Genomic DNA, 144,179 nt, shown 5'->3' on the forward strand with positions numbered 1-144,179 from the left:
TAACCCCTCTACCACCGTGCTGCTCTGTCATCATGATACATCATTCATATTTTTTCTTCAAATAGTCTTTATTAGAATGGTTTCAAACATGACTGTAATGACAGAGTTAATGAAATCCAATTAGGCTTCATCAAAAAGCCAACGGAGTGCGTGTTTAATAATAAAGAAGAGAGCGTTTTCGTTCGATACGTGGTTGAGCGTCAGATCCATGGAGTAGCTTTGCTTATGATTGTGTTTGCGCAAGCTGTTGCTTCCATGTGGTCGCCGCGTCTATAAAAGCTTTCGCCGAAAAAAAGTCAATCTGTTGAGAGCGGTGCCAAATGAGCAAACACACATTGATGGCGTTTGTCTGCGGTTGATAAAACAAAGCGGCAGATGAGACGGCCGCCAAGATGCATTTGGCTTTTGAGGGTGATGTTGTTTTTGTCTCCCTTTTGGTTTTCAGCAAAGAAAAACGAGAGAGAAGTTCCCTTTAAAATGTCACGTTCATGGTATTCAGTGCAGGCGATTGCCACAAAACTACAGTAATTGGCACTTACAGAGCGAAGTTGGACGTCGTGTGTGTTGTATAAAGTGCCCGTGTCAAATGGCAGCAGTCAGTCGACGGAGCTAATTAGAACACGAAATGACCCTGAGGCTGCAGACGACGGGGCATTAGCAGGTAAAAGCCGCGAGAGCGTTGGGCTTTCATCTAAGAACATGAGCTCTACATGCTTCTCATCTGCAGCCATCTTCCCAACGTGAGTCCTGCAAATAGCATTTTCTTTTTCCTAATTATCTTCCCGTCTATAAAATTTCTGGTACAAATAAAGTTGGGTGTGAATTCCACCATTACTGCCTTTAATGCGCTACGACTCACACTCGCTCGGTTCAGCGAGCATCAAATGATTAAATGTTCAAGTCATACTTGCCAACCTTAAGACCTCCGATTTCGGGAGGTGGGGGGTGGGGGCGTGGTCGGGAGTGGGGGGGCGCGGCTGGGGGCGTGGTTAAGATATATATATATAAGAAATACTTGACTTTCAGTGAATTCTAGCTATATATATATATATATATATATATATATATATATATATATATATATATATATATATTATTACATATATATATATTTATATATATATATATATATTATATATATAAATAAATAAATAAAAAGAAATACTTGAATATCAGTGTTCATTTATTTACACATATACACACACATAACACTCATCTACTCATTGTTGAGTTAAGGGTTGAATTGTCCATCCTTGTTCTATTCTCTGTCACTATTTCAGAACACACACATTATACAAATATACATTATAAAATCAATAAGAAAACGGGAGCTCTAATTTGGGAGTCTGAATTAGGATCAGAAGTTCCTATATATATATATATATATATATATGAGCCTATACAGAGCATCTATGAGCAGGCAGTTAGGAAAAAAGCTAAGAAAATTATTTCCAACTCACAACACCCACTCTTTCCTTACAATGGAACCCTGCCATCAGGGAGAAGACTCTGGGTCCCACTATGCAAATCTAACCGCCTTAAATTATCATTTGTCCCAGCCTCCATTAAGCTGACCAGCAATGTGCAATAGAATTTTAATACATAGGTTAGCACTTTTTTAGCACATAGCACTTTAGCACATAGCACTTTAGAACTAAGCACTTTAGCACACAGCACTTTATCCATGAGCTCTAGTGCAATGCACATTGGTACTTTATCTTTATCTCCATACTGTAGATTTTATGCCTACATCAAAGTGCCACCTATGTCTATCAAGCTCCATGTTCTGATGTTTAAATGTTAGTTGTATGGTTGTGGTTGTGTCTGTGCTTGTGTTTTTGTTCTGTTGTTTTGGGGTATGTTAAGAAAGCAATGATGCACTGTGCCCAAGACAAATTTCCCCGCGGGTACAATAAAGTTGAACCTTGAACCTTGAACCTTGATATAAACATTGCGCACTCACGTCGCCTTTTTGTATAGATTACTGCAGCTGTGCACTGGATTCATTCACAAATACAAACTACAACTCACAAACACTTTAGAGTTAGGCTCCACCATCAGAATGTGTACTTAAACTTATAAAGATCACATGGATATTATTCAGTGAGTTGATTCACCAAAACTAACCTGTTATACAGGAGGAAAAATCACACAGGACGTTTCAATTGTTCACAGACTGGTCGCGCTCATCAGAATGACAAGACACTTCCGGTCTGCAGGTGATAGCATTCAATTGGGAAGAAACGCCCTTCTGCCCCCTACTGACCAATGTGAATACTGATAAATGTGTAATGACAGCTCCAAAAACAAATTCAAACCACAAAATAAAATAAATAAATCAACACAAAAATGTGACACATTATGGGTGGGTCACATATGCATGTACAGTAGATGGCAGAATTGTCCTGTTTAAAAGTGTCACAACATTGCTGTTTACGGCAGACAAACTGCTTTACGGTAGACGAAAACTTGACTGCTGTTGTTGTGTGTTGTTACCGCGCTGGGAGGACGTTAATGAAACTGCCTAACAATAAACCCACATAAGAAACCAAGAACTCGCCCTCGATCATTAACTGTTTATATTGTGGGAAAGCGGACGTGTGAACAGGCTGTCAACACGTCACTCAGGTCCGCATGGAGCTGGAGGGGGCGTGGCCTCCAGCTCCGCCTGAATTTCGGGAGATTTTCGGGAGAAAATTTGTCCCGGGAGGTTTTCGGGAGAGGCACTGAATTTCGGGAGTCTCCCGGAAAATCCGGGAGAGTTGGCAAGTATGGTTCAAGTAGACTAACAATAAATGGTATCAAAGATACCAACTTCACACAGGTGTGCGTGAAGTTGGCACCCACCTTGTCCAAATCACCCCAAACCAATCCTTAGTGCTGCATTTTTTTTTCTTCTATTATAGTTGTTATGTTATTAGCGTGTTATGATTCAAAACAACTCCATACAATGTTAATAAACCATGAATTACAAAACCCAAAACCAGTGAAGTTGGCATGTTGTGTAAATGGTAAATAGAAACAGAATAAAATGAATGGCAAATCCGTTTCAACCTATATTCAATTGAATAGACTGCAAAGACAAGCTACTTTAACGTTCAAACTAGAAAACGTAGTTATTTTTTGCAAATATTAGCTCATTTGGAATTTGATGCCTTTCAAAAAAGCTGGCACAAGTGCCAAAAAAGACTGAGAAAGTTGAGGAATGCTCATCAAACACTTATTTGGAACATCCCACAGGTGAACGGGCTAATTGGGAACAGGTGGGTGTCATGATTGGGTATAAAAGCAGCTTCCATAAAATGCTCAGTCATTCACAAACAAGGATGGGGCGAGGGTCACCACTTTGTGAACAAATGCGTGAGCAAATTGTTTAAGACCAACATTTCTCAACCGGCTATTGCAAGGAATTTAGGGATTTCACCAGCTACGGTCCGTAATATCATCAAAAGGTTCAAAGAATCTGGTGAAATCACTGCACGTAAGCATGCCCGTGACCTTCGATCCCTCAGGCGGTACTACATCAAAAAGCGACATCAGTGTGTAAAGGATATCACCATATGGGCTCAGGAACACTTCAGAAAACCACTGTCAGTAACTACAGTTTGTCGCTACAAATGTAAGTGCAAGTTAAAACTCTACTATGCAAAGCCAAAGCCATTTATCAACAACACCCAGAAACGCGGCCCGAGCTCATCTAACATGGACTGAAGCAAAGTGGAAAACTGTTTTGTGGTCTGACGAGTCCACATTTCAAATTGTTTTTTGAAACCGTGGATATCATGTCCTCCGGAACAAAGAGGAACATAACCATCCGGATTGTTATAGGCGCAAAGTACAAAAGCCAGCATCTGTGATGGTATGGGGGGGGGTTAGTGCCCAAGGCATGGGTAACTTACACATCTGTGAAGGCAACCATTAATGCTGAAAGGTACATACAGGTTTTGGAGCAACATATGTTGCCATCCAAGCAACGTTATCATGGACGCCCCTGCTTATTTCAGCAAGACAATGCCAAGCCACGTGTAACAACAGTGTGGCTTTATAGTAAAAGAGTGCGGGTACTAGACTGGCCTGCCTGTAGTCCAGACCTGTCTCCTATTGAAAATGTGTGGCACACTATGAAGCCTAAAATACCACAACGGAGATCCCGGACTGTTGAACAACTTAAGCTGTACATCAAGCAAGAATGGGAAAGAATTCCACCTGAAAAGCTTCAAAAATTGGTCTCCTCATTTCCCAAACGTTTACTGAGTGTTGTTAAAAATGCCCCTGTGCCAACTTCTTTTGCAATGTGTTGTAAGTTAATGATTATTTGCCAAAAAATGTAGTTTCTCAGTTCGAACATTAAATATCTTGTCTTTGCAGTCTATTCAATTGAATATAAGTTTAAGAGGATATGCACATCATTGTATTCTGTTTGTACACAATGTGCCAACTTCACTAATTTTGGGTTATGTATAAACTACAATAGTTAGACCAAATATTTTTGCAGCACAAACAAATAGGACAAGTTTGGGGAGATCTTGACATAGTGAGGGTGGAGGTCTAGATTTATAACACATTGATTACACATTATAACATAAAAAACATAAAGCATTAACTTAAAAACTATAATAGTTACAAAAAAAGTTTGCAGCACAAACAATCGGAACAGGTTTGGGGAGATTTGTGGAAATTTAAAACCATAATGGCACAAACAACCATTTTTGCAGTACAAACGATTTGGACTCATTTGGGGAGACTTGGACAAGGTAGGGGGGGCAACAGGTGAAAAGGTGCACGTACAAGGCACACGAGTGCCGCTGGTGTAGCAATTTCCTACAAGATTATGGCGTCACATTAGTGCCAAAAATCCGAGCGCATAAAAACCGTTATCGTACGCTGTTTCTCCACTTTGTGCGCGCTTGCGACACCCTTTTGCGCGCGCGTGGTGCCTTTTTGCGTGCGCGCGGTGCTTTTCTGCGCGCGCGCCGTCTCGGTCTGTTCGCTGTCATGTTTCATTTTGGCACTTTGGGGGCGGGTATGCTTAGACGGCCCCTTCTTTCTGATTGGTCAGGTGAAAAATGCTCAGAGCCAATCAGAAGTATAGCAGGGCGGGTCATCGTCAATATGTATCAAGATTTACGGAGGAAGAAATGTCACGCGCTGATGAAGGTTATGTCATACCACATAAACACAATACAGGGTAATACAAAATGTGACCCAAATAAATAATAAGACAACAAACACCATAATCACATCTTTCAGCCAGAACTGGTCCACCAGCAATAACATCCAACCATAACATTATTTTATATTTTTACTTCTTCTTCAACATTTGTTTTCTAATTTATGGAATTTCTTTTGATTCAGCCATAAAATTAATGAAATAATCTTTGAATTTTGTTTTTAAAATGTTAAAAATAGCCTTTTAATAATGTATTCTGAAACAGTTTAAAATAATCAGAGAACTGACTAACACTGACCCTACACAACTATGTTGCACAATTAAGTCATTTTTTTTTTAAGCAAAAGAGGTAATTTCAACAGGTACAGCATCCTATGTCATATCTACATGTAATAAGATTTGTAACAAGGCAAACCGTTTGTTAATTGGTCGAAAATCGAGCAAGTTATGGTAATTTAATTAGTACATGTACCATTGACATCCATGTCCGGCGGCATGGCGTAGTGGGTAGAGCAACCATGCCAGAAACCTGAGGGTTGCAGGTTCGCTCCCCGCCTCTTACCATCCAAAAATCCCTGCCGTTGTGTCCTTGGGCGGGACACTTCACCCTTTTCCCCCGGTGCCACTCACACCGGTGAATTGAATGATGAATGATAGGTGGTGGTCGGAGGGGCCGTTGGCGCAAATTGCAGCCACGCTTCCGTCAGTCTACCCCAGGGCAGCTGTGGCTATGAAAGTAGCTTACCACCACCAGGTGTGAATGATTGATGGGTGTTACATGTAAAGCGACTTTGGGTACTTAGAAAAGCGCTATATAAATCCCAGTTATTATTATTATTATTATGTAATGATTGAGGCTAGCTGTCCGAGGTAAGATGGCTACAACGTTGCTACACTGGAGAATGATTGGTCATATGAAAAATGCTCAGAGCCAATCAGAAAGGAGGGGCCGTCTAAGCATAGTGCCAAAGTGCCAAAAAGAAACAGACAGCGCGAGGAGAGATGCCAGGAGTACACAGAGAGCGCACAGACCGAGACGGCGCACGCGCAGAAAGGCACCGTGCGCGCGCAGAAAGGCACCGCGCGCGCGCACAAAAGGGTGTCGCGCACGCGCATGAAGTGGAGAATCAGCGCGCGATAACAGTTTTTATGCGCTCGGATTTTTGGCACTAATGTGACGCCATACAAGATTCCCATTCTTGTGAAGTGAAGTGAATTATATTTATATAGCGCTTTTCTCTAGTGACTCAAAGCGCTTTTACATAGTGAAACCCAATATCTAAGTTACATTTAAACCAGTGTGGGTGGCACTGGGAGCAGATGGGTAAAGTGTCTTGCCCAAGGACACAACAGCAGTGACTAGGATGGCGGAAGCGGGAATCGAACCTGGAACCCTCAGGTTGCTGGCACGGCCACTCTACCAACCGAGCTATGCCGCCCCATTCTTGTGACCAGGGTTCGATTCCTGGGCGGCACAGGCCAGCGTTAGCTGGTCAAATACTGCAGTGGACGTCAACTAAATATGGAGTTTGTTATTTCGAGAGGCTTAAATGTGTCTACTTTATTGAATCTGACCACCACAGTGCACCCCACAGAAGTCACAGTTTCTGTTATAAATTCAGCAGCATAGCTTCTAATTTACTGGCTAGTTCCCGTGACCCAAATATGACAGCGTGTTATCAGCAAGCAGTCAGTACATAGCTGATTGTGAGCCTTGGCAGACCCTAAAATACTGCGCCTGGCTCCCTGGCAGCCTGTCTTAGCACGAATTATGTAAATACAAGCAGATCCTAAAGCAACGTATCGGCGTGACTCGTAACAGTAAACGCGGCCTTATATCACACACCCGCGCCTCCCACCTGTGTGAGGGAAACATAGAGGGCGTAGGCCAATGCATTTTTCATGAGTTTCAACATTGCATGTTTATCACGTGTCTGCCATGCAGGGCAATCCGTCCGTCTGAGTCGATGCCACCCAGCCATCTTTGACCAGGCAGCCAAAAGCGACACAGAGTCCTCTCTCATGAGGGTCCTGCCAAGTGAAAAGTCTGCAAGAGCCAAGCGGCAAAAGGCATAATCTTGTTGGCTGATCTACTGTACCGTTGTCCGACCAGAAGCAAGCCATGGCAAAGTGCCAACAAGACAACGGGATTTAGAGAAAATCTACAGCTATTTTTACACCAGCAACAATATTTTAATCCATTTTATTATTAAAATAATACATAAATCTGGGTCAAATTATGTAATATTTTATTTGCATTTTATTGGACATGGGGTTTTGTGAAAATCTACAGCTATCTTAACCCCTTAAATACCACACCGGCATCCATTTTTTTTGTAAAATGTATTATGACATTGTAGTATTTTTAATATACAAATTTTATATATTTTTTAATGAATTTATTGACATAAAACAATGTATGTGGGGAAATCCTACAGGTACTGACACACTTGAAAATATTTTGATGTATTAAATATATTATTATTTGTTTAGTTTATTTCGAACACATTCAAAGTTACATTGGAATAATTTCCTGTTTACAAATTCCCAATCCAACATATACAAAAGGGAGTAGGAAGAAGCCGAGTTTATTCAAAACCACCCCTTTTCTCTATCACAAATATAACACAACATAAATATTTTCACCTCCTGTGTCTAATATACAACACTCACAAAAGGCTACGGACACCTGGCAAAGCCCCAGGAATGTCATGACTTGGTCCTGGGGTTTAGTTTTTCTAGAAGGCAACGGAAAGTTGGCTCGGGCGAGACGGGAATGTAAGTACATGATTTATTTAATATATTAAAAAAAAGTACAAACGAAAAGCGCGCACAGTGGCGGAGAACAAACTATGAAACCAAAAGACTATAGCATTAATAAACAAAAACTTACTTGGCTTGGACAAAAGTAGCAGCATGAAGGATGGACATGAAAACAAGTGTCAGGAATGTACAGAGCATAAATGTGAGATGTCGCCAGCACGACAAACTGAAAACAATGAACTTAAATACTATAGACATGATTAGTGAAAGCAGGTGCGTGACTCAAAACGTGAAACAGGTGCGTGACGTGACAGGTGAAAACTAATGGTTGCTATGGTGACAAAACAAAACAAAAGTGCACAAAAAGTCCAAAAACAAAACCGAACGTGACTAAAACAAAACATGATCACACAGACATGACAAGGACAAATTATATTGTTAATGTATCAATGATATATGTTGTAGTAACATATTACCAATATAATATTATTACTATATGTTTTACACATATATGTTTAATATTTGAATCAACATTAAATTGGATTTGTGGACATAAACAAGAAATTACAAATAGTATCAACGTTAAAATACTACATGTATTAGTGTTTATGATAATAATCATTGTTATTATTATTATTACTATTTATAGTAGTAGTAGCAGTAGTAATAGTAACAACAACAATAATTCATATGATTACAACTATCATATTTTTCGGACAATAAGGCGCACTTAAAATCCTTTCATTTTCTTAAAAATCGACAGTATGCCTTATAACCGGGTGCGGCTAATGTACGGAATAATTCTGGTTGTGCTTACCGACCTCGAAGCAATTTTATTTGGTACATGGTGTAATGATAAGTGTGACCAGTAGATGGTATTCACACATAAGAAATACTGTAGACTGCAAGATGACGCCAGTAAACAACACCTAAACTTTAAATGTTCCATTGAGAGTAAAGAACATTACACATGGCACTGAAAAATCTGTCAAAACGTTTTAATATGACTTTGAAGCCGCACCGCTTGATGGATTGTCTGCCCATTACGGCTACCGTAGTCAGAGATACAAGTATTATTATGGGTCGTTTATAAGGACCGCAAAATGGCACCCATTAGCAAACATATTATCTGCCGTTTTGTTTCACAACATTATGCAAAACCAACTTTTCTTCCCTTCTGGTACCTGCTGATGTGTATTTGAGATCTGCCATAAGTCCTGAAAATTTGCGCACGCCCGCCACTGTAGTCCATGCCGATGCCGTAGTCGATAAGCTTCTTCTTTTCACTATCTTCTTGTTATGGGACATTCATCCCCTGCTGTTGCCATTTCTAATACAAAGTAGAGTAAAGTTCTAACTTAAATCTCGCTATGGAAGCGCCAAAAACTACCAGTGTAGTGAGTTTACATAATTCACCCACGGAACTTTAGTTATTAGAGCGTTCCGGTCGGACGTTTTTTCACGGTACACATTTCCGGCGTTGTTGTTGCACTAGTGAACCACGGATGAGAAGATGCTGCTCCGTTTTTGATTTAAGTAAAGTCTGAATGTCATTAAAACAGTTAGCGCCATCTTTTGACACTTCTTCCACTCCCGTCCTTGCACGCTACACCGCTACAACAAAGATGACGGGGAGAAGACAAGGTCAAATGTGAGCCACGTAAATAAGACCGCCCACAAAACGGCGCATCCTGAAGCGACTGTCAGAAAGCGACTTGAAGAAGATCTGTAAAACATAATCTATGCAACATTTTGACCACTATTACATGTTATGTAGACCACAAGGAAGTGGTTTCAATAAATAAATAAAAAATCGTAATATGACCCCTTTAATGCGTCTTAAAATCCGGTGCGCCTTTTTTATGAAAATAGACCTGAATATACCCGCCCATCGGCAGTGCGCCTTATAATCCGGTGCGCCCTATGGTCCGGAAAATACGGTATTGTCACGACTTGGACTTTGGTGTGGTTTGTTTTCCCATGGAGCAAATGATTTGGACCGGACATGGCGTGAAGGTAAGTACATATTTAATTTTAATACTCAAAAAAGGAATAAACAAAAGGCGCGCACAAGGGCGGAAGTACAAAACTTGGCTATAAAAACAAAAACTCGCACAAAGGCAGAACTATGGACAAAAAAAACAAAAGACACTAACTGTGGCATTAATCAACAAAAACTTTCTTGCGATGACGTGAAAAGGGCAGCATGGACTATGAACATGAAACAGAGTGTCAGGGGTGTGTCAAGAGATATGTCGCCAGGCTGACTGCCTGGCAACTACAGGCTTAAATAGTGATGACATGATTAGTGAAAACAGGTGCGTGACTCAAAATGTGAAAACGTGAGACAGGTGCGTGACATGACGATGTGAACCAGGTGAAACTAATGGTTACTATGGTGACAAAGGGAGTGAAGACAAGAACTAAAAAGTGTCCAAAAACCAAGTAAAACATAACTAAACAAAACATGATCACAGACATGACAGGTATTTGTTATTATATATATTTATTTTTTTTCTTAATATTGTTATTATTATGATACATTTAAAAAATAAATCATACATTCCATCCATCCATCCATTTTCTACCGCTTGTCCCTTTCGGGGTGGCGGGGGGTGCTGGAGCCTATCTCAGTTGCATTTGGGCGGAAGGCTGTGTACACTCATGACAAGTCGCCACCTCAAAATCATACATTCAATTAGTAATAATAAGAACTATTATCATAATATTTAAACAATAGCACATATTTTATTGAATTAGTTGGGCTTCACATTTAAAAGAGATTAGATGAAAACAAGGGACTTTGTAAAAAAGTATATTTTTTAAATACATTTAAATAAAAAAATTGTATCACATTTTTTAACATTTGGTTTTATTTGCAGCGCTTATATAACTAATGGTAAAAAAAAAATAGTCCCAAATAATCGTAGAAATTAATTTTTGCAGCCACATTACTGTTACTATGGCATTTTTTAAAGTTTGAATTTCCGACAGTGCAGAAGAAACATTAGGCTAGAAGCACAGAGGACCGTATTTGGGATAATGCCAACCAATAAGGAGCGTAAACACACACACACACACACACACAAACACACACACACACACACACACACGCACACGAGGCGCAGATATACTCACAGCTGCTGCATCTAATAAAGGAAAATGTTGTGGAACACGTCATCTGTTTGGCTCTTGTTGCTGTCCTCTTCCTTCAGCATGAGTGGAAATGCAATAAAAAGAAGAACAAAGCACAGTAAGGGAGCGTGTGACAAACACATGTTCATATAAAGTCATTAATCAGCCATATATGAATGCACATGATTAATTTCCAGTACCATGCCCTCCATTGGACAATTCAAACACTTCTAATCTTCCTTCCCTCTCCTCTCTGCTTAAAAGTGTGGCTGCGTGTGATGAACGATGTGTAGGGCAGATCAATTCTATTTAGATAAGCTCGTCTCCAGAGAAGACAGGTCAGGAATGGGGGATGGATTTTTTCTTCTTGTTCTATCTCTTTTTTTTTTATATAGTGATTCAATGTTTTGGGGATTTGGGTTGCTATCCAACTGGATTTTTAACAGCAATATGGCAGACGTTAAGCTCACTGGGTTAGCCTGCAGACGGCGTTTCTGCAAAACCTGATGATGGACTAACTAAGCACTCGAATGTGATTGTCACCTGCTGATAAAAACAGAGGAAATCTCAATTGATTCCTATCTAAATCGCAATTCTTATTCATCCCGATTCTAAATCGATTAATCATTTTCTAAATATCGATTTTTTTTTTTTTTTTAAGAAGTAATGTTTTAGGCCAGAGGTCCCCAAACTGTCCAAAATCCGGCTCGCGGGAAGTCCCAAGTTAAAAAAGAAATATATAATATATTTAAATCCGTCCTTTCTAATGCATTTTCTACTGCTTGTTACTCTCGGTGTCTCCTAGCCGCTCAGGCAAATCATATTGTCATACGTATAACAAAGTGCGCACTATTTCAGTCAATTAGTACACAAGGAATATATATATATATATATATATATATATATATATATATATATATATATATATATATATATATATACACGTTAGGTCAGGAAAAAACACAGAGGCTATATCATCCCTACAAGCCTGTTCTGCATGTGGATTTTATCCCCCGAAACACCAAAACAGGCTTGTAAGGATGATATAGCCTTTGTTTTTTCCTGACCTAAGGTATATTCCACTCTACCCCGGTATTGAGCACTGTATAATGGATAAACCACAGAAACCTCGACTATATAGACTTAGACTTAGACTTCCTTTTTATTGTCATTCAAATTTGAACTTTACACTACAGTACAGATAAGAACGAAATTTCCTTGCATTAGCTCATGGTAGTGCAGAATAAAAAAGGGCCGAGAATGGGTTTATTCAATTACGTGCCCTCCGTGAGCCATAGATTAATCTACATTGGATAAAGTATACTTGTAATGAGAAAAACTTAGGAATGGAATTTTGTTCATTACATTTTCTTCATTGCTCTTCGGCACATGTTTTAAAGTGGTTGGTGCCCCAGAGTACACTATCCTTTCATCTTCTGTAATTTCTTGGGCTGTGTACCACACCCATTTATACCACCCATTACCTCTGGCTATTTACCATTTACTCTCTTCCTTAAGATTTGTAGATAATCTGTAGATTACTGTACAGATAAATATATTGCACTTTTGCATATACATCCAGATTTATAAATACATTATATATATATATATATATATATATATATATATATATATATATATATATATATATATATATATATATATACATACATATAGACACAGCCCGGCCCCCGGCCAAATTGTTTTTAACCCAATTTTGGGTACCCCTGTTTTAGGCCATTCCCACGCAACAAAAGGGAGCTTTTCTAACCTGTAACCTGTTTTTTTTTTTTTTAGTTTCATTGTAATTATTATATCAAATAACAATCGTGTTGAATTTAGAATCGATTCTGAATCGAATCACCGCTCCAGGAATTGGATCGAATCTTTAGGTGCCCAAAGATTCACACCACGAACCATTTCCTACTGAATACCTGTAAAACGAGCACAAAAAAAAAAGCTAACATTAGTATGCTAATAGTTAGCATGCGTAAAATAACAAAATATTTGACTCTAAAGGCAAATATATCTGAAAAATTACTCAAAAATGTTAGCAAAGTAATATGCTAACAGTTAGCCTGCATGAAGTAGTAACATATTTGACTCCAAGGTGTTTCACCTGTAAAACTATATCAAAAGTTAGCATGTTAACATTAGCATGCTAGCAAGACAGAGTCAAGTAACAAAACATGTTGGTTGGTTGGTTGAAATTGATTTCGAACATGTATACAGTATCAACATGATAGATCACAAATTTTACATATTTTCTTTACAACATGTCCAAAAAGGAGTAGGAAGAAGCAAGGCTTAATTAATCCTCCCCATTTTCTCTTCATAGCAATCACTAACACATACTTCCTGTTCTAAATGTGTACTCAATTTAATGTGTTCTAAATACATCAGTTCTTCTCATAAGTAGTTAAATCAGTTATGACTCACTTGATGAGATGGATAATATTTCATGTTCAATAAATCCATGACATTTAATTCTTCTTCTCTGTACTCTGTGAACACTTGTAGTTGGAACAGCCTCTTAAACTGGATCATATCAGTAAATGTTTTGATTTCTTTACTTAACCCATTCCATCATTTAATTCCACATACTGATATGTTAAAGGTCTTAAATGTTGTGCGTGCATACAAATGTTTTAAGTTAGATTTTCCTTTAAGGTTATATTTGTCCTCTCTAGTTGAGAAGAACTGTTGTACATTCTTGGGTAGCAAGTTATAGTTTGCTTTGTACATCATTTTAGCTGTTTGCAAATGCACCAAATCGTTTAATTTCAACATTCTGGATTTCATAAAGTGTTTTATGTTCTTTATATCCAACATTATGTATTATTCTGACTGATCTTATTTGTAACACCTATAGAGAATGAAGTGTAATTTTGTAGTTATTTCCCCATATTTCTACACAATAACTCCGGAAAGGCTAACCTCCTCCAACCTCCGAGGACAAAGCTATGAACAATGGGAGACCAGGTTTTCTGCTCCGCCGCTCCCAGTCTGTGGAACGCTCTCCCTGACCACCTGAGGGCACCACGGACTGTGGATGCTTTTAAAAAAGGCTTAAAAGCCCTTTTTAAAAAAGCCTTTTTTTTAGATGTGCATACTAGCTGTAGCTATTTGGCTGTTCTAGTTTTTATTTGTATTTCTTTCTTTATTATCATTTTTATTTATTTATTTTTTTAAATACACTGTAGCACTTTGAGATTGTTTACTCAATATAAAGTGCTTTTTACAAATAAAATCTATTATTATTATTATTATTATTATTAACTCAGATATGGTAACACTAGCGAGCAGTAGAGATTATATGTATTTATTTTTATTTTGTATTTATTTATTTATTTACAGACAGACATAGTTTTGTATTTCATTATTGTTTGTTTTGTTAATATCAGAGTCCGTTCTGCAAAAAGGTCATCACTAGAAGCACGCAGCTTATGGACAGTTAAAATAGACATCATCATATAATATACAAAATACAGTACAATACGATACATTTCAAAATCTACCCACCAAATACCCATTTATAATTTAATTTATGAATGAAAAAGGAATCTTTAAATCCACCAAATCAGTCTCAATATCCTCAATATGGAGGGATTTTTGGTCTAGCACATATTTGTCTTTGTTTATTATTGAAATATTTATTGCCACCTTATGTTGTATATTTGTATATGAGATTTCCAGTTCATTTTATCATCTATTATTATACTTCCAAAATATCTACTGCATCTCTTTGTATTTGTGTTTGATTTTTTCTTCTGCTGTTACCGAATAGCATTATTTTAGTTTTGCTGATATTCAAAGATAGTCTTTTTTTGTCAAACCATCTTTTGAATTTGTTAATTTCTTCTGTTATTATTTGTATTAGCTTCTGTGTGTTTTTTTCTGAACAAAAAGCAGCCGTGTCGTCTCCAAATAATACTATTTTTAAGTCCTTTGTAACTTTACAAATGTCGTTCATATAAAGACTGAACAATTTTGGTCCCAGTGTTGATCCCTGGGGTACACCGCAAGATATCTCTACCTCTGTTGACATATTTTCACCTAGCTTCACGTATTGCTTCCTGTTCCTTCTTATCCAGTTTAAGACTAGGCCTTTCAATTTTGTTATTTAAGATATTATGATTATTTGAGTCAAATGCCTTGGTCATTTCCTCTGTTATTTCCATTAATGGCATTGATGTTGAAATGTTAGCTCTGTATCCGTATTGGTTGTGAGTGTTCCCACTTTTATTTATCAATTTGTCCACTCTGTTTTTGAATATTTTTTTAATGATTTTAGAAAACGGTGGCAGTAAGTAAACAGGTCTATAGTTTGTGAATTGGTGTTTGTCTCCAGTCTTATACATTGGTACTACTCTTGCTATTTTCCTTTTGTTTTGGAATTTTCCAGTTTGAAATGACAGATTGGTAATATACGTTGAAGGCTCTGAAATGTCTTCAATAACTTCTTTTTATCGATTTCATATCAATTCTGTGACAATCAGTTGAAGTCTTGGATCTGCATTTCTTTACAATTTTGATTATTTCCTTTTTTGTCACATTAACGAGGAAAATAGAGTTGGGATTTCTATCTAGAGTCATTCCAGTCTTTAACTGGAATCCTTTGCTCTAGGTTAGTTCCAATATTTACAAAGTAATTATTAAAGTGTTTCACTATTTTGTACACACACACACACACACACACACACACACACACACACACACACACACACACACACACACACACACACACGCACACACACACAGGCATATAATACATGTTTTTACATTATAATGTAAAAACATAAGTGATTACCTGAAATACCTGTAAAGTGAGCAAAAAAGCTAGCATGCTAATGTTAGCATGCTTCAAGTAACTACATATTTGACTCTGAGATATTTACCTAAAACATTTGCCAAAAAGCTAGCATGCTAATGTTAGCATGCTTCTAGTAACTACATATTTGACTCTGAGATATTTACCTAAAAAATTTGCCAAAAAGCTAGCATGCTAACATTTGCATGCTAGCAATTAATATTAGCATCGAGCAATTTGACTTTTGAATGGTTTGAATTGGTCGAAGGATTTGAAGGTCGGAAAACTTGTTTTCCTATTTTTAACATACGTTTTACGGAAAAGTGGTAAATATAGGCAAACCGTAAAATTATTTGGACATAAAATATAGATAGCTTGAATGTCCTGAATAAGCGCAATGTTTTGATTGTGGAAAGGTTGAAATGGGCTTAAAAATGCCGAAGTAGTCAAAATAGTGCTCTGAGAAAGTGGGAGTTCCGGGAAAAGCGACAGTTTGTGGAATTTTGAAAAGAGCCATGACTATAAAAGATATGGTGAGCATGTCATTATTCATATGTATGTGACTACATTTCCCATGATGCAACTGGCCCGGTAACTGGAATCATTTGCTCTAGGTTGGTTCCAGTATTTACAAAGTAATTATTAAAGTGTTCCACTATTTCGTACACACACTCACATGCACACAGACGTATGACACATGTTTTTACATTACAATGTAATAACGTAAGAGATATTACCTGAAATACCTGTTAAGTGAGCAAAAAAGCTAGCATGCTAATGTTAGCATGCTTCCAGTAACAACATATTTGACTCTAAGATATTTCTTTAAAAAATTAGCCAAAAAGCAAGCATGCTAACATTTGCATGCTAGCAATTAATATTAGTATGGAGCAATTTGACTTTTGAATGGTTTGAATTGGTCAAAAGATGTGAAAGTAGTGAAACTTTTTTCCTATTTTTAACAGAGAATATAAAAGTGGGAAAAATAGGAAAACCGGGAATTATTTGCACATAAAATATAGATAGCTTGAATGTCCTGAATAAGTGCAATGTTTTGATTGTGGAATGATTGAAATGGGTTTAAAAATGAGCACGTTATTGTTCACATAAATCACTGACTACTTTTCCCATGATGCATTGCGTCATTGGCGGCTGCCCATGAAAACTGAAACATACTTCAAAAAAACGTCACGTCAAAGCTTTTAACAAAATACGTGCACTTACAAGGACATGTTCGCCTGTATATAAGTTTATGAGTATGTCTTGCATGTATACTTTGATTTAATGTCGTAGTTTCCGGCAACAAAGCTAATTCGGTTACAATTGGTCAGTTATGTGACGGCGTTAATTCCGACGTAATAAATAGGAAGGCTTGTGAACAATAATTTTAACAAATTTCACAACAGCACATATCAGTCCCATATGGTCTAGCGGTTAGGATTCCTGGTTTTCACCCAGGCGGCCCGGGTTCGACTCCCGGTATGGGAACTACTTCTTTTCCATATAAAAGCAGAATTTAACACATCCAACATTCGTTACCACGCTTAGATTACCCTGATGCGGGAGTACAATTTGTCGCATTTCATCATGCTCGGAAATCCTAAAATGCACATTTAATACGTTTAACTTCAACATATATTACGTGATGTCCTTGAACGCAACGGCCAACCAACCATAATACTATTAATGTTATTTATAGTATAACTGCTATTTAAAAAAAAATAGTTTTAAATTAATATTCACTTATGAACACTCAAATAATTTATTTTTTAACTCAGAAATTAATATGACCCATAAGAGGGCAATAATATGTGTTGCACGTTAGGAACACTGACTTGAACGCATTAAATGTGGCTGTTTTTACCTTGTTTTGGCCAACAGCGCCCCTCGGAGGCTGATGTGAGTTACAACACGCCTTCACGTCAATAAATTACGGTATCTATTATTATTAATACATCTTTATCTTCCATTCCTACACACAGCAAAAAAGATAAACACTTAACGAAAACTGTTCTAAGAGTTTTTCCTATTAAGGTTAACATGTTTTAGCTAGGGTAATGTTCAAATGATCACAGTAATCTCCTCGGCAAAAGGTCACTGTGTATTGTTTATGAAACAGGTTTTTTTGTAAATAAATTCAACCTGAAATTAACAGACCAACACAGAGGCACGGATTAAATGTGCATTACTCTTCTTTGGGTGTCGACATAGAAACAAGAAAGGGGGGAAAAGAAAAAAAGATAAAGGTCTGTCAAAGTGAGCACAAATCAAGGTGATACAAATGTAGGAGGAAACAGAAAAAGTGAGAGCTCAGCAAACAAAAACAAGGTCTGGTTCCAGTAAGATTACATTACCCCCATAGGAAATAACAGTGAAGGAATTGTGGCCATCATTAAACTGTTTATTACCTGTACAAGTATTGTTTTAAGTAACAATCTTAAAAATACATAGAAGTGTAGGAATGTTTAAACAAAACAGGAACAAGAATTAGGTCAAAACGATATTAAAAAAAACAGTTAGCTTTGCTGTACTTCATTTCCCAGTTAATATTCCAGTTCATGAAAAATAACAAACTTCAAGTTGTGTGACAAATTGTTACTGTCAAAATACAATATATCAAACAAATATATTTCATAACATTATATATGCTAATTTCAACAGTTTCTATAAAACGTATCAAATGAGGGAAATACCAAGCTGTATTTCATATTTGTTTATGTTATCCTGTTTTTTTTTTTACTATAAATGAGAATATTACGCAAAAAGGATGATATATTTTATTCACCCATTTTATTTCTAACTGTATACACCTCAGTCATATATTTTGGAACTTGACACATGCTAACTGTTAGCATGCTAGCTGTTTTAGCTCATTTTGCATATGTACATTAAAGAGTCATATGTTTTAGTGCTTTACATAAGCCAACTGTTAGCATGCGAACATTAACATGCTAGCTGTTTTCATTTCATTTTGCCAATATACAGTTAAGCGTCATTTTTTAAGTGCTTTACATGTGCTAACTGTTAGCATGCTAACATTAACATGTGCTATTGTCCACTGACACAATAGATCATTTTATTTCAGGTAAGCTATAAATTGGGGGGGGGAATTGTAAGTAGAAATTAATCTAAAATAGATGACAGCACAAGAGTGCATGACTCTAGCCTTCACTGGGTTTATACAGAAACACACACATCACAAACCCATCCACTAAGAAAAACAACAACAAAAAAAACGTTCAGAGCTTTTTACACTGATCATTTGGAAAGTCCTTCAAAGTGTAAAATGGGCTGGGTTGAAACTTAAGTACCTTACAAAGTCCAAGTATGAAACATTGGGGATGATGTCGTTATCACCACTCCACTCAGACTTGTCCATATGGTAAGGATCTTCACATTCAGTTACGGCTGTTTTGTCTTCATAACGATGAAAATACTTCATATCTAGTGACTCAAAGTATCTATCTGTCGTATCAAAGCCGGCGCCATGTTATTTACCAATGAATACTTTGGAAAAATCACGTGCACATTGAATAGCTCTGTTGTGAACAATGAGTCTCAGCAAACAAAGCCTACCAACATGGTCGCCGGCAATGCATTGTGGGATATTTCGGCAAAAAGCCCAAAGTCTTCTAAACACCTCAGGGTTTTACACATTTTGGTACTAGACACATGCTACCTTTTCTTTTTGTTAATTTTACCGATATAAACTTAAGAGTCATATATTTAGGTACTTGACACCATAGACATCTTATAAGTAGACAAAGTATCGAGCGCTACTGCCTACTGGCGCTGACGAGACGTGGGGCAGCCATCTTGGAGTGGTGATCCGCTCCACTCAGTGCAATTAATTTGGCAGGAGCAATGAACTGTCAGCGCATTTAATTCATCTTACCTCACTGAATACCACTGATTTTCACGCGTTTTTTTTGTCATACGTGTAGCTATGATAAAGGACACATGTTTTGGCGTGTTTTATTATTCATAGTTTTCTTAACAGTAATAGAATATTCTTATATGCTATAAGTGACCGGACGTCCGAGATCAAAACTGGGAATATAATCCCAGAGAAGGGGGGAAAAAAAAAAACGGTCTGATATTTTTAAATTGAAGAAACAATATGATTAGGTTATATATACACACATGCGCATATCCTACATAAACAATGTATGAATACATTAGATAGCCATATATCTTAGGGACCTATAGACTGTATCTGTTGCTGCAGCAGCAGAGAGTTTATTCTGTCTTGACACTTTGTATTGATATTTTGTATTACATTCTTCCCTTAAATGATAATGTTTACAGTGATTGTTTTATATGTATTTTTTTTATGTATGTCGCTTTGGATAAAAGTCCCACACATTTCACGAAGGTTGGCTACACAAAATTGGGTTGGAAAAGCTAGACTAAATTTAGACTTGTATAATACTGTATAGCCACTGTCCATCTAATTTTTTAGTTAGCTAACTTATATTACCCCCCCCAAACCACTTACAAAATCTGGACTGTGGTCCTAACTTTTACCCCTGTTGGCTTTTACAATCTTTATCTTTATTATTTATTTCAACTTTATGTTATTCAAGTATGACATTTTCAAATTTAATTAATTTCATTGACAAGCAATTCTATTATGGTCATACTCTTGTTTGCTGGCGGCTACGATTTCAGTACTATTGAAGGTCTTTGCTCCTTCTGAACTCTGTGGTAATATTCTTTTCACAAAATACAACCAATAGTACGTTAATGTTAAATCTTACTTGTGAAAAGTAATCCCCCGATTCCTATTTTCAACAGTCCACTCATTTGAACAGGAAAATGCTGAACACCAGCTTTGTTTTCTACCAGTCAACTGTCAGTTTAGGCTGCTCGCCGGCTCCTCGTCACCACTTCAAGATGGCGGACGAATTTTTCGCATCACAGCAGCCAATGCTGCATCTAGGGCTGCAACAACTAATCGATTAAATCGATTATACAAATAGTTGGCGATTAATTTAGTCATCGATTCGTTGGATCTATGCTATGCACATGCGCAGAGGCTACTTTTTATTTTTTTATTTTTATAAACATTTATTTATAAACTGCAACATTTACAAACAGCTGAGAAACAATAATCTAAATAAGTATGGTGCCAGTATGCTGTTTTTTTTCCAATTAAATACCGGAAAGGATAGAAATGTAGTTTGTCTCTTTTATCCAATTATTAATCGAAGTATTAATCGACAGATTAATCGATTATCAAATTAGTTGTTAGTTAGTTGCAGCCCTAGCTGCATCTACTTATAAGATGTCTATGGAAATAACTCCATCTCCAAATTTGTCAAGATTGGTTAGTTTGTGACTGTGTTTGTATTGACTCAGACGACGTCCACTAGTGGGTTAACGGTATGCGTGTGTATAATTTGGCTCCAAATTCCATGATTTCCCTCAGAATGGGAATCCTGCGTCATAAGTGCCCGCAGACTTATGTCGCGTGGGGGTGAGAGGGCCCGGTCAACAGTATTTAATTTGTACATAATTAAGGTCTGAGCAGCAAAGGCTGCGAGAGCCATGTTGTAATGTCTCCGTTTTCATTTTTCTCCCACTTTAATCGCATTTTGAGGCCCTTGACATGTACGACAACATGCCATTTTTTTAGGGGTGCGTCTGTTTTGGCGAAAAAAACTTTCGAAATTGGCTCTCTAGCACACCCTCGAAATGTTGAAAAAAATAGCCTTTCCCACCAATTTCACGTATCGTCACAAACATCGCTAGAGACGTCTATCGTGACAGGGCGCACATTAAAGTGTCAAGAACCTATATTTGAAAACAAACAGGAAGTCGGCCGTCTTAATTTACGCTTGGCATCTTTGGGCCCAAAAACTTTAAAAAAAACTCCTCCAAGGGACTTTGGTCAAATGAGTTGCGATTAAAATGTCAGATATGATAAATTGCCATGGAATTTTGCCTATGCCTTTGGGTGTGGGCGTGGCTTGGTGCCCAAATTATATTTGATGACTCGCAACAAGACTTTAATTTCTTATAACATAGCTCCAAAAACTCCGATCTTGATCAGAATTGTTCTAAATGATTATGACACTGAAGTACTGGATCGGCGAGGGCCCTCTCAACGCTGCTCGCAGCTTTTATTAGTATTTGAATCCCTGCTCCAACCAATCTTGTATTATAAATAAGTCGGGCGCTCATTGGCATGTTTTTGAATGAAGTAAAGAGGATTAAGGTGAAGCGTACGTCGAGTGCACCGCTACCTTGACGTCGGTGCTATTGCCTTGTCCCTCCTCACTGGACATCAGCGCGACTGATACTTCCTGATTCTCTGCGTTGACTACCTCCTGTCCGCTCTCCGTGGGCTTCGTCTCAGGGTTGACAGCCTCCTCCACGAACGTGCGACAGTTGAGGATGAGCGGCGGCAGGGGGATGCTGCGCGCCAGCTCCTCTATTTGCCGCGCCAGCTCCTTGGTCTTGAACTGCGTCACCTTGGCCAGCTCCAGCGTCTTGGCTGATGTGATGATCGGGATGTGCTTGGCGACCTCGAAGGCCTTCTGGAGCTTCTCGGCGCCGTCGGTGCGGAAGAACTCGTTGATGGCCCGCTCGGTGTCCTTCAGGTGGCTGCTGACCATGCAGAGCCGGGCCACGTTGAGGATCATAGTGACGGAGAAGGCCACCAGGCAGACGGTGACGTAGTACAAACCCAAGCCGCTGTCCGTGTGGGCCACGCGCACCGTGATGGTATAGTTGGCGTCCCCGACCCCCGAGTCATTGGAGGGGACGCACGTATAGCGGCCGCGGTCCCCGAAGGAGATGACTGAGATGTTGAGTTGTCCTGTCTCGTCAATGTTCCACTTTCCAGCTAGAAAGAGAATTATAATATTAGTTAATCCCACTTTTTGACAACATTTTGCAAAATTTGCTAACATACAGCGCTAAACCTTCTGGGTAATGTAGTAAATAAACGTATTTATAAATATATATTATATATATAAATAAATATATATATAAATAAAGATATTTATACATATATGTATTAATTCATATACATATATGTATATATATATATATACACACACATATATATATATATATATATATATATATATATATATATATATATATATATATACATACCGTATTTTCCGCACCATAAGGCGCCCTGGGTTATAAGCCGCGCCTTCAATGAACGGCATATTTCAAAACTTTGTCCACCTATAAGCCGCCCCGTGTTGTAAGCCGCATCTAACTGCGCTAAAGGAATGTCAAAAAAACAGTCAGATAGGTCAGTCAAACTTTAATAATATATTAAAAACCAGCGTTCTAACAACTCTGTTCACTCCCAAAATGTACGCAAATGTGCAATCACAAACATAGTAAAATTCAAAATAGTGCAGAGCAATAGCAACATAATGTTGCTCGAACGTTAATGTCACAACACACAAAATAAACATAACGCTCACTTTCTGAAGTTATTCTTCATTCATAAATCCCTCGAATTCTTCTCCTTCGGTGTCCGAATTGAAAAGTTCTGGCGAATATGGGATCCAAAATGGCCGGCTCCGTCTCGTCGAAGTAATCGGAGTCAGTGTCGCTGTTGTCCAGCAGTTCTGTGAATCCTGCCTTCCGGAAAGCTCGGACCACAGTTGTGACCGAAATATCTGCCCAGGCATTTACGATCCACTGGCAGATGTTGGCGTATGTCGTCCGGCGCTGTCTCCCTGTCTTAGTGAAGGTGTGTTCGCCTTCTGTCATCCACTGTTCCCACGCAGTTAGCAGTCTAGCTTCGAATGCCCTGTTGACACCAATATCTAGCGGCTGGAGGTCTTTTGTCAATCCACCCGGAATGACGGCGAGTATTGAATTAAGCGCGTAAGCGTGTCTCTTAATGTGATGTTATGAGCTAGCAAATATAACAACTACACTACCCAGCATGCAACGATAGTGACGAGCATGCGCGGTAGCCCTGAGAAGCGTTGTATGCTGGCAGTTAGAATGTGGTTATGAGCACGCTGTGAGTAAACGTTGAGAACTCAGTTAACACGCCTCGTCTGCATTATTTATAATTAGACAGACAACACACTTAATAGGAGCCATTTTGGGGTCTTTACATAAACACACAAATGGAAATGAAACGTCACATATCCCAGCATGCACCGCGCGCTTCTTCTTCTTCTACGGGGAAAAAAGATGGCGGCTGTTTACCGTAGTTGCGAGACCGAAACTTTATGAAAATTAATATTGACATTAACCCATATATAAGGGGCACCGGATTATAAGGCGCACTGTCAGCTTTTGAGAAAATTTGTGGTTTTTAGGTGCGCCTTATAGTGCGGAAAATACGGTATACACACATATACATATATATATATACATACATACATATATATATATATATATATATATATATATATATATATATACATACATATATATACATACATATACACACACATACATATACATATATATATATATATATATATATATATATATATATATATATATATATTACACACACACACACACACACACACATTATCGGCCGATAAATGCTTTAAAATGTAATATCGGAAATTATCGGTTTCAAAATGATCGGTATCGGTTTCAAAAAGTTAAATTTATGACTTTTTAAAACGCCGCTGTGTAACGTAGGGAGAAGTACAGAGCGCCAATCAACCTTGAAGGCACTGCCTTTGCGTGCTGGCCCAGTCACACAATATCTGCGGCTATTGACACACTCACAAGTGAATGCCACGCATACTTGATCAACAGCCATACAGGTCACACTGAGGGTGGCCGTATAAACAACTTTAACACTGTTACAAATATGCGCCACACTGTGAACCCACACCAAACAAGAATGACAAACACATTTTGGGAGAACATCCGCACCGTAACACAACATAAACACAACAGAACAAATACCCAGAACCCCTTGCAGCACTAACTCTTCCGGGACGCTACAATATACACCCCCCGCTCCCCATCTACCACTACCCCGCGCCCCCCCAACCCAACTCAACCTCATGCTCTCTCAGGGAGAGCATGTCCTAAATTCTAAGCTGCTGTTTTGAGGCATGTTAAAAAAAATAATGCACTTTGTGACTTCAATAATAAATATGGCAGTGCCATGTTGGCATTTTTTACCATAGCTTGAGTTGATTTATTTTGGAAAACCTTGTTACATTGTTTAATGCATCCAGCAGGGCATCACAACAAAATTAGGCATAATAATGTGTCAATTCCACGACTGTATGTATCGGTACCGGTTGATATCGGAATCGGTAATTAAGAGTTGGACAATATCGGAATATCGGATATCGGCAAAAAAGCCGTTATTGGACATCTCTATAATTCACACATACGCAAAGCGGAGAGTTTTGGATCTCTACACTTTGGCCAGCGTTTGTAAAAGTCTTGCTTTTTTAAAGACTCCGCGTGTGGCCAAGAGGCCTAAACGCAGAGATAAGTATGCGTTTATTAAGTATCTGTGTTCGTGTGCACATGGCCTTCTTGTCTTCTTGTCTTTACCATGAGTTGATTAACGTGGACCTCGACTTAAACAAGTTGAACAACTTAACTTGTGATTTAGGGCTATATAAATAAACATTGATTGATTGATTGATTGATTATTCGGGTGTTACCATTTAAATTAAATTTAAAAATTAAAGTACCAATGATTGTCACACACAGACTAGGTGTGGCAAAATTATTCTCTGCATTTGACCCATCACCCTTGATCACTCCCTGGGAGGTGAGGGGAGCAGTGAGCAGCAGCGGTGGCCGCGCTCGGGAATCATTTTTGGTGATTTAACCCCCAATTCCAACCCTTGATGCTGAGTGCCAAGCAGGGAGGTAATGGGTGGTATGTGGTATGACTCGGCCGGGGTTTGAACTCACAACCTACCGATCTCAGGGCGGACAATCTAACCACTAGGCCACCGATTGTACGGAATATGTTCTGTACTGTGCAATCTACTAATACAAGTTTCAATCAATCAAGTCCCAATGTGTTCTGGAACAAAATGGTCGCCTATACCTGGGTTCCCAACCAGCAAGCGTCCGCTGGGGCTGAACCATCTGACGTCATCGCGGGCCCCCGTCACGTTACACTCAATCAGGACGCTGGATCCTTCCTTCACCACCATGCTGGGGGCCGCGGCCACTGCCTCCGAGCGGTTCTCCGCGCCATCCACCATCCAGATGCCGAGTAGCACGAACGCTAAAAGCGCGGTTTTGTTCTTCATGATGGCGTCCTAGCGTGAGTGCACGTGTACTAATGACATACCTGCAGAAGAAGAAATAGTAGTTTTACAAGTTGGGCAACATTTTTACACTCTTTTTTTTATCCGTGTTTGTTTGCTTATAACCTACGGTGATTTAAATTGCTAGGTTAACATAATTAAAAGTAAAATAGGTCTACTTATGATTCAATAATACATGATTAATGTACGCATTCCCCACAATGAATATAGCAACGCACACCTAAAACATATGCTTACAAATCACAAATTCTCACTATTACTCTGGCGGACTTTTTTACACTTCAAATATTTAATAAATACTGTAAAAATTGTGAAGAAAAATATGTCGTTACCGTCAGGATAGCGATGGGAATCAAGGCAAGGACCTTCGCTAACTGCTTGTACTTCCGCAATCAGGAAATGAAGCAAGTGGGCGGGGCTTGCCATCAGGTAAAGACACTTTTTAATAAAGATGAATTATGAGTTATTATGTGTTTCGTGATTTTGAAAATAAAACAATATAGTTAGGTGTTAAAGCAAAGTAGACACACATTTATTTATTTTTCTAAAATCTTACTTTAGAATTTTAAGTCACGGAAAGGTACCGGAAGTCGTTTTTTTTTCTGGAAACCAGACAAGAACCTGAGCTCACTGCTATTGGCTGAGAAACAAGGGTGTGGAAAAGTGCCTTGGCTTTTTGTGTGAATTATAAATGTATGTTTGTTGTTCAATACAAAAAAATAAAAAATACCTTAGCTCATTGCTTCTACTTCCGCAATCAGGTAGGAAATGAAGCAAGTGGGCGGGGCTTTCATCAGGTAAAGACACTTTTAAGTAAAGCTGAATTACGAGTTAAACTCATTAGGAGTTTCGTGATTTTGAAAATAAAACAATATAGTTAGGTGTTAAAGCAAAGTAGACACACACATTTTTTTTCTCCTAAAATATTACTTTACAATTTTAAGTCACAGAAAGGTACCGGAAACCAGACAAGAACCTTGGCTCACTGCTATTGGCTGAGAAACAAGGGTGTGGAAAAGTGCCTTGGCTTTTTGTGTGAATTATAAATGTATGTTTGTTGTTCAATAAAAAAAAAATAAAATAAAATAAAATAAAAAATACCTTAGCTCACTGCTTCTACTTCCGCAATCAGGTAGGAAATGAAGCAATTGGGCGGGGCTTGCCATCAGGTAAAGACACTTTTTAGTAAAGCTGAATTATGAGTTAAACTTATTAGGAGTTTCGTGATTTTGAAAATAAAACAATATAGTTAGGTGTTAAAGCAAAGTAGACACACGCATTTTTTTCCTCCTAAAATCTTACTTTACAATTTTAAGTCACAGAAAGGTACCGGAAACCAGACAAGAACCTTGGCTCACTGCTATTGGCTGAGAAACAAGGGTGTGGAAAAGTGCCTTGGCTTTTTGTGTGAATTATAAATGTATGTTTGTTGTTCAATAAAAAAAATTAAAAAAAATAAAAATAAAAAATACCTTAGCTCACTGCTTCTACTTCCGCAATCAGGTAGGAAATGAAGCAAGTGGGCGGGGCTTGCCATCAGGTAAAAAGACACTTTTTAGTAAAGCTGAATTATGAGTTAAACTTATTAGGAGTTTCTTGATTTTGAAAACAAAACAATATAGTTAGGTGTTAAAGCAAAGTAGACACACGCATTTTTTTTCTCTCCTAAAATCTTACTTTACAATTTTAAGTCACAGAAAGGTACCGGAAACCAGACAAGAACCTTGGCTCACTGCTATTGGCTGAGAAACAAGGGTGTGGAAAAGTGCCTTGGCTTTTTGTGTGAATTATAAATGTATGTTTGTTGTTCAATAAAAAAAATAAAAATAAAATAAAATAAAAAATACCTTAGCTCACTGCTTCTACTTCCGCAATCAGGTAGGAAATGAAGCAAGTGGGCGGGGCTTGCATCAGGTAAAGACACTTTTAAGTAAAGCTGAATTATGAGTTAAACTTATTAGGAGTTTCGTAATTTTGAAAATAAAACAATATAGTTAGGTGTTAAAGCAAAGTAGACACACGCATTTTTTTTTCTAAAATCTTACTTTACAATTTTAAGTCACAGAAAGGTACCGGAAACCAGACAAGAACCTTGGCTCACTGCTATTGGCTGAGAAACAAGGGTGTGGAAAAGTGCCTTGGCTTTTTGTGTGAATTATAAATGTATGTTTGTTGTTCAATAAAAAAAATAGAAATAAAATAAAATAAAAAATACCTTAGCTCACTGCTTCTACTTCCGCAATCAGGTAGGAAATGAAGCAAGTGGGCGGGGCTTGCCATCAGGTAAATACACTTTTTAGTAAAGCTGAATTATGAGTTAAACTTATTAGGAGTTTCGTAATTTTGAAAATAAAACAATATAGTTAGGTGTTAAAGCAAAGTAGACACACGCATTTTTTTTCTCCTAAAATATTACTTTACAATTTTAAGTCACAGAAAGGTACCGGAAACCAGACAAGAACCTTGGCTCACTGCTATTGGCTGAGAAACAAGGGTGTGGAAAAGTGCCTTGGCTTTTTGTGTGAATTATAAATGTATGTTTGTTGTTCAATAAAAAAAATAAAAAAAAAATAAAATAAAAAATACCTTAGCTCACTGCTTCTACTTCCGCAATCAGGTAGGAAATGAAGCAAGTGGGCGGGGCTTGCCATCAGGTAAAGACACTTTTTAGTAAAGCTGAATTATGAGTTAAACTTATTAGGAGTTTCGTAATTTTGAAAATAAAACAATATAGTTAGGTGTTAAAGCAAAGTAGACACACGCATTTTTTTTTTCTAAAATCTTACTTTACAATTTTAAGTCATAGAAAGGTACCGGAAACCAGACAAGAACCTTGGCTCACTGCTATTGGCTGAGAAACAAGGGTGTGGAAAAGTGCCTTGGCTTTTTGTGTGAATTATAAATGTATGTTTGTTGTTCAATACAAAAAAATAAAAAATACCTTAGCTCATTGCTTCTACTTCCGCAATCAGGTAGGAAATGAAGCAAGTGGGCGGGGCTTGCCATCAGGTAAATACACTTTTTAGTAAAGCTGAATTATGAGTTAAACTCATTAGGAGTTTCGTGATTTTGAAAATAAAACAATATAGTTAGGTGTTAAAGCAAAGTAGACACACGCATTTTTTTTTCTAAAATCTTACTTTACAATTTTAAGTCATAGAAAGGTACCGGAAACCAGACAAGAACCTTGGCTCACTGCTATTGGCTGAGAAACAAGGGTGTGGAAAAGTGCCTTGGCTTTTTGTGTGAATTATAAATGTATGTTTGTTGTTCAATAAAAAAAATAAAAATTAAATAAAATAAAAAATACCTTAGCTCACTGCTTCTACTTCCGCAATCAGGTAGGAAATGAAGCAAGTGGGCGGGGCTTGTCATCAGTTAAAGACACTTTTTAGTTAAGCGGAATCATGAGTTATTAGGATTTTCGTGATTTTGCAAATAAAACAATATAGTTAGGTGTTAAAGCAAAGTAAACACAAAAAAATATTCTAAAACCTTACTTTACAACAAAAGGTACCGGAAGTTTTTTTTTTCTGGAAATCAGACAATAACCTTAGCTCACTGCTATTGGCTGAGAAACAAGGGTGTGGACATGTCCCCAATCCCCATTCTCTATAGAAGAGATCAAATTTGGTATTTTTTATAAAGGACTGTGACATAGAAATGTTGGTCAACATTATTATGCTCCAGGCAACATTTTTTATTTTTTTTTACATAAATGTCGTTTTATGAAAGTAAGGCTGACATTTTCCAATTGGCTTAATGGGTTACAATTATCAATCAAATATTGGACAATTATTAAAAGTACAAAAGCCCTTAAATTGATATCCTTGTTAAAAACATTTAAAGTGATTTAGCTAGCCCTGTTTGTCTTTTTTATTTATTTTTTTCATATTTTTTTAAGTATTATTACGCTATCTGTATTAGTTTTTTTTGTTTTTTTCCTTGATTTTGAAAGTGCCTTGGCTTTTTGTGTGAATTATAAATGTATGTTTGTTGTTCAATAAAAAATACCATAGCTGAATGCTTCTACTTCCGCAATCTGGTAGGAAATGAAGCAAGCGGGCGGGGCTTGCCATCAGGTAAAGACACTTTTTAGTAAAGCTGAATTATTACTCATTGTGAGTTTCGTGATTTTGCAAATAAAACAATATTATTAAGTGTTAAAGCAAAAAAGGCACACAAAAAATAATCTAAAATCTTACTTTACAATTTTAAGCCACGAAAGGTACCGGAAGTCGTTTTTTTTCTGACCGGACGTAGATTTTATTTGACGGAAGTGTCTTTCACTTGGTGGCTTTTATTGCGAAGGGTCTGAACCGGATAAGCGTTAATCAATATCCACAAACTGTAGCGAGTCTAAACGAAATGTGACGTGGCTAAGCCATTTTTGGAAGACAAAGGACAGGACAACAAATCCGAAGAACAATTTTTAATTAATGTAAGATAAAAAGAAGAGACGTGTCGTCCAAATTTGACCATGTTGTAGACACGTATGAACGGCGAAGGTAACTTAGCGTCAACTGCTAGCATTAACACTTTTGACAGTTGGTACATCAGAAGAAGTGAGTTGTTGGTATGTTATTGTGCTCATATTTTGTCTCTCAATCGTTATTGCTTGAATATAATGCCTACTATTTTTGCCTTGATACGACCATGACACGTTAAACCATCACTGCAGATTTAGTAAACAACCTGGCCACAATAATGTCTACATTAATGTCAAAAGTAAACAAATAAAGGACAGGGAGATACGGCAGCAACGTTGTGAAAGTTATGCTAACTAGCTAGTGCAGATTAGGATTGCACTGTAGAAACTGGACCAGTTTGTTCGTGGGGGAAAAAAAGCGTACACAGTTAATTGTAAAACTTTTTAAGATATACCGTTTTTAGCTAGCTGGCAGTCGCCGTGGCAACAATATTTAAAAGAATGGTTTTGCCTTTCGCAACCAATCCTTCAGGGACTTTGTACCTCCACGTCTTGTTTACGATTAGCATTGAGAAAAACTAACTTGCTAACATTCTGTTACTTTAATTACAGTTAAAGTTATTAACCCCCATCCTAAAACTAGCATAATACTTTAGTAATTGAAATAAAACAATTAAATAGTTCAAATATTTAAATAGTTGCCCTGTTGCGCACAAATTGCTGGTTCTCAGGGCGGTCTAGTGGCAGGTGGCATGCATTTACTAAACTGCAGAGAGTATCAGGCGACCATTAGCTGGAATAAATTTACCACCTAATCATAATGTTAAAGATTTGCAGTGTCTTACTTAGGTTTTCATCTAAAATGACTGTAACTCGAGTTATTTAGACTAAGACTTTTATTGTCATTAAAAATTTTAACTTTACAGTACAGATAAGAACAACACATTTTGTTGCATTAGCTCATTAGATTATAACACCAGTTATATATGCTATCCCTCACCATTTATTAAATAAATCAAAAGAATGATTCCAAAACAACCCAGAAAGTCAAAACTACAATTCAATTTAATGATGATTTTGTATTTGTTTAGGGTAATGCGCTAAGTCGATCGACCATGTCGGACAGCGCAGCTAACGCAGCCGAGGTACCAGATACCGACACACCTGATGGCACCCCGCCGACCACACCCCTTGTAGCGACGGATGTGGCCCCCACGAGGAAAGCCAGAAGGAGGGCAGAAGCGGAGGAGACGCCGAAAGTAGAAGAGCAGCCTCCAAAGGTAATGATAATGAAAGTTTTTTTTTAAAGAATCTGAATAATTAAAATTTCCTTTAGGTGCCCAGTGAGTCTACCGTGTCCCAGGGAGGGTGGGGTTACTGGGGAAACTGGGGGAAATCCATCCTGTCCACTGCAACAGCCACTGTGGCCACCGTGGGTAAGTACGGCTCTCAACAGAACCCCGAAGCTGGCTCACCTTTTATTGCATTTGATGCCGCAATTTCTTGTTCAGGTCAGGGGTTGACCCAGGTCATCGAGAAGGCCGAGACGTCGCTCGGCATTCCGAGTCCGACCGAGATGTCCGCTCACGCTGAGGGGGAGGAGAGAGAAGAAGGTTCAATATTCCCGGCGCCTCAGTTACTCCTTTCATCTAACGCAATGGCGTTTTGTTGATATTCAAGGAGGAGAAACTCCGACTGAGACGGAGCGAGTGGCGGGAGATGGAGCATCGGCGGTAGAGAGTGCTATGGGGATGTTGACGTCGCTCAGCAGTGTCGTTCAGAGCACAGTGAGTCTGAAATAAAGCACAATTTAATGGCGTATTGATACTAATTATCGAAAAAAGGCGTAACCCCTTAGTTACTTAAGTAGTAGTAAACCATGTAACTTCTCTAACCAATTGTTGCCAAAAAGTAGTAATAATACAATTTTTGCTTTCTTCACAAAATAAAAATGTACTTATTTTTCTAAAAGAATGACTATTGATCATAAAATGACAATCCTTATCTACAATTCGGCCTTGGTCATAAAGTAAACGCCCCAGTGAGACCATTGCAGCGAAAGACACTCTGAAATCCCTTCCTCCTGTTTCAAAGACACCTGTGATGTTGACTCTGTTACGTAATGCCGAATGGAGCGACTTGCAGGCTTATGGACAAAACACACAACCATGGACTACTTACAACACAGAGAAGCACACATATACACACCACCCCAAATATCACGCTTTCGCTTTCACTTATTTTGGGAGTTGCTTATTTTCTTCTCCAACCATGTTTCCCTTTTTGTTCCTACCTCCTTATGGGGCGCCCCCAGGTGGCGATCCATTGTCTTCCAGTTCTGTATAGCCCTGTAACTGTATATTATGTCTGTTATAGGACAGGTTGTACTAAAAACTAATTGTGTTGTAATTTTAAGTGCAATGACAATACATTATATTCTATTCTATTATAAAACTTCAACTTATATGTGTATATATATATATATAATAAAATAAGTGATCCTATTATGAAAAAAAAAACTATTAACATAAAATGTCAACTTTGTAATTGGCAATTTACCCATTTAGTTTGTAGTCGTAGTTAAACAGTTGTAATAAAACAAGGAGAGGAAAACATTTCACTGGAAATTACTACAAATTTTGATGTATGAAAAAAGTAAATTTGTACATGAAAAAATATGCATACAAATACTATATCCAGATCCTATATTTATATAGGATATTGGTCTTATCATTTGTTAGGGGAAAAAAACACGTATCGGGTTGCACGTAAAATCTCTGATACAAGCAGTCCTACAGCATGTTTACTTATGCAAAGCTAGACAGCCAGTTAACACCTAAATGTCCTCCAATAAGCACACAAGGTTGGTCCTGTATTTTAGTCAAGTCATTTACCAAAGATAAACACGGTAGGCTATTGGCTACTATGCTAGCGGCTACACAACAGCTAAGCCCACAGTAGCACACAGGCTAGACATACTATATAATAGTTGTCCTTAATTGAACAATATTGCAGTCTTGTCAATATAAACAAGTATCAAATAATTAAGAGTTGCTTATGACTTACACATACAAAGTTTCCAAGGCAGGAGCATATTAAAAAGTATCTAGGAACAAATGTGTCCGCATTATTAAACTTACTCTGTCATGGGCTTGACTAAATGAATTATTGTGACCACTAGGTGTAGAGAAAAAAAACACTCAACAAAAAGACAGCATAAGTCAATTCCAGGCGATTATTAACCAGGTTAGTGGTTTTTGAGGCGCTACCTGTTAAGAATTATCTATGTTCATGTGAAATGTATGTGCCACAGATACTTTGCAGTACTGTGTGGAACATTGTATGTCTTAACAAAAATTGCTTCTTTTATTTTAATTAGCGTGTTTTTTGACTGTCTAGAGGTTTAGCTCGGAGCTTCAGTTACTGTACTTCTGCTTGAGGCGTATTAAATGGTTCAGGTGTCTACGGATAGTTGTAGCTCACCTGCGCCGGCTTTGCTCACAGGGCAAGACGGTCCTCAGCGGCGGTCTGGACGCTCTGGAGTTCATCGGGAAAAAGACGATGGACGTAATCGCAGAGGGCGATCCCGGCTTCAAGAAAACCAAAAGGCTCATGATCAGGAACTCTACTCTCTCGCAGGTAAACAAAGGAAGTGGGTGACGGGTTAGCGAGCCGGGCTGATGTCTCTCTCCTTGGTCGTCCAGGTGCTGAGGGAGGCGAAGGAGCGAGAGCTTCAGACGTCCAAAGAGGAGTCATCGAATGTCGAGAAGAAAGTGGTGGCTCATTACGGGATGCTGTTTGACGAATATCAGGGTCTGTCGCACCTCGAGGCTCTGGAGATGTTATCTAGGGAGAGCGAGTCAAAGGTTGGACTCCAGAAAAAAGAACGGCAAGAAAGGGAAAGGCGGTCTTTTATTTGTGTTTGGTTTCCTGCAGGTGAAGTCGGTGCTGACGACACTATCTGGAGACGAGTTGAGTCAGCTCAGAGAGGAACTGGAGCTCATCAAGGATTCCTTCTCTCTGATGGAGTTTGATGAGGAGGAAGGGGACGAGAAGAAAGGTACTTTACCACTCACTGCTGGGAAAGTGGATGGAGTGATGTTCCCCACTCTGGCAAATGTAGTATGTCTTTCTTTAACTGCACTTATCAGCAAGCCTATTTTGCTATTACTAGCTTGTTGAAGAGGTTTAGCTCTTAGCGTCGGGTTCTTCTACTTTTGGATCTTGAAACACTTTAGTCAATTATCAGATCAAACTGCGTTAGTTTGCAATATACATTGGAAAACAGAACGAAATATGAAGAGTGACACTTTTTGAATAAAAAAAATCACAAACACAATGGATGGAGTGAGGTTCCCTGGGCAGGGAATGTTAGCTTGTTAACAACTTTACATCTACGTAACTTTTTTTACCGTGCTCATAACACCAACTAATATGTTTATTACTAGCATGTTTATTTTATGTAAAAATGGCTAGGTTCGAGCCTCAGGTTATTCCTTAGTACAGAAAGTAAACAGAAAGAGAGCCAGGTTTTGAACTAAAAATGATTTAAGAAATATTTCAATCATCTTTTATCCTACAATACATACTATTAATAAGCAGATGGAGTGAGGTTCCCCAGGCTGACAAAGGTAGTATGTCAGCAACTATGCGGCCCCTTAACTTTGTTACCGGGCTCATATTTTTTAACAAGAACTTGTAGGCCATTTTTGCAATTAGTATATTGTTTTTTTCAATGTAAATAAGCTTAGCTCAGAGCCTTGTGCTTATAAATAATGACAATTTCTCAATTATGTGGAATTTGAATATTCCATTGCCACTTTTACACGTGTGTTATGTTGCTTTTTCTTGAATCAAACAAGGCATATTTGATTTTCTTCTAAGCGGATCGAGGGAGGTCCTCAAATCAGTAAAGTTAGCATGTCAACCACCTTGTACCCTCCTAACTTTTACCATAAGAAATTGTCGGCTTATTTTATTCGGACATGTTTTTCCATTTTAGATGTAGAGGTTTAGCTTAACGCCTCAAGGTATTCCTGAGTACAGAAAGTAAACGGGAAGAGAGGCAGGTTTTGAACTAAAAAATAGTTAAGTTAATTAGAAATATTGTAAATATTTGTATTGTAAATATTTATTTTGGACAATTTAAAAAATAAAAATAAACCCAAAGCCAAACAACAATGGTTGATAAAATAAAATAATAAATTAAATAACAACATAGTGATTTTTCGAAAGGGAGTAGGGAGAAGCAGAGCTTGTTTAATTCCACCCATTTCCTGTCTAGAAATAAATTCTGACACAATGGTTCACTTCCTTTTTGTTCTTAAACACAACAACAACAAATGAACAAATAAATATCAACAGTTCACATAGATAAGTTGGTAATTTACTGAGTGGTTTACATAATTGACTGAATTTGTGATAGGTTCTGTATCATTCATCAATTAGGCTCAATATTTTTATCAGTAATCCTCTTCCCTGTAATTTTAAAAACACTTCAAGTTTGAACAATTTCCCAAAGTGGATCACATCAGTACATTGTTTGACTTCAATCCATTCCATATGTTGCAATCATCTTTTGCTTTACAACACTGTTAGGTAAGCAGACGGAGTGAGGTTACCCAGGCTGGCAAAGGTAGCATGTCAGCAACTATGCGGCCCCTTAACCCTGTTACTGGCTTATTTTGCTATTGTGTTATTTATTTTCAATGAAGAGGAAGTTAGCTCAGAGCCACAGAGGTGTGTACTTTCACATGTTGCCAAATATGTGGAATTTAAATGATCTATTGAACGTTTTACACTTATGGTGCTCCTTCTTGAATCAACAGAGGCATATTTGATTTTCTTTTGGCTACTTGGTGGATGGAGGGAGGTTCCCCGAGTTGGCAAAGTTAGCGTTTCCGCAAACTTGCACCACTTTTACTTTACCATGCTCATGTTCACATTGTCCTAAGAAATTGTTGACTTATTTTATTCTGTTTTTTTTTACCATTTAAGATTAGCTCAGAACCTCAGCTTTTTCTGCTTTTCTATTATAATTTTTTTTTATTTTTTACTCCAGACCAAGATGGCTCAGAGTTTGAGACGGAGCTCACAGAAGCCTTGGAGGGTCTCAGTGTTTCTGCTACAGCCGGTAAACTCAGCAAGGTACAGCTAATTACGCCCCGACTGTTTCCACTATTCTCTTACAAAGTGATTCTCAAACTGTGGTACGTGTACCACTATCCATTTAGAATCACACAATTAAATATTCAAACACAGTGTTACTGTTCAAACTGTGTGTAATGTTACAGTGGCCAAACATATCAAATATATTTGCTAAAAATAAAATATCTGGCTTGTTTTTTAATATTACTCAGGCCTACTGCGCTGCTGTTTTTTAACGTTGGTGATTATGGTGGTACTTGGAGAGCCAAGTTATTTCTGAGGTGGAACTTGGTTAAAAAAAGTTTGAGAAGTGACCCCTAACCTCCCCTGTAGGCCTGTAAGGACGCTTGCGGTGTGATCGTTGACCTAAACAAACCAGCGGAGGGCGACGGCAAGGAGGATGCGAGGGCGACGCTCACTGTGGAGGTACGGTACTTGCCGTTATGTCACCCGTCATCAAGGGTTTGGGTAGTTTTGAGAGTGGTTAACTTCTTTTTACTCTTTTAACGCAATCCTTTTTTTAATGACGGCGACCGTTTTAACGAGTTCAGTTTCAAACAGGAGGTGAACGCCGCGGCCATCAGGAGCCTGGCCGAGCTGACAGCGCGATCCATCGAGCTTTTCCACAAGTTGGCCGAGAGCATCCTCCTCTGCAACGGCGCCGTAAAGGCGGACGCCTTGTCGCTGTAAGACCATATTAAGGTGGACGACTTTGCGTCTTTTCCCAGCATTCATTTTCCCAAAACTCCCTCAGGTTGACGGTCGTCCTGTGTAAAGAAGTATCGCTGCTCTCCAAGAAGTTCACCGCCTGTTTGACAGCAGCCGGGGTTAGTTATTAGGATGTTAGGCGTTGCAAAAAGCCTTCAACATATAATCAAATATTGTTTCTTCCCAGTCAAACGAGAAAGGAGAGGTCCTCAACCCGCTTATTACTGGGGTCTTCTTGGAGGTTTGTGCCTTAAGCTGTTTGAGGAGTAAAATATGTATGATTGTAAGTCCTACATCATTGTCTTCACAGGCGTCCAACAGTGCCTCCTACATCCAGGACGCCTTCCAGCTCCTGATGCCCATACTGGAGCTCTCTCACATCCAGAGGAGAGCCGACACGTCGGAGCAGTGAGAAGCCACTTCCTCTCCATTGTGCTCTTCCATCAAACAGTATTAACTATTTTTATAAGTATTTAACTGCAGAATAATTCATACCACTACTGCTTATTTGTGAACAATTATTCAGTAGAAAGGCACAATAAGCCTTGTGAGCATTTATAACAGGGATGTCCAAACTTTTTCCACTGAGGCCTGCACACTAAAAAAATTATCAAAGCATCAAAGCCATTTGGATACTTTTCATTTTCAAAACCAATACAGAATAGATTTTTTTTTTTTTAAACCTCTAGGACTCCCCTTAAGTTTGGTTGTAGGGACCTGCAAGGGTCTCAGTCATAAAAAATGTAAAGAATAAGTCGTATATTAGTGAATTATATTTATATAGCACTTTTTCTCGAGTGACGCAAAGCACTTTACTTTGAGAAACCCATTATCTACATTTAAGCTATATTAATTGACCTATTTAAGGCTCCAGTTACTTCACATCAAATATTACACTTAGGAATTTTTGGGGGCGGGTGAAATATTGCATATTTTGGCCATGGGTGGCTCTGAGAGAAAGGTAGGTGAAGCGTCTTGCCCAAGGACACAACGGCAATGACTAGGATGGTGGAAGCTGGATTCGAAAACAAGGAACCCTCAAATTTCTGGCAGGCCGCTCTACCATCAGAGCGACACTTCCCAATATATATATTGTTTTATTCAACGCAAAAATCTCTACATCAACTTCAGGTTTATCTGTCGATGAAAGTTTAATTTTCTTTTTTCTTTTTTTACGTTTTATATACTTTTTGTCAAAACCCTGATTTCAATGGCAACAACACCAAACATGCACTATTTCCCCCTCCCAAAAATTCAGAGTGGAAAATAATTGGAGCTTTAAATAGGCCAATAATTCATAACTGATTAATTTTTTTATGAAATTACTGGGGCCCAAAAGGACACAAAAGTATAAAAAATAAGTCACTTTTTTTTTCTTTTTTTTTTTTTACTTTGAAGGCTTAAGTCTCTAGATCAACTTCAGATGTATCCGTGGATTGTTTTTTTTGTTTGTTTTATGCCCTTTTTGTAAAAAAACAAAAATAACTTGTTTTTTTATATGGCAAACACAAAATATGCAATTTCCCCCCAAAAATATTTCAAAGTGTATTTATTAATGTGAGGTAATTGATAATAATTCATAACATTCATTGTTGTTATTATGTGTATTATTATTATTATTAACAGTGACAGCTTTAAAGGAAAAGAAAACAGTCTTTATGGCAGCTTTGTGTTACTGGAGTCAACATTCAACTTTGTTTCTTTTTAATAGTATGTGCAGCTGGGATAGGCTCCAGCACGACCCTATAAGGGACAAGCGGTAGGAAATGGATGGGTGGATGTGTAAAAAAAAATAGCTGCGGGCCACACTTTGGACACCCCTGATCTATAACCTCAGGTGGTCTTATAAGAAGAAGGAACTAGAGTACAATACTGCCAGCTTTGATCTCTTATTGATTGATTGATTAATTGAAACGTTTATTAGTAGATTGCACAGTGAAGTACATATTCCGTACAATTGACCACTAAATGGTAACACCCGAATACGTTTTTCAACTTGTTTAAGTCGGGGTCCACTTAAATTGATTAATGTACCTTTTCTAAATAAATTTTTTTAAAGAAACACCTGTTTTGGTTTTTTTATTTTAAAAAAACGCAGCGAGACGTTATTTCCTTGAACATGTGTTTCCTTTCCCTGCTCTCTGGTGTCAACGCTGCGGTTACACGACAGGACACCAGGGGGCAGTGTCTGCGTTAACGGCTGCCACACATGCACAAAGAAGGAAGCAAAGACATAGCAACCGAAACCACGAAGAAGTCCGGCGCGGCAGTGGCCACTCGCTCGGCTGGTTACGTCGAGGAAATTCTCTGGTAAAGCAATTTAATTAGTTTTGTTTTCAACAGACACATTAACTCCCCTTGGTTGTGGCAGCTTGTTTACGCGCTGGCGCTTACACGTAAGCGCCGTTTAATGGCAGTATAAGGTCCGCACCACCGCTAGCGCCATGATGCAGGTAGCTAAAAGCGGTTAGCCGTTGACGCTTAAAACACTCGGCGAGGTGTCAGCGACGTTATCTAACAAAAAAAGTTAAAACATATTTTAAGTCGTTCCAGTACTGGAATACTTAATTTGTTTGTGTAGTTATTAGTGGTTTCGATCATGGCCACACACGTTAGCTTGTTTTAAATTGTAAACAACACAGACCTTACCCATCGTGCAACGTAAAGTAATGACTAATTCTAGATCAAATTCTGTAGGGCAGCACGGTGGTACAGTGGTTAGTGCGTGTGCCTCGCAATACGAAGGTCCTGAGTTCTGTGTGGAGTTTGCATGTTCTCTCAATGACTGCGTGGGTACTCCGGCTTCCTCCCGCTTCCAAATGGAGATAGGTTGATTGGCAACACTAAATTGTCCCTAGTGTGTGAATGTTGTCTGTCTATCTGTGTTGGCCCTGTGATGAGGTGGCGACTTGTCCAGGGTGTACGCCGCCTTCCGTCCGAATGCAGCTAAGATAGGCTCCAGCACCCCCGTCACCCCGAAAGGGACAAGCGGTAAAAAAATGGATGGATCAAAATCTACTTTTCTGTGAATTGAGATGTTTTGTTTAAAGATCTATGTTATTCAAAGCTCACCCTCAAAGTGTGACCATGATGTTTACACAATTGCTTTATATCATTGCATGTGTTTTCCCCTCTCAGGTAGTATTCGTATTTCCACATCCCACCACCCTACCTCCGTTCTTAACGCCCTACCCCGGAGCGCCGCAGAGTTGTCGGGGTTCTCAAACTCTCGCCACCTGCCAACATGCCAGCCGCAATTACTGACGCCAGTCAGATAATCTGCGAGGTGTGGGCCAGCAACGTGGAAGAGGAAATGAGGAAAATCCGTCAGATAATTCAAAGCTACAACTACATCGCCATGGTACGACCGACAGGAGACTATGGACGCTGGATAGATGGATGCAGATATGGTAAACGCGGGAAAATGCTCTGTCTTTCCAGGACACAGAATTCCCCGGAGTGGTCGTGCGTCCTATCGGCGAGTTCCGCAGCACGGTGGACTACCAGTACCAGCTGCTGCGGTGTAACGTGGACCTCTTAAAGATCATCCAGCTGGGGCTCACGTTCATGAACGAGGACGGCGACTACCCGCCTGGCACGACGACGTGGCAGTTCAACTTTAAGTTTAACCTCACGTAAGTACGACGCTTGCTGTTTGTCATTCTGTGGGTAAACAAGGACATTTGTTAACCACTGTGCAATCTAAAGATTGACTATACACTTTTAGGATCCAAAAGGTAATAAAAGTGTCATAAGTCAGCAATACATTAATTAGTTTTTACTTTCAATGCCTGAAATCTTTTAACAATTTATGATTTATTTATTAGTTTTTATGTTTTTGTTGTATGGCCTTTTGTCAAAAATATTTCAGAAAATAAGTTGCAGAGTTTTGGTGAATTATACAGCCTTAGGTCAATAATTCATGACATTTTTGATACAGTGCACAAGACATTTTTGAGATTACATTTACCGTGCCCATTGAGCTAGAATGAGAGAAAGCAGGCAGGACTCGGTTGAGTTTATTGTGTGTACATACGGTAAGTATTTTTTATAAGTGTGTATATATATTATATATGTAAACATATAAAATGGCCATGATCATTTTCATTGCATTCAGTTTAATGGAAGTTTTACGCTTATCAAAGCTTAGTGTGTACATAAGTTTTTGATGTGTGTATATATATTATATATGTAAACATATGAACTGCCCATGATCATTTTCTTTGTATTCAGTTTAATGGCATTTTTATGCTTATCAAAGCTCGGGCAATTTTGCCCATTGTTTTTGGCCCTAATCTGGTAAAGGAGTGCAAAAACGGCAAAACAATATTTTCTTGTTTTTTTAATCGATAAGACAAAATTCAATCGGTTTTCATGGAAAAGCATAGTACCGTATTTTCCGCACTATAAGGCGCACCGGATTATTAGCCGCACCTTCTATGAATTATATATTTCATAATTTTGTCCACCAATAAGCCGCCCCGGACTATAAGCCGCGCCTACGCTGCGCTAAAGTGAATGTCAAAAAAACGCTGCGCTAAAGTGAATGTCAAAAAAACAGTCAGATAGTTCAGTCAAACTTTAATAATATATTGAAAACCAGCGTTCTAACAACTCTGTCCCAAAATGTACGCAAATGTGCAATCACAAACATAGTAAAATTCAAAATGGTGTAGAGCAATAGTAACATAATGTTGCTCGAACGTTAATGTCACAACACACAAAATAAACATAGCGCTCACCTTCTGAAGTTATTCTTCATTCGTAAATCCTTCGAATTCTTCGTCTTCGGTGTCCGAATTGAAAAGTTGCGCAAGCGTGGTATCCAAAATGGCCGGTTCCGTCTCGTAGAAGTCATCGGGAGTCAGTGTCGCTGTTGTTCTGTGAATCCTGCCTTCCGGAAAGCTCGGACCACAGTTGTGACCGAAATATCTGCCCAGGCATTTACGATCCACTGGCAAATGTTGGCGTATGTCGTCCGAGGCTGTCTGCCCGTCTTAGTGAAGGTGTGTTCGCCTTCGGAGCTGTGTGAAAAAAGCCACCCGGCCTCTTCGCGTAAACTTCCCTTAACCACTCGCTCATCTTTTCTTCATCCATCCATCCCTTCGAGTTAGCTTTTATGATGACGCCGGCTGGAAAGGTCTCTTTTGGCAAGGTCTTCCTTTTGAATATCACCATGGGAGGAAGTTTCTGGCCATTAGCATGGCAAGCTAGAACCACAGTGAAGGACGACTTCTCATTCCCTGTGGTGCGAATATTCACCGTACGTGCTCCCGTTCCACAGTGCGGTTCAGTTGCTGTGAAATACGGTAGTAATCCGTGTGCGGATGGAGAGATTGCGTCTTTTTATGAACCGGATCGCTTAGTAGGAGCCATTTTGTGGTCTTTACAGATGTAAACAGGAAATGAAACGTACAGTGATATCCGCGCGTTTTTTCTTCTTCTTCCGGGGGCGGGTAGAAGAAGAAGCGCTTCCTGTTCTATGGGGGCGGGTGCTTTCCTTGGCGGTTGCTTGCGTAGAAGAAGAAGCGCTTCCTGTTCTACCGGGAAAAAAGATGGCGGCTGTTTACCGAAGTTGCGAGATCGAAACTTTATGAAAATTAATCGTAATAAAGCGCACCGGGTTATAAGGCGCACTGTCAGCTTTTGAGAAAAATTGTGGTTTTTAGGTGCGCCTTATAGTGCGGAAAATACGGTAATATTCAAGGATTACAGTCTATTAAAAGTCAATGGGGCCGAAAGAGTTTTTAAGAGTAAGTGTGTGTCCTATTCTAACAATGTTGCAATAAAAAACACAATGTAATTGAATTTAAAAAAAAACTTGTGAAAATCTTCCTGGTAAAACTAACCCTCAGAATGAACAATTTTATCACATAGGGAACACGTGAAATACCTGTTTTGGGCCCTTGGGCTGCACAAGGGTTAACTGACATTTTCATATTTCTACCGCAATACATTCAGACATCCAGTGAGAGTAGATGGGCCTGAATTAAAATGACAGAATAAAAACATGTCTTGTTATGAACACTTCCAGAGAAGACATGTACTCACAAGACTCCATAGACCTGCTGCAGAACTCGGGCCTTCAGTTCAAGAAACACGAAGAGGAAGGCATCGAGACGCTGTACTTCGCCGAGCTACTCATGACGTCGGGCCTGGTGCTGTGCGAGAACGTCAAGTGGCTTTCCTTCCACAGGTCATCTTAGTGCCGTCACTCAGAATAATGGCGAAAGCGCTTTACTCACAACCTGTGACTGTGTGTCCTGCAGCGGGTACGACTTTGGCTACCTGGTCAAGTTGCTGACGGACGCCCGGCTCCCAGAGGAAGAACACGACTTCTTTCAGATCCTCAACCTCTTCTTCCCCGCCATCTATGATGTCAAGTATTTAATGAAGAGCTGCAAGAACCTCAAGGTAAGAACACAACTGTTATTTCCATCATATACAGTACACTCATCAAATGAATACGTTTTTATAGCAATATTACATAACATTATTTATTTATAATCATGTTATGCCACATATTGTATTTATGGCATACATTACAGGTGAAACTCAAAATGTGAATATTGTGCAAAAGTTCAGATATGTTAGGAATTTAAATGTGAAACTAATATGTGATATGGCAAAGTAAGATTAGGTCAATCCTTTATTTCTTATAAATGTATAAAATTTATATAATATAAATTTGCTTAAAGTTTTAGAAAGTCCCACATTTTCTGAGGTTTTCACTAGCTGTAAGCCAAAATCAAAAGTATATCAAAATGAAGCTTACAATGTCTGTAGTTACGTTATGAGCATTTTTCATATTCGTTTCACCTTGTAAATCTAATTGCTGTAATAAACAAACCTTTACACTATACTACATTTTTTTGCGTTTTACCTGTATGTGGATTAATGGATGTATACTTCATTTATCCCGCAATGGAGAAATTATGTGGTTACAATGCAGATACAAAACGTTTACAAAAAATAAGGTAAACCCATGAAAACGAGGGATTTATCAGAGGACATAAAAATACATCAAAAGAGCACAGAGCTGATGCAACTATCTGCCACTTATGTATGTATGTCCATCCATCCATTTATGTATTAGGGTTGGGAGAGTTTATGAAAAAGAACCGTTCAGTTTACCTGACACAGTTGGAAGTGTGTGTGTGGATTGTCGGGAATTAACAATATGACAATTTCGTATAACCGTTATTGTCATCAAAATGATAACGGTTATCATTATTATCACAGTATTGTTGAATGTGCGCATAAAGTACTTTTACACACTGAAATTGTTTAACCAGGTTTTATTAATAAAAATAATGTAATAAAATAGATTGACACAAAATATAATTTCATTGGCAGAATAAATATTGTTCAGGCTTCTTTTAAAAGCCATTATTTGATTGTTTAAATATATGTATCTTCTTTCTTTTGATTTGTAAAGATTTTAGTGTGTTACTTTAATGATAAATAAACAAGTTTTGGGCGCATCACTTCTGGTTTATGTGACGTCCGCATTCCCTCGACTATAGATTAATCACAGTGTTGGCATTTAAGATGGCTAATGAGCTGGTTTGCTTCTCTAGTAAATTAGCAGTATCACCGCTGCTATAAAAGTTGTAAATGACATTATTGAAGCATTGGATTGCAAAAAATATTGTGCAGCTCTATTTATTGACCTGTCAAAAGCATTTGATACGGTCCACCATATCATTCTGACAGATAGAATGTACAGGATTGGTCTCAGCATGCTGTAAAGTGGATTTATAATTACCTGTACAATAGAACACATTGCGTCCAATTTGCTGGATCCTCTTCGTCTTTCCTCCCTGTAATAAATGGTGTAGCGCAGGGTTCCATATTGGGTCAGTTGTTTTCCATTTATGTAAATAAACTCTGTGATAATGTTTCGGATGCTGCTTGTAATTTTTATGCAGATGACTTGGCCATATGTTGTTCATCCCCCGCTGTTGTGTTAACCTTTCAGCTCCTGCAGTCAGCTTTTGATATTGTGCAATCCCAGCTGACTCAGCTGAGACTAGTGCTAAATGCACAAACATTTTAAGGTGGTGTTATTTTCAAATGGTAAACAAATATCATTAAGCACCCCAAAAATAATAACTCCTCATGAGGTTGAATTTGAAATGGTCACAACATTTAAGTACTTGGGAATTGTCATTGATGAGAACTTGTCTTTTAAATCTCTCATTGAAAAAGAGAGGTTAGGAATCGCTTGATTCTGACCACTTGTATGTCTTTAGGAGACTTGCTTTTTATGAATGCACCTGACTCTTATTTGAACAAACTGGATACTATATATAACTGTGCTTTACGTTTTATTACTGGTTGTGGCAATCATGTCCATTATTGCACTTTATACGCAAAGGCAAATTGTCCATCTTTCTCAGTACACAGATTTTCTCGATTGTTGTTTATATTTATAAATCACTTCTTGGTCTGGTTACCTCTTGTTGGTGTGCTTTAATGTATGTCTACAGCTTAAGGTCGCAGGACATACTTCGAATGTTTTTTCCTAGAGCTAACACAAATCTTGGAAAAAAAAAAAGCTTTTAGATATGCTGCTTCGTGGTCATGGAATAACTTACGGAAGGCTCTGAGGTTACCCGAGCTGATCACTTTTGGGGAATTTCAGGCCATTTTAAGGGATCGAGAAATTTTCTATTGGGCATTGTACTTGTTTTTACTGAAACATTATATACATTGTTTTTATGTCAATATATGTAAGTACATTTTTTTATTGTGTGTGTGACTGCTGCTGCTTCTGTTGTTTTTATATGTATTTTTGTAACTTTTTTTTGCTGCCCTCTTGGCCAGGTCACTCTTGGAAAAGAGATTTTAATCTTAATGAGTTTTTTACCTGGTTAAATAAAGGATATATAACCGTCGGGAGTTGTACCGCGGTTTATCATTATACTGTTTATGGTTACATCTGTAGTTATTGGATCATCACAATCCCCTCCACCACCACTTTTCCAACATAAGGTGACAGGACTAATGTTGACAATAGTAATCATAATTTACTCTACATGTAGAGTTTGGTGTTTGTTTGTTATGCCAATGGTCCTTTCATGGTGTACACAAATGTTGGAATTTGAATTAGGGCCCTAAAGAGGTAGCTGTGCCTGTGAATGTCTAATATGACAGACACACTACTACTACAGGGAATAATAGACAATTCAATGAAGTGATAAACATATAATCCCACAATATCCTGTGTGTGGATAAAGAGATACAGCCAACAAATCAATTAACTAGTGCCTGTTATTGCTAGTACTGTAACATTTGTTGCATGACAACAGATTGCCAATATACTTGTGGTGGTGGGGGCATGGCCAGGGCTTGTAATCCAGCCATCCATTTTCTACCGCTTGTTCCTTTCGGGGGCACGGGGGGGTGCTGTAACCTATCCTAGCTTCATTCGGGCCAAAGGCAGGGTACACCCTGGACAAGTCACCACTATTCGCAGAATGCTTGTACCGGTAATACAAAATAAAAACTTAATTTAAAGGGGAACCACACTTTTTTTGGAATGTTGCCTGTCAATCACAAATCCTTATGTAAGACAATAACACATGTTTTTCTCATTTTTATGCATTCTAACTCTTAAATAAATGCGAGCAAAAGTCCGCTTACAATGGAGCATATTAGAGTGTCTCCATTCCTGCCTTTAAAGCACTCTAAAAACCTCTACATTTTCATTTTATATGCACGCAAATATATATATATAATGTAGTAACAGGCATTCATATTAACTAAGTTAACCAAGTGATACTTTTTAAATTATTCACACTGTAAACCTGTGATTAATCATAGGTTATTTGCTTCCATAAATAACATTTGCTGAAGAAAATACCATAGGGTACAAATGCAATTTAGTAGTCAGAATGCTGTACAGAAACACTTTTTAAATGTTTTACTGAACTGCAAGTCATTGATTTGCTCTAAACTTGGTGAAAATAAGTACAGTAAGAATTAAGTGCAGATTTGGAAAGTCTTTGCAGTTTGCAATAATCTTGCAAACAAGGTACAGTTGCTAATTGATAATATAGTAAACACACCCATAAACAACTTAACAGTGCACCGTTTACTCTTCTTTAGTTTAAACAAACAAGGCTGTTTACCTTTTTCAGATGACAATGCTGATCTCTTTTTTTTTGGTACAGTTCAACCCCAGCCCTTGATTACTTACAGATGTCCAACGTTCTCTAGGAAGCAAAATAAATTCACAGTTAGTCTGTAGTTGCAAGTTGATGCTCTTGTTTGTGTAGTACAGTTGGTTTATCCTTGCTGTAATTGTGCCTCTTTAAAAGTACAACAGATCAGCTGCAGTGATATGAATGACATCCTTTTGGAGGACTTGGACTTCACAGGTGTTAATGTCCTACATGTCTTAATGTGTGTTTAGCAAAGGCACATATTTAACTTAACTGTGCTACTTTTGTTGAGAACATTGACTCAGTAAACTTTGCCAGCGTTGCGTTCGATGCTTCTTGTTGATGTAGCTAACATGTAGCTATCGGCGCGAGCAAAGCACCAGCTGACCGGCAGCAGCAGTCACTGCTCGCTGACAACTGTGACTGCTGCTTGCTTTCACCTCAGTCTGCAAGACACAAAAAGTCTCCTATATCCCCAGGAAAAGTCACTAGATTTTTCGCTGGCAGTCGTTTACAAGAGGATTGGCAATACTGTCCAGCACGTGTTTTGTTTTATGATGGTATTTAAAACCTGATGTGCGCCGATGACAAAATTGTTTGTCGCTGCAATACCAACTAGTTAGCTTAGTTTTATCCAAAGTTCTGTTTTGATGCAAAATAAGCCGCCTCTCTCTTAACATTCATATTTGATAACACAATAATTTAATATTAATCACATGTGTTAACGTAGGCAGCACGGTAGAACAGGGGTTAGTGCATGTGTACAATACGAAGGTCCTGAGTTCAATCCCGGGCTCAGGATCTTTCTGTGTGGAGTTTGCATGTTCTCCCCGTGACTGCGTGGGCTTCCTCCCACCTCCAAAGACATGCACCTGGGGATAGGTTGATTGGCAACACTAAATTGGCCCTAGTGTGTGAATATTGTCTGTCTATCTGTGTTGGCCCTGCGATGAGGTGGCGACTTGTCCAGGGTGTACCCCGCCTACCGCCCGAATGCAGCTTAGAAAGGCTCCAGCACCCCCCGTGACTCTGAAAGGGACAAGCGGTAGAAAATGGATGGATGTACATGCGTTAACGTTGACAGCACTAATATGTAATATTTACGTACTTTGCTCATTTTGGGTATACGGCGAGCATTAGTTTCACAGACGGATCACAATGTCCACTTTTCCCTTCAACAGCATCACTGACTACTGCTCACTGCAAACTTTGAGAGCCAACAAACATACTAAAACATTAAGTACTGTACAATGTCTGCTGTCATTAGGATGTTGATTGTTACAATATTCCCAATTAGATGAAGAATGACTCATAATCCTCGCGAAGAGTTAATAAAGAATGGGTGCAAACCAGCATCTTTCGTGTGTCTTTCTCGCCGTCTCCGGGTCTAAGTTGGCTGGGAAAGTGTACCAACTTCTTAGTTTATGTCCACATCATTTTACTATCAAGGTGGAGCATTATTTATGATCTTGAATTTACATTCACAAGCTCAGAGGGAATAAGCGGTAGAAAATGGATGGATGGATTGATGGAAGCTCAGAGGCGAGAAAGCAACTCAGCAGCTGAGAATGTCAAAACAGCAGCATAAGGAAGTTGAATTCCTCTGATCAATGCACAGCTAAATGTAGGTCCTTAATGTTGGCGCTTAAATTAATATTGCTAATACTTGGTTAATATTTAGGTCATGACATGTTAATGGAGTATTGTTGCCGCTTTTTGGATGTGTATTTATTGGGTTTTATGGTTGTAATAAATGCAACAGACGCAATGATGTCATGGCTCCATTGTAAGCTGACTTTTATTTTTACGAGTTAGAATGAATAAAAAAACATGTTCTTGTCTCTAAAATCTCCAATGTGATAAAACCATGAGATCCCTTTAACACTTAATTTAGGCATAAACATAATATATAAAACGTTTTTGCTTAAAAAAATCTCCAATGTGATAAAACCATGACATTTGAAGCACGATGTAGAATACCAGGGTTTCCCCGAGATTGGGTGGGGGCGTGGTCACCATTATCCATCCATCCATTTCCTACCGCTTATTCCCTTCGGGGTCGCTGGAGCCTATCTCAGCTACAATCGGGCGGAAGGCGGTGTACACCCTGGACAAGTCGCTACCTCATCGCAGGGCCAACACAGATAGACAACATTCACACACTAGGGCCAATTTAGTGTTGCCAATCAACTTATCCCCAGGTGCATGTCTTTGGAGGTCACCATTATGTCGTTGCATAATTTGCTAAAATATTTTCTTTAAAAAAGGCTCAGAAAATGTATACATACATTCAAAAACAAATCTATTATTTAGTAAGAAAATATATTTTTATATATCGTTTTGCTCTATTTAATTGTTGCTGCTTAATGGCTACCCCTGTGGTAAATTTTAAATGTGCTTTATAAATAAAGTTGATTTGATTTGATAATGTACAATGTACTTTGTTGAAAATTTTTTAAGTTTGTGTGATTTTTTTTGTTTATTAAAAACGACTAGCAACAAATCTAGCATCTTTTTCTGGTGTTATCATAGACTGTACTCATGTTTAGAGACAGTACTACTGTCTCTCGATGTCAGCAATGAAAGAGGCAAGCTGCAGCGAGCATGACGTCACATTTGCTTCGCGCTGCTGCTCCAGTTGGATTTTCTCTCCTTGAAAGCCGTCACTGTCCTCTTAATATTTGCACACTTTGTAGTTTGCTGTCCGCAGGTATACCTGGTTATATTAAAAGTTACGTCCACATCGCTGACTCGGCCCCAGACAAGGTTTCAGCAGCAAAGTTTTCAGTGGTCAAAGTATTTTTTGGGTGCATCATTAGTCAATAGTGCAAACAGAATAGGTTATATAAATCCATTCATACTGTAATGGTGGTAATAATGTGTGGTTTTGATTGGATTTTTCTCATGATCCCAAACACACCGTCTGTGCCTGAAAGTGGATTGGTGGAGAATGAGGAAGTGTTAGTGTGTGTCCGGGTAAGCACGGAGAAGAAAGTGTGTGTGAATGGGAGGTAAAACTTGCTGGAATTAGGCGGATTGTTATAATAAATATAGCAAAAAAAAAAAAAGGTTTAAAAATAGTCAAGACTTTATGTGACTTCTTTTGGAGACGACAGTACATTGCATATCTTTAACTTGGTTTCATGTAAAAAAAATACTTTACTTTCACGCTGCAGCGGCTATGGCGGTGCGCCACATTCAGTTACATTAAGGGGAAATCTATAAGTAGTATGACTCAATTAATATACAATCATGTCTTAATTATTTGACTCCACAGTACAAACATGTGTTTTTTGATAATTTTACTAAATGTATCATATGGGGATGTAACGGTATTGAAGGTACTGTGGTAATGCGGTTTCAAAATCATCACAATGCTGTGACATTTGAAACCAAAACTTAGCGAGTGTAGATTTTTTTCTGGTGCTTTTGTATTGGCGGGTTTAAAAATAAAAATCTCCCATAATCCTTTGCGCAACGTGGGGACGTGAAACCCAGTAAAGAGGAGAAAATGAGGAAGAGAGAAGTGTGATCGGGAGAGATGAGGAATTGTTTTTTATGGACATATCCTGAACATTTCTTCAAAGTCCACACATAACTTTTTGAGTTATGTTGCTAAAAAACGGACACACCCTGGCAAAAACATAACCTCTTTGGCGGAGGTTTACGTACTAAAGCGCTACCTTCGTCTTGAGCGTTTCCAGGGCGACACACCGCCGAGGGAAAGCGTCCGGTTGGAGCGCGGACTCTGCACACCGCGGGGAATTTGAAAAGCCATTTGATAAACCATCTCCCAGAAAAAATATTTGAAGCCAGTGAAGTTGACAATCAATTTTTGAGGTATTTACATTATTAAAAGTTCAATTGTCAGATATTTGGAGGAAACAGTGGATGTGTCCGTACCCCGCCTTCCGCCCGAATGCAGCTGGGATAGGCTCCAGCACCCCCGCGACTCCCAGAAGGGACGAAGTGGATGTTTCCACACAATTTTTTGCAGTTAAAAAAACATGTTTGTAATAATAAATATGATTAGAATATTAGAGCTTTGTATTTGTGTTCATCCTAAACATTCCTTCCACTTATTTTTTACACACTATGGCATTTTTTAGGGGGGTAGCAATTTAACAATATCTCACCATGGCCTTAATATCGTGATATCGTACTGTAAGATTTTGATAGTTACATCCTTTTTATACAAATTTTGCAGTATTTAACACTTTTTTTTTTAACCATTTCACACGTGATACTTTAGGGGAAAAAAGACATAATGGGTATTATGAAACAAATACAATTATTTCCCTCCAATTATAAAATAAATGTATTATAATAAATGTGAATTATTGCTGACATGATGAGCAGCTTTTACTTTGGAAAACATGAATCCGCTTTACTGTACCTCCTCAGAAACGGTACATTTTCACCCGCCATTTGAAGTGTGACGTTTATTAGAGCAGAGTTTACCGTTTGCGGAAATATGAAAAAGGTGATTTTTTTTTTTTAATTAAAAGGTCTAAACAAAAAGTGTGTTTGCACTCAGGGTGGATTACAGGAAGTAGCGGACCAGTTGGAACTGAAAAGGATCGGAAGGCAGCATCAGGCGGGTTCCGATTCGCTGCTCACGGGGATGGCGTTCTTCAGGATGAAGGAGGTGACGCAACTCGCTGCACTATGCCCTTCCACCAGCAGGAGGCCTCTAAAACCGAAATCCTTTTCTTCCCCTGTACAGCTTTTCTTTGAGGACAACATCGACGACGCAAAGTATTGTGGGAGATTGTACGGCCTGGGCTCCGGCTCCAGCCAACCTCAGAACGGCATCTCCAGCTCGGGTCAGGAAGAGACCAACAACAAGCACTGACAGCCGCACTTGTTTTTAGAATCATCTTCGTCACGCCACCAACCCGTCTATTCAGGTCTTCACTCTTCCCGGGATCACATTTCTTTTAGAAGGCTTTTACCGAGTAAATAACCCTTTTAAAATGTTTTTGTTGTAGCAGCGTGGGACCAGCGCCTGGTTTTTCCTCACCAGCCGCACTCTTTCACTTCTTTTTCATAAGTGAGAAATAAGGGCCTGTAAATTTAAAAAAAGTATAATTTTTGATGAAAAATAAAAATGTTTAGCGTTTCTCCACAGCCCTTCTGCGTGAAAAAAGGTAACAGCGAGCATGCGTCCTTGCGGACAAACTATCGTTGTCCTTGAAAAAACTTGTTCCACCGTCAGCTTCACAATATTTCCGTTTTGTTTTTACGTTCTTTATTGTTTCAAAACTGTTGTATATTAAATTGTTTTGTATTTTCAATGTACACTTGCATCTTTTTCATACAGAAGCAAAGTCGGACACTTTTTCTTCCACTGCACAGGTAATTAAAATGAAAAGTTTTGTTTTTTTCCCCATAAACAAAAAACTTAGCTGAGGAATCGCTCAGAAGCCTTTCGCAGTGCCGGGCTGGTTGCGTATTTTCGCAGCAGGTTTTTAGCGTCTTGCTGCAGAGACTCGGGGACACAAGGAGACATCTGGCTGAGGTGGAGAAGCACCAGGCAGCACTCGGTGACATCTGGACGAGGAAATGACTAGAAAACGGAGACAACATTACAACCTGATTGGTTAATACAGACTAGGTCAGTTACCTTGATGGTATCAGGAATGGCGGCGAGCTGCGTTTGATGCGTGGCCATCTTTACTGTCAAGGAGAGAAAAGTGTCCTCTTGAGGCCTATAGGAGACAAAAGGACATAAGACAATGTTTAACTAAATAATACAGGGGTGTCCAAAATGTGGCATTCAGCTACTTTTTTTTTTTTATTGGAAGCGGCACATTCGAAAAATACTATTTAAAAAAAGAAAAGAGCAAACAGGTCAAATGTAAGGAGAAAAAGTTGCCATTCAGTCATTTCTTTCTCTAAAGCTGTAATTCATCCAAACATTTTTAATCAAAATGTTATGAAGTAACCTATTCAAAGTTCCAATTACCGTATTTTTCGGAGTATAAGTCGCACCTGCCGAAAATGCATAATAAAGAAGGAAAAAAATCATATAAATCGCACTGGAGCCTGGCCAAACTATGAAAAAAACTGCGACTTATAGTCTGAAAAATACGGTACTTCACATTAAAAATGAAATATTTTTGGGGAAAGTATTGCATATTTTGTGTGTTTGCCACATAGTTCTTTGGAAAAAATAGGGCATTAAAAAAACCTTATAGTGTATAATCGATTTGAAGTTGATCTAGAACAGGGGTGTCTAACTCATCGCGGCATGGCGTAGTGGGTAGAGCAACCGTGCCAGAAACCTGAGGGTTGCAGGTTCGCTCCCCGCCTCTTACCATCCAAAAATCGCTGCCATTGTGTCCTTGGGCGGGACACTTCACCCTTTGCCCCCGGTGCCACTCACACCGGTGAATTGTATGATGAATGATAGGTGGTGGTCGGAGGGGCCGTTGGCGCAAATTGCAGCCACGCTTCCGTCAGTCTACCCCAGGGCAGCTGTGGCTATGAAAGTAGCTTACCACCACCAGGTGTGAATGATTGATGGGTTCTACATGTAAAGCGACTTTGGGTACTTAGAAAAGCGCTATATAAATCCCAGTTATTATTATTATTATTTTAGCTCAGGAGGAAAATCTGTGCACACGCGGGCCGGACTATTACAAATCATGGCATTAAAACAAAAAAATAAAGACAACTTCAGATTGTTTTTTTTGTCTTACTTTGGGCAAAAATAGAACTTACAATAAAAATATATATTTTTTAAAGTACTGGCAGCGGTAAAGTTTAGATCCATGAAGGAAAGAAGAAAGTGAAGGTTTATAACTGAATAAATTTACATATGCATAAAAATGTGTTTTTGTGTTATTTTTTTTATGAATTAAGTAACGTTTGACAACCTTTTTCCAAAACAATATAGAATGTGAGATATAACAGGATAATGCATACGTTTATCATTTGTTTTCAAAACGGTTACAAAAAAGTGGGACCCTATTTTTATGACTTGGAGTCCCTGGGACTATTGGTGCGTGCAAAACAGCAGCAGGCGGCTGTGGCCTGCGGGCCGGTTCGAAGACTAATCAATTATCCCGGGGGCCATAGATAATTCATTCCTGGTCCGGATCTGGCCCACGGGCCTTGACTTTGACACCTAGGCTCTAGAGACTTCAGCATTAAGAAAAAAAAATGTACCACTTATTGTTAACACTTGAGACCAGGACCCCTTTTTTTTCTTTTACTACTAAGACTAACCGTTTATTCTAGCACTTTAACTAACTTTGTATGTTTAAATCTAAAAAAAAATATCATGTTTTTCATTGCTAGGCATTAAATTGTAAGTAGGCTAAATGTTTATTGTAGCATTTTTGCTAATGTAGGTTTAAACCTAAAAAAAAAAAAAAAAAGATTTTATTACGCACTAAAATTACAAGTATGCTTACTGTTCAGTTTAACATTTTAGCAAAATTTGTAGATTTGAACTTAAAAGAAAATATATAAAACTTGTTTTGACACTTGTGACCCGGGGCCTTTTTGGATCCCCAATATTTTTAGTTGAGTTTCTTTCTCTAAAACTAATTAATTGAAATTAAGGTTTTTGTTGATGTAATTATTGACCCATTTAAAGCACAAATTACTTCACATCAAATGTTCTACTCTGAAAATGTTTTTGGGAAAATACTGGGTTTTGACAAAAAGGGCATAAAACCAAAAAACCTATGGAATAAAAAGAAAAAAATATAATTGACAGATATTTAATTGATCTAGAGACTTGAAGGTATGACTTATTTTAAATTTGTTTTTATGAATAGGGCTTATTTTGATCCTTAACAATATAAGTGGGATTTTTTTTTAGACTATCATAGCTCAAAAATAATAATGAATTATAATTAACAATGTGAATTACTGACCTATTTAAGGCTCCAAATACATTAAATATTCCACTTACAAAATTTTTGGGAGAAAAATATTGCTTATATTATGTTTTTGCCATAAATAAATAAAATTAACGTAATATCGACAGCTAAACCTGAAATTGAGCAAGAGATTTAAGAGTTGAATACATTTAAAAAATAAAATAACATGACTTATTTAAAAACATTTTATGACTGAGACCCTTTTGGGAGCCTTAAAGGTCAAACTAAATCTATAAAGTAAATTTCAGATATCAAAATGGCGCCCGCATGCTTTGATTTTTCAGTGGAAAAAGTTAGGCCACCCATGCCATTATAAGATCTTACTGTTGATGGCGCTCTGGTTCATCCCCGCTGCTGCGACTGTGCTGCATCACCATGGCGCTCAGACGCCGCTGGATCTCACCGACCGACCTCTGCTCAGCCTGATAGGCGGCGAAGGTGTCGGACAGAAGCGACGCCGCGTCGAAGCCCAGCCAACTGTCGCCGTTGGCGAGTCCTTCGCTGTCTGGGCGCTGCCACCAGCACTGGTACAGACGGTGGTACCCCACCCACGCCTGCAGGCTGTCGGCGGCCTCCCGGGCGTCCTCGGACTTTAGAGGGTTTGTCTTCAAGGCGCCGACGTCTCCGCCGGGGATGAGAATCCTGCAGATTTCGGCGAACACGCAGAAGTCGGTGGCCTCTCTGAAGCACGACGCCGCCTGCCAGAGCTCCGTCATCAGCTGGTCGCCGTCACCCAGCAACCAGCTGATGACGCCACACGCCACCTGGAGGGACGACGACAGCAGCACCTGAAAGGGGACAACATTACTTCTTCCTCCCAATGAAGTCTGCATCATTACCATTATTATTAAGTTTGCACCTGCGTGAGAGGAAGGCTGGCGGTGACCCTTGGACTTTCCACGCTCTTCAGTTCCTGCAGGAGTTCCGCAAGGCACCCGCCCCCCTCTGACTCCACCTTAAATACGCCAAAATGCTCCGACCAAATGTCTTGTGCCCGCTCAAGGATGCGGATGTTGCCAGACGGCGACGCCGCCGCCCATTCGTGACCCGAAACGGTTGACGCGGGGACGACGCCCGACTGTGTCAGAGCGGCGGACATCAGCTCGGTGATGCTGAGGTGAAGTCTGTGAACCTGCGGAATGAAATGATTTGTGACAATACACTTTTTTATAAATAAAGTTGATTTGATTTGATTTGCTCACTTACATGGTACTTCTGCTAAAAACATTACCTTCACTTGTGGCCAAAATATTAGGCACACCTGATGCCGAATAATAATCTCCTCAATACTAATAATTTTTTTTTTTTTTATTTTATTTTTTTTTTTTGTGTCCTGTCCAGCTTCTCAGGCAAATCATATAGTTGATGTAGATGCCCATGTCGGCTGTTCAGATTTACTTTACAAAAGAGAAGTGTAGGATACTTCTCTTGTTGCCTTATTTGTATTTGACTTTATTAAATGTATTTATATTATCATTTAGTGCAGCCGGGCCGGAGCAGGAGAGGATAGAAAGAGAAAAAAAAAGAAGACAGAGGGGGAAATTGTGGGGACAAGAGGGGGATTAGACAGAGAGACAAAAACAACAACAACAACAACAATAGAGCAACATCAGCAAATATGACATGTACAAATATGATGGTAAAAGTAATAGCAAATAAGCAGTTAGCGAAAAATAAAAAATAATACAGAAATGACAATGAGCATTATTACACTACAAATGGATCAATACAAATACCAATAGAAATAGCGCTATTGATAATGAACAATACCAATAATTTACCTTTATTATCAACAATACAGTTGTTTAAATGCAACAATACATATACGTAATGATAACTTGAGATACGAAAGAATGCAGAAAAATGGAGGGGGAGAAAGAGAAGCAACCTACATTAACCTTGTAGATTGTTATAGTCACAATAGGTTAAGCTTTGTCAGTGTGCCATGTGTTACACCCAGTTTACCCTAGGGCAACAACGTTAATATATGTTTGATGAAACGTGATTATGTGCATGAGTGTAAGTATGCATATGTACTTGTATATGTACAGAATGTGTATATGTGTTTGTACAATGAATGTATATGTACAGAATGTGTATATGTGTTTGTACAGTGAATGTATATGTACAGTATGTGTATGTGTATGTTTGTATATTGAATGTGCGTGTGGATGTACGAACATTAGGTAGGTAAATATGTACTGTATTTGTGTATGTATGTGGGAGCATATGTACGTATGTGAATTTGCATGTACAATACATTCGACTCCCAGAGTGCGTGGGAGCCAGAGCACGGCCCCATCACCCCCGAGAGCCCAACCCACAAACAGGAGGCGTGGTGCCCAGGGAACCAGGGACCACCGCCCCCACGCAGCCAAGCCGGGCCAGCGACAGGAACCCCAGAGCCCGACCCACCGTACCGCCCACAAGGGCCAGCAGCAGGCCGCAGACAGACGCACCCGGCAGAGGACAGGGCACGGGAAAAGCAGGGGACAGCCAGACCCCAAGCCAGCGAGAGACCACACCCCACACGGGCAGAAAGGCGAGACGCCCCGCCCGAGGGACCCAGAGACTCCCCGCAACCGGACGGGAAGACCGCCCCCGCCCTACCGGCAACCGGGCCCCCACGAGCCCACCCCCCCTACCCCCGGAGAGCGCGGCGAGGCCAGCCCCCGGCCACCCCACCCAAACCGGCCGCCGCAGGACCACCTCAATACTAATGTTGTGTCGTTCGCGAACGATTCGTTCGAACGAACGAACGAATCTTTTGAGTGAACGTACTGAACCGAATCACTTCATGAACTGATTCGTTCCTTTCTCAGTTCAGTTGAGCTCCACTGCGACCATGCCGGTATGAGTGGAACTGGCGCATTCTGTGACTCACTGAACCCTCGACGTCGGCAAACGACGCAGCCAGCTACTCGTCATGGGGGCGGGGGGAGGGACTGAGCGAACGATTCGTTCACCGCGGATTAACGACATGAATCACTCAGTGAACGACAACGCGCTCGCTCTCTGCTCTGCTTGCCCCAATGGCGCGAGTGATTCTCCTCCCGTCGCGGGGATATGTTTCCTGCCATTGGCATCCGTTCTCCATTCATTCTCCAAGCTAACGGCTAATGTTGACTCAAGCCACATGAAAACAAACACACACATTATCTCAACACATAAAGTTATGAGAGTAGAGGAGACAGAAAGAAAGTCAGTGCAGGGCAAGGCTGAGCAGCAGCGACGCGAGGGGGCGGGGCGGGGGGTAAAGTGTAGGGCAGGCTGTTTGAGAAGATTTAAAATAAAAATAATAATTAAAGCTGCAAGCAGCGTTGGTCGGGCCCGCGTATTTGGCAGGTGCTAGTCCTAAGTGTCCCAATACTTTTGTCTACTTTTAGTCCGAATTGTCCCAATACTTTTGTCTAGTGTAGCTACCTTGTCAGCATTGTGTGGGCATGTTGGTGCTTCCTGCTTTTAAGCAGCCATCTTACAAAAACAGCAGTGCAGCAGCATCAGCGCAGCGGGTCTTTGAAGAGTCATAAAATCAAAACCGGAGCAGTTATAAAAAAAAGCGCTTCTGTTGTAATCACAAGGGTTCAATCTCTCTCGTGTGTTAGTTTGAAGGCGAAACGACAAACGCGCTCAGAGGAGTTCGTTTTTGAAGGAAGGTGACCGGTTTTTACAAAAAATGTGTTTTGAAGGGGGAATAGCAAACTTCCTGTTGATTTTTGCTGGGGGTTGTCAATTTATGAAATGTAGGTCTAAGTGAGACCTACATAGAGGTTTTTGTTTCATGTCTCTCCGACCTTCCCAGTGTGAGTTACAGGCAGTTTTGTAATTTTTTTTCTTCCGAGGAGCAGTTTTTTCTCAGTTGTATTCAAAAATTGCTGTAGAGCGCAATTTTTGAATTTGGGGTTAGGTTTTTTCATTAGATCACAGTTTTTGCCAGTCCTGATGTGTGTGTTCAGTTCGGTGAGTTTTGAAGCATGTTAAGGGGGTCAAATTGCAGCTCAAAGAGGCAAAAGTGACTGTTTTTAGTACTTTTTTGTCTTGAAGGGGGAATAGCCAACTTCCTGTTTATTTTTGCCCGAGGAAATTAATTAATAAAAAGTAGGTCTAAGTGAGACCTACATAGAGGTTTTTGTTCCATGTCTTTACGACATTTGTACTGGGAGTTAGAGGTAGTTTTTGTTTTAGGGGGCGCTAGAGAGCAATTTTGAGTTTAGGGGTTTGATTTCTTTACCAAAGAGTTTTGTTCGCGTTTATTGATGTGTGCGTCAAATTTGGTGAGTTTTGAAGCATGTTAAGGGGGTCAAAGTAGTGCGCAAAGCTGCGGAATAATAATAATAATAATAATAATAAAGAAAGAATAAAACCTTAGAAATTCAATAGGTCCTTATGTCCCATTGCATAAGGACTCCCTGTGGGAGTCCTTTTGCAATGGGCCATTGCGGGCCCTAACTAATGTATGTACATATACATGGGCTATTATTTATCTTGATTTTTATATTATTTAAGCTATTTATTTTCTTTTTTATTGCATATTTAAGTTGATATTTCCATTTTTATATTTTTAAATGTAAGCTACAGAAATGTTAGTTTTAATGTTGGCTTTTCTGGCACTTGGTTTAATATTTGTTTTGATTTATTTAGGGTAGCCTATTTATTTTCTTTTTGTTTGCACATTTAAGTTAATATTTTCTTTGTTATATTTTTTAAACGTAGGCTACAGAACATTTAGTTTTTATGTTGGCATTTCTGGCTCTTAATTTATTTGTTTTATTTTGAAGGTATTTCTTTTCTTTTTGTTTGCATATTTAAGTTAACATTTTCTTTGCTACAGAACATTTAGTTTTTATGTTGGCATTTGTTAAGGGTTTCTTAATTAGGGCCCGCATGGCCCATTGCATAAGGACTCCCAAAGGGAGTCCTTATGCAATGGGACATAAGGACCTATTGAATTTCTAAGTTTTTTATTATTATTCTTCCGCAACTTTGCGCTGTAATTTGACCCCCTTAACATACTTCAAAACTCACCAAATTTTACACACACATCAGTAATATACGGCAAAACTTTTTATCAAAAAACCAAACCTCAAAACTCAAAATTGCGCTCTAGCGCCCCCTACAAAAAAAAAGCTAGACTGCCTGTAACTCCCACTAGGAAGGTCAGAGAGACATGAAACAAAAACCTTTATGTAGGTGTGACTTAGACCTAGATTTCATAATAGTATATTCTTGGGCAAAAATCAACAGGAAGTTGGCAATTCCCCCTTCAAGACAAAAAAGTACGAAAAACAGTAACTTTTGCCTCTTTGAGCTGTATTTTTACCCCCTTAACATGCTTCAAAACTCACCAAACTGAACACACACATCAGGACTGGCAAACATTGCGATCTAAAAAAAAAACCTAACCCCAAATCTCAAAATTGCGCTCAACTGCAATTTTTTAATAAAACACAAAACAAACTGCTCCTCGGAAGAAAAAAATTACAAAACTGCCTGTAACTCTCCCTGGGAAGGTCGGAGAGACATGAAACAAAAACCTCTATGTAGGTCTCACTTAGACCTACATTTCATAAATTGACAACTCCCAGCAAAAATCAACAGGAAGTTTGCTATTCCCCCTTCAAAACAAATTTTTTGTAAAAACCGGTCACCTTCCTTCAAAAACTATCTCCTCTGAGCGCGTTTGTCGTTTCGGCTTCAAACTAACACAGGAGAGAGATTAAACCCTTGTGTATAAAATAACAGAACAGCGTTTTAATACCTGCACCGGTTTTTATTTTATGACCCTTCAAAGACCCGCTGCGCTGATGCTGCTGCGCTGCTGTTTTTTTAAGATGGCTGCTTAAAAGCAGGAAGCACCAACGTGCCCACACAATGCAGACAAGGTAGGTACACTAGACAAAAGTCTTGGGACACTTCAGACTAAAAGTAGACAAAAGTATTGGGACACTTAGGACTAGCACCTGCCAAATACGCGGGCCCGACCAACGCTGCTTTCAGCTTTAATTTAATATTTGTTTTTGCACTAAACAAACGAGGCCTATTTATTTAACTGCTGATTGCAAGCATTTTAGTAGGCTATAACTATTTTTTTTTATTTCCCACTTTTATTTATTTCTTATTTTCATTTCAGTGCAATAAAACTTATTTAACAACAGGACTCGCGAACCTACTGACACAGAGAACTGACTGTGTCGCGGAGGAGGACGTCACATTGAGGCTCTCGTTCAGTCACTGTGCGTGTCGTTCATTGGGTGCTGAGGGCTTGTGTCGTTCGCGTACTGACACACACCGAGATCTGCCGCTGGGGAAGCTGTTACTGACTGACTCGTGATTCGCCGACCTGCCCACAGAACTGCTGCTGCAGAAGTGATTTGGTGAAATTTTTTTTTGAACAAATCAATTTAAGGAACTGATTCTAGTGATTCAGTACAGTCAAAAGAACTGCCGATCCCATCACTACTCAATACCCCCTAAAAAACGGATGAACTATAAAGACAATATAACATACAGCCATAAACGTGGATGCATATGCAAAAGTGCAATATATTTACCGTATTTTCCGGACCATAGGGCGCACTGCCGATGAATGGTCTATTTTTGGTCTTTTTTCCATATATAAGGCGGATAATAGGGCGCATTAAAGGACTCATATTATTATTAGAGATGTCCGATGTTATCGGCCGATAAATGCTTTAAAATGTAATATCGGAAATTATTGGTGTCGGTTTCAAAAAGTACAATTAATGACTTTTGCAGTACATATCCAGTAAAACACGGACGTAGGGCATACTTGCCAACCCTCCCGATTTTCCCGGGAGACTCCCGAATTTCAGTGCCCCTCCCGAAAATCTCCCGTGGCAACCATTCTCCGGACAACAATATTGGGGGCGTGCCTTAAAGGCACTGCCTTTAGCGTCCTATACAACCTGTCGTCACGTCCGCTTTTCCTCCATACAAACAGCGTGTATATGCGGCTTTTACACACAAATAAGTGAATGCCATGCATACTTGATCAACAGCCATACAGGTCACACTGAGGGTGGCCGTATAAACAACTTTAACACTGTTACAAATATGCACCACACTGTGAACCCACACCAAACAAGAATGACAAACACATTTCGGGAGCACATCCGCACCGTAACACAACATAAACGCAACAGAACAAATACCCAGAACCCCTTGCAGCACTAACTCTTCCGGGACGCTACAATATACACCCCCCGCTACCACCAAACCCTGCCCCTCCCCTCCCCCATCTCCCGAATTCGGAGGTCTTAAGGTTGGCAAGTATGCTCTAGTATACTCTGGACTGAAGCTGTGTGCCTTCATTAGGGCCCGCAATGGCCCATTGCAAAAGGACTCCCGAAGGGAGTCCTTATGCAATGGGACATAAGGACCTATTGTTATTCGTTCGTTTTATTCTTTATTATTCTTCCGCCGCCTCTTCGAGCACTAATTTGACCCACTTAACATGCTTCAAAACTCACTATATTTGACCCACACATCAGGACCTGCGAAAATTGTCTTTTAATAAAAAAACCAAACTGCAAAAATCAAAATTGCGCTCTAACGCCCCCTAGGAAAAAAATAAACTAGACTGCCTGTAACTCCCACTAGGAAGGTCGGAAATACATGAAACAAAATCCTCTATGTAGGTCTGACTTAGACCTAGTTCTCATAATTGTATGTCTTCGGGCTAAAATCAACAGGAAGTTGGCAATTCCCCCTTCAAGACAAAAAAGTACTAAAAACAGTCACTTTTGCCTCTTTGAGCTGTAATTTGACCCCCTTAACATGCTTCAAAACTCACCGAACTTAACACACACATCAGGACTGGCTAAAACTGTGATCTAATGAAAAAACCTAACCCCAAATCTAAAACTTGTGCTCTACAGCACTTTTTTAATAAAACGCACAAAAAACTGCTCCTCGGATGAAAAAAATTACAAAACTGCCTGTAATTCCCACTGGGAAGGTCGGAGAGACATGAAACAAAAACCTCTATGTAGGTCTCACTTAGACCTACATTTCATAAATTGACAACCCCTAGCAAAAATCAACAGGAAGTTTTCTATTCCCTCTTCAAAACAACATTTTTGTTAAAACCGGTCACCTTCCTTCAAAATCTATCTCCTCTGAGCGCGTTTGTCGTTTCGCCTTCAAACTAACACAGGTGAGAGATAAAACCCTTGTGATTAAAAGTATAGATGGGATTTTTAATACCTGCTCCGGTTTTGATTTTATGACCCTTCAAAGACCCGCTGCACTGATGCTGCTGCGCTGCTGTTTTTTTAAGATGGCTGCTCAAAAGCAGGAAGCACCAACATGCCCACACAATGCAGACAAGGTAGGTACACTAGACAAAAGTCTTGGGACACTTCAGACTAAAAGTAGACAAAAGTATTGGGACACTTAGGACTAGCACCTGCCAAATATGCGGGCCCGACCAATGCTGCTTGCAGCTTTAATTGTTTTTGCAGTTGTTTTGAGGCATGTTTAAACACATAAAAAATAATGCACTTTGTGAACGTCAAAGTATAGTATTTCCCATAGTTGTAGTGGGTATTAGGATTATCTCAGGGAGAGCATGTCCCAAATTCCAAGCTGCTGTTTTGAGGCATGTTAAAAAAAAAAAAACGCACTTTGTGACTTCAATAATAAATATGGCAGTGCCATGTTGGCACTTTTTTCCATAACTGGAATTGCAGTTGTTCTCTTATTTTGGAAAACATTGTTTTTGATTGATTGATTGAAACTTGTATTAGTAGATTGCAGAGTACAGTACATATTCCGTACAATTGACCACTAAATGGTAACACCCGAATACATTTTTCAACTTGCTTAAGTCGGGGTCCACGTTAATCAATTCATGGTAAAGTTGCATTGTTTAATACATCCAGCGGGGCATCACAACAAAATTAGGCATAATAATGTGTTAATTCCACGACTGTATATATCGGTATCGGTTGATATCGGAATCAGTAAAAAAGCTATTATCGGACATATCTAATTATTATTGTTTTTTTCTAAATGTAAAACACTTCCTTGTGGTCTACATAACATGTAATTGTGGTTCTTTGGTCAAAATGTTGCATAGATTATGTTTTACAGATCATCTTCAAGCCATTTTCTGACAGTCGCTTCAGGATGCGCCGTTTTGTGAGCGGTCTTATTTACGTGGCTCACCTTCGACAGCGTCTTCTCCCCGTCATCTTTGTTGTAGCGGTGTAGCGTGCAAGGACGGGAGTGGAAGAAGTGTCAAAATATGGAGCTAACCGTTTTAATGACATCCAGACTTTACTTCAATCAATAACGGAGCAGCATCTCTTCATCCGGAAACAACTACACAGGAAATGTGTCCCGTGAAAAACCGTCCGTTAGGAACTCTAATAACTTAAGTTCCTTAGGTGAATAATGTAAACTCACTACACCGGTATGTTTTTGCGCTTTCATGGCGAGTTTCCTGACAGATATAAGTAAGAACTTTACACTACTATATATTAGAAATGGCAACAGCGGAGGATGAATGTCCCATAATAAAGAAGATAGAGAAAAAGGAGAAGCTTATCGACTACGGGGTCAGCACAGACTACACTGGCAGATGCGCGCACATTTTCAGGATTTATGCAGATAATTTTTTCCCCTCTGGATTTTTAAAGTATTTCTGAGATCCCAAATACAGATCAGCAGGTACCAAAAGGTAAGAAAAGCTGGTTTTGCATAATATTGCGAAACAAAACGCCAGATAATATGTCTGCTAATAGGTGTCATTTTGAGGTCCTTATACACACACCATAATAATACTCGCATGTCTGACTACAGTAGACATAACGCGCCGACAATCCATCAAGCAGTGCGGCTTCATAGCTTACCAAAGTCGTACTAAAACATTTTGACTGATTTTTTAGCAGTGTGTAATGTTCTTTATTCTCAATGGAACATTTAAAGTTGTGGCGTTGTTTACTGACATCATCTTGCAGTCTACATGTATCTCTTATGTGTGACTGCCATCTACTGGATTTTCTTATTAGACGCTAAATTGCAAGCCCTGCATGCTGTTTCCATGTCAGCATGCTAACTGTTTATGTTAGCATTTTACCTCATTTTGTATGATCAAACCGAAAAAATAATCATGTTTTTTGTTATTAAGGGCTAATTTGCATGTATGTTAACAGTGTGTGCTAGCATTTTAGCTAATGTTGTTGGTTTAAACCTGAAAAAAACTATTATTAGGCGGGAATGTATACATTTATGCTGACATTTTAGCTATTTTTTCAGGTTTAAACCTAAAAAAAAATCATGTTTTTTATTATTAGGCGCGATTTTTTTGCAAGTATTCCCACGTTACAATAGCATGTTTACACTTTAACATTTTAGCTAATTTTGTAGGTTTGAACCTAAAAAAAAAATAGATTTTCTTATTAAATGCTAAAATGCAAGTACGCTAACTGTTCCCATTCAGCATGCTAACAGTTTTAACCCTTTTGTATGTTTCAACCTAAAAAAAAACCATGTATTTTTTGTTATTGGGCACTACCTTGCAAGAATGCTAACATTTTATGTTATTATATTTCATAACATGTTATATATTGTATATATTATATAAAAATATAATATATCAGTATATATTATATACTGTATATATAGTATGTAAATATTACATATGTTATATTTTATATTGCTACTATGGTACATTTTTTGTCTATTTAATACCTGCATTATCCTTTCCAGCCTTACCCTTTCCAGCCTTTGTAACTGAGCTACTGTGTGGAATAGGGATGTCCGATAATGGCTTTTTGCCGATATCTGATATTCCGGTATTGTCCAACTATTTAATTACCGATACCGATATCAACCGATACTGATATATACAGTCATGGAATTAACACATTATTATGCCTAATTTGGACAACCAGGTATGGTGAAGATAAGGTTATTTTTTTAAATATTAATAAAATTAAATAAGATAAATAAATTAAAAACATTTTCTTGAATAAAAAAGAAAGTAAAACAATATAAAAACAATTACATAGAAACTAGTAATTAATGAAAATGAGTCAAATTAACTGTTAAAGGTTAGTACTATTAGTGGACTAGCAGCATGCACAATCATGTGTGCTTACGGACTGTATCCTTGCAGACTGTATTGATATATATTGATATATAATGTAGGAACCAGAATATTAATAACAGAAAGAAACAACCCTTTTGTGCAAATGAGTGTAAATGGGGGAAGGAGGTTTTTTGGCTTGGTGCACTAATTGTAAGTGTATCTTGTGTTTTTTATGTTGATTTATTTAAAAAAAAAAAAAAAACGATACCGATAATTTCCGATATTACATTTTAAAGCATTTATCGGCCGATAATATCGGCAGGCCGATAATATCGGACATCTCTAGTTTGGAACAATTTCCCTTGTGGATCAATAAAGTTTGTGTATGTCTAATCATATACTTGCATTTTAACAAATTTTGTATGTTTAAACCTAAAAAAAAGTCATGGTTTTGTTATTAACCGCCAACTTGTGTGTATGCTAATGGTTTATGCTAGCATTTTGGCTAATGTAGGTTTAAACCTAAACAAACAGATATTAGGCGCTAAATTCCATGCTAACTATTCCCGTTTAGCATGCTAACAATTTGTACTAACCTTTTAGATAATCGTGTACATTTAAACTTAAAAATCATGGATTTCATTAATAGGTATGCAAACCTCCAACACGCTGTTAATCGAGGGTCTCAAACTGAAGACCCCCGAGCCGTCCGCCTTACATGGCTTTTAAAAAAAAAAAATGTTTTACCTAAAGTAGCATTTCAGCTTATTAGCATTTCAGTTTAAGCAAAGTTATACATGCAGTTATTATAAGGAATAATGTAATAAAGTGTTCAGGCACTAACCAGCAGGCTCTCCTGCGAGGCGAGGATCTCCTGAGCGGCGATCCAGTCCCTCGCAGAGGCCAAGTCCTTGGCGCAGCGCAGAGCCAACGACTGGGCAAGGGCACTCTCCCCCGAGACGCGGGCCAGAGCGGCCGCCGTCCTCAGCGAGGAGACGTCGTTCTTGCGGGCGATGACCTTGGCGGCGTCAAAACTGGCGCCGGCAGCAACATAACTACGGGATGGCGTGGTAGTCGTGAGCGTTTTAAACACAGAGGGAAAGACAGCAACATAGAGAGCAGAGTCACCATTTGGCAGCGGAAGAGAAATGTCCATCCTTTTCCAACATGGCGGCCCAGCAGGTGTAAAGATCCTTCAGGACCGGATCTTCTGCCGGCAGCCTGGCCTTGACCAGAGCGATGGCCTCCCTGGAAAACATCGTACTTTTTGAAATAATACATCTTTATGTTTGTGTTAAATGACTAAAAACACAGTAGAATACATAAAAACTAATATAATGCTAATAAAATGCTTTTTATCTTAAATGTTTTCTTATTTTAATTGACAAAAACTGTTAAAAAAAAAGGATGATCTTAATTAAAAATAATAATAATTTTTAATTTTTTTACATATAAAATGTCTAAATAATGACCATAAAAATTTATATTTGAAAATAAGATAAAGAAAAGTTTTTGGATTAATAAATAAAATATACAATTACACAAATATGGTATTATTTCTTCAATTGACAAAAACCGTTTAAAAAAAAAAAAAAGATGATCTTAATTCAAAATAATACTTTTATTATATATATATATATATTTTTTTTTTTTACATATAAAATGTCTAAATAATGACCATAAAAATAAATATTTGAAAATTAAATAGTGAAAAGTTTTTGGATGAATAAATACAAAATACAATTACACAAATGAGGTATTATTATTTCTTCAATTGACAAAAACTTTTTTTTTTTAAATAAAAAGCTGATCTTAATTCAAAATAATACTTCCCCCCTTTTTTTAACATATAAAATGTCTAAATAATTATATATATATACAGTATATATATATACAGTATATATATATATATATATACACACAGTATATATATATATATATATATATATATATATATATATATATATATATATATATATAGTACATATATATATATATATACACAAATACATATTACACATCTATAAGACATAATCATTATAAAAATATATTCTGGCAATCTGTGACACATTTTTAGGATTAAATAAACTGTAAAACATTTTTATTTATTTATTCTTAAGTATAATTTATATCAAAATAATACATACTTTTGAGTAGAATAATGATACATGATTACATACAATGCTTTAACAATTGATTGTAAATATATTGAGTAAATAAAACTTGATATATATGAATAAATAAAGCTTGTAAAAAAAAAAAAAAAGTAAAAAGATTGTAATCATCTCAAAAATATATAAATATTAAAAACACATCATTATGTTCATTTTGAGTTAATTATTTAGCATTTTACAATTTTATACAATTAATGCTTCTTCCTACTCCTATTTGGACATTTAATGAGAAAATGGACATTTGTGAAAATGTGTAACTGTATGCATGTTTGAAATAAAGCAAAAGCAGTTATGTTTAGTCTGCAGTATTTTGATGTTCAATGCTGAATTATCCAGCGTTATTGATACTTGATAGACTTCTGGTATTGATCACAATTGAGCAGGTATTACCCTTTCCATCCTTTGTAACTGAGCTACTGTGTGGAACAATTTCTCTTGTGGATCAATAAAGTTTGTCTAAGTCTAAGTTTAATTCGTCGTCATGTTTGTCACCTGTAGAGCTTGTGAGAGCGCAGCAGCTCGACCGCCTCATACAGCTTGTTGATTGACAGCAGGTGGGAGGCGGCCTTCAGATGCTGCTCCTGCAAACACAGCTGCTTGACGTAGCGCTCCACCGTGCTGCGCCACACCTTGAAGCCCGCTGCAAACCAGAAGCGTTTACAATCCCTGCTTGACTCACATCATCTCCAGAGAACAATCTGCTCACCCATCGGCGCCATGGAGACGAGGTGGTCGTTGAGTTCTCCTTTTTCTGCCGCCAGCTGCAGCGCCCCCTCCAGGTCTCCGCTCCAAAGACGCAGGTAGACCACCGACTCAAAGTGGTCGGCCTCCACGTGACTTTCCTCTGCAAGGACAAGGTGTTTTTTTTTAGTCACTTCTTCTGTGCGTCTGAGCTAAAAGGGAGTAGAAACCAAGCGCACCTTCGGCATCGAACATGCGGTGCAGAGCCGCTCTGTCGGAGAAGAGGCCCAGGTGGACGTGCTCGCCCTGGCCCGGGACACAGCCTGCAGGGGGTGCTGGAGAGCAAACATGGATCAAGTATACTATTTTTGCACCAGACATGATGAGTCGTTTGTGAACGAAGTGGCTCTTTGAAGTGAACCACGGAAGTGAGCACTTGTTTTTTTTTTGCCAGACATATTTGCTCAAATGTGTATTTCCACTGAGCAGAAGAAAGGAGGCAGGGTTTACACACAGTATTGAGCACACAGACAGGACAATAATGTAATGCTAGCGTCCTTTCTTTCTGCTGCTCGATTGCCGTTCTCTGCAGCATATTTCACTACATCCAGCTTGTAATCTGCAGTATATGATTTCCTTTTCGGTGCCATTTTTGTTCAGTCCTTCTCAGTTTTTATAAGTTACCGCCAATGTTGATGTGATCCATTAGCTACGGCAGTAGCATATAGCATATAGCATCCTATGACCCACAATGCACTTCTGCCATTACCCTCCCCCGCCGAATTCTTATTGGTTGACGTGTGAGTGACGATCGCTGACGTGTGAGTGACGATCGCTGCCATTTGCTTCGTCGCTCACGCGAATGAGATAAATAATATAATTTGATATGTTACGGTAATGTGTTGGTAATTTCACACATAAGTCGCTCGAGTATACGTCGCACCCACGGCCAAACTATGAAAAAAACTGCGACTTATAGTCCGAAAAATACGGTATATATATATATATATATATATATATATACATACAGTATATATATATATATATATATGTATGTACAAATGTATTTAAAAAAAAAAAAATCTAATGTACGCTCGCGCACACACGCACACACACACACACACACACACACACACACACACACACACACACACACACACACACACACACACACACACACACACACACACACACACACACACACACACACACACACAGGTTATCATTTGGAATGGGGACCAAGTTTTTGATCATCACTTGTGGGGACCACCCTTTCTACAGGTTGTGGAGGCATAAAAAAAATGTGGTAAAATGGCCACTGCCCAGTTAGCTCATACACGTCTTTAAATCTCTGGATTGATGAAGTAATGTGCTGATCATTCTTACTGGGGACCCTGGGGAAAAAGAGTTAATATGGGTCATGGGGATCACAAAAACGTTTTAAAAATCACTTAGGCATCTTCAGAATAGATCTGACTATCATTTAAAAAGGTTTCCCTTTAGGGGACCTGTTTTTTGTCCCCATACCGTTAGAGGTCCCCTAAAGGTGACTGTGTAAACAGAGCGATGTCCCCATTAAGTAAGCATTGCCAGAACACACACTCACGCACACACACACACAAGATAATGTATTGTTGATCAAGAATCAGATTATTATATCTGAATGATGTGGCAGGATATTATATGCTTTGCTTCTTTTTACTTTTAGATACACAACACGTTTCTTTTTGAATTTTCTATAAATATTACTATTTGTTTTTGACGATATTTTATTGGATATGCCATTTTGTTTTTTCTTTGAATTGTGTTGATGAAGAGTAATTTTAGTATAATAATTTGCCGATGACAATGAAGATGCAAATGCTCACCGCTGCCGTGCGTGATGGCCGCCAGTGTGAGGCAGTCCTGCAGGAGCTCCTCTTTGGGCCTGTGGTCCATGGCGGTGCTGACGGGCAGCATGGAGCGAGCCTTCTTCCTCTTCTGCACGTTTGAGTCTGGAAATGTTATAATATTCATGTCATCTATCCGCACCCCGCACGTGAAGATACGATCTAAAAGTACCTGCTTTCTTCATCACAGTCGAGGGTTTCCTCTGCACCGCTAAGGAGGCTAATTTGACAGAAGACTGTTAGCATAAAAGCTACAAACAATTAAAGAAGCAGCTTTTTTACCTGCTGGAGGCACAGGACTATTAGCAGGGACGACCTCCATCTGTTCATCGCCATCAGAAGGCTCCTGTCCTGTGGCGACGACCTCAGCAACCGACTCGCCGTTAAGATCTGGCGTCTCCTTCTTGGTCTTCTTCTTCTGCTTGTTCTTCCCCTTCAAGTCCAGCATCTTCTTCCCTGTGACGAGCGGCACCATGAAGCACAAGCAGAACGCGCGCTTTCGATTTTGTGCATCGTCACCTTTGGGCGGGTTTGTGAACTCCTGCTTGGAGACCCTCCACTCTTGCACCGTGAAGTCCTTCCCTCCTGTCCAGACGACATCCGGGTCGACGGGGGACCACTCCACGCACAGCAGGAACCCCACATGTCCGCGGTAGTTGGAGACCGCCGCTTCCTGCTGCACGTCCCACACCTGAACGCCACAAACAAACAAAAACAATCCAATTCCTGTGTCTTAATTCTTTTAGCCACAATGACTGACCTGGGCGGTGCCGTCGTAGGACACAGTGGCCAGTTTGCCACTGTTGTGAGGACTCCACGACATCCCGGTGATTTTGGAAGTGTGACCACACAGCCTGCGATAAGGCTCTGTCAACACCAGGGGGCTGTCCGGAGGATTCTCTGTGTTAAAACAAACCACTAGTTTAAAAACATCATAGTACGCGACAACCACAATGTATCCCGGGTTGTCGAGTGAAAAGTTACTTAATCAACAAGAAGCAATATATTAGCCTAAGTGGGAGATCACACATTCGAGTGCTTAAATATTTATTGTGGTGTATCTGAAGGGGTCAATTTTACGACCAAAATTATTCAATGTATATTGTATATCAAAAGCCATGAAAGTCCAAAACCTAATACTATTTGCGGATGACACAACTACTGCACTCTGTTTAAGGAAAAACTCACAGGAAAGTAAAGAAAACTATTACCGGTACTGTGGAAATTAACAAGCTAAGAAGATTGCCTGATAAAAACTGATTATGTTTAAATTCATGTAAGACCAAAATAAATTTAATTAGAAATTAAAAACATTTAATGTTCAAACACAAATACAAAAAAATGGTAAATCACTGACATGGTACAAAACTCATTTTTAGGTGTTATGACAGATGATAAAATGAGCTGGAAACAACATATTAAAAGTACATATAAAATAAATGTGGCAAAACATAACAATATTAAATAAGGCATAATACATTTTGAATCAAACATCCCTTTATACTCTGTACAGTTCTTAAGTGCCTCCATATAGGAGTTATGAGAGATATAGGGAAACAATTACAAACGTCCACTTCATTCACTCGGAGTACTGCAGAAAAGATCAGTTAGGACGATCCATAAAGCTGGTTATACTACGGAATTGACCAATTCCTTGTTCACTAGACATAAAATACTAAAGTTTAATATTCTAATAGTCTGTTTACTCATTGTATCCATCCATCCATTTTCTACCGCTTGTCCCTTTCGGGGTCGCGCTGGAGCCTATCTCAGCTGCATTCGGGCGGAAGGCGGGGTACACCCTGGACAAGTCGCCACATCATCACAGTCACATGTCCAACTATTACCAGTAATATTATGGCTTTTTCCCCCCAAAAAGAACTTGTATTAAACTACAATAATTAAGGTAAAATATTACAAATGTATGCGTAAAAAAAATATATTACAAAAAATAAAATTTCATGAAAAAAGTTGTATAGTACTTTTGCAAGAAATATTGTCATTTGCCGAAAAAAGGCAGAACTTTATTTTTGTTGCTTTACAACTTTTTCTGAATACAAAACAAGAACTGCAATCTTATCATTTCACAACATTGCAAGTTATTTTGTAATATCACAACTTATTTCTCCTAACTTAATTCTAGTAAGAACTTCTTGCATGAAAAAATTGATAAGACCTTTAAAAGTATTTTTGTAATACTACAATGTAAATATCGCAACATAATTTCATTGGTGTAATACTACAACATAACTTTAATATTGTAATACTACAAAGTAATTCTCATCATTAAATCTTATTATTGCAATACAGCGTTGGACGGGGGACCCACGTTGCCTCTTTGGGCTGTGCCCGGCCGGTCCCACATGGGGAGAGGCCACTAGGCCTCTGGGTCTGGCTCCAGAAGAGGCCCCTGATGACCCGTATCTGGGCCAGGGAAATCTGAGTCCTCGTTTTTTCTTCATCATAAAGGTCTTCGAGCTGCTCTTTGTCTGATCCCTCACCTAGGACCTGTTTGTCTTGAGAGACCTTACCAGGGGGCATAGAAGACCCGGGACAACATAGCACCTAGGATCATTGGGACGCGCAAACTCCTTTACCACGATAAAGGTGGCAGCTCAAAAAGAAGCATGTTATTTCTTATATGATAAAATATTGATTCAAGCCTCATAACATTGCAAATGTTTTGCTCACAATAAAAAAATTTCTGTGGATTTTTTTTTTTTTTTTTAAATCACTAGAATTAGGCATACCAAAGAGTCAACATTACAAGAAAAAACTTCCAATGCTATGTTGACAACAAAGTTGCACTTTAAACTAAACAAAGTGCAACTTTATCGTCACTATTTTTGTCATTTATTTTCTTGAAACATACCTTTTTTTCTCCTGATTTTTTTTGTGATTTAAAAAAAATTGAGCAGAAGCTGTGTGAGAAAAAAGTAATGAACATTTGCAGAGCATTGCAGCAATATTGTGACATCACGGGTTATTTTGTAGTGTTTCCGAAACTATTATTTTATCAAGACTTTAATTAATAAATTAAACATGAAACTCGTAATGTTACAAGTATTTTCTAAATATGCACAAAATGATTTTATTCCCATAGTTGTCTTTTTTTTTTAGGCTTAGCATTATGATCATACATTTTTCTTCAAAGATTTTAAATTTAACAAAATAAAATATGCTGGTAATTACAACTTTAGTCTTTTTTCCCTGTAACTTTTATATGTTTATGTTCTTCGTATTGTAGCGGTGACATCTTGAATTTTTGCAAACATAATTTACCTATCACAGAGCGTAGGTCGTGCACGTAGACGATGGCGTTGCTGGAGCCCGAGGCCAGCAGGGCGTGCAGCTCTTCAGTGTGGTTGTGTTCTGGATGCCATCGCAGCGTGTTGATGATCTTGTGATGCTGCTGGATGCTACACAAGAGCTTCAGAGTTGGAGCCTGATAGACGTCGATGCATCTGATGGGTGGCGTAAAAAAGCGAGACTGGATGAGGATGGTAAAACAAACATAAGTAGTCTTTCCCGTTACCCGTCCTCGTTGCCGATAGCGACCACTTTGCCATCCGGCTTCCAGCTGAGGTCGGTGTGCGGAGACAATTTGTGCTGTCAGAGGAAACACAAGCCAACATTTAGAACACATTTCAGTCCAAGTAGTAAGTTTGACAACTCTGGATTTTGGCCCCTCCCACATCAATGTTGTTGGTCTCCCGGATGAGTTTGTTGATGTCGCTGGCGTCGCCACTCAGCTTGTACGGGTCGTGCTGCAGAATGACGCCCTCACCGGCACAGCTGTACAAGCTGTAGGACGCTTTAGCCTCTGATGACCCTAATAAATCATATCAAACGATACCTTTGATTAGGAAAGTGACACTTTTTATTCCTCTCGTGCAACAAAATATCAACATCCTGATATATTGCATTGTTGTACGTCACAGTATAGAAACAGCTGTATCAGATTTTGATACCATACTTTCACTTTCCTTTAGACTTTTTAATCTGGTGTGGATTGGGTGTGGCTCAATACTGAGAGAAACATCCCATCATTAGCGTTCATTGTACAGTATCAATACAACCAAATCAGATAAAGTGAATAGGGGTGGCAAAATTGTGGTGATGTATCAGAGTTATCTATACAAAATTGATACATCAGATATCGATACAGTCCTATGTCTAAGTATGTGTTATTACGCACTTTATCACGATAATTTGAATTGTAATAGAATGTCTGTTAAGGTTGGTACAAAATATTGATATCATGATATGTATCACATCATTAGCGTTCACTGTACAGTATTAATAGAACTGCAGCAGATTAAATGAACGGGGTTGGGGAAAAATGGTAAACATATTGATATTGTGATATCATTACAAGTCGATTTAAATGTATATATTTGATATGAGTGTAGCGTAAATGTGGATGGGGAAAAATATTTATATTTTGATATCATGTTGCAGTTATCTATGAGGAATTAATACACAAAATATCGATATAATCTTTTGTGCAAGTATGTGTGTATGTATTGTGATATATCCCATCATTACTGTCAATGGTACAGTATCAATACAACTACATCAGATATCAATATCAGTCTTTTTTTAAACGTTGATGTGAAAATACATACATTATATAATATAAGAGTGTGGTGTAACGCCAAAAGTGGGTAGGAAAAAAAAAAGTGTGATATTATATCATTGGAATTGTGATGTCAATTAAGGATGAAATATTGATATTGCAATATCATATTACCGGTATCAAGGGTATCGATACAACAGCACCAGATGTCAATACAGTCCTAAATCTGTGTAGTTGTGCTCGTCCTCACGAGAATTAGATTTTTTTAATGTGATGTCAAACAAGGGTGGGACAAAATATTCATAAATAAATTAATTATAATAAAATATAAATATCGATACTGTGATACATCTGCATCAGATATCGATATTGTCCTTTGTCCAAGTATGTGCAGTTATGCAGTAAATGACAAGTTTGACTATTGATATTGTCATAACATATCAGTTATCTATACAGAATTGATACATCAGATATTAATGCAGTCCTTTGTACAAGTATGTGCTGTTTCAATTGTGATTGCAATGTCAATTAAGGGTGGGGCCAAATATCGATATTGTGCTATCATATAAAAGTTCACTCTCAGGGTACTGTATCGATACAAATGCATCAGATATTGATTCAGTTCTTCATCTGAGTATGAAGCAGTCATGCAATCATGAGAACCGAGTGTTGTACAACAGATCAATATAACAGATCAATATTACGATATATTGTATCCCATTGTTACATCTCAAGATATAAAAAATCGATACATTTGCATCAGATATTGAAATAGTCCTTTGTGCAGTTGTTTACTTTAAGACGACCTTGACTTTTTCAATGAGATGTGAATCTGGGGTGATATATTCCTCCAAAAGGTACAATATCAATATCAATACAACAGTTTCAGATATGGATGTTGGCTTTAGTGAAAGTAAGTGTAGTTGTGCACTTCAAGATAAGTTTGAATGTAGAATACGAAGTCAATTACAAGTAGGACAAAATATCGATATCAGGTTACAGCATGTTATCTCTCAGGCTTAAGTCTCAATGAGTGGAGCATTGCAACATTGCATAATCGCTGTATCTTGATATCAGTGCACGCTAAACCTGGAATTAGGTTAAAAAATCCCTAATAATAAGGTTAGTAAAATCATACAGCAGTACAGCTTTACATGATAATTATAATATTCTATGTAATTACATACGATCAGATGAATACCTTAGTGTTATTATGGTTATGAAGGCAAACATCTCTGAAAGATGGCTGTTTGGCAATGCCCACCCAGCAGGCAGGTGTTAAAAGGTAAATAAAAAAGGCAGAAAGTAACACTTCTAATGAGACAAATGAACTGTCTTGACATTAAAGGCTTGTTTCGCTTCCACTAAAAGCCACCAAGCAGATGGTCGGCATGGCAACACTCAGCGCTTGGACTAATTACAATGCCGTCTGCCCAAAACGACTTTAAATGAACTCTGCTCGTTTAATTACAAGACTGGCAGCCAGAGTGATGTGTGAGCTTTTTGCTGTTTTTTGTGCTGTTCAAAAAGGCGCTTTACCAAATGACATCGGCGGCAGCGGCGGTCCCCATGCCAGAGAATACACCGTCTTTTTGTGGTAGGAGCTGGAGATGTGAGGAGGCCTGCCAGGACACAGACAGTAAATAATGTGCAGTAAATAATACTAAGCAACAACAAAAACTGCTCTAACTTGTTAGAGAAGACCTCGTAGATTCCCACTTTCCCGTCGTCTGTGCCAAACGACAAGGTTCCCTCTCTTTTCGGGTGCCAAGCCAGCTGCAATTTATAAAGAAAACCTCTTTTATGGGCTTTGACACATACTCAAAGTCAAAAAAGGGCACATTGTGCGGCGACTGCACGAGTGACGTAAAAGGGATGATACACATTTGTAGACACACACTCTTTAAAAACCTTTTATAAACATTTGCAGAACCAGTGAGCTGGGAATAATGCTTATATATATATATATATATATATATATATATACACACACACACATATACACACACATACATATTATAAACGCAACAAACAAAAATACTCTCCATATACCATACAAAATTTAAACAAAAAGCAACTTCATTATGAAGAGTAAAATGGGACAAATGTTAAATAAATATGTATTTAAATAATTACTTAAATGTGTCAGTTAAATAATATGAAATAATAAAATCAATAATAAATTGTGAACTAATAAATCATAAATTACATTATGAAATTAAGGAATCAATAGCAATTACATGATTAAATAATGAAATGTATTTACATAAAATACATTTATGACGGATTAAATAACACATTTATGTATTCCAATTAAAATTAAATATGACACATAAGTAATTATTGGTATATTTAATTATTTTATTTTGTCCCATTTGGCTCCCCATACTCCAATATGTTATTTTCATCTGCATAAAAACAATAGCAATATCAAAAATATTATTTTAAATAAACATGGAGTGTGTCTAAAAAAGAAGCAGGAGGAAGCAAAAATCTAAAATGGTCCTGCTCTATCACTCAGATAATCTGATTCTAAATCATCAGTACAATGTATAATCACCAATCATATCTTTAATTCTTAATTTATTATGAATGAGTGTATCATCAACCATACATTTCACTCAATAATATCGAAATAGGTAATTGACAGGGATATATAAATATATATATATATATATATATATATATATATATATATATCATAGAGAAGGGAATGGGCTTCACGGTGGCAGAGGGGTTAGTGCATCTGCCTCACAATACGAAGGTCCTGAGTAGTCTTGGGTTCAATCCCGGGCTCGGGATCTTTCTGTGTGGAGTTTGCATGTTCTCCCCGTGACTGCGTGGGTTCCCTCCGGGTACTCCGGCTTCCTCCCACTTCCAAAGACATGCACCTGGGGATAGGTTGATTGGCAACACTAAATTGGCCCTAGTGTGTGGATGTGAGTGTGAATGTTGTCTGTCTATCTGTGTTGGCCCTGCGATGAGGTGGCGACTTGTCCAGGGTGTACCCCGCCTTCCGCCCGATTGTAGCTGAGATAGGCTCCAGCGCCCCCCGCGACCCCAAAGGGAATAAGCGGTAGAAAATGGATGGATGGATGGATGGATAGAGAAGGGAATCTCACAACAACTCACGATTCGATTCTCGTTCATGGGGGGACAATTCGATTCAACGCGTTTCTCAATTCAAACAGATTCTCGCAATATAATACAGTGTTCCCTTGTTTAACGCTGGGGTTACGCTCCAAAAAATACCCGCTTTAAGTAAAATCTCTGTAGTAGAAGTTGATTTTTGTTTTTTCATATGTGTTTTCGTTCATTATATATTTTTTTCGTTTACACTATATGTTTTTCCATTTACAGGATGTTTTTTTTTTCTTCCATTTACAGTGCATATTTTTTCGTTCACAGGTTGGTTTTTTAATTTATTATAGGTCTTTTTCGTTTACAATACTGTACAGTATATGTATGCTCGCATCAAACAATTTTGTCAAGTAGGCAAGCTGAAAGCATTGTGTACTGTACAGGACACATGGCATGAAGAAGATTGATTGATTGACAATAGTCTACAGTCCCTTAGAGAACACAATGCGCATTCATACGCTGTAAAAAAAAGAAAGAAAAAAGCATGCAACACTGTAAAAAATTACACACACAAAAAAAATCTGTGTAACAGCGAGGCCGTGTAAAGTGAACCGTGTTGTAGCGAGGGAACACTGTATTTGGTCTAAAAATTATAATAAACCTTTTTAAAACAGGTTACAAAAGCTCCTTTTGGCTGTTCACGTATGAATGATGTGCGCAGCAAGTACGCGCAAAGATGGCAAAAAAACTTTTGTTTAAAAATAGATTCTTAAAAAATTTTATTTGATCGAACCTTTAACATTTTTTGAGCGGCCCTTATATTTAAAAATAATCATTGTTAGTTTTTGTTTAAAGTTTAGTTTTCATTTCTAAAAGCAGAAGTAAAAAATAAATGAGGAAAATAAGAATTTAAAAAATATATATTTACATTAATACAACAGACATACAAGACATAATAATACATATTTATGCTATATTTTACATTTAATTATATTTAAAATTACAACAATTAATTGTAGAGCTTTAAAAATATTTCATTAAACAGTATTTTTAATATTTTACCATTTTAAGCCACTCTAATTGTATTTCTCCAGCTGACATTTGAACTAAGGAAGACTTTAATAAAAATAAATAAATAACATAAAACTGAATTTAAAAAAAAAAAAAATCTGATCAAATTAAATCTTGCCATTATAACATTGGATTCGGTATTATACATCATGTAATATTGTTCAAATATGTAACTTTGTAATTGATTATAATGTAAATGTATTATTACTTATTATGAATATATTAACATCCGCTTGGTGTAAAAGACGTCTTCTTACCGCCGTAACCTTGGATTTGATGCCCTGCCAGAAGCAGCGCATGTCGTAAGGGTTCTGTGCGGACATTGTGTTCCACACCCGGATCATGTTGTCGCCCACACCCAGGGCGAGGCAGCCGGTGCCGACGGGCGAGAAGTTGAGGCTGTACGCAAAGCCGCCCAGCGTGGGCAGCGTCCAGCAGCAGTCGAGGGAGGCCATGTCCCAGCATTTCACCTTGGAGGAGAACAAGGTGCTGGTCAATGAACGAATACGCCGTATGTGCAATGCACAACCTGAGACAACATCCACCTCTCTGTCCAAGGACGTGCTGAGGAGCAGCTCACGACCGTCCTGCAAGATGAAGGACGCCGTGTTGAAGACGATCCTGCTGTGGTTTTGTCCCTCGGAGGACGAGCCAAACAACGTCCACTTCTGCTTCCCAGTCCTGGTTAAGTCCCACATCACTAGCTCACCACTGCACGCAAACAGAAGTTAATAACCTTGAGAGATTTCCAGCAGGTTTGACAATGGAGACACCTGAAGCAGCTGGACACCAGCTGAGTGGGCCGTCCTTTAGGCCAGTGGACGTTGAGCCAGAGTCTCTCTTTCAGGGTCGGGTCGACAGCAGAACCTCTTCTCTTCAGATAAGGCAGCTTCATGGTCGACACGCCTGCAGAGGAAAATGTTTATGTTTATCTTCTAACCCCCAATTTTTTACATTTATTGTTTTACTTTTATTCTATTCTGTCCCATATTTTGACTTTAATTTGAATGTATTCTTATTTTATCAATTTTATCACTTGCAAACATTGTCTACCACATTCTTGTTGTTGATAGAGTTCATCTTCTTACTACTACCACCGAGTGGAGAGGAGTTGCAGTAACTTATGTTTCTTACTACGGCTGTCAAACAATTAAAATGTTCAATCATGATCAATTGCAGTTTGTTCATAGTTAACTCAAAATTAATTGCGATTAATCACCGATAGATGTATTATTTTATCATTAATAATGTACCTTAGACAGATAATTTTCAAGTTATTATCCGCCATGACTGGACAATTAGTTTGCTTTAATTAAATATATTTTCAACATTATGCTTTTTTAAACAGCTCAACACAAAATGGATACAAACATGCTTTTAATGACAATAAAAAAAGCTGAGCAGAGCTGCATTGGTGTCTTGCCAGGTTTTGTATTTTGTATGAATAGAGAATTTGCTTTCCTGCTATAGGAGCACTTGCATTGAGGAGGAGCTACACCAAGTCTTTTCAACTGGCGGCCCGCAGGCCACATCTCGCCCCCCAGAGCTTTTCATTTGGCCCAATGTTCCCTCTAAGGTGCGCACCTGTGCAATTGCGCACTGCTCAAGCGTCCTCTGCACACGGCTCACGCACAAAATCAAATAAAAAAATAAGCGCATAACAATTTTCGACACGACACGGACACGACAGAGAAAACAGTTTTCGTCATCATTGTTCAAATATTGTAACGTCTGTCGAGACGCTTTGAGGACATGAATTCCATCGATCACTTTACTGAGCAAAACTCTTTGTCGGCCATAAACACATCACCAAAACATTAGTAAAAAAAATTCTATAGCAAAACGGGTCATTTTCTGCAGTACAAACCAGACAAAAAGCAACTTTGTTATATCAACAGCAGCCGCTCGCTCTTTCTCACTTGCGCCCACACATGCACATATGGCACTTAGCCAGATGCGTTTACAGCCACACAAAAAGTCGGACAACTCCAACACCACACATAAAGTGTAATTCCAGGTCGTAACACTACGATTTACCAATCAAATGTGTGCTTATTCTAGTGTCATTTATTAGGAATCTTAATTTATAAATATGAAACATGAAATGCTGTTAGTATATTAAATAAATACTAATAAAGATATATTTTTTACAAACAGGAAGTTGCAGGAATGTACACATGATCCCCTGCTTACATCTCATTGTGCAACATGTGAATGTTTTAATGGGAACTAAATGCAATGTCTGAAAGGGGTACAAATTATTTCCAAAGCAGGACCTCCACCTAGACAAACAATACAAGTACACAGTTCATGAAAAACAATATTTTTTGTTATTGTCATTGTAAGTGGGCCTAAACACTTATATTAGAAAATAACCTCATGGAAATGTCTGCTGTCATTTGATTATAATAATAAGAGAATGTTGTGTCTGTGTTGGCCCTGCGATGAGGTGGGGACTTGTCCAGGGTGTACCCCGCCTTCCGCCCGAATGCAGCTGAGATAGGCTCCAGCACCCACCGCAACCCCGAAAGGGACAAGCGGTAGAAAATGGAATGATGGATGGAGATTTAAATTGTTATTTAGTCAGGTTTGGGACAGGTGTGCTGCTGGTGTAGCCACAGTGTGCACGTCTGATGTTGCTCAGATGGGCTCCACTGAATTCTTAGGGAGTTTTTGCGTTTGCTCACGCACATGAAAAATTAGAGGGAACATTGATTTGGCCCCCTGAACATTACCCAAATAGGCTTTATGAAACCATTAAAACTAGGGTTGATGATGTATGCAGTACTCCCGCCACCATGCAAGGGGCAACAGCGAGGCATATTTGTCACAATGAAGCAGCAGTGGGTGAGTAGAAGACCACTCATTCAACCCTGAGCAAGTGCTGGAGTCATTGTTTTCTGGCGGACTTTTTAAGCAGCGGACACATTGGTCCAGACAAGCATCAATAATGGTAGAAATCCCAGCGTGTAAGCTTCATCACAAAACTTGGTCAAACATTTGTAAGTAGATGTTGTGCATAAAGATATTTAGTTGGTTTTGTATTGAAATTGCAGACTCTGTGATGTCTTTTGTATTCGTGGCCGTGTTGTTTTTTGTCTTAGAGTAGCTATGCCAATCAAACCTTGTTTAATACATGTAGCGCTAAATTTGACCAGTAGAGGGCGACAACGCTACATCTTAGGTTTAACTGTGATAAGTCACAGTGAACATCCACATTTTGATGTCTGGTCCCTGAACCCTTGAACTCTTGAAACTGCAGCCCTTTTCATTATGTACTTGAATAGCCCTGAGTACACCATGTTTAGATACCAGTTTCACGCCTTATCAACACACAATGTGGATTGTTATGATCATATCTGATAGGTCAGTTACAGCTCATTTTATTACCTATTCTGTGTTATACTGTATGTGTTTCAAGTTGCACGATTGCACCAAGAAAAATTCCTAGTTTGTGAACCCGTTCTCAAACAATGGCAATAAAAGCTATTCTGATTCTGATTCTGATGGTGTGATTGTCAAAGATGTTTGGTAATGTCATCTGTGATATTTCTATCTGAATAAATGCTTCCGATATGCTGTACATTACATGTTGTACAAGATAATAGTATTCATATCATTGCATGACAATGATTTGACCTTCTCTATTTATTAATAAATTATTATATTCAGCCTGCTAAACATTCTGTAATTGTACACGGTCAATCAAAACATGCCAGATAAGAATATACACTATTTCAATCTGCCAGAAAACATAATTTTTTTTTGGTAGAAATATCCCAGATTACATTACAAAACATCTTTGACAAGCATGATTATAATGTAAGACGATTTTTCATTTTAGTCAGACCAGATTTGACACGCAGTGCTAATATTGTGAAGTCGGAAGTAAGTGATTGAAATGAGAAAAGTTGTCTTGACATGTTTTGACGATGTGAAAGTCTGATAAAAAATGACTCCTGATATCCTGTCTACTGTCTTTTTTTCCTGATGAGTTTTTGTTCCATTTTACTAGAGCAGTTAGTGTAACAATCTACATTTTATGTTATTCAAGCTATTAACCGTAATCCAAACACGGACGTAAACTCCTACTCTCTGCAAGTGGCAATGCGCACCAGCATGTCTTTGCTCCAATGATGTCTTCTTACAGAGATCCAAGATAAAATTGTCATGGTAAAAATGATTTGCCATGGATTTGGACCTTGAATTTTCATATTGTACCCTTTTCTTTGTGCATTTCTGATCTCTATTTTTTGAGCTTGTGGCTCAACAGTAACAGCACGCTATTACATTTCCACATGCTACGTTATGGGTCCAGGGTTAAAAAAGGAGTCAGGACGCATGCGCCAAAAAAAAAAAATAGAGCTTTTTAAAGAACTTATAGTTAACGCTTTATTATTGCGTTAACTTTGACCGAGTATTTCTTGCCATTACTATTTTTTCTCTTTTTTTCCATTTTGAAATACATGTTTTTATTAGTTTAAATTAGTATTTTGTTTTATTCATTTTTCAAATATAGTTTTAATACTCTGCCTTCATCTAATGAATGCTTTTTGCTAAACCAGTTAGTTCTTCCATCTTCAAGTTGTAGTACTTCATTAGAATTATTTTGGACAATTTTTTTTTTTTTAGGAATATTTGTATTTAAAATGTTATCTTCTTTTATTGTGTGCTTATTACCTAAGTAATTGTGTCATAATACCATTTTTAAATGTAATTATTTACTGATTACTTTATCATATTAGAGTCGTACCTCACAACGTGTTTCAAATATTGCAGCTTCACCGCTTTATCACATTTTACTAAAGCATAATCTACAACATTTTTGCTAAATTAGACATTTTCAAGCATACAAATTAATGAATAAACTAAAAATATTATTACCACAGTAGCATTGGCCTCTAGATGACATCAAACCAATCAGAGCGCTCTGTTCAGTATTGTGGCCACTGAATGGCTCAGCCTGGGTTAGCATTACTCTATTGGGCTAAAAGAGGGTAAAGGTGACTAAAATATATCATGTAATGCCTAGAGGGCTCACATTATGGTATGTTAAAAAAAATGTTCAATGCAAATATTTGAATAATATTGTAATAATAAAAATATTCTGGTTAGGAAAATATTTGATTCATATTTCATGATTCCTACTTGGCGGAAATCAATTTATCGCAGTCATGTCTGAAACCAAATAACAGCGCAAGGGATTACAGTAATTGATATAAAAATATTAATTAATTATTAGTTACTAATTTAATCCATTGATTATAAAGTGATTTTTCCCAAGAAATAAAAGCGTTATAAATAAAGTGAAGTGAAGCAAATTAAATTTATATAGCGCTTTTCTCTAGTGACTTAAAGCGCTTTTACATAGTGAAACCCAATATCTAAGTTACATTTGAACCAGTGTGGGTGGCACTGGGAGCAGGTGGGTAAAGTGTCTTGCCCAAGGACACAACGGCAGTGACTAGGATGGCGGAAGTGGGGATCGAACCTGGAATCCTCAAGTTGCTGGCACGGCCACTCTACCAACCGAGCTATACCGCCCCCAGCGGTAAAGTTTTTACATTACAGCCAAACTGCTTCAAAGCACCTTACCTTTCCCCGTTGCCGTGCTCCAAATCTTCACTGTCTGGTCTTTGCTTCCGGAAGCGAGGTAGCAGGCCTTCTCCTCACCTGCACTAATCCCGTTAGATGCTGGAAGATATGCGAGATATGTTCACACCACGTGTCATTGACATAAAATGAATATGGTTTGCCTCGGAGTTCATTTCTACCATCGAAAGCCTCCGCTCGGCAGAAGAGGGCGTCCTCGCCGGCGACGGGGCACCACGCCAGTGAGTGGATGTCGTCCTCGTGCCCGCGGAGACGGTGCGTCACCTCGCCTTTCTTACTTACGTCAATCAGCACAATCATGCCGTCTTTGTACCTTCGTGACGACAAAACAGTGTGACCGCGTGCGTGTATACATTTGAAAGTACAGCGTTTAGTTAGCTAGCTATAATTATGATATACATTGATAGACTAGGCATATTTTGTTTAAACTTCAGTAAAATAAAATAGAACTTAAAGGCCTACTGAAACCCACTACTGCCGACCACGCAGTCTGATAGTATATATATCAATGATGAAATATTAACATTGCAACACATGCCAATACGGCCGGGTTAGTTTACTAAAGTGCAATTTTAAATTTTGCGCAACATATCCTGCTGAAAACGTCTCGGTATGATGACGTCAGCGTGTGACGTCGCGGATTGTAGAGGACATTTTGGGACAGCATGGTGGCCAGCTATTAAGTCGTCTGTTTTCATCGCAAAATTCCACAGTATTCTGGACATGTGTATTGGCGAATCTTTTGCAATTTGTTCAATGAACAATGGAGACAGCAAAGAAGAAAGCTGTAGGAGGGAAGCGGTGTATTGCAGCCGACTTCAGCAACACAAACACAGCTGGTGTTTCATTGTTTACATTCCCGAAAGATGACAGTCAAGCTTTACCATTGGCCTGTGGAGAACTGGGACAACAGAGACTCTTACCAGGAGGACTTCGAGTTGGATGCGCAGACACGGTACCGTGAGTACGCATGCAGCTGTGGCTTCCAAACATTTGATCGTACGTGCGTGCCGCTATGTGCACGTCACGTACGTAACTTTGGGGAAATATATGTGCTGTATGAACTTTGGGGAGGTGAACGGTACTTTGGGCTGTGGGATTGAGTGTGTTGTGCAGGTGTTTGAGTTGTATTGGCGGGTTATATGGACGGGAGGGGGGAGGTGTTTGTTATGCAGGATTATTTTGTGGCATATTAAATATAAGCCTGGTTGTGTTGTGGCTAATAGAGTATATATATGTCTTGTGTTTATTTACTATTTTAGTCATTCCCAGCTGAATGTCAGGTCCCACCCGCCTCTCACAGCATCTTCCCTATCTGAATCGCTCCCACTGCCCTCTCGTCCTTCACTCTCACTTTCCTCATCCACAAATCTTTCATCCTCGCTCAAATTAATGGGGAAATCATCGCTTTCTCGGTCCGAATCGCTCTCCCTGCTGGTGGCCATGATTGTAAACAATGTGCGGATGTGAGGAGCTCCACAACCTGTGACGTCACGCGCATATCGTCTGCTACTTCCGGTACAGGCAAGGCTTTTTTATCAGCGACCAAAAGTTGCGAACTTTATCGTCGAAGTTCTCTACTAAATCCTTTCAGCAAAAATATGGCAATATCGCGAAATGATCAAGTATGACACATAGAATGGACCTGCTATCCCCGTTTAAATATGAAAATCACATTTCAGTAGGCCTTTAAACATACAGACATCCCTCGGTTATCAACGATAATTTGTTCCAGAAATAACCGGGATAAGTGAATTTCCACGAAGTAGGAATTATTTATTACAAATTAATTATTGTCATAGCTAGAGCATAAAAAACTGTTTACAACTTTCTAAATATACTTTTCAACATTATGAGAGACTTCTAAGCATGAAAAAACATCCTTTAGTCACATTTACACTCTTCTAGGCCAATATAGTAATACTGTCTGAACCGTAGCCAATCAGTGGCCGTGATACTAAAGAGCACACACTAACTGGTTAGGTCTGCACTGGTGACCAATACTACTGTAGTATTGATATTTTTAGTGTATTTAGTCAATTTATGCGCGGAAATTGTGTATTAAAATCCTAAAAATTTAAGAATATGTTTAAACAAAGAAATCCCCCAAAAATCTACAATGTGGTTAAGACTGTAAATTAAAATAAATTAATACATGGACTGGGTAAAGGTTAAAAAAAAACAATAGTAATAAATAATGATATCAAATAACCTTGAACCTAAATACAATAATACAAGTAAATTCAATAATAAAATAAAATAAAATAAAACAAATGCAAAAAGAGTAAATACAAAATACAAAATGGACAGAAATACTATTTGAAATGTAAAATATATTAAGTATGAGTTTAGGCTTAGTAAAAATGAAAGGTACAGTGTAAAATCCAATATGTAGGGATGTAAAAAAATAAAAAAAAGTAGCATAGCAATAAAAATACTCACCTAAGGAGATAACACTGCACATTTTGTTTTGTTTGCTTAAATTGTCACTTTAGCCAAAAAGTTCTCAAGTTTGTAATTAACTCAAGAGCAATTTGTAAAAGGGATTCTCTTGTTGTTTTTGCTTTTTAAATAATCTACTGTTTATGCTATCTTACCCGACAGCCACCGTGTTCCACGTGTGAGGGGAGCAGGTGAGGCAGATGATGTTTCTGGGCTCCGGGAAGAAACTTGCGGTGTCTCCTGTGTTGTACCAGTGACACACCACGATCCCCTTCTCATCCCCTGACACCACCAAGTTCTTGTCCAGGGGGGACCAGTGCAAGGCCGTGACAGGATTCTGAGGAGGAAACAAGCTTTAAAAAAAAAAACAGGACTCGACAAAGACGCAGAATTTTACAACCTACCTGATGAGCTGCATCCTCCCTTATCAGACTTTGGGTGTTTGTGTCCCAGAAGAGGACCATGCCATCGCAGGAGGACGTGGCACAGATGTGAGTTTGCGTCGCATCCTGGCAGAAGGAAACGCCCGACACCAAGCCTTTATGCCCCGCGAGGACACCTGAAACATTAAATGTTTTAACAAAAAACAACTTCGATGCCACCTTCAGTAGAAGCATTTAAGTCCCATCTTAAAACTAATTTGTATACACTAGCTTTTGAATGGACCCCCCTTTTAGACGAGTTGATCTGCCGTCTCTTTTCTGCTCTGTCCCTGGTTATTAGGGGACCACAGATGATTCACTAGCTGTTCAAAGTCAGGACCCGGGGTGGACCACTCATCTGTGCATCAGTTGGGTACGTGTCCACTCAAGATGATCTCCTGCTGGCCCCACTATGGTCTGGACTCTCACACTATTAACTAAGATCCACTCGACGTCCATTGCCCCGGTCGCCCGGGGGGGGGGGGGGGGTTGTCCCCTCCAAGGTTTCTCATTGTATCCCATTGGGTTGACTTGTTTCTTGCCCTGATGTGGGATCTGAGCCGAGGATGTCGTTGTGGCTTGTGCAGCCCTTTGAGACACTTGTGATTTAGGGCTACATAAAAAAACTTTGATTGATTGATTGCCTCACAATACGAAGGTCCTGGGTTCGATCCTGCGCTCGGGATCTTTCTGTGTGGAGTTTGCATGTTCTCTCCGTGACTGCGTGGGTTCCCTCCGGGTACTCCGGTTTCCTCTCACCGCCAAAGACATGCACCTGGGGATAGGTTGATTGGCAACACTAAATTGGCCCTCGTGTGTGAATGTGAGTGTGAATTATGTCTGTCTATCTGTGTTGGCCCTGTGATGAGGTGGCGACTTGTCCAGGGTGTACCCCGTCTTCCGCCTGAATGCAGCTGAGATAGGCTCCAGCACACCCGCGACCCCGAACTGGACAAGCGGTAGAAAATGGATGGATGGATGATTGATTGATTGACCTGAATGTTGAATTCAGCTAAAATCATGTAATAGCATCTCAACAACAAAGCTTATATAAGCTTGGACACCCCTTTTTTTTTAACATTTATTTATTTGATATGGACATAACATTTACATTGTGAGCCACGAACTAAAGAATGTGGACAAGTTAATTGACTCCATCTGGCTCTCAGATAAATCTTAGCCGACATTGCTTAACACGATAAGTAATGAATAATTCCGCTGGTAATCACAGTGTTAAAAATAACGTTCAGAATATAAAACATTCTCATGCATTTTAATCCATCAATCCGTTTTCTTCCGCACCTGTTCATTAATGGTAAGAAGTATTTTATTTATTATTGGTTAACTTCAGAATAACAATGTTATTAAAAAGAATAAGATACTTATTATACTCTAAAAATGTTGGTCTTACTTAAAAATGCACGCATTTAGTTGTATTTAGTGTTAAAAAAAATACTATATGGCTCTCACGGAAACACATTTTAAAATATTTGGCTTTCATGGCTCTCTCAGCCAAAAAGGTTCCTGACCCCTGGGTTAGAGTGTACGCCCTGAGATAGGTAGGTTGTGAGTTCAAACCCCGGCCGAGTCATACCAAAGACTATAAAAATGGAACCCATTACCTCCCTGCTTGGCACTCAGCATCAAGGGTTGGAATTGGGGGTTAAATCACCAAAAATTATTCCCGGGCGCGGTCACCGCTGCTGCCCACTGCTCCCCTCACCTCCCAGGGGTGAACAAGGGGATGGGTTAAATGCAGAGGACTAATTCCACCACACCTAGTGTGTGTGTGACAATCATTGGTACTTTTACTTTAAATCCACCGAAACTAGTCGTCATGCAAGCAAGCTAATCATCACACCTGAGGAAGCCCGAATTAAACAGGCGAAATGCATTTGTGGATTTATTTCACTACTTCAGTCAGCAGACAAAAAAAATAATAACATTTAAGACTCCTTAATTGGATAATGTAAGTGGTGCTTGCTTACCCACAGTCCTGCAGGTGGATGCAGACACGTCAATCAAATTGAGTACGTTTTTGGCTCCGTATCCCAGCAAACCGCTGCTGTTGACGTCACAGCACCGCGAACAGTACCAGTTAGGAGAGGCGGGAAGCAGCCTTTCGTGCATATTTAGACTTTACCGGTTGAATATTTTTTGGATAAAGTATCTGGGGAGTACACATGAAACACCTCTCACATGTTTCCCGAGTAGCGTCACAGCAACGGCCGTACGACGGAACGGTGTCGTAAATGCCTTTCGTACGGAAGCCGACTGAGCCCATACTAGAATTGCTAGTGAAATGCTGAGATCATCATCATCATCATCATCATCATCATTTCTTTTTATTCCTTTCATGAAAATGCATACCGGTCAGAGGTGGGTAGTAACGCGCTACATTTACTCCGTTACATCTACTTGAGTAACTTTTGGGATACATTGTACTTCTAAGAGTAGTTTTAATGCAACTTACTTTTACTTTTACTTGAGTATATTTATAGAGAAGAAACGCTACTTTTACTCCGCTACTTTTATCTACATTCAGCTCGCTACTCGCTACTAATTTTTATCGATCTGTTTAATGCACGCTTTGTTTGTTTTGGTCTGTCAGACAGACCTTCAAAGTGCCTGCGTTACTGGTGACATTTCACTCCGTTCCACCAATAAAATGCAGTCCCTAGTGACGTTTGACTCCGTTCCACCAATCAGATGCAGTCACTGGTGACGTTGGACCAATCAAACAGAGCCAGGCGGTCACATGACCTGACTTAAACAAGTTGAAAAACTTATTGGGGTGTTACCATTTAGTGGTCAATTGTACAGAATATGTACTGTACTGTGCAATCTACTAATACAAGTTTCAATCAATCAATCAAAAGTGTGAAGGAAAAAAGACACTATTTTATTTCAAACGTACATCCCGTCACAAGCCTAAAGACTGACTGCACAGTTCCTGTCTTCACAATAAAAGTGCCGCTCCATCGCGCCTGCGCTTTCAAAACAAGAGTCTCCGAAAGCTAGCGCAAACAAGCTAGCAAGCTACGGAGTTTGCCGCCAATGTATTTCTTGTAAAGTGTATAAAAACGAATATGGAAGCTGGACAGATAAGATGCCAAAAACCAACCACTTTCATGTGGTATTAGACAGAAAGGAGGAACTTTTTTTCTCCTCCATTTGAAAACGTGGACGTTTGTCATCACTACTGTCTGATTACAGTCAATGCAAGTCATCAGAATCAGGTAATACACCAACTTATATTCTTGTCTTCATGAAAGAAAGGAATCTATATGTGTTAAACATGCATGTATATTCATTAAAACACCTTTAACATGTAAACAAACACGGCAAAATAAATAAATATAAATTATATACTGTATATATATATGTGTGTGTGTGTATATATATATATATATATATATATATATATATATATATATATATATATATATAAATGTGTGTATATATATATATATATATATGTGTGTGTGTATATATATATATATATGTGTGTATGTATATATATATATATATATATATATATATATATATATATGTATATGATATGTGTCTGTATGTTACTCATCAGTTACTCAGTACTTGAGTAGTTTTTTTACAACATACTTGTTACTTTTACTCAAGTAAATATTTGGGTGACTACTCCTTACTTTTACTTGAGTAATAAATCTCTAAAGTAACAGTACTCTTACTTGAGTACAATTTCTGGCTACTCTACCCACCTCTGATACCGGTATATACAAGCCATATACAGTTGACACTTTCATTGTTTTTTTTTGTTTCTTATACATTTCCATGATCAGAAAGGAGCAGATGGAAGAATACTATTCTTGTATTTATCTGCCCCCTTTTTAACACAAATTATTTAGATTACTTTATCACTGTTCCCTCCACCAACACCCGAACTCCAACATACTTTTAATTTTCGTTTAAGCATTTTCAAAATGACACGTTCCAATCAACATCAAAAATCAGTTTGATATAATTCCAGTTGGCTCTTTTTATGTATTAAATGTGATGTGAATCAATTTAACGATTTCTTATTACAAATGCACTCTTTTTAAAAGTTGCAACTGCTCGAATGCTTATTTAGTGAAACGAAAAGAAATGTAAAACTGCATTAATATACAGTACATAAATTAAAGCTGTATTAATAATCGATTTTTAATCGAATCTATCTCCTGAATCGTAATCGAATTGTGAGGTGCCTAAAGATTGCACCTCTATTCATAACAATATGTAGTATGTACTATAATTACCGTATTTTGGTCTTTTTTGTTCTGATTTCCTCAGCGCATTTATTTTCGTTTTCATAGTAGCTCACTTCTGACTTTTGGCAACAAACCATGTTCTAACCATGGCAGACTTGGTAAGAAACATTGAAGAATACTATTTTTGGACGAATAAGGATTCACAACATTATCTTTTTGAAGCTGAATATACAGAGGATGAACTACTGCTTTTAGAAAGAACGGTGAAACTTTGGAGCAGACAGAAGCTGAAAGAGTGAGGTCGGTGTGACATTGACACTGTACATGTGGAACTTGGAGCTAAGCTATTTAGACATAAATGGCATGCTTACCCAAAACAAACCGGAAAAAATGTCCCCGGTCAGCTTGACCAGACGAACAACTGTCCGTCGAGTGAGTCCCTGTAATATTGATTATGATACACACAGCACATCATGCTGTTGAGCTAGCTGTGTACAAACAAAACATGATAATCTCCAAAGGGACAACCGGTAGAAATTGATTGATTGATTGAGACTTTTTTTAGTAGATCCGAAGCAGAACCTCCAGGTTCTGTAACAGCTTCTTCCCTCAGGCCGTAAGACTCTTGAACGCATCATAATTAAATTATCCCCTCAACTCCCCCCAAAATGGATTAACTCGCTGGAATAAAAAAGACAATACAGCATATACATAAACATGGATGCATATGAAAAAGTGCAATATATTTATCTGTACAGTAACCTATTTATTTATTTATACATGCACTTTATTGCTTTTTTATCCTGCACTACCATGAGCTAATGAAACGAAATTCCGTTCTTATCTGTACTGTAAAGTTCAAATTTGAATGACAATAAAAAGGAAGTCTAAGTCTCTAAATCTAGATTGCACAGTACAGTACATATTCCGTACAATTAACCACTAAATGGTAACACCCGTATAAGTTTTTCAACTTGTTTAAGTCGGGGTCCACGTTAATAAATGAATGGTAAATCATGGAAAGTGGATGGATGGACGTTTGTCAACATTATTAATGCTCCAGGCAAAAAAAAAATCGACATAAATGTTGATTTAAGAAAGTAAGGCGTACATTTTCTAATTGGCTTAATGGGTCAAATCAATCAAATCTTGGAGGATGATTAAGAGTACAAAAGCCCTTAAATTGATATCCTTGTTAAAAACATTTAAAGTGATTTAGGTAGCCCTTTTTGTCTTTTTTAATTTTTCAATTTTTTTCATATTTTTTAGTATTACTACTCTATCTGTATTTGCTTTTGTTTTCTTTCCTTGATGTTGAAAGTGCCTTGACTTTTGCGTGAATTATAAATGTATGTTTGTTGTTCAATAAAAAAAATAATTAAAAAATTGCTAGTACATACTTGTCTATTTCAAGTGTAATTTTAAGTGTTTATCGTAACATGTGTCCGCTGTATACTGATTATATAATTTAAATTAATACATTTTACGCTTTCAATAAAGTTAATACAAATAGAGTGTAAACATAACACTGCCGTAAAGTGATTCGTTGTCGGGACTCGGAACAAGCCAACATGGCCGGCGCCGTGACGACCGTCGGTGAGGCACATGCCCACAAATTGCCTCTTTTCTTTACGTTTACATACATAATTGACGCCACTTTGTCTATTTACAGGATTTTCATCCATACGGCGTATACTTGGTATTTTACATCCGAGGTAAGAAGCGCTATTTGTAACGTTAGCATTAGAGCTAGTCAGAAGGACATTGGCGCTAGACAGGTTGCTATTTCCGGTGTGTATGCAAATTAAGTTCCTGGAATGAATATAAAGTTAAAGTACAATTATTGTCACACATACACTAGGTGTGATGAAATTAACCTCTGCATTTGACCCATTCCCTTGTTAACCCCCCTGCGAGGTGAGGGGAGCAGTGAGCAGCAGAGGTGGCCGCGCCTGGGAATCATTTTGGTTACTTAACCCCCAATTCCAACTCCTTGATGCTGAAGTAGTTATTGCAAGTGTTACAGTGTGTTAGATATGCTTTTTATTGTTTGTCCAGGTTGGCAGCAGGAGCAGGCGGTGCCCAACAGATGCCGTGCCTCCACACCAGCGCTTCACTCGACGTCAAGAACTGGGAAAGGAAGAACAAGATCATTTATCCACCTCAGCTTCCAGATGAGCCCCGCAGACCCGCAGTATGTCCCCAGTACAGAATGCGATTACATGTTTAAATAGCGATAGTAGTTCTATTTCATTCTTCCTAAAAACAGGAGATCTATCATTCAAAAAGACAGATCAAGTACAGCAAAGACAAGATGTGGTACCTGGCCAAAATGGTGAGTTTAAAGAACATCATGCATTCAAATTGCGCAAGTAAATCGGAATAAAAAGATGGTAACTACTAGTGTTGTCCCGATACCAATATTTTGATACTGGTAATAAAATTATTTTGATACTTTTCTAAATAAAGGGCACCACAAAAATTGCATTATTGTGTTTATTTTAAACACAAAATCTTAGAGTACATCAAACATATGTTTCTTATTGAAAGTTTGTCCTTAAATAAAATAGTGAACATACCAGACAACTTGTCTTTTAGTAGTAAGTAAACAAACAAAGGCTCCTAATTAGTCTGCTGACATATGCAGTTAGGGCTGGGCGATATATCGAGTATACTCGATAGATCGCGGGTTTGTCTCTGTGCGATATAGAAAATGACTACCGTATTTTTCGGACTATAAGTCGCAGTTTTTTTCATAGTTTGGCCGGGGATGCGTCTTATACTCAGGAGCGACTTATGTGTGAAATTATTAACACATTACCGTAAAATATCAAATGTTATTAAGCTCATTCACGTAAGAGACTAGACGTATATAAGATTTCATCGGATTTAGCGATTAGGAGAGACAGATTGTTTGGTAAACGTATAGCATGTTCTATATGTTATAGTTATTTGAATGACTCTTACCATAATATGTTACGTTAACATACCAGGCACGTTCTCAGTTGGTTATTTGCGTCATATAACGTACACTTATTCAGCCTGTTGTTCACTATTCTTTATTTATTCTAAATTGCCTTTCAAATGTCTATTCTTGGTGTTGGGTTTTATCAAATACATTTCCCCAAAAAATGTGACTTATACTCCAGTGCGACTTATATATGTTTTTTTCCTTCTTTATTATGCATTTTCGGCAGGTGCGACTTATACTCGGGTGCGACTTATACTCCGAAAAATGCGGTATATTGTGATATCGGAGTATACGTTCTCACGCAGTTGCTTTTAGCTGCGGGCATTACACTTCAGGCGTTTCTCACTCTTTGTTGTCTCTCCTTCTCACATAGACAAGCGCACCTTCTTACATACGTCACATACGTATACGCCCCTGCGGAGCAGAGAGGTAGCGGCATGGGTAACGTTAGCTGTGTTGCGAGTGGTAATACGAGAGAAAGAAGGTGCGAATCTGGTAACAAATGAAGGAAGAATTACCGTATTTTTCGGACTATAAGTCGCAGTTTTTTTCATAGTTTATGAAAGTTGCATAATGTTTTTTTTCTTCTTTATTATGCATTTTCGGCAGGTGCGACTTATACTCCGGTGCGACTTATACTCCGAAAAATACGGTAATTTCCCAAGAAAAACAGCAGGGGGTCCATCGTCTGGCGGTGGTTTGGCTTCAAGCGGGAATATGTCGAACAGACAACCGTAATTTGTCAAGTGTGGGGCAAAAGCGTTGCTACAAAAAGTAGCATTACTGCTAATATGTAGCATCATTTGAAAAGTCACCTGCTAGAGAATGAAGAGTGCTTGAAACTCCGCATGTCAACATCTCCGTTCGGTGCCACACCAACAAAATGCCGAGGCAACCATTTCCACATCAACACTGTATGAAAAAAAAATAGTCAACAACAGAAGGAGATAACGTCCGCAGTAACCTACCACATAGCGAAGGACATACACTATTGGATTTCCTATTATGCAGCTCATATTTATTTGACAGTTTTAGAAATATCTTGTGTGACATCATGCACAAAAGTGCACTTTATATGTTTTAAACTATCGTAGTGTCGTTCTGTACAAAAAGTGCACTTTAATTTAGTGTTGTTTTGATATGTCATCTTAGTGACATCATGCACAAAAGTGCACTAATAGCTTGTTTTAAAATGTCTCTGACAATCTTGCACTTTCTGTTTGGAAATGACATGAATGTTTGTGCCACTCCTTAATAACTGTTTAATAAATACAGTTTTGGTCAATTGACTTAGTTGTGATTTCCCTCTCTGCATGAAAGTTTAAAATGAGCATATATTAATGCAGTATGAACAAGAATGTTTTAATGTAGAAACATAGAATCATCATACTGCTGTGATTATATGCATCAAGTGTTTATTCAAGGCTAAGGCAAAATATCGAGATATATATCGTGTATCGTGACAGTAAAAAAGGCCATATCACCCAGCCCTATTTGCAGTAACATATTGTGTCATTTTCCATTCTATTATTTTGTCAAAATTATTAAGGATAAGTGGTAGAAAATTAATTATTCATCTACTTGTTCATTTACTGTTAATATCTCCTTACTTTCTATTTTAACATGTTCTATCTATACTTCTGTTAAAATGTAATGATCACTTATTCTTCTGTTGTTTGGGTGCTTTACATTAGTTTTGGATGATACCACAAATGTGTGTATCAATCCGATACCAAGTCGTTACAGGATCATACATTGGTCATATTCAAAGTCCTCATGTGTCCAGGGACATATTTCCTGAGGTTATAAACATAATATACATTTTTAAAAAACGAAAGAAGTAGTAGTATCGACTAGATACGCTCTTGTACTTGGTATCATTACAGTGGATGTCAGGTGTCAGGCGTTTGTTTACATTTTGACGCCGGTGAGTTACGGTGTGTAGTGAAGCATGTTTAGCTATTCCTCGTCCTGCAGGGATGATACTTGTAAGAAACTTACTTTATTTGTCGCCATGGAGATAAGGATTAGTGATTTAGAAGCAGCTAAAACACCGCCGACAGCGGCTGGACTTTAGCCGCTAGCCATGTCCTAAAGCACTTCTTCCTGAGGGTGTTTCAGTGTTATAGTTTCACCTTTATCTTTAGTTTTTAAGCCAAAATGCGTCCATTCTCCCTTTTCTGTCTACACACTGTGTCTGTTTGTATGTACTCCGTGATTGTGCGCTGCCGAACATGCTCGTCTGCTCGTAAACTAGCAATGACACGACGTGACCACGACGGGGCGGGGTGGTGGATCGGTACTTTTCAGAGGCAGTATAGTACCGAATATGATTCATTAGTATCACGGTACTATACTAATACCGGTATACCATACAACCCTAGTAACTACTATAAAATGTTGCTTTTCGCAGATTCGAGGCATGAGTGTCGATGAGGCTATTGCACAGTTGGGCTTCAATGACAAGAAAGGGGCCAAGATCATGAAAGAGGTCCAAAGTTGCACCATTTTGGTTCACCTATTTATTTTAATTCAATGAAAAATGTAAGAATTGTCTTCACTTCTAATCTCCCATTCTAGGTGCTCCTGGAAGCTCAGGAGATGGCGGTAAAGAACCACAACGTGGAGTACAAATCCAACTTGTATGTAGGTGAGTGTCTGCAGGAGGATGTAAATTAAATGACACATACTGTTTATACATACGAAGTATTGGGACACTTAGCTATTACACTTACAGAAAAAAAGTAATCAACCATTGCGTTACTTTTACAGCAGTAAACTCTATAAAGAAAATTATAATATACTGCTATAGGAATATTATATTTTGACAATAAATTGGGGCAGCACGGTGGAAGAGGGGTTAGTGCATCTGCCTCACAATACGAAGGTCCTGAGTAGTCTTGGGTTCAATCCCGGGCTCGGGATCTTTCTGTGTGGAGTTTGCATGTCCTCCCCGTGACTGCGTGGGTTCCCTCCGGGTACTCCGGCTTCCTCCCACCTCCAAAGACATGCACCTGGGGATAGGTTGATTGGCAACACTAGTGTGTGAATGTGAGTGTGAATGTTGTCTGTCTATCTGTGTTGGCCCTGCGATGAGGTGGCGACTTGTCCAGGGTGTACGCCGCCTTCCGCGCAATTGTAGCTGAGATAGGCTCCAGCGACCCCAAAGGGAATAAGCGGTAGAAAATGGATGGATGGATGGACAATAAATTGTCTGCCAGTCTAGAATATACCATACCTCTTGCCCTAAGTCAGCTGGGATAGGCTCCATCTTACCTGTGAACCGAATGAAGATATTGTAGAAAATGGATTGAAAATCCATCCATCCATCCCTCCAGTTTCTACCGCTTATTCCCTTTTTAATAATTTTTTAAAATGACAAAGTTGTCTAAATCAAAATCCACACTCTAAAAGTAATGTATTAAAATCGTAGTCTTGAGTTGTGGCATTTCTGTTTTAATTGAAAGGAAAATTAATTTTAAACTATAATACTGCAATAATATACTAGGGTTAAAAATGTAAATTCCCCTTTATATGTTTTTTGTTGTAATGCCATTTCTGTCCACTAGAGGACAATCCAACACTACTAACATGCTTTTTTTTTGTTTTGCGAGGGGTTGCTCCCTTTTACATTAAAATTAGACATTAAAATAGTGTTTATTATAATCCCACAAGGCAACACTGAGAGTATGTAACATTAGGTGAGTTAAATGTTCCCTCGCCTCGTCTGCAGCCGAGTCATTCTCCGGTAAAGGGATGTACCTGAAGCGCATCCGCTACCACGGCAGAGGGATGTTCGGCATCATGGACAAAGTGAACTGTCACTACTTCGTCAAACTAGTGGAGGGATCGCCGCCCAAAACGGAGGAAAGGACCAGCTTGGATCAGGCCAAGGAGTACGTGCAGAGCCTCAAAAGAAGAACCGTCATACACAGTCTGTAGACTGGTTGTCCACTGTAATAAATGAAGTTTATGTGTGTCAGTGATATTTGTAAATAAATGAGTAAGGAGACCCTCTTAAGAGTTCCTCTGAGTGTTGTATTGTGGTGACTGTTGGGGGAAAAAACTGCAGTGTATCGATCTTCTATAAAAGATGCTCCATTATAATACAAGACAAATAATTTTATTTGAAAAACCGAAATATGACGATAAAGTTGTCAATGTATTTTATGAGAAGAATTAAGTTGCAATGTTATAGAAAAAAATGATAGTAGTAATTTTCTTTGTGTATTGTCATTTAATTTAGTATGACTTCTTATTTCAATCAATCAATGTTTATTTATATAGCCCTAAATCACAAGTGTCTCAAAGGGCTGCACAAGCCACAACGACATCCTCGGTACAGAGCCCACATAAGGGCAAGGAAAAACTCACCCCAGTGGGACGTCGATGTGAATGACTATGAGAAACCTTGGAGAGGACCGCATATGTGTGTAACTCCCCCCAGGGGAGACCGAATGCAATGGATGTCGAGTGGGTCTGACATAATATTGTGAGAGTCCAGTCCATAGTGGATCCAACATAATAGTGGATTTTCAGGATTATGATTGTGTAACATTACGATTTGGTTCTTGTACCGTGTTGTGACTACTTTTATGTTTTCGTAATGTTACAACTTACATTCTTAGAAACCTTCTGAATATACTAGAGATGCGCGGTTTGCGGGCACAACCGCGGATTATCCGCGGATCGGGCGGATGAAATAAAAAAAAATTAGATTGTATCCGCGGGTCAAGTCGGGTCGGGTGATTGAAATTAAAAAAAATTAGATTTTAAATAGATTCAGGCGGGTGGCAGTTAAACCAATTCGGAAATATATATACATAGTTAAATGTTGTTACCCACATATGAAAAACGAGCAGGCACCTGCAGCATATGCCACAACAGAAGAAAAAAAAAAAAGAGATGGACACTTTTACGGAGCGGAGAAGGGACGCCTCGCCGGGGTCCGGGACCGAGGCCCCTTCCCCCGAGAGGGCCCCACCGGGAGCCGTAGCTGAGGCGATCCGCGAGAAGGGCCCGACGCACGTCCAGGGTCACCACCGCGTCCACCGCACCGACACCCTGCCTCGTCCGCCTTCGCCGCGGCCGGCGTCACGCGCAGCAGGTAAGCAGCTTACCTGCCCGCCACCCCTGTTGCCGGGGGCGCGTAACAGGGGTCACTCCACGCGCAGTGCGCTTACGAAAGGGGTGGGGCTCACCCTGGTTGATATAGACAGCAGCTAGGACGGTGGCCATGGAAGTTGGAACCCGCTAAGGAGTGTGTAACAACCCACCTGCCGAATCAACTAGCCCTGAAAATGGATGGCGCTGGAGCGTCGGGCCCATATACCCAGCCGTCGCCGGCAGCGAGACGCGCTTGGAGGTGCGCACTGGTGTGCGTCTGGGTCGTGACAGCGTGGCACGCGAATGTCTGTGCTGCATTGGATCAGTCTCCTTTCTTTAACAGGCAAAAGCTTTATAACCTCACTAATGCCTTGCATCGTCTATATTAGATATATAACAACGGGCGGGTGCGGGCGGATGCGGTTCTGATCAAATGTTAGATCGGGTGGATTGCGGATGGTTGACGACTTTCTGATGCGGTTGCGGATGAAATAATTGCCTATCCGCGCATCTCTAGAATATACATTCCCATAGCGACTTCTTGCTATTTTGAACATTGTTTTTCTTCATTCTTTAACCATTTGTTTGATGTAACTCTACATCGTTCTGGTAACATGACAACTTTTTTATTGTAACAACTTACTTTATCTGTAACTTAACTTAATTCTAGTCTATTCCTGGGTTCCTATACCATTTATTTTTTTCCTTGTAACATTACGACTGTAATAACACGACTTTGTTCTTGTAACATTTTTCTCTTCAGTATTCTCGCTACTTAACAATTTTTCTGACTATACAACTTTTTTCTTATACCAATGTGACCTAATTCTTTTTCTGTCACATCTGTTTTTCTTTTAACATTACCAACATCTTGTAACTACATTTTTCTCACAACATTACGTCCTCTTAGTATGATTTTATTGTAATACTACGACAACCTCTCATTACATTGCTTTTTATTTTAGAACGTCACTTTCTTTGTAACGCCACAATTTTCTTCTCAACTTGAAGAACTTATTCTTGAAAACTGTAAAAACATATTTTTGCAACATAACTTAATTTCCCATATCATTACTTATCTCTTGTAACTTCACGCATTTTTCATAAATATCACGATTTTCTTCTCAACTTTAGCAACGTATTCTTGCAAGATGACTTAAATCTCGTAACATAATTTCTCTTGTAAGACACTTCATAACATTACTTTTCATTTGTAACTTTATGCTTTTCTCGTAACGTCCCAATTTTATTCTCAGCTTTAGGAACGTATTCTTGCAACATGACGTGTGTCTTGTAACATCATGATAACTTCTCATAACATCATTTTTATTCGATAACGTCATGCTTTTCTCGTAACGTCGCAATTTTCTTCTCACCTTTAGGAACGTATTCTTGCAACATGACTTAAGTCTTGTAACATGACATGTGTCTTGTAACAACTTCTCATAACATTAATTTTCTTTTGTAACTTCACACTTTTTTTGTCACGTCGTAATTTTCTTCTCAACTTAAGGAACCTATTCTGCAACATGACTTAATTCTCGTATCATGACGCACGTCTTGCAACATAACGACAACTTCTCATAACGTTACATTTCTTTTGTAACTTGTACAATTTTCTCCATAATGTCGCAATTTTCCTCTCAACTTTAGAAACGGTTTCTTGCCATGTGACGTAATTCTTGTAACAAGACTTGTCTTGTAACATTACGACAACTTCTCATAACATTATTTTTGTAGCTTCACGATTTTCTCGTAAAGTCGCAATTTTCATCTCAACTTTAGGAACTTTTTCTTGCAACATGACTTAATTCTCGTAACATGACGCATGTCTTGTAACATTACGACAACTTCTTATAACAATCCTTTTGTAACGTCATGCTTTTCTCGTAACGTCGCAATTTTCTTCTTACCTTTAAGAATGTATTCTTGCAACATGACTTAAGTCTCGTAACATGACATGTGTCTTGTAACAACGTCTCATAACATTAATTTTCTTTTGTAACTTCACACTTTTTTTGTCACGTCGCAATTTTCTTCTCAACTTAAGAAACCTATTCTGCAACATGGTTTAATTCTCGTAACATGACGCATGTCTTGTAACATTACGATAACTTCTCATAACATTATTTTTGTAGCTTCACGATTTTCTCGTAAAGTCACAATTTTCTTCTCAACGTTAGGAACTTTTTCTTGCAACATGACTTAATTCTCGTAACATGACGCATGTCTTGTAACATTACGACAACTTCTTATAACATTACTTTTGTAATGTCATGCTTTTCTCGTAACGTCGCAATTTTCTTTTACCTTTAGGAATGTATTCTTGTAACATGACGTGTCTTGTAACAACTTATAACATACATTTTCTTTTGTAACTTCACACTTTTTTTGTCATGTCGCAATTTTCTTCTCAACTTAAGGAACCTATTCTGCAACATGGTTTAATTCTCGTAACATGACGCATGTCTTGTAACATTACGACAACTTCTCATAACATTACATTTCTTTTGTAACGTCACTATTTTGCCCATAATGTCGCAATTTTCCTTTCAACTTTAGAAACGGTTTCTTGCCATGTGACTTAATTCTTGTAACAAGACTTGTCTTGTAACATTACGACAACTTCTCATAACATTATTTTTGTAACTTCACGATTTTCTCGTAAAGTCGCAATTTTCATCTCAACTTTAGGAACTTTTTCTTGCAACATGACTTAATTCTCGTAACATGACGCATGTCTTGTAACATTACGACAACTTCTTATAACATTACTTTTGTAACGTCATGGTTTTCTCGTAACGTCGCAATTTTCTTCTTACCTTTAAGAATGTATTCTTGCAACATGACTTAAGTCTCGTAACATGACATGTGTCTTGTAACAACTTCTCATAACATTAATTTTCTTTTGTAACTTCACACTTTTTTTGTCACGTCGCAATTTTCTTCTCAACTTAAGAAACCTATTCTGCAACATGGTTTAATTCTCGTAACATGACGCATGTCTTGTAACATTACGATAACTTCTCATAACATTATTTTTGTAGCTTCACGATTTTCTCGTAAAGTCACAATTTTCTTCTCAACGTTAGGAACTTTTTCTTGCAACATGACTTAATTCTCGTAACATGACGCATGTCTTGTAACATTACGACAACTTCTTATAACATTACTTTTGTAACGTCATGCTTTTCTCGTAACGTCGCAATTTTCTTTTACCTTTAGGAATGTATTCTTGTAACATGACGTGTCTTGTAACAACTTATAACATACATTTTCTTTTGTAACTTCACACTTTTTTTGTCATGTCGCAATTTTCTTCTCAACTTAAGGAACCTATTCTGCAACATGGTTTAATTCTCGTAACATGACGCATGTCTTGTAACATTACGACAACTTCTCATAACATTACATTTCTTTTGTAACGTCACTATTTTGCTCATAATGTCGCAATTTTCTTCTCAACTTTAGAAACTGTTTCTTGCCATTTAATTTAATTTTTGTAACAAGGCATGTCTTGTAACATTACGATAACTTCTCATAACATTATTTTTGTAACTTCGCGCTTTTCTCGTAAAGTCGCAATTTTCCTCTCAACTTTAGAAACTTTTTCTTGCAACATGACTTAATTCTCGTAACATGACGCATGTCTTGTAACATTGCGACAACTTCTCATAACATTGATTTTCATTTCCAACTTCACGCTTTTCTCGTAATGTCGCCATTTTCTTCTCAACTTTCGGAACTTATTCTTGCAACATGACTAAATTCTCGTAACATGACAACTTCTCATGACATTACTTTTCTTTTGTAAACACGCTTTTCTCGTAACGTCAAGGTAAGGCAAGTATATTTACAAAGCACAATTCGTACACAAGGCAATTCAAAGTGCTTTACAGGAAATTAAAAGGCAAAATTTAAAATAAAATAATGATAATTCAAATTAAAAAACAAAATAAAATCATCATAAAAACTATCATAATTAAAATTAAAATAAAATAGTGTAGATAAAATACTTTCAGTTGTAATATGCACAATTAAATAAAAGTGTTTTCAGCTCGCATTTGAACATTGGCAACGTATTGTCGCAATTTTAATATGATTTAATTCTTGTAATATGACGTTTCTATTGTAACATAACCACGATCTCTTAACATGAGTCTACAGTTTTTTCTTATAACATTCAGTATTTTCTCATAAAATGCTTTTTTTCTTGCTCCATCAAAATTGTTATTATTGTAACATTACCTATTTGTAAGTTTAAGTATTTTCATGATTGTATAACTGTGTTACATCACAATTTCATATTTTTTCCCCCCTCAAAATTACACCAGCAAAAGCTTATTGGAACAAAACAATGCTTTTTTTTCCTCAGCTGTATTAAAGGGGAACATTATCACCAGACCTATGTAAGCGTCAATATATACCTTGATGTTGCAGAAAAAAGACCATATATTTTTTTAACCGATTTCCGAACTCTAAATGGGTGAATTTTGGCGAATTAAACACCTTTCTAATATTCGCTCTCGGAGCGATGACGTCACGTTGTGACGTCACATCGGGAAGCAATCCGCCATTTTCTCAAACACCGAGTCAAATCAGCTCTGTTATTTTCCGTTTTTTCGACTGTTTTCCGTACCTTGGAGACATCATGCCTCGTCGGTGTGTTGTCGGAGGGTGTAACAACACGAACAGGGACGGGTTCAAGTTGCACCAGTGGCCCAAAGATGCCAAAGTGGCAAGAAATTGGACGTTTGTTCCGCCCACTTTACCGACGAAAGCTATGCTACGACAGAGATGGCAAGAATGTGTGGATATCTTGCGACACTCAAAGCAGATGCATTTCCAACGATAAAGTCAAAGAAATCTGCCGCCAGACCCCCATTGAATCTGCCGGAGTGTGTGAGCAATTCAGGGACAAAGGACCTCGGTAGCACGGCAAGCAATGGCGGCAGTTTGTTCCCGCAGACGAGCGAGCTAAACCCCCTGGATGTCTTGGCTCACACCGTCCCTTATGCCACCGAAGATGATCAAGAGAAGAATATCGACCCTAGCTTCTCTGGCCTGCTGACATCAACTCCAAAACTGGACAGATCAGCTTTCAGGAAAAGAGCGCGGATGAGGGTATGTCTACAGAATATATTAATTGATGAAAATTGGGCTGTCTGCACTCTCAAAGTGCATGTTGTTGCCAAATTTATTTCATATGCTGTAAACCTAGTTCATTGTTGTTAGTTTCCTTTAATGCCAAACAAACACATACCAATCGTTGGTTAGAAGGCAATCGCCAAATTCTTCCTCGCTTTCTCCCGTGTCGCTGGCTGTCGTGTCGTTTTCGTCGGTTTCGCTTGCATACGGTTCAAACCAATATGGCTCAATAGCTTCAGTTTCTTCTTCAATTTCGTTTTCGCTACCTGCCTCCACACTACAACCATCCGTTTCAATACATGCGTAATCTGTTGAATCACTTAAGCCGCTGAAATCCGAGTCTGAATCCGAGCTAATGTCGCTATATCTTGCTGTTCTTTCCGCCATGTTTGTTTGTATTGGCATCACTATGTGACGTCACAGGAAAATGGACGGGTGTTTATAACGATGGTTAAAATCAGGAACTTTGAAGCTTTTTTTAGGGATATTGAGTGATGGGTAAAATTTTGAAAAAAACTTTGAGAAATATAATAAGCCACTGGGAACTGATTTTTAATGGTTTTAACCATTCTGAAATTGTGATAATGTTCCCCTTTAAGACTGGGAGTTTTTTTTATTTTCCCCTATTTCATCACCCATTGGTCTTACTGACAGTTTCCAGCAAACAGTATATTTCATGTATCATTTTGTAGATCATAATGAGCATCGTCATCATCATACAAGTACGACCACTTCACATGCAAAGCTATTCGCTGGCATCCAATTTCAGCGAGCAAGCGCTCTTGGTGTCAGGTTGGAAGGTCGGGTCGGTCAGGGCAAAAGGTTTCATCTCTTCCCCCAATCTAGAAATTCATGACATGGCTGTCTCTCTCCCATGTGCGCGCCCTTCATCTGTCTTGCTGAGTGCAAGCACATAAAAACTTGGTGCTTAACACTCAGTGTCCACCTCCCGAGGTCATGCTTCATGTTTGAGACTCAGCTCACAAAATTAAGATATTTGCAAAGGAAAATTTGGGAAGTAATAATGTTTATTTGATTCATTTACCGTATTTTTCGGAGTATAAGTCGCACCGGAGTATAAGTCGCACCTGCCGAAAATGCATAATAAAGAAGGAAAAAAACATTAATAAATCGCACTGGAGCCCAGCCAAACTATGAAAAAAAACTGCGACTTATAGTCCGAAAAATACGGTACTTTTCAAATTAGCCCTACATTTTACATGTTTACTGTATACCAGTGGTTCTCAACCTTTTTTCAGTGATGTACCCCCTGTGAACATTTTTTTAATTCAAGTACCCCCTAATCAGAGCAAAGCATTTTTGGTTGAAAAAAGGAGATAAAGAAGTAAAATACATCACTATGTCATCAGTTTCTGATTTATTAAATTGTATAGCAGTGCAAAATATTGATCATTTGTTGTGGTCTTTCTTGAACTACCGTATTTATCGGACTATAAGTCGCAGTTTTTTTCCTAGTTTGGCCGGGCTCCAGTGCGACTTATATATGTTTTTTTCCTTTTTTATTATGCATTTTCGGCAGGTGTGACTTTTACTCTGGTGCGACTTATACTCCGAAAAATACGGTATTTGGAAAAAAAGATATAAAAATAACTAAAAACTTGTTGAAAAATAAACATTTTACATTTTACATGTTTACTGTATAGCAGTGGTTCTCAACCTTTTTTCAGTGATGTACCCCCTGTGAACATTTTTTTAATTCAAGTACCCCCTAATCAGAGCAAAGCATTTTTGGTTGAAAAAAGGAGATAAAGAAGTAAAATACATCACTATGTCATCAGTTTCTGATTTATTAAATTGTATAGCAGTGCAAAATATTGCTCATTTGTTGTGGTCTTTCTTGAACTACCGTATTTATCGGACTATAAGTCGCAGTTTTTTTCCTAGTTCCTCCAGTGCGACTTATGTTTTTTTCCTTTTTTATTATGCATTTTCGGCAGGTGTGACTTTTACTCTGGTGCGACTTATACTCCGAAAAATACGGTATTTGGAAAAAAAGATATAAAAATAACTAAAAACTTGTTGAAAAATAGACAAGTGATTCAATTATAAATAAAGATTTCTACACATAGAAGTAATCATCAACTTAAAGTGCTCTCTTTGGGGATTGTAATAAAGATCTATCTAGATTCATGAACTTAATTCTAAACATTTCTTCACAAAAAAATACATCTTTAACATCAATATTTATGGAACATGTCCACAAAAATCTAGCTGTCAACACTGAATATTGCATTGTTGCATTTCTTTGTGTTCCTTGTAACATTCTGACTTACCGTATTTTCCGCACCATAAGGCGCCCTGGGTTATAAGCCGCGCCTTCAATGAACGGCATATTTCAAAACTTTGTCCACCTATAAGCCGCCCCGTGTTGTAAGCCGCATCTAACTGCGCTAAAGGAATGTCAAAAAAACAGTCAAATAGGTCAGTCAAGCTTTAATAATATATTAAAACCAGCGTGATGTGGGCGCGCATGGAATCGTATATCAACATGGACGGAGCTGCTGAAAAAAGCCACCCGGCCTCTTCGCGTAAACTTAAACTTACCTTAACCACTCGCTCATCTTTTCTTCATCCATCCCTTCGAGTTAGCTTTTATGATGACGCCGGCTGGAAAGGTCTCTTTTGGCAAGGTCTTCCTTTTGAATATCACCATGGGTGGAAGTTTCTGGCCATTAGCATGGCAAGCTAGAACCACAGTGAAGGATGACTTCTCATTCCCTGTGGTGCGAATATTCACCGTACGTGCTCCCGTTGTATCCACAGTGCGGTTCACAGGAATATCAGTTGCTGTGAAATAGTAATCCGTGTGCGGATGGAGAGATTGCGTCTTTTCATGAACCGGATCCCTGTCGCTTAGTAGGAGCCATTTTGTGGTCTTTACAGATGTAAACACACAAAGGAAATGAAACGTACGGTAATATCCGCGCGCTTTTTCTTCTTCTACGCGGGCGGGTGGTTGCTTACAGTAGAAGAAGAAGCGCTTCCTGTTCTATGGGGGCGGGTGCTTACCTTGGCGGTTGCTTGCGTAGAAGAAGAAGCGCTTCCTGTTCTACCGGGAAAAAAGATGGCGGCTGTTTACCGTAGTTACGAGACCGAAACTTTATGAAAATGAATCTTATTATTAATCCATATATAAAGCGCACCGGGTTATAAGGCGCACTGTCAGCTTTTGAGAAAATTTGTGGTTTTTAGGTGCGCCTTATAGTGCGGAAAATACGGTAATTGTTGTAATGCAACACTTTTTGTATGTTTTCGTTTTCCTTGTAACACTCCCACTTAATTGTTGTATTGCAACACTTTTTGTATTTTTGCGTTTTCCTTGTAACATTCCGACTTAATTGTTGTAATGCAACACTTTTTTTCTCACTGGCACTCATCGAGGGCGGACGCTCCCCTTTCCTCTCCCTTATCTCTCCTGCTTGCTTCTTTGTCTTGTCTTGTCTTAACTTTCTTGTTGCCTCTTTTTGCACTGCTCTCCATATCTAAACATTGGAACTAATTAACTGGCCTCAACGAAATAGACATGATCTTGGGTTTGGGGGAACCTGCTTGTCGTGACCGAGCGGTTGTTGCTGGACACACGACGGACTCTTGGGAGAAGAAGGAGTGCCGCGTGCCTGGCGACCCTTTCAGTCGAGGACTTGAAGATATCCACCTATTCGGAATTATGACGACAGGACGTCTGCTGATTGGAGTAAGCGTTGCTCTGGTTTGTCGACAAATTGGAAGTTGCTGGCAGTCTTCAAAGGACCCCAAAGCTGCCACAAGTGATTGGAGGATGCGGGAAGAACTGTGGACACTCTTGTGATTTGGATAACATCGGACTGTCTGCCCCACAGGATGAATTTGAGGACCAGTCATAGACAATTTAAAGTGAAAAGCAAATTTTATTTTCACTCGCATACAAAACATTCTAACTTGGATTGTTTCCCTGGCTTCGAGACTCTCCTGAAGGACAGTGCAGCGAAGACACAACAAAGTCCCTTCTTGTCTTTCATGGACAAACACCTGTTGTTGTTGACTTTGGACTGACTAGAGGCTTCACAACACCAAGGCCGCGGAAAAGAGACACGCGGCAGGCTTACACACACACATGCATCCACAAAAAATATACGCCACACACACACCCAATGTTCCCTCTAATTTTTCATGTGTGTGAGCAAACGCACAAACTCCCTGAGCATTCAGTGGAGCACATGTGAGCAACATCAGATGTGCACACTGTGGCCACACCAGCGTCACACTTGTCCCAAACCTGACATCATAACAATTTTTAAATGTTTTATTAAAGTAATTTTCTGATATAAGTGATTTTGCCCTCTTACAATGACAATAACAAAAAAACATGTTTTTCATGACCTATGTGCTAGTATTGTATGTCTGGCTGCGGGTCCTGCCTTTAAAAGAAATGTTACCCCTTTCAGAGATTACATTTAGTTCTTGTAACTTTCTGTCTGTAAAATACATCTTTTTATTAGCATTTATGAAATGTAGTGACAATATTTCATGAATAATATCCTTAGATTAACATTCTTAATAAATGGCAGTAAAATAAGCACACATCTGATTGTGGGGTCAGAGCATACTTGCCAACCTTGAGACCTCCGATTTCGGGAGGTGGGGGGTGGGGGCGTGGTCGGGCGTGGTTAAGAGGGGAGGAGTATATTGACAGCTAGAATTCACCAAGTCAAGTATTTCATATATATATATATATATATATATATAATCTACATCCTGAAAATATGCAAACAAAACTGTGTTTAGATAATTGATACTTCAAACTTGCATAAATTAATATTAAGGAATATAACATAACTTGGCTTCTGAGAGCTTCAAAATGTAATAAATAAAATGCTAAAGTTGTTGATAAACAAGCAATTATTTTAATAATTAAATATGGTCATTTTAAATGAATTATTATGATAATTTAAAATTAATTATTTCAAATATGTTTATTTTAATGTATAATTCTATGGCTGGATGTAATAAGGAGTCAGAAAAAATACAAATAAAATACAATTAATTTTGATGTTTTTAGCAAAATATAGTAAACATTTATTTCGTTTTTTTAATTTTTTTATTAATAAATATATTTATTTTTAGGTAACATAAACATAATACAATTTCTATCTAGTCTGGATGATTTAGATCTTGTCACCCTGTTGTCCTCCCGTCTGAAAAAAGGCTGTCCTCACTCAGGTCCGCATGGAGCTGGAGAGGGCGTGGCCTCCAGCTCCGGCTGAAAATCGGGAGACTTTCGGGAGAATATTTGTCCTGGGAGGTTTTCCGGAGAGGCGCTGAATTTCGGGAGTCTCCCGGAAAATTTGGGAGGGTTGGCAAGTATGAGTCAGTGTTACAACCTGGCATTTACACATTGTGTGGCGGTGGGGTTGTCCGACTTTTTGTGTGGCCATAAACGCAGCACTGGCTAAGTGCCATGAGGGCGCGAGCGGCTTCTGTTGAACCGACGGATGATAACGTTAGTTTAAGCCTGGTTTGTATGGCAGAAAATGACCAGTTTTTATAGATAAAAGTGTTTTTTACTCATGTTTTTGGTGTGGTCACAAACAGTTTTGCTCAATAAAGTGATTGATGGAATTCCTGTCCGTAAAGTGTCTCGACAGACGACAATTGAACTGTGTTGACGAGGATTGTTTCATTCATTGGGGCCGCTCTTGTTGTCACCTGTCACTCACAGAGTTGCATTGCAAAATCATACAGATTAAATTGTAATGTGTTTATTTTGTTTAAAGTTCAGATGGGATTTTTCATTTCCTGCGCGGCATCAATTTGCTGTGCGCAGAGGACGCGTGAGCGGTGCGCAATTGCGCAGGCGCGCACCTTAGAGGGAACGTTGCCCACCCCCCATCCAACGCCCTTGACGCGAATCCCTTAGGGGTGATGGACTGATGGGCAGCTCCAGAAGAGCTGAAGCCTTCCACCGTAGCCCCCACTCGCTACCCTCTGTTGCAAGTCTCCAGATGTATGTTGTAATATGTATATGTGCTTTGCTATGGATGTTTTTTTGCCACTCCAAACTAGACCCCCTTAGGAGCCCAGTCTAGATTGTATTTTTTTACTCATCCTCCCCCAGCGTTGACCTTTTTCCCCATCTTTTACGGGCTGCCTTGTGGCGACCCATCAGCGTTCCTGTTCTGTAACCCTGTACATTAAACAAATGCCGCAGACGGCAAAAAGTTTTAATCAGCCCCTTAGGTCATTCAGCAGCTATAGAATTATAAAAGGATATTGCTGAATAAAGAATATGTCTTAAAGGCCTACTGAAACCCACTACTACCGACCACGCAGTCTGATAGTTTATGTATCAATGATGAAATCTTAACATTGCAACACATGCCAATACGGCCGGGTTAGCTTACTAAAGTGCAATTTTAAAATTTTGCGCGAAATATCCTGCTGAAAACATCTCGGTATGATGACGCCTGCGCGTGACGTCACGGATTGTGGAGGACATTTTGGGACAGCATGGTGGCCAGCTATTAAGTCGTCTGTTTTCATCGCAAAATTCCACAGTATTCTGGACATCTGTGTTGGTGAATCTTTTGCAATTTGTTCAATGAACAATGGAGACAGCAAAGAAGAAAGCTGTAGGTGGGAAGCGGTGTATTGCGGCCGACTTCAGCAACACAAACACGGCCGGTGTTTCATTGTTTACATTCCCGAAAGATGACAGTCAAGCTTTACCATTGGCCTGTGGAGAACTGGGACAACAGAGACTCTTACCAGGAGGATTTTGAGTTGGATGCGCAGACGCGGTACCGTGAGTACGCATGCAGATGCGGCTTCTAAACATTTGATCGCTTGCCCGTACGTGCGTGCCGCTATGTGCAAGTCACGTACGTAACTTTGGGGACTTTGGGGAAATATATGTGCTGTATGAACTTTGGGGAGGTGAACGGTACTTTGGGCTGTGGGATTGAGTGTGTTGTGCAGGTGTTTGAGTTGTATTGGCGGGTTATATGGACGGGAGGGGGGAGGTGTTTGTTATGCGGGATTAATTTGTGGCATATTAAATATAAGCCTGGTTGTGTTGTGGCTAATAGAGTATATATATGTCTTGTGTTTATTTACTGTTTTAGTCATTCCCAGCTGAATATCAGGTCCCACCCGCCTCTCACAGCATCTTCCCTATCTGAATCGCTCCCACTGCCCTCTAGTCCTTCACTCTCACTTTCCTCATCCACAAATCTTTCATCCTCGCTCCAATTAATGGGGAAATCGTCGCTTTCTCGGTCCGAATCGCTCTCGCTGCTGGTGGCCATGATTGTAAAGAATGTGCAGATGTGAGGAGCTCCACAACCTGTGACGTCACGCTACTCGTCTGCTACTTCCGGTACAGGCAAGGCTTTTTTTTATCAGCGACCAAAAGTTGCGAACTTTATCGTCGATGTTCTCTACTAAATCCTTTCAGCAAAAATATGGCAATATCGCGAAATGATCAAGTATGACACATAGAATGGGCCTGCTATCCCCGTTTAAATAAGAAAATCGCATTTCAGTAGGCCTTTAACATTTTGTCTTATTTCTGACAGTCCAAATATGTTGACACACACATGAAGGATGGAGGATTGTCTGTCTTTGCAGCACGACCACTTCCTTTCTCACGGCCATGTGTGTAACTGTCAGTTTTCACACACTTTTCAGACGCACTAAATAAAGACACAAAACGGTGCTCGCATAGCAGTTGCAGCCTTGCGTGCTGAATAGCTATATTTGCATCAACTCCTCCCAGCATTGGGGGGAGAATCTCTCGAGTTGAGTAGATCAGGTGTGCACGTGCTATCAAGTATGCACGTGTTTTACTACACGCTAACCTTTAGTAGATCAGGCCCTCGGTCCCCAAAATGTACAGGCTTAACAAACTTTTTAGTCTCATCTGATTTTCCTTTGACAGAAGTTTGCCGCCGGTAGTGAAACATTTATGGCGGTGCGCGGTGGTTCTCATGAGAAGCCACACACATGAATTATTCAACCGCAGACAAGCTTCTTCTGGCCCCACGAAGCGGCCTGGGTAGGACGCTATGGCGGCGCTTGGCTTGTAGTTTGTTGTCAGTCATGTGCCGTCTCTCATCTGACAGCAGGACTAGAAAACATGTGGCGAAAGTCAGGAATTAACTCGAGGAAAGATCCAAATAGTCTGGGCTTTATTATTCATGAGCGGCGAAAATACTCTGTATGCACCGCACACACCTGAAGGGACGTCAGCGAGGATGCTTCTTTCCGTTAAAAAGTGCCGCCGGTTGTTTTAATTTGCTTGCAATCTTTCCAATGGGTGTTGGTTCGCGAGTATCGTACACCAACAAAATGCTGTTTCGAGCTCCCAAATGAGATCTCGGCCTGCGAGCGACCATGTAAACAATCGGTGGTCATGTAGGTGCCCTTGAAAAACAAACGTTAAGCAGCTTGTTTCGCTCTCTGGGCAGCTTTCAATAAAATCCTGTTTGCCTTCCACTCTCCCCGGGGACGTTTAACCCCTTTTGCATTTGTTTTTAGACCGTAGCAGAAACAAAAGTATTATTTTTACTTTCCAGAATGAACAAACTGGAAGAGTTTGGCAAAGAGTGGTCAGCGTGCACTTTTATTAATGGTGTCAGAAGTGGGATCGCCCTTGGGAAAGGTGACACCTGTGTAAGACCTTAGAGATGCGTGTCAGAGTTTATAGGTGCCGAACCCCAAGATGCAGAGAAGGCGCAAGGCATTGTGCGAGAAAACATGAATTAATTAAACACTATGGCAAAAAAACAAACAAAAGGGTAACAACAAAAGGCGCGCACAAGGCGGAGAACAAACTTGGCTATGAACTAAAATAGCACAGAGGCTAACTGTGGACAAGAAACAAAAACACTTACTGTGACACGAAGGAACTAGGACATGAGCAGAGTGAAACAAAAGTAGACAGAGCTACAACGACAGGTAGTAGTGACAACAAGTATTCGCGACAATGACAATGACATTAATCCAGCAGTGACTGGAGGGTAGGGCAGGTATAAATAGCAGCTGGCTGATTGACACCAGGTGTGGCCAGGTGCCAATCAGCCACAGCTGAGGGGACACAGCACTCAGGGAGACAAACAGGAAACAGAACCAAAACAAGAGCGCTGACAGGAAATACTACACACAGAGGAAAAACTAAAACACAACCAAACTGTCAGGGGAAAGCCTGACAGTACCACTTGTCCGAGTTCTGGGACAGGAGTGGACCCATGTACGACAGACCTTTTTAACGAGTGGTCATTATCAGAGTTCGAATCCAGGTTGAGGGTACTGTTTGCCGGGGTTGTGTGTCAGAAACAAGATGACACTGGGACAGGTGACCTTATTGATGCGTCAATCAGTTTGATGCCATCTGGTTACCATGCTAAACAGGATTTAGTATACAGCTTTTTCAACCTAATATATCTATAATTTAGGTCAGGTACTGATTTCTGTGAAGTGCGATGACTTTTGGGAGAAATAGGAGTAGGGAACTGATTGCATAATGAGGTAAAGGCAAGGTTATCTCAAATAAATGCTGATAATGTTTTAAAAAATATGATATAAGCACGTTTAGTAGCGTTTGTAGTTGTTTGTGGTGACTTTTGTTTAGCTTTTCTGTGTTTAAATCCTATTTCTTTTTGGCACTTTTTTACAGTTTGGGCTCAGACTCCAGTTTCCACCCATTTGTTTTGTTTCAAGACGCACTGCTTTAAGTTTTCCTTCTTGACGCTTTGATGTTTTCCTTCGTCTACCAGAATGCTTGCCTTATACAACCTACCTGTGTTGCTTGTACTTTGTCCAGATTTAAGACGCATCTGTATCTTTTGCAACATAGCGGGATTATTTACCTTCTTGAAAAAGTTTGATAATCCTGTGCTTTGTTTCAATTGACATCTCTCATGTTGGTGATATGATTTATGCCAATCCACCTGGTGCAACAGCTCTTCAAGGTGTGAACACGCCATTTTAACTGCAGACGAATTAACAGAAATACTGTATTTTTTCGGACTATAAGGCGCACTTAAAATCCTTTCATTTTTCTCAAAACTCGACAGAGCGCCTTATAACCCGGTGCGCCTAATGTATGGAATAATTTTGGTTGTGCTTACCGACCTGGAAGCTATTTTATTTGGTACATGGTGAAATGATAAGTGTGACCAGTAGATGGCAGTAAGCAGAAGAGATACGTGTAGATTGCAATATGACTCAAGTAAACAATACCAACATTTAAAATATAGAACATTACACACGGCGCTCAAAAATCTATCAAAATGTTTTAGTACGACTTTAGTAAGCTATGAAGCTGCACCGCTTGATGGATTATACTGTGCTTTAACATACGAGTATTATTATGGTGTGTGTATAAGGTAAGACATATTATCTGCCGTTTTGTTTCGCAATATTATGCAAAAGCAACGTTTCTTACCTTCTGGTACCTGCTGATCTGTATTTGGGATCTGCATGAATCCTGAAAATTTGCATGCGTCCGCCTTTGTAGTCCGTGCCGACATCGTAGTCGGTAAGATTCTTCTTTTTCTCTATCTTCTTGTTATGTGACATTCATCCTCTGCTGTTGCCATTTCTAATATAAAGTAGTGTAAAGTTCTTACTTATATCTGTCAGGAAACTCGCCATGAAAGCGCTAAAACATACCGGTGTAGTGAATTTACATTATTCACCCAAGGATCTTTAGTTATTAGAGAGTTCAGGTCCGACGGTTTTCACAGGACACATTTTCGGCGTTGTTGTTGAACTAGTGAGCCACAGATGAGGAGATGCTGCTCCGTTATTGATTTAAGTAAAGTCTGAATGAATAGCTCCATATTTTGACACTTCTTCCACTCCCGTCTTTGCACGCTACACCGCTACAACAAAGATGATGGAGAAAAGACGCTGCCGAAGGTGAGCCACGTAAATAAGACCGCCCACAAAACGGCACATCCTGAAGAGACTGTCAGAAAGCGACTTGAAGATGATCTGTAAAACATTATCTATGCAACATTTTGACCTAAGAACCACCATTACATGTAATGTAGACCACAAGGAAGTGTTTTACATGTAGTAAAAATGCGCCCTATAATCCGGTGTACCTTTTGTATGAAAATAGACCTGACAAGACCCGCTCTGTCTGATATAAAAAAAACTGACTATCATAACTTTCTTTTTTTGATTTGTTTTAGTGTTTCTTAAAGACAGAAAGTTGCTATTTGAAATGAGTATCGTTTTGTGTAATGTCTGTTATGTTTTTTTCTGAATGAACATCCTCCAAGTACATGAAATATCACCCACGCAGTCACCTTTACACCGGAAAAGGTGAGATCAGGAGCTGCCTGAAGCTCGGCCAATCAGTGGCCACAATACTGAAGAGTGTGCTCAAATTGGTTTGGTCTCATCCAGTGGCCAATACTATTGTAGTGTTGCTATGTTCAGTTCATTTCGACATTTTATGCATTTTAATTTAGGCTTCAAATACATAACATTTGTGACATAGTTAAGCCGCAAACTTCGAAGCGCAATGTGGTATAACTGAAAACCAGAAAGCCAGTGTTGTTTACCTTTGAAATTTGCATGTGGCGAGTCGTCCACACAAGACGGAGTTTGGAAACTCTCCACCCTGGCCCGCGTTTTTAAAAGTGTGGGTTTTTGGATACAAGTTTGTGTTTGCGTGTGTACAAGAGGCCAAAATGCATAGAAAATATGAATTTTTGAAGTGTCCACGTTTGTGCGGCCAACATTGATTCGACATCAGCTCCGAATTAAACTTGCACCAACATGTGAGTTCAAAACCCCGGCCGAGTCATACCAAAGACTATAAAAATGGGACCCATTACCTCCCTGCTTGGCACTCAGCATCAAGGGTTGGAATTGGGGGTTAAATCACCAAAAATTATTCCCGGGCGCGGCACCGCTGCTCCCCACTGCTCCCATCACCTCCCAGGGGGTGAACAAGGGGATGGATCAAATGCAGAGGACATATTTCACCACACCTAGTGTGTGTGTGACAATCATTGAGACTTTAACTTTAACCAGAGTTGGCTGTAGTTGAAAAGGGGCAAGAGTTATGTAATACATGGTGTCAGAAGTGGGATGACCCTTGAGACACCTCGGTCTCCTTGGACGTATCCTCACTCGTCCATGCGGACTGGACACTGGCCGAGAGTTGGTGGATGGCCGAGAGGGTGGAATCGACTCGCTTGGTTGCTTTGTTGGGTCTGCTCCTCTCTCTGGCCATGCTCCCCTCACCCCAGCAGATGATGGCGTGGAACACCGCAGAGGCCACCACAGTGTATATGTTTTTTGTTTGTTTGTTTTTTTAACTTTTGTGGCTGTGTGTAGAAGTGGCTGGTTGCATAAGCTCTGCTCTTTTAATGTCTTTAATGTCCTTTGTGTTCTTTGATGTTTCCCCCTTACACACATGTTTATGTGTGCTATGGCTATGAGGTTTTTTCCCCCTTGGCCTCGGTCTGGACCCCCTCTCCAGGTGCCCCAGGGTTAGACTGAATTTGACCTGTTTACCTGTCTCTCACCTTTTTTGTAAGGGGCGCCGGAAGTTGGCAGACCGTTCAGTCTCCCTGTAATGTTTGTCTGCTCTTGAATGGGATTGTGTTAATAATTTCCCCTCGGGGATTATTAAAGTATTTCTAATTCTGATTCTGAGATGTAAAACCAAACCAAATTGTCACTGAATTTACAGCCTTGCACATGTCCTGTCTTTCCAGTGACGGTCCAGTCAAAGGAACCCATGTTCTACTTCTTGGTTATCACCAGAGGTGGGTAGAGTAGCCAGAAATTGTACTCAAGTAAGAGTACTGTTACTTTAGAGATTTATTACTCAAGTAAAAGTAAGGAGTAGTCACCCAAATATTTACTTGAGTAAAAGTAAAAAGTATGTTGTGAAAAAACTACTCAAGTACTGAGTAACTGATGAGTAACATACACACACACACACACACACACACACATATATATATATATATATATATATATATATATATATATATATATATATATATATATATATATATATATATATACATTGATATATACAGTATATAATTTATATGTATTTATTTAGCTGTTTTTGTTTACATGTTAAAGATGTTTTAATGAATATACATGCATGTTTAACATATAGATTCCTTTCTTTTATGAAGACAAGAATATAAGTTGGTGTATTACCTGATTCTGATGACTTGCATTGATTGTAATCAGACAGTAGTGATGATAACGTCCATGTTTTCAAATGGAGGAGAAGAAAAGTTCCTCCTTTCTGTCTAATACCACATGAAAGTGGTGGGTTTTTGCCATCTTATTTGTCCAGCTTCCATATTCGTTTTTATACACTTTACAAGAAATATATTGGCGTCAAACTCCTTAGCTTGCTAGCTTGTTTGCGCTGGCTTTCGGAGACTCTTGTTTTGAAAGCGCAGGCGCGATGGAGCGTCACTTTTATTGTGAAGACAGGAACTGTGCAGTCAGTCTTTAGGCTTTTGACGGGATGTACGGTTGAAATAAAAAGTATCTTTTTTCCTTCACACTTTTGATTGATTGATTGGAACTTTTATTAGTAGATTGCACAGTACAGTACATATTCCGTACAATTGACCACTAAATGGTATCGCCCCAATAAGTTTTTCCACTTGTTTAAGTCAGGTCATGTGACCACCTGGCTCTGTTTGATTGGTCCAACGCCACCAGTGACTACATCTGATTGGTGGAACGAAGTGAAACGTCACCAGTGACTGCATCTGATTGGTGGAACGAAGTGAAACGTCACCAGTGACTGCATCTGATTGGTGGAACGAAGTGAAACGTCACCAGTAAGGCAGGCACTTTGAAGGTCTGTCTGACAGACCAAAACAAACAAAGCGTGCATTAACAGATCGATAAAAATTAGTAGCGAGTAGCGAGCTGAATGTAGATAAAAGTAGCGGAGTAAAAGTAGCGGAGCAAAAGTAGCGTTCCTTCTCTATAAATATACTTAAGTAAAAGTAAAAGTATGTTGCATTAAAACTACTCTTAGAAGTACAATTTATCCCAAAAGTTACTCAAGTAGATGTAACGGAGTAAATGTAGCGCGTTACTACCCACCTCTGGTTATCACAAAATAATGTTTATAAACCAATAGAAACAATCATCTCTTAGAAGAAGCCCTACGGTTCATTTAATGAAATATTGACTCGCAGATTTCATTTTAAGACCCCCGGAAAAGCTTTTAAAGCACTTTCTCGGCGCCAATTATTTTTTCCCCTGATGGCATTATTTCATTGAATAAATAATGAAGAAGAGCAAAGTGACTTCACGTGAACTTTCTGCGACTCGGCAAGCTCGAATCAAGCGGACGTCGGAGCAGATGTTCTCAAAGTCACCCACGTCTTCATTAATCACGATACCCGGAGAAAACACCCGTCTACTACGCTAAAACTCAGCGCCCAGACGCTTCATCAAGGTCCCGCTTGATAAAACAGCAGCAGAGTGGCTGATCTCCCTCCAATTTATTAATGATTAGCATCACCTGCTGTCGGAGCGAGCGCCGGCACACTCGAGCTGCTTTGTGAAAAATTGGTCTGTGCCTTTTGCTTGATTAATTTGATTGCTGCACTTTTCACTGTCCCCACCCTCATGATTGCTCGTGTGCTACAGGTGCAAGCCTTCATTCATTAGCTACTTAATTGCTTTGGCAGTTTGCTTTGGATGAACACGTTTGTTTGCCTTGCTATGAAAAGATAAGGAAATGTCATATTTTTTTCCCCCCAGAATTTTTTTCTGAAAATTGGTAAGAACAAATGTGTTATTTTAAAATGTTAAAAACATTTTTTTTTTTTAATAATGACAAATTGTTAAATGGTAGGGGTGGGAATATCTTACAACAACTCACGGTTCCTCCACATCGAGAGGAGCCAGATGAGGTGGTTCAGGCATCTGGTCAGGATGCCACCCGAACGCCTCCCTAGGGAGGTGTTTAGGGCACGTCCGACCGGTAGGAGGCCACGGGGAAGACCCAGGACACTTTGGGAAGACTATGTCTCCCGGCTGGCCTGGGAACGCCTCGGGATCCCCCGGGAAAAGCTGAAAGAAGCGGTTGGGGAGAGGGAAGTCTGTGCTTCTCTGCTTAGGCTGCTGCCCCCGCGACCAGACCTCGGATAAGCGGTAGAATGGATGGAACTCACGGTTCAATTGGATTCCGATTCTTGAGCTGACTATTCAATTCAGAATCGATTCTCGATTCATCACGATTTTCAATTCAAACCAATTCTTGCGATTCATTAGTTCAGGGGTGTCCAACAGGCCGAACAGGTTTTATCCGGCCCGCGTGATGAGTTTGCCAAGTATGAAAATTTGCTGCTTTTTTTTTTTTGAAAGGAAAGAAACTGCTGTTCCAAATATGTCCGCTGGATGTCACAATAGTAATTCTGTTAGGCAAGCAAACAGTTTATACCGGGGCCAAGCAAGAGGTGCACAGTAAAGGGGGACTGTGGCTCCTCCTCCTCGACCCACAATACATTTAAAACCTGCCGTTTTATGTCTTCTGTGTGACGACCGGGTCGCATAGTGATGCGGGGGTCGTTCTCCCAAGATGCAGACGGACTCCGGACACAGTGTGAAGGTAGGAAATTATTTATTTTGACAATAAATCAGGTAGGAACAAACAAAAGTGTGCTCATAGCACGGAAGGCAAAAGCTATCCACACACTTGGGTAAAACGGGATCCATCCTGTTTGGGTCCCACATCAACCTTAAAGGGGAACATTATCACAATTTCAGAAGGGTTAAAACCATTAAAAATCAGTTCCCAGTGGCTTATTTTATTTTTCGAAGTTTTTTTCAAAGTTTTACCCATCACGCAATATCCCTAAAAAAAGCTTCAAAGTGCCTGATTTTAACCATCGTTATATACACCCGTCCATTTTCCTGTGACGTCACACAGTGATGCCAATACAAACAAACATGGCGCATAGAACAGCAAGATATAGCGACATTAGCTCGGATTCGGACTCGGATTTTAGCGGCTTAAGCGATTCAACAGATTACGCATGTATTGAAACGGATGGTTGTAGTGTGGAGGCAGGTAGCGAAAACGAAATTGAAGAAGAAACTGAAGCTATTGAGCCATATCGGTTTGAACCGTATGCAAGCGAAACCGACGAAAACGACACGACAGCCAGCGACACGGGAGAAAGCGAGGACGAATTCGGCGATCGCCTTCTAACCAACGATTGGTATGTGTTTGTTTGGCATTAAAGGAAACTAACAACTATGAACTAGGTTTACAGCATATGAAATACATTTGGCAACAACATGCACTTTGAGAGTGCAGACAGCCCAGTTTTCATCAATTAATATATTCTGTAGACATACCCTCATCCGCTCTCTTTTCCTGAAAGCTGATCTGTCCAGTCCAGTTGGAAATGCATCTGCTTTGAGTGTCGCAGGATATCCACACATTCTTGCCATCTCTGTCGTAGCATAGCTTCGTCGGTAAAGTGTGCGGAACAAACATCCAATTTCTTGCCACTTTCGCATCTTTGGGCCACTGGTGCAACTTGAATCCGTCCCTGTTCGTGTTGTTACACCCTCCGACGACACACCGACGAGGCATGATGTCTCCAAGGTACGGAAAACAGTCGAAAAAACGGAAAATAACAGAGCTGATTTGACTCGGTGTTTGTAATGTGTTTGAGAAAATGGCGGATTGCTTCCCGATGTGACGTCACGTTGTGACGTCATCGCTCCGAGAGCGAATAATAGAAAGGCGTTTGATTCGCCAAAATTCACCCATTTAGAGTTCGGAAATCGGTTAAAAAAATATATGGTCTTTTTTCTGCAACATCAAGGTATATATTGACGCTTACATAGGTCTGGTGATAATGTTCCCCTTTAAGAAAGTCAAACACTTCACTATAAAAGTGGGTGACATTGTTATCACCAGGAAAGATGAGGTCACCTACCTAGGTTCCATTCTAGAGGCTAATCTTTCATGTGATAAAATGGCAACCAAGGTCATCAAAAAGGTCAACCAACGAACGAGATTTCTCTATAGAATCTCCTCTCTGGTCAACAAAAGCACCATGAGGATTCTAGCGGGAACTCTCGTTCAACCCTTTTTCGATTACGCATGCACCTCCTGGTACCCTAGCACCTCCAAAACCCTCAGATCTAAACTCCAAACATCCCAGAACAAGCTAGTCAGATTACTTCTAGACCTCCACCCCAGATCCCACCTCACTCCTACCCACTTCTCCAAAGTGGGCTGGCTCAGGGTGGAGGACAGAGTAAAACAACTTGCACTGAGCCTAGTCTATAAAATCCGCTACACCTCCCTGATACCGAAGTACATGTCGAACTACTTCCTTAACGTAAATGACCGCCATAACCACAACACCAGGGGGAGCTCCACTAACCACGTTAAACCCAGATTCCGATCTAACAAAGGTCTTAACTCCATCCATCCATCCATCCATCCATTTTCTACCGCTTGTCCCTTTTGGGGTCGCGGGGGGTCGCTGGAGCCTATCTCAGCTGCATTCGGGCGGAAGGCGGGGTACACCCTGGACAAGTCGCCACCTCATCGCAGGGCCAACACAGATAGACAGACAACATTCACACTCACATTCACACACTTTAACTCATTCTCTTTCAATGCCACATCAATGTGGAATGCGCTCCCAACAGGTATAAAAGAAAGGGCATCTCTATCCTCCTTCAAAACCGCAATAAAAGTACACCTCCAGGCAACTTCAACCCTAAATTAACACCCTCTCCGGATTGTTAATAATCAAATGTAAACAATCAAATGTAGATACTTTTCTTATTCCTTCTGATCTCTCTCTCACTCTCTCTGCCCACTACTTGCTGTACATATCCTACCAAGTCAGACCTACACTGTTTCAATATCCATTTATCTGTTCTCTATTGTTGATGACTGATGATAACAACCAAACCTAACCACCACCCCCTCTACACCCCGAATTGTAAATAATGTAAATAATTCAATGTATACACCCTGATGATTATCTTGTGTATTATGATGATAGTATATATGATAGTATATATCTGTATCATGAATCAATTTACCGACTCAGTGGCCTAGTGGTTAGAGTGTCCGCCCTGAGATCGGTAGGTTGTGGGTTCAAACCCCGGCCGAGTCATACCAAAGACTATAAAAATGGGACCCATTTCCTCCCTGCTTGTCACTTAGCATTAAGGGTTGGAATTGGGGGTTAAATCACCAAAAATGATTCCCGGGCGCGGCCACCGCTGCTGCCCACTGCTCCCCTCACCTCCCAGGGGGTGATCAAGGGTGATGGGTCAAATGCAGAGAATAATTTCGCCACACCTAGTGTGCGTGTGACAATCATTGGTACTTTAACTTTAACTTTAACTTTAAGTGGACCCCGACTTAAACAAGTTGAAAAACTTATTCGGGTGTTACCATTTAGTGGTCAATTGTACGGAATATGTACTTCACTGTGCAACCTACTAATAAAAGTCTCAATCAATCAATCAATCAAGGGGGCTAGCGTGGGAGCTAGCAAACAAAAGGGAGCTTAGCGTGGAAAGCTAGCATAACAAAAGTACCTAGCGTGGAAGCTAGTAGGTAAACAGCAGGAATCAAAACCGTCGTCAACTGTTGCGTGAAGCAAATTAGGAAGCCAGACTGACTGACCGGAAAAGGCAGTACTAAATAGCTCTCTGATCAGTGCTCGAGAACAGGTGAGCGTCCCGAACACTAATCAGAGACAGGTGAAAACAATAAGCACCCATGGTAACTGAAAACAAACGCAGGGGTGCACAAAACAGGAACTGAGGGAGTCCAAAAACCAAACAGAACATGATCCGGGCAGCGGATCATAACATTCTGCTTCGAACACATCGTCATTTGGCACCCTTGTTTCCCCAAACAGTCTCAATCAAACACGAGAAATGTGAACTTAACCCTTTTGAATAGTTTTTACCTACGTTTCTTACGGTTTGTTGAGTTAGCTCTGGTTTGGGACGTGGACATGACAAAGAAGGTATTTGATACCTAGAACAGTTTATGTTGTGTTTTTGTTCAATCCCAGAAAGACTGTGACTTAAAGACACTGAGATGAAGTCTAAGCTCATTGTGTTTTTGAAGCTGCACCAATTTTCTCAGAAATTTCAACAAATTTGAAGTGTTTTGTCCAGAGGATTATTTGTGATTTTGTACGTTTTCAGAATGTGCTTGTTCTATTTTCGGCCAAATTAAAACAAAGAAAACAACCTGGAGTTGTCTTTATTTTTAAGTTATCACGCCATGATTTTACCATTCCGGCCCACTTGGGAATACATTTTCCTCCGTGCGGCCCTTGAGCTAAAAATGAGTTTGACACACCTGCATTACTTAGTACAAAAATTATATAATACAGGTTACAACAGCTCCTCTCGGCTACTGACGAAAAATAGATAAGCGAGTAAGCAAAAAGATGGCCTAGATAAAAAATTTTTTTGTTGAATCAATGTTTGAAAATGATGTATCCTATCTGTGTTGTTTCTCTCCGCGACCCCGAGAGGGACAAACGGTAGAAAATGCATGGATTTAGAATCAGAATACAGAAGAATTGCAATTCGGACGCAAATAAATTTGAACACTCCTATTGAAGGGGTTAAAGCGGCGCCCTGGAGCTTTTTCGAAAATGTATGGAAATGGTCCAAAAAATGAAGTGAAAAATATGTTTTTTGTTGTAATATGGTTTCTGTAGGAGGAAAAACACGACAGAAACCTTCCTAATTTGTAGAAAGCCCACTGTTTAATATATTTGTGTTTATGCTTCACTGATGAGAGTATTTGGTGAGCGCCGTTTTGTCCTACTAATTTCAGCGGCCCTTCAACTCACCGTTGTGTGGACTGTGACTCAACAGTTTTGTTTACATGTATAACGTTCTCCGACGCTGCCACAGAAAGACGTCTTTTATGCCACTCCTTCTTTGTCTCATTTTGTCCACCAAACGTTTTATACTGTGCGTGAATGCAGAAAGGTGAGCTTTGTTGATGTTGTTGACTTGTTGGAGTGCTAATCAGGCATATTTGGTCACTGCATGACTGCAAGCTAATCGATGCTAACATGCTATTTAGGCTAGCTGTATGTACATATTAGACTTAGACTTAGACTTAGACTTAGACAAACTTTAATGATCCACAAGGGAAATTGTTCAACACAGTAGCTCAGTTACAATGATGGAAAGTGTAAGGATGGAAAGGACAATGCAGGTATAAATGACTAAAATAGCGATAAAAAAATCTAACATATATACGAACATATACATAATATGTGTACAGAATAATATATATACAGCTATATTATATTATGTCTATAATAATAATAATTATCTGGATGTAATATTGGCTGAATTTCTGATAGTTGTTAGTGCGCCATGTTGTTCCAGACCACAGCAAACGTTACCCAGCTTGCAAAGATTGTAATAAATCCACTAGATGAAGACAGCCTGTTGTTTCCTTCAACTTGGACACACACATTTATACCTTTGGCCATTCTAAGACAGTCATTTCCAGGAGTTATCTCACCCTCTGAGAAGTTTTACTAATGGTTTCCAATGTTGTAAAAATGTGTAGAATAAATATTATATTTCAACATTTCTGTCAACGAAGATTTGCGTCAGCCTGCGACACATACTAATTTTGATATTAGGTCAATATAGCTAATTAGCTACTTACATCATGTATTGCCATCATTATAACACTTAAGTCTTTACATTTTTTGCGGCTCCAGACGGATTAGTTTTTTGTATTTGTGGTCCAATATGGCTCTTTCAACATTTTTGGGTTGCCAACCCCTGGTTTAAAACATAAGAAATTATACATAAACCATTAAATTAATTAATTTAACGCCTATTAATGCAAAGTGGTATCATATTTTTTAAGGCAGTGTTTTTCAATCACTGTGCCGCGGCACACAAGTGTGCCGTGAGATACAGTCTGGTGTGCCGTGGGAGATCATCCAGTTTCACTTATTTGGGTTAAAAATATTTTTTGCAAACCAGTAATTATAGTCTGCACATTATGTGTTGTTGTTGAGTGTCGGTGCTGTCTAGAACTCGGCAGAGTGTGTAATACTCTTCCATATCAGTAGGTGGCAGCCGGTAGCTAATTGTGTTGTAGACGTCGGGAACAGCGGGAGGCAGCGTGCAGGTAAAAAGGTGTCTAATGCTTAAACCAAAAATAAACAAAAGGTGAGTGCCCCTAAGAAAAGGCATTGAAACTTAGGGAAGGCTATGCAGAAGAAAACTAAAACTGAACTGGCTACAAAGTAAACAAAAACAGAATGCTGGACGACAGCAAAGACTTACTGTGGAGCAAAGACGGCGTCCACAAAGTACATCCGAACATGACATGACAATCAACAATGTCCCCACAAAGAAGGATAAAAACAACTGAAATATTCTTGATTGCTAAAACAAAGCAGGTGTGGGGAATAGCGGTCAATGAAGACATGAAACTGCTACAGGAAAATACCAAAAAAAGAGGAAAAGCCACCAAATTAGGAGCGCAAGACAAGAACTAAAACACTACACGCAGGAAAACAGCAAAAAACTCAAAGTAAGTCAGGGCGTGATGTGACAGGTGGTGACAGTACACCTACTTTGAGACAAGATCAACATTGATGCACGCTTGGTTATGGTTTAAAGCCATACCCAACAATTGACTTTAAACTTTTTACTGTCAACTGTGTTTCGTTTTTTAATGATTTCTGCTGGTGGTGTGCCTCCGAATTTTTGCAAAAAATGTGCCTTGGCTCAAAAAAGGTTGAAAAACACTGATTTAAGGCATATTTTTGTTGTTTTTATTGCCTTTGTTGGCTTGTTAGTTATTTAAATGGCAAGCAGTAGTATGGGGGAAACCTAACAACATTTTATTTTTTTACAAAATGTTGTAGATACATGGAGAATGCAGCCTATGGAGGAAAATGTTGCATATTTTTCCTCTTTAAAATACCATAGCATAAATTGTATGTTCCACACACAAATGTATAAAAACGTTTTTATTAAAAAAAATAAAAAATCTAGTGCAATAGTTCCTTGAATTACTTTTTTGGGGGGATTTTAAAAAAGGACAAACCATTTACCAGGTCAGTTCAGGGTAAACTTTATTGTCCCATTAAGGAAATTTGTCTTGGGCATGGTGATTCGTGTTACATTATTGCTTCATAAGGCATAAACGATAATCCCATAACAACACAGACATTAAAACAAACATTACCAAAGCAGGGCTAAAAAGAAGAAATGGAATGCATTAGAATGGCAACACAGGGACATATAGAGATAATTGACAATTCAAAGTGCCAGAAAATTGCCAAGTGCCAAAGTGCTTTTTTGAGCACCCCTATTTAATGTGTTAAAAAAATAATTATCTTGCCAGTAGGAACATTGCGCAAACTGTTGCCTTGGCAACCTGCAAATACATTTGTATTTATTTTTTATTTATTTATTTATTTATGAGTACTTTCACGTTATTTAAGTTTCATTTCGATGCATTACACATAGTGTCTTTGTTCCGCATTTTCATTCCCTACCTTTAACATTCCAGACACAACACAGAACTTTTCACCTTTCAGGGATATTTGGCTTTGACCTCTGTCACTGCATTTTTGTGGCCCTATTTGCAATAAAACTTTATATAAATGAGGTAATGAATCAAATATGAGTATGACTATGTCCCAAAGACATGCATTCTTCAATTCTGTGACTTAAAACTGGATGGATTAGAACAAGGGTTCTTAACCTTTTTGATCTCTGGGCCCAACTTTTCCATTACAGAGGGGCACGGGGGCCCGCTCATATATTAACACAGTGAATTACATCTAACCTACTTACAGATTAACAATATTAACCTTGTCAAATGAAATGAAAGCGTGTGTTAATCACAATAATTATTATCAAGGCTTAGGTCAGGCTGATTATAAATATATGGACTAATCCAGACCTGGGCAAAATACCAAAAATTAATTTTTTTTAGACCTTTAACATCAAAACTGTGCTATTTTTAAATTAACCGTAAGTCTTGAACTATAGAAAGTATTCCAATTGTCAAAATCTGCGCTTTTGGGTGTTATACGAGTTATTACGGTAATCTACGTCACAGCAGCTCAGACGAGGAACACACCGGAGTGGGCGGGGTTTGTTTTCAGAGCAGCCAGCCCGAAACGCATGTGTTTGAAACGGATGCGGAAGCAGATTTTGAAGTGATAATATATCATATTGTAGGTGTTTATTACACTTTGCATTCATATTTTGCTTTTTTTTTTTTTAATTTTTGTTGTGTTTTGCTTGGTTGTAAAACACTATCGAGGAGCTGGTCTTAGAAGTAAAAGAGGAGCGGTACATTGTTAATATTCAATGTTTTATTGGTCATAGTAAATATTGTCAATCCCACTTTCTTTATTTTAATGTACATTTTGGGTGCCCCATTCAGTAAAAAAAAAAACGTAAAATTCCATTCCGTTTTTTGAGGTGGTCTGTCATAACGTTTTTAGAACTCTATCGGACATTGTGACTTTTGGTATTAGTGTTCCTGAAAAAAAGGGACCCAAACACACATATTGTACAGCAGATGTGTACATATAATGTATACACAAATACACCTTGGCCCCTCAAACACATTTTTTCTCTCAATATGGCCCCCCGAGTCAAAATATTTGCCCAACTCTGGACTAATCAAATACACTGCAAAAGAAGGGACTAACAACAACTGATGAGAAATACAATTTAAATAAAAAAAATATTAATAAACTATGATTAAAGAAAGTTTCTTCAATAAGCTGTCAATAAAATAAAAGTGCAAATGTAATTTTTTTATATATTTTTTGAGACAAAGATTATTTATGTATTTAATATTTGTTTGCTTACTATGGTATATTTATATTATGTATTTATTATTTATTTGTTCACTGTTCTGTTAGAGAAAACAAAACAACTGGATAAAATTGCTATGGTATGAGAAGGGGTAGGAATAAATAAGCTCTGCTTCTTCCGACTCCTTTTCGGACATGCTGTAATGAAACAACTGGAATTGTGTGATGCATTACATTGTATCGTACGCATGTTCGAAATAAACTGAAACTGAACTGAACTGAAATACAGCTTCACCACTTTAGTCATAATTTTTGCGCTTAAGTAACTTCTCTATGACTTTAGCGCCAGACTTCCCCTGATTGTTTGAGACTGCCACGGCCCCCTGACACCCCTTCTCAACTGTCTATGCGACGTCAAGGCTTGGTTAGCCCAGAATTTTTTAATAATGAATGAGGGAAAAAACGGGAATTTCAGTTTTTGGTCAGGCCCTAAATGACTTGGGAACATTTCAAAATGATGTGCGTCCCAAAGTCACCAGCCTTGGCGTCACTATAGACAGCGATTTTAAACTTGACAAACAAGTCAATGGCGTTTTTAAAATCGTGTTTTTATCATCTTCGTCTTTTAGTAAAGGTAAAACCGTTTTTTATCTTTTAACCTTTTTGAACAAGTCGTGCATGCTTTTATTTCAAGTCGCCTGGACTACTGCAATGCACTTTATGCTGGCATTCGCCAAAAAGCTCTCTCCCGGTTGCAGTTAGTCCAGAACCCCAATTCTTGAGAGTTTGCACTGGCTCCCTGTTCATTTTAGAATTGATTTTAAAACCTTGCTGTTTGTTTTTAAAGCTTTACATGGACTGGCACCTCAGTATATCTCGGACCTCATCCAAATTTACACTCCTGCGCGCGCTCTGAGGTCCGAGAGCCAGCTCCAGCTCGTGTTGCCCAAGACCAGACTTAAATCCAGGGGAGACATGGCCTTCTCTGTGGTCGGCCCTAAGCTCTGGAACACTCTGCCCCTCCATGTTCAAACTGCTCCCACAGTGGAGTGTTTTAAGTCTCGTCTTAAGACCCACTTTTATTCCTTGGCTTTTAACACTATGTGAGTTGTGTGGTCCTCTGTCCTCTGTGTGTTTTTTTTTAATACATTTTGATTTCTATTTACTGTTTTAATTGGTTTTTCCCTTTAAAATCGTTTTTAATCATACTTATTTTTATATTGTTTTTATATTTATTTATTTTTTGTTTTATTCAGTCATTGGTGGAGCTAAGGATAATATTTTAATATTGTTTTTAATATTGTTTTTAATATTGTTTTTAATATTGTTGTGCAGCACTTTGGAAACATTGTTGTTGTTAAAATGCACAAAAAGGCACCAATTTTTTGTAAGCGCGTTCGGTTCGGCGAACATTTTTATTTTGTAACTGTCGAATGCAACATTTTATAATTGACTCTCAGGCACTCCCTTGAAAATAAAAACAAATATTCAATGCCACCAGATTCTTGTATCGTCACAAAAATCACAGAAGTCTCATTGCAGGGTGCATATAAAAGTCTCAATAACTTTAAAACAAACAGGAAGTCAGGAAAGGGACGGCGTGGCAAAGTTGGTAGAGTGGCCGTGCCAGCAATCGGAGGGTTGCTGGTTACTGGGGTTCAATCCCCACCTTCTACCATCCTAGTCACGTCCGTTGTGTCCTTGGGCAAGACACTTCACCCCTTGCTCCTGATGGCTGCTGGTTAGCGCCTTGCATGGCAGCTCCCACCATCAGTGTGTGAATGGGTGAATGTGGAAATAGTGCAAAGCGCGTTGAGTACCTTGAAGGTAGAAAAGCGCTATACAAGTATAACCCATTTATCATTTATTTAAATGTGCTATATAAATAAAGTGGATTGGATTGGATTGTCATTACTGCCACAAGTGGTGGAAAAGTGTATTACAACCCAGTACCACTGCGGCCCATATGGACAACAGCTGAGAAACGGATATTTTGTGGCGGCCCTTAGGGGGCGCTTGCGGTCCAACTATGTTTAGTGGTTAAGAAACACTGGATTCGAAGACCACAATATTAAAGCAACAATCTTTTCCTCCACCCACTCGACCTGCGTGACGTCTCAGCTCCTCTTAATCATGTAATGTTCTCCGTGTGTGGACACCCACAGCCTCTGCAGGCTGATCTCAATAATGGATCTGCGCCCTGCAAACGTTTGACCCCTCTCCCATAAGTGCTACGTCTTTGCGACCGCGCTCATTTGTCTGGCCTCGCCTGCACACACAACGTGACCGCCCTTTGGAGAAGCGAGGCGACCAATTTGCCGCTCGCACAAACACTTCAGTGTACACAAGACCTTTGGGCCACGCCGATTACGTTTACCTGTACACACAGCTAAGAAGTTAAGGATAAAAAAACAAACACCATTGCTGATACTGAAAAGAACAATTCTGAATAGGTAAAAATGGCAAAAATACGCCTAATGTAACCTAATAATCTCTTAATACTTTCCAAACAGTAGTTACTGGTCATCGGACTGGTTGATTCTCTTCATCTCAATTTTCGTACTAAAATCCGGGGTATTTACATCTCGAAATAAACAAAACAATCCACTGGAGCGACAAAAACTGTGACTTGCCAAAACACCATTTTCTTTGATTTATGCATTTGGGCACGTCAAATTTTCTTGTTCTGTCGGCAGATTATTTGATTTATTCTATACGTAATATAGCTCCGGTTTTAGTTCATTTTACTTAACTTTAGTAAGAAATTGTCGGACCACGATAAGAACAAACGTGCTCCTTTCTCCGGCCTGGACCCCAGGATGCAGGGCAAGGAGCTGGTCTGAGAAGTTCATATGTTGTCAATATTCAGTGTTTTATTGTTCATAGTTAATATTGTAAACCCCACTTTCTTTATTTTCATGTACATTTTTGGATGTCCCATTCAGTAAAAAAACTGTAAAATTCCATTCCGTTTTTTTGAGGTGTTGCGGAAAAAAGGGACCCGAACACACAATGTGTACATATAATTTATACACACATACACCTTGGCCACCCCAAACACATTTTTTCTCTAAATATGGGCCCCCGAGTCAAAATTTTCGTGTTCTGTCGGCAGATTATTTGATTTATTCTATACGTAATATAGCTCCGGTTTTAGTTCATTTTACTTAACTTTAGTAAGAAATTGTCGGACCACGATAAGAACAAACGTGCTCCTTTCTCCGGCCTGGACCCCAGGATGCAGGGCAAGGAGCTGGTCTGAGAAGTTCATATGTTGTCAATATTCAGTGTTTTATAGTTCATAGTTAATATTGTAAACCCCACTTTCTTTATTTTCATGTACATTTTTGGATGTCCCATTCAGTAAAAAAACTGTAAAATTCCATTTCGTTTTTTTGAGGTGTTCCGGAAAAAAGGGACCCGAACACACAATGTGTACATATAATTTATACACACATACACCTTGGCCACCCCAAACACATTTTTTCTCTAAATATGGGCCCCCCGAGTCAACATTTTCGTGTTCTGTTGGCAAAATATTTTGCTTATTCTACGTAATATAGCTCCGCTTTTAATATATTTTACCTAACTTTAGTAAGAAATTGTCGGACCCCGGTGAGAACAAATGTGCTACGTTCTCTGGTCTGGACCCCAGGATGCAGAGCAAGGAGCTGGTCTGAGAAGTAAAAGAGGAGCGACGTTCATATGTTGTTAATATTCAGTGTTTTATTGTTCATAGTTAATATTGTAAATCCCACTTTCTTTATTTTCATGTACATTGTGGGTGTCCCATTCAGTTAAAAACTGTAAAATTCCATTCAGGTTTTTTGAGGTCTCCCGGAAAAAAAGGGACCCAAACACACAACGTGTACATATAATGTATACACACATACACTTTGGCCCCCCCAAACACATTTTTTCTCTCAATATGGCCCTGCGAGTCAAAATGTTTGTGTTCTGTCGGCAAAATATTTTGCTTATTCTACGTAATATTGCTCCGGTTTTAATACATTTTATCTAACTTTAGTAAGAAATTGTCGGACCCCGGTAAGAACAAATGTGCTACGTTCTCCGGTCTGGACCCCAGGATGCAGGGCAAGGAGCTGGTCTGAGAAGTAAAAGAGGAGCAACGTTCATATGTTGTTAATATTCAGTGTTTTATTGTCCATAGTTAATATTGTAAATCCCACTTTCTTTATTTACATGTACATTGTGGGTGTCCCATTCAGTTAAAAACTGTAAAATTACATTCCGTTTTGTTTGAGGTGTTCCGGAAAAAACAGATCCAAACACACAATGTGTACATATAATTTATACGCACATACCCCCCAAAACACATTTTTTCTCTCAATATGGCCCCCCGAGTCAAAATGTTCTTGTTCTGTCGGCAGATTATTTTGCTTATTGTACGTAAGATAGCTCCGCTTTTAGTACATTTTAATTAACTTTAGTAAGAAATATGCTACGTTCTCTGGTCTGGACCCCAGGATGCAGGGCAAGGAAGGTGATGTGCAGGCAAGAAGTCTGTTTGATTAGAGAAGAAACAGGTTGTGCAAAACAAATCTGGTGTAGCATGGAAGTGCACAGAAGACAAACACTCGTTGAGGTACTAAGCATAATGATCCAACACCGGCAAGGAGCAACAGGTGAAACTAATTAGTCTTGATTACATTAACTAATGGAAAACGTCTTCTGGCAGAAAACAGAACAGAAAGTGAAGGTGCAGCAAAACAGGGACTCCAACATGAAGTAGAAACAAAGTAGGGGCTCCGGAACAGGAAATGATACAAAAAACAGGAAAATAGCAAACAAAGTCAAAACGTCCATGTTGGATCATGACAAAATATATTTTTAGAGAAAGTACAGAACACTCAAAGAAGCTTAATTTGTTATTAAAGTAATTACAAATTGTTGACTAGGGTTAGGCATCAATCATTGATGGTAATTCCCATTCCCCTCTCAACCGTCCAAATTATTAAACATCGATTTTTTGATGCTCAGTCCGCCGACTGGAAGAATCAGCTACCACGGAGGCGGCTAGCAGCTAACTGTATCTCCATACACAGTGTGGCGCCGCTCCCCCCGGTCAATAATCCTCCATTGCGGAAAACAAACCGCAGTTCTTATGTGGAGGAAGAGCAAGTAGGACCAGACAAGCTAATAGCTAAGCTAGCAACAAAACTAGCTTGACACAACACAAGAACCAGGTGCTTAGTTAAGTTTAAGAAGTGTGGATAGAAGTGTCCATAGTAGAAAGTAAGTAGCTATTCACACGAAATAACAAGTAGATTAATAAGAGTCTAGTGCAGGGATCCCCAAACTTTTTGACCCGGGGGCCGCAATGGCTTAAAAAAATTTGGCCAAGAGCCATGCTATATATATATATATATATATATATATATATATATGTCTTAATAAGGTTATCCAAAAAATAGTGCTCGATACCGTAGTAGAGCGCAATATATGTATGTGTGGGAAAAAAATCACAAGACTATTTCATCTAATAGTCTTGTGATTTTTTCCCACACATACATATATATATATATATATATATATATATATATATATATATATATATATACATATACACACATACACTTTGGCCCCCCCAAACACATTTTTTCTCTCAATATGGCCCCCCGAGTCAAAATTACCGTGTTCTGTCGGCAAAATATTTTGCTTATTCTACCTAATATAGCTCCGCTTTTAGTACATTTTACCTAACTTTAGTAAGAAATTGTCGGACCCCGGAAAGAACAAATGTGCTACGTTCTCCATTCTGGACTCCAGAATGCAGGGCAAGGAGCTGGTCTGAGAAGTAAAAGAGGAGCGACGTTCATATGTTGTTAATATTCAGTGTTTTATTGTTCATAGTTAATATTGTAAATCCCACTTTCTTTATTTTTATGTACATTTTTGGGTGTCCCATTCAGTTAAAAACTGTAAAATTCCATTCCGTTTTTTGGAGGTCTCCCGGAAAAAAATAAAAATAAATAAATAAATAAAACAATTATATATATATATATATATCAATCAAGCAATCAATCAAAGTTTATTTATATAGCCCTAAATCACAAGTGTCTCAAAGGGCTGCACAAGCCACAACGACATCCTCGGCTCAGATCCCACATCAGGCAAGAAAAAACTCAACCCAATGGTGTATATATATATATATATATATATATATATATATATATATATACATAGATAGGGCAGCACGGTGATACAGGGGTTAGTGCATATGCCTCACAATACGAAGGTCCTGAGTAGTCCTAAATTCAATCCCGGGCTCGGGATATTTCTGTGTGGAGTGTGCATGTTCTCCCCGTGACTGCGTGGGTTCCCTCCGGGTACTCCGGCTTCTTCCCACCTCCAAAGACATGCACCTGGGGATAGGTTGATTGGCAACACTAAATTGGCCCTAGTGTGTGAATGTTGTCTATCTGTGTTGGCCCTGCGATGAGGTGGCGACTTGTCCAGAATGTACCCCGCCTTCCGCTCGAATGCAGCTGAGATAGACTCCAGCACCCCCCGCAACCCCAAAAAAGGGACAAGCGGTAGAAAATGGATGGATATATATATATATATATATATATATATATATAAGAACAACATTAAATTGAGCTACAGCTGTATGAACAATATACGACAAATTATCTCAAACCACAACAAAACAATTGCAAATGAGCCGTTGGACCCCGGACAGAGCGACCCCAAAACCAACAAAGGCTGCAACTGCCGCAATAAACCTGATTGCCCTCTCAACGGTGGGTGCTTACAAACATCAGTTGTTTACCAATCTAAGGTAACACGCAAGGACATTAACACATCCGACACATATGTAGGATTAACCGAGGGAGAATTCAAAACCAGATGGAACAATCACAAGGCTTCTTTCAGGAACCAAAACCTGCGGAATACCACAAAACTCAGCAAACACATTTGGGACCTCAAAGACAATAATGTTGAATATTCAATAACATGGCAAATTCTTGCATCCAGCACACCTTACAATAGTGGTAATAAAAGATGCAACCTATGCTTGAAAGAGAAACTGTTTATTATATACCGTCCAGACCTGTCATCCCTCAACAAGCGCAGCGAAATTGTATCAGCATGCCGCCACAGACGGAAACACCTCCTAGGTAACACATGAGCCAATCACCACGCCCCTACGCCAGCCTGTACCCACCCACTCTGTGCCCTATATAAACCATGGTATGTGAATGCTCCCATTAAAATCTCCTGATGATTGAGGGAACCCCTCATGAAACAGGCCTGTAGAGATGAAGTAGTCTTGTGATTTTTTTTCCCACACATAAATATATATATATATATATATATATATACAGTATACAGCTCTTGCCTGACTTTGCACGTTATCAATGGGAAAATACATTTGTTGCATGATGCATGATTTGCTTGAGCGGCTTGGAGATCCAGTAACACGCGATAGAAAATTGATTGATTGATTGGAGAAAAAGGACAGGTTAAAATGTTTTAAATTTTTTAAAATTTTTATTTATTTTTTAAATATATTTTTTTAATCTGTCCTTTTCCTCCCATCCATCAATCCATTTTCTACCGCATGTTACTGGATCTTTTAGACATATACGGCCGGCCAGTGTCCAAAATCCGGCCTGCGGGTAATCCCAAAGAAAATGTATATATTTTTTTAAATAAGTATTTTTTATTAAAAAAAAAAAATAATAATTTATTTGTCCTTTTTCTCCCATCCATCAATCCATTTTCTACCGCTTATCATTAGATCTCCTCGCCGCTCAAGCAAATCATGCATCATGCAAAAAAATGCATTTTCCCATCGATAACGTGACGTCATCACGCAGTAATGACAATCTCAAACAATCAGAAGAAGTCTGGCGGTTAAGTCATAGAGAAGTTACTTAAGCACAAAAATGATGACTAAAGTGGTGAAGCTGTATTTACATTTGCACTTAAATTGTATTGACAGCTAATTGAAGAAACTTTTTTTTAAATCATAATTCATTAATAATTTTGTTTGAATTGTATTTTTTCATCAGTTTTTTGTTAGGCCCTTCTTTTGCAGTGTATTTGATTAGTCCAGAACTTTTTGTTATTTTACTCGGGACTATCCGAGGGGCCGGATTTTGGACGCTGACGGGCCGTATCTGGCTAGTTTGGGGACCCCTGGTCTAGAGAGAGGATTGTATAACAACTATGTTGCTGTTCAGCGACCACTGCCAGGCATAAACGAATCAAAGACGACTCGATCCATCCCCCATGGATCAGTAGTGTTAAAACCAAAGGGTAGTATTAGTACCGTATTTTTCGGACTATAAGTCGCAGTTTTTTTCATAGTTTGGCCAGGCTCCAGTGCGACTTATATATGTTTTTTTCCTTTTTTATTATGCATTTTCGGCAGGTGCGACTTATACTCCGGTGCGACTTATAGTCCGAAAAATACGGTGTATTATCTTTACTCGAGTGGTTAGATCAATATTTTAATTTTTCCAAAATCTTTAAAAATAATTTTGGGGGCGCGGGGAGACATGAGAGGGCAAAACCCAAATGTTTTCAAATGTAATAGATATTAGTATTTGCTTTTGTTTAGTTCAGGGGTGCCTTTAACGTTTTGCCTCCAAGGGCCACAGTGCAAAGGTGCCAACAGTTTTTTTAGCGTGAAAAAAAATCTTATATTTAGTACTATGACAATAATAGATGGTAACTAGTTAAACTTACGGACATGTCATCAATGATTGTGGGAGTCTTAAGGGCGTCCCGAACATTTTCACTTCCGATACGATCATACTTGCCAACCTTGAGACCTCTGATTTTGGGAGGTGGGGAGTGGGGGGCGTGGTCGGGGGGGTGGTTAAGAGGGGAGGAGTATATTTACAGCTAGAATTCACCAAGTCAAGTCATTTCATATCAAGTCATATATATATATATATATATATATATAAGAAATACTTGACTTTCAGTGAATTCTAGCTGTATATATACATTTATTTTATTATATATATATATATATATATATATATATATATATATATATATATATATATATATATATATATATATATATATATATATATAAATAAAAGAAATACTTGAATTTCAGTGTTCATTTATTTACACATATACACACACATAACACTCATCTAGTCATTGTTGAGTTAAGGGTTGAATTGTCCATCCTTGTTCTATTCTCTGTCACTATTTTTCGAACCATGCTGAACACCCTCTCTGATGATGCATTCTGCTTCGTCTCCTAGTTGTGTGCGCAGTTGTGCACTGCACTCTCTAAAAGCCCTAGACGTTATTGTCACATATGCATGTACAGTAGATGGCAGTATTGTCCTGTTTAAGAGTGTCACAACATTGCTGTTTACGGCAGACGAACTGCTTTACGGTAGACGAAAACATGACTGCTGTTGTTGCGTGTTGTTACCGCGCTGGGAGGACGTTAATGAAACTGCCCAACAATAAACCCACATAAGAAACCAAGAACTCGCCTTCGATCAGTGATTGGGCAGGCACGCTGTTTATATTGTGGGAAAGCGAACGTGAAAACAGGCTGTCGACACGTCACTCAGGTCGCATGGAGCTGGAGGGGGCGTGGCCTCCAGTTCCGCCTGAATTTCGGGAGAATTTCGGGAGATTTTCGGGAGAGGCGCTGAATTTCGGGAGTCTTTCCGGGAGGGTTGGCAAGTATGGATACGATACCGATATTGATATTGACAGAAATAACTTGTATTATTGTAGTGTGGAAAGTTAGAAAAGGTTTGATAAAGTGAAATTAGAGAACAACACTAACCTATTTATTATTAACCCCCTGGAATGGACTTATGCTATCTTTAATGTGAAGTGGAATGGTAATTGTTTTTGGTGACACCTAATACTTTATGAAGTTAAGCTCATGATGCAGTAAGTTATATGATGCAGACGTGTGTTACTGGATAAGTTCTAATGGAGACTTTGTACGCATAAGTAATATGCATCTATAATTATTTGATACTTACTTATATTGACAAATGTGCTGTTTTAGACTGCAACATTGCTCAATGATTATTGCGGATGTCTAGCGTGTGTGCTATTGTGTGTTTAGGTGTTGTGTAGCTGTTAGGATTTCAGATTTGGGACTGCGCTTAGTGGAAACAAGGTTTTGAATAGAAGGACATTTGTAAGCGTGGCATTGATTGGTAATCGATCCTGCGCCAATTGCAGGAAGGTCACTTTTAAGAACAACCAATGACTACCTCACTTTAAATGGAGACCTTGCACAGCAGAGATCCTTCACTGGCAGAAGTCAATTTTCGTCTCTAAGGGTACTTTTAGACTCTGCTCTCGTTCTTCGTTTGAGAAGTCAGAGGCCAGGTCTTTCTGAAAGGTGGAACAACATTTATTCAACAAAGGTCATAAGGGAAAATTATAGCATTGGCCTCAATCAGCAATTAGCAAGCCAGAGGAATGAGCCTCGATCAATAATTATTTGTTCTTCTTTTAGTCCTTGACACAAAAACAAGTTCATTTGGTCCAGAAAAATAAGTTTGTTGCCAGAAGAGTCTTCAGAAAGGTGGGGGCGAGTCAAAGGAATAATAGTCCAGGTGGCACGACACAACAAGGCCATCCGGAGGTGCCTTGGTGGAGCCAGGGATTGATGAAAGGAATTTGTGTAACTAATTAAAACTATAGGATGTGTTGCCAACTAAAATTATTATATTAATATTCGGGCTGTCAATCTAGTAAAATATTTAATCACGATTAATCACATAGTTCATACTAAACTCTAAATGAATCCCAATTAATGACTGATGCATGTATTTTTTTTTAATCATCGATTAGTGTACCTAGACTGATCATTTTCAAATTTTTTTTTTTTACTATGACTGGACTATAAGTTTGCTTGAATGAGATGTTTTTAAACATTATGCTTTTTTAAAAAGCTCAAAACAAAAAGGATATAAACACGCTTTTAATGACAATAAAAAAAATTACCTTCAGTGCATGGTTTGTAGAAATACCGTATTTTTCGGAGTTTAAGTCGCTCCGGAGTATAAGTCGCACCGGCCGAAAATGCATAATAAAGAAGGAAAAAAACATATATAAGTCGCACTGGAGTATAAGTCCGTTTTTTTGGGGAAATTTATTTGATAAAAGCCAACACCAAGAATAGACATTTGAAAGGCAATTTAAAATAAATAAAGAATAGTGAACAACAGGCTGAATAAGTGTACGTTATATGAGGCATAAATAACCAACTGAGAACGTGCCTGGTATGTTAACGTAACATATTATGGTAAGAGTCATTCAAATAACTATAACATATAGAACATGCTATACGTTTACCAAACAATCTGTCACTCCTAATCGCTAAATCCCATGAAATCTTATACGTCTAGTCTCTTACGTGAATGAGCTAAATAATATTATTTGATATTTTACGGTAATGTGTTAATAATTTCACACATAAGTGGCTCCTGAGTGTAAGTCGCACCCCCGGCCAAACTATGAAAAAAACTCCGACTAATAGTCCGAAAAATACGGTACATAATTTGTATTCCTGCTGTAGGAGCACTTGCATTCAGTCAAAGAGCTACACTTTTTTGTTTGAATACCAGTTTCATGCATTAATAACACAAAGTGTGTATTGTTACGGTCCTGCTTTCATTGTCAAATATGTTTGGTAGTATAATCATTGATATTTCTACCTGAATAAATGCCTCTGATAGTCTGTACATTACATATTGTACAAGTTAATCATACTCGTATTGCTGCTTGACAATGTCTTAACCTTCTCTATTTATTAAAAATAAATGTAATATTCAGCCTGTTAAACTTTCTGTAATTGAGGACTCAATCAGAACATGTTATAATTGTTATGGGTGTGCAGAGGGAGGTGATGGCAACTGACACCAGGGGGAAGTAATGTCCAAAGATTTAATATATATATATATATATATATATATATATATATATATATATATATATATATATATATATATATATATATATATCAACCATATATATAATAATAAAACAATAATAATATAAACTAAGGAAAGTGTGAACTAGATCCAAGAGTGTGTATGGTGTAAGACTGTGGAGGGTTTTACCGTAAATGTTGGAGGTGCGTGTTGGGAGGAGCACTGCTGTCCGACAAGGGCTAGGCAGGCAGAGTTGTCCAGGGGCGGAAGCGGGGTCGAGAGGCAGGAGAGAGAGTCGTCGTAGTCCGGGGCAAGCGAGGAGTCGAGGATCAGGAAGCGCGAGGGAGGCAGAGAAGAGTCCAAAAGGAGAACCAGGAAAAAGTGAGACGCACAGCTCACTTTCAAGACGACGGAGGGTACTGCGGGGACGACACGAGAAAATGCACCCTGAAAACACGGAGGGGAAAACAGACAGAGAGCCAGGTTGCATCAAGCATCAGATCATCGCTTACTGTACCAACAGAAGATTATATTCCGGCGCCGGCATGCCAGGTTGTCCAGGCTTATGAAGGCAGCTCCTTCATTACAGGCAGGTGTGCTGATTGCCGGTAAATGATTGCAGCTGGCGGCTGCTGCAGGGCAGAGACGCGCGCGGCACGTCCCTGGATGTGCGCGGCCGTGGGCGTGTCCCGAGGTGCGATAAGAAGAGCGCAAGGATGAGGGCGCATTCCAAAGCATGGTCGTAATGTACCGAGGTCAAGGGGGTGAGTGAAGCCTATCCCAGCTGCATTTGGGCGGAAGGCGGGGTACACTTTCGACAAGTCAACACCTCATCGCAGGGCCAATACAGATAGACAGACAACATTCACACTCACATTAGGCCCAATTTAGTGTTGCCAATCAACCTATCCCCAGGTGCATGTCTTTGGAGGTGGGAGGAAGCCGGAGTACCTGGAGGGAACCCACGCAATCACGGGGAGAACATGTCATTTCCACACAGAAAGACCCTGAGCATGGGGATTGAACCCAGGACCTTCTTATTGTGAGGCACCAGCACTAACCCCTGTACCACCGTGCTGCCCGGTCGTGATGTGAGACATTGCTATTTTGTTGCTGTCGTTAGACCGAATGTAAAGTTTAGCGCTTTTATTTTGAAGCTGTGAATGCGATTGGTTTGACAACAGACTTGATTCTGCTGAGATTTTATGTCGTTTTACTAAAGCAGTTCCAGTAAAAATCTATATTTTATGTTATTAATGCCGAACTGTAATCTCAACACATGCAAGAGCGCAGCAGGCATTTGCTCCACTGAAGACGGCTCACTGCGATAAATAGTCTTGTCGTGAAAACGACTCGCCAAGATTTTGGACTTGGGATTTCCATAATGTACCTTTTCTTTTTCCATTTATGCCCGCTATTTTACCGCTCGTGCTTCAACAGTAACCAGTGAACGCAACCACGTTTTCCCGCGCTAGGGAATGGCCCGAGGGTCAAAAAGGATGCCTGTGTCACAAAAATTTGCGCCGTTAAAGTAACTCATAGTTAATACTGTATGTTATTATCGCGTTAACTTTGGCATCCCTGATTAATACTAATATCTGAGGTTAGTTCCTCCTTTACCTTAAAGGGGAACATTATCACAATTTCAGAAGGGTTAAAACCATTAAAAATCAGTTCCCAGTGGCTTATTTTATTTTTCGAAGCTTTTTTTCAAAATTTTACCCATCACGCAATATCCCTAAAAAAAGCTTCAAAGTGCCTGATTTTCATTGATATGTACTGTACTGTGCAATCTACTAATAAAAGTTCCAATCAATCAAAAGTGTGAAGGAAAAAAGACCCTTTTCCATTTCAACCGTACATCCCGTCAAAAGCCTAAAGACTGACTGCACAGTTCCTGTCTTCACAATAAAAGTGCCGCTCCATCGCGCCTGCGCTTTCAAAATAAGAGTCTCCGAAAGCCAGCGCAAACAAGCTAGCAAGCTACGGAGTTTGCCGCCAATGTATTTCTTGTAAAGTGTATAAAAACGAATATGGAAGCTGGACAAATAAGATGCCAAAAACCAACCACTTTCATGTGGTATTAGACAGAAAGGAGGAACTTTTTTTCTCCTCAATTTGAAAACGTGGACGTTATCATCACTACTGTCTGATTACAATCAATGCAAGTCATCAGAATCAGGTAATACACCAACTTATATTCTTGTCTTCATGAAAGAAAGGAATCTATATGTGTTAAACATGCATGTATATTCATTAAAACACCTTTAACATGCAAACAAAAACGGCAAAATAAATAAATATAAATTATATACTGTATATATCAATGTATGTATATATATATATATGTATATATATATATATATGTGTGTGTGTATATATATATATATGTGTGTATGTATATATATATGTGTGTGTGTTTATAAATATATATATATATATATGTTTGTGTGTATATATGTATATATATGATATGTGTG

General features: G+C 38.9%; 5 protein-coding genes and 1 non-coding gene across 13 annotated transcripts; 4 read left to right on the top strand and 2 right to left on the bottom strand.

The window, feature by feature from the left end:
- Positions 1-17,294: 17,294 nt before the first annotated feature.
- trnae-uuc (transfer RNA glutamic acid (anticodon UUC)) lies at positions 17,295-17,366 on the top strand. The gene has a single exon. It is a non-coding gene; the product is annotated as a tRNA-Glu (tRNA).
- fam114a2 (family with sequence similarity 114 member A2) lies at positions 17,311-39,440 on the top strand. Of its 5 annotated transcripts, none has more exons than XM_061962687.2 (14): positions 17,311-17,357; positions 31,655-31,843; positions 31,900-31,999; positions 32,075-32,176; positions 32,244-32,350; positions 34,068-34,202; positions 34,268-34,429; positions 34,500-34,623; positions 36,625-36,710; positions 37,044-37,136; positions 37,272-37,396; positions 37,465-37,537; positions 37,606-37,659; positions 37,729-39,440. In XM_061962687.2, the coding sequence occupies exons 2-14, from the start codon at positions 31,679-31,681 to the stop codon at positions 37,828-37,830; spliced, it is 1,428 nt and encodes a 475-aa protein (XP_061818671.2). In that variant the 5' UTR covers positions 17,311-17,357; positions 31,655-31,678; the 3' UTR covers positions 37,831-39,440. The 5 variants fall into 5 exon arrangements, with proteins under 5 accessions (XP_061818671.2, XP_061818670.2, XP_061818669.2 ...); XM_061962686.2 differs by lacking the exon at positions 17,311-17,357 and adding an exon at positions 30,413-30,575; XM_061962685.2 differs by lacking the exon at positions 17,311-17,357 and adding an exon at positions 30,423-30,699.
- On the bottom strand, positions 21,087-26,888 carry LOC133607754 (microfibrillar-associated protein 3-like). Of its 3 annotated transcripts, none has more exons than XM_072913785.1 (3): positions 26,865-26,888; positions 25,909-26,157; positions 21,087-22,728 (listed from the first exon to the last, which is right to left on the bottom strand). In XM_072913785.1, exons 2-3 carry the CDS (start codon positions 26,114-26,116, stop codon positions 22,094-22,096), a joined length of 843 nt encoding a protein of 280 aa, XP_072769886.1. In that variant the 5' UTR covers positions 26,117-26,157; positions 26,865-26,888; the 3' UTR covers positions 21,087-22,093. The 3 variants fall into 3 exon arrangements, with proteins under 3 accessions (XP_072769886.1, XP_061818674.2, XP_061818675.2); XM_061962690.2 differs by lacking the exon at positions 26,865-26,888 and adding an exon at positions 26,467-26,541; XM_061962691.2 differs by lacking the exon at positions 26,865-26,888 and adding an exon at positions 26,372-26,454.
- Positions 39,441-39,589: 149 nt separating the features above from the next.
- cnot8 (CCR4-NOT transcription complex, subunit 8) lies at positions 39,590-52,888 on the top strand. 2 transcript variants are annotated; one of them, XR_009815440.2, is made up of 8 exons: positions 39,590-39,728; positions 40,557-40,779; positions 40,860-41,053; positions 43,453-43,614; positions 43,688-43,832; positions 52,125-52,235; positions 52,314-52,497; positions 52,582-52,888. XR_009815440.2 is itself a non-coding variant. In XM_061962689.2 (7 exons), the coding sequence occupies exons 2-7, from the start codon at positions 40,663-40,665 to the stop codon at positions 52,440-52,442; spliced, it is 858 nt and encodes a 285-aa protein (XP_061818673.1). In that variant the 5' UTR covers positions 39,591-39,728; positions 40,557-40,662; the 3' UTR covers positions 52,443-52,888. The 2 variants fall into 2 exon arrangements, 1 of the variants encoding a protein (XP_061818673.1); XM_061962689.2 differs by having other exon boundaries at positions 39,591-39,728; positions 52,314-52,888.
- A 103-nt stretch (positions 52,889-52,991) lies between these two features.
- On the bottom strand, positions 52,992-90,754 carry gemin5 (gem (nuclear organelle) associated protein 5). The gene is made up of 27 exons (XM_061962682.2): positions 90,479-90,754; positions 88,473-88,627; positions 88,224-88,405; positions 85,788-85,939; positions 85,609-85,707; positions 80,787-80,919; positions 80,559-80,724; positions 80,271-80,483; positions 77,552-77,637; positions 77,401-77,483; positions 74,978-75,114; positions 74,818-74,891; positions 74,565-74,746; positions 72,043-72,182; positions 71,802-71,973; positions 71,565-71,738; positions 71,455-71,502; positions 71,262-71,387; positions 69,633-69,728; positions 69,419-69,556; positions 69,205-69,352; positions 67,667-67,786; positions 67,383-67,593; positions 56,342-56,614; positions 55,807-56,270; positions 53,214-53,298; positions 52,992-53,156 (listed from the first exon to the last, which is right to left on the bottom strand). The coding sequence occupies exons 1-27, from the start codon at positions 90,618-90,620 to the stop codon at positions 52,992-52,994; spliced, it is 4,164 nt and encodes a 1,387-aa protein (XP_061818666.2). The 5' UTR covers positions 90,621-90,754.
- A 3,506-nt stretch (positions 90,755-94,260) lies between these two features.
- Positions 94,261-99,708, top strand: mrpl22 (mitochondrial ribosomal protein L22). Its single transcript, XM_061961625.2, has 7 exons — positions 94,261-94,312; positions 94,389-94,431; positions 94,775-94,910; positions 94,986-95,051; positions 98,101-98,178; positions 98,268-98,337; positions 99,421-99,708. Exons 1-7 carry the CDS (start codon positions 94,288-94,290, stop codon positions 99,627-99,629), a joined length of 627 nt encoding a protein of 208 aa, XP_061817609.2. The 5' UTR covers positions 94,261-94,287; the 3' UTR covers positions 99,630-99,708.
- The last annotated feature ends 44,471 nt before the right edge of the window (positions 99,709-144,179 follow it).

The sequence above is a fragment of the Nerophis lumbriciformis genome, linkage group LG09 (assembly GCF_033978685.3).
Source record: "Nerophis lumbriciformis linkage group LG09, RoL_Nlum_v2.1, whole genome shotgun sequence".
NCBI lineage: Eukaryota > Metazoa > Chordata > Actinopteri > Syngnathiformes > Syngnathidae > Nerophis > Nerophis lumbriciformis.

Coding starts and splice junctions, on each gene's coding strand:
- LOC133607754 (XM_072913785.1), bottom strand. CDS start 26,116: ATGAAGAACAAAACCGCGCTTTTAGCGTTCGTGCTACTCGGCATCTGG. Junction 22,729..25,908: donor CTTGCTGGTTGGGAACCCAG/GTATAGGCGACC, acceptor TTCTCTTTCTAG/CTGGAAAGTGGAACATTGAC.
- fam114a2 (XM_061962683.2), top strand. CDS start 30,630: ATGAACGGCGAAGGTAACTTAGCGTCAACTGCTAGCATTAACACTTTT. Junction 31,844..31,899: donor TAGAAGAGCAGCCTCCAAAG/GTAATGATAATG, acceptor AATTTCCTTTAG/GTGCCCAGTGAGTCTACCGT. Junction 32,000..32,074: donor AGCCACTGTGGCCACCGTGG/GTAAGTACGGCT, acceptor TTTCTTGTTCAG/GTCAGGGGTTGACCCAGGTC.
- mrpl22 (XM_061961625.2), top strand. CDS start 94,288: ATGGCCGGCGCCGTGACGACCGTCG. Junction 94,432..94,774: donor CTTGGTATTTTACATCCGAG/GTAAGAAGCGCT, acceptor TTGTTTGTCCAG/GTTGGCAGCAGGAGCAGGCG. Junction 98,179..98,267: donor GGGCCAAGATCATGAAAGAG/GTCCAAAGTTGC, acceptor CTCCCATTCTAG/GTGCTCCTGGAAGCTCAGGA.
- cnot8 (XM_061962689.2), top strand. CDS start 40,663: ATGCCAGCCGCAATTACTGACGCCAGTCAGATAATCTGCGAGGTGTGG. Junction 41,054..43,452: donor AACTTTAAGTTTAACCTCAC/GTAAGTACGACG, acceptor GAACACTTCCAG/AGAAGACATGTACTCACAAG. Junction 43,615..43,687: donor AAGTGGCTTTCCTTCCACAG/GTCATCTTAGTG, acceptor TGTGTCCTGCAG/CGGGTACGACTTTGGCTACC.
- gemin5 (XM_061962682.2), bottom strand. CDS start 90,620: ATGCACGAAAGGCTGCTTCCCGCCTCTCCTAACTGGTACTGTTCGCGG. Junction 88,628..90,478: donor ATCCACCTGCAGGACTGTGG/GTAAGCAAGCAC, acceptor TTAATGTTTCAG/GTGTCCTCGCGGGGCATAAA. Junction 80,725..80,786: donor CTGGTGTCCAGCTGCTTCAG/GTGTCTCCATTG, acceptor GTTTGCGTGCAG/TGGTGAGCTAGTGATGTGGG.